The 144179-nt window shown below is 45.8% G+C and overlaps 1 protein-coding gene across 5 annotated transcripts; it reads right to left on the reverse strand.

Annotated features, from left to right (window-relative positions):
• Window positions 1-2401: 2401 nt before the first annotated feature.
• Window positions 2402-102288, reverse strand: MYOCD (myocardin). Of its 5 annotated transcripts, XM_059149043.1 has the most exons (15): window positions 101893-101965; window positions 61689-61754; window positions 57400-57426; window positions 52857-52912; window positions 51488-51563; window positions 48604-48765; window positions 35321-35496; window positions 32886-33011; window positions 27839-28089; window positions 25818-25971; window positions 14887-15819; window positions 12427-12570; window positions 11397-11528; window positions 10145-10202; window positions 2402-7694 (listed from the first exon to the last, which is right to left on the reverse strand). In XM_059149043.1, exons 5-15 carry the CDS (start codon window positions 51501-51503, stop codon window positions 7141-7143), a joined length of 2706 nt encoding a protein of 901 aa, XP_059005026.1. In that variant the 5' UTR covers window positions 51504-51563; window positions 52857-52912; window positions 57400-57426; window positions 61689-61754; window positions 101893-101965; the 3' UTR covers window positions 2402-7140. The 5 variants fall into 5 exon arrangements, with proteins under 5 accessions (XP_059005026.1, XP_059005024.1, XP_059005027.1 ...); XM_059149041.1 differs by lacking the exon at window positions 57400-57426 and having other exon boundaries at window positions 101893-102288; XM_059149044.1 differs by lacking the exon at window positions 51488-51563.
• Between the last annotated feature and the right edge of the window lie 41891 nt (window positions 102289-144179).

The raw sequence follows: 144179 nt of genomic DNA on the forward strand, positions 1-144179 counted from the left end.
CCTGGGACAGTCTTTGATATGCCCGTTTTCTGGCCTTCTGTTGGATAGAGCATTTGTCCCAACAAAAGCCTTCTGATCTGGACGATAAGTTTTAGGGTCATCCCTGCTGGACCCTGTCTCCACCCGACCCGTTCCCCTTGGGAAGTGTCCGTGTGAACCCTTATCTATGTGGCGTGCAACAGAAGCACAGAGAGCTTGAATCCTGTCCTGGGTTTGGAACAACAGGAAGGACAGAGGATTCAGCACGCCAATCTGAACGGGGCCACGTTACTCAAAGAACCCCAGTGTCCCCCTGGAGACGCCCAAGCTGACTTTTTTAGCCCGGAGGTCCCTTGGCTGAGCATAACACCAAGGAAGCAAGACCACACTTTCTGAGGAGCCCTTAAGGGTGACACCAATAAGAAGTGGAAAGTCCCTAGACTTCCCTCTCGGTAGCCGTGGCTCTAATTCTCTGACCCAGGTGCTAGGAAGCACATTGGTCCATCTCAAACAACCCACGTTGGTTGAAACAAGATCCTCTTGTCTCGAAGGATATACACTGGTATTCCATTTTTAGAACAAAATCCAGGAACGGTGGGTCCTTCTTTCCGTTACTAGATAGAGGGCATTTCTTGACATTTGGAGCTGACGTGAGCTTTAGAATGTTAAAGGGGACTTGCTATAATCTAGGCATGTGGGGAGTCAAGATTTCCACGTTGAGCCAGAACTGGAGGACGGTGGCTCACTGCCACGTAATGATAACCACGGATATTCACTTATAAGGCTGCTGGTGATGAGGACAAGGTGATTCTATTACTAGTAGTACTAGTGATGGTTAATTTTCTGTGTCAGTCGGACTGGAGGAAGGGATGCCTGCATCGTGGGTGAAACATCGTTTCGGGGTGTCTGTGAGGTTATTTCTGGAAGAGATGGCCTCTGAATCAGTAGACTGTGCAAACAAGGACCATACACACCAATGTGGTTGGATGCCATCCCGTTGGTGGCGGACCCAAACAGAACAAAAAGCGGAGGAAGGAAGGGGGGATTCTCTCTCTCTTCTTGGGCTGGGCCGTCCGATTTCAGCAATCCTACATCAGAGCTCCTGGCTCTCGGGGCAACCTCAATCTCTTATATCCTCCGAATATGGTAAATTCTCATTCATGTTCAAACCTTTGTCTAGGCTGTTCCCTCTGCCCGGAATGCATGCAATCCTTTTGCTGGGCCGACGGCTGTATCCAAGTGGTCTCCTTTGGAGAGTCCTTGACCGTTCTCCCTACCTAAGATTTTATGAAACGCCCTTCGTCTGACCCCTACCACACGGGCATGGTATGCCCTTACTCCCACATAAGCACTTACCAGACGATGTTGTCCTTCCTTACCTGTCTCCATCTCCAGCTGACAACATTCTTGAAAGTGGGGTTTGCATGTTGGAAATCTACGGTTCGTGCCTCTTCAACACCTGTTCTCTCTTTTGCTAATAGCAGCTCAATGTTCCCATAGAAAGATCTCACTTTCTCTACTGTCAGTCCATGAGCTTCAAATGATCCCACTCCACCGCTCAGGGGTGGATGGGGGGATCCAGACCCTGTGAGAGGATGTGTACCTCATTCTCATGGCCGCAGAGATGGGGTCCAGGATGGGCCCACTGACAGACAGAGGGAGCGGTGAGATTTCTGCTGTGACTTAGGAATGCGAAACTCTCTTTTGCTGGAATTGGTTGCCTGAAGGATGGACACCTGGGGCTTCTCACCAGCGTGCCCTTCTTCCTTCTACATGGGGAGAGCCCACCAGAACGTTGAGTGGAGGAGGAAAGGCAGAGCCATAGCATTAAGCAAGATTGAATCTAAACGAGGGTGTGGGATCCCCCTCCCAGGGCTCCTTTCACGACAGCTCAGTTCCTGCACGTGGTTTACACACTCACTGGTGGGGCACTGGCAGGAATGAATTGAGAGAAAATCAAACAAAGACTGAGTCTTGCTTGGGGAAGTCTACGCATATCTTTGATGCCCAATGGCTTCTGCGTTACTATTTACCTTGCTCAGTTGCTAAACTGATGAAAATGAGGGGTTGGCTGAGAGGCGTGTGTATATACCTTTATAACACATTTGGGACAGGAGGGTCTGTGCCTTTTCACAAAAGTCTCCGTCATTTTGATGTTGTCAGTACAAGTGAGATGCATACTGTTTGAGATCAGGGGCTTCGGAGATAAAGCATCTGGCAGCTGGCTCTGTATGTTTCAGATGCAGAATCTTAGGCAATGGACTGAACCTCTCTGAGCCTCAGTTTCTTCATACGTAAAATGGGAATAACAGTAGTCTCATGGTGCCGTTGCGAGAACGCACGAGACAGCACCGGTGAAAGGCGTGGCACGGGGCCTGGCGTACCATACAGTCGGGGCGGGGGGTGAAAGAAAGCTCACGTCTTTTTCAAAATAAACATTTTATTTAAAAATATATTTATATATTTTTTTAAAAGAACACATGCCAACTTTGGTACTTTAGCCATTGCTTCTTTTCCTGGTAATCCACCTTTCTTTCTGGTAATGGATAGTTGAGCAAGGGAGACAGACGTGAACACAACACACAGCTCCCCCCAGAAAACATATGCCGGCTTTTCTGATTTCTTTGCAAAGTATGTCTTTGGGTTTCTCCATCAAAGGGCTTCAAGCACCCTTTTTCCTCACTGTAGGCCCTCTGGAGGGGAACTCTAGGGAGCAGGGTGCTTTCTCTTCCTTTGGAAAACACTAGAATAGCATCCAAGTTCCCCATCATTATACTCCCTCTTTCCATAAACACTTTGGAGCTGTTAAACCATTCGTAGAGGAAACTCGGGTGACCAGTGTCCATGATGGGAGCTGGTGATTAAAGAAGCATGAGATGTTCAGGAGTTTGTTGGTCCTAATCCACTGGGGAAATCACCAGATCCTAGAAGCAGAATCATTACTTCTATGTTGTTGACCCTAGTGAGTCCTCTTACAATTTCCCTGGTAGAGGGTAGAGAAATTCTTCCCAGGTCTTTCCCTGTCTTGAAATCGTCTTCTTGTGCATCGTCTCAAGCTAGCCAGGAGTCCTCCGGAAATGTGGATTCTAGAATCAAAGTCAGCTTCCCTAACACAACCTGAACAGTTCCCAGAACTATAGGACCATCTGGATTTATAGGAGATTTGTAGGAGAACTACAAGAGAATGAAGACCCCCAGACTCTTTTTATTCTGAGTTGACTCATCTTTGACAGCAAACGGTGTGCCCGCCTTTGTGGGCTTCCCACTGGGAGGAATCAAGGGGGGGGGGGCTGATTGCTCTTCTCCTAAGGGGCCTGGCTTACAGTGGGCACCCCTACCCCACCCCAAGTGTCCCTTTTGCAGAGAGAGCTTGTAAAGTCAAAGACAGGGACCAGAAAAATGAAGACTACATCCTCCACACCTTTTTTTTTTTTTTTTTTTTTTTTTTAAATCATAGCAAAGGGTTTCTGATTTGAGGACTGGGAGATTCCAAGTGCTCTTGCTTGTAGGAACCACAGCTCAAGTCCCAGAACCTGAACCGTGGGTACACCTCGTCCGATTAGTGGTGGACATCTGGGAATCGGTGTGCTCGCCGCAGACCAGATGTCAAGGAATGGCCCACGGGGTGAGTTGACTTGATGTGGGAGTTTCAGCCAGGTCTGTGTGTGTTTCTGAAGAGTTGGTGGAGTTTAAACGGATCTTGAAAAGGACTGTCTTAAATCATTGGGAAAGGGTTTTGTTTGTTGGTTTGTTTTTCCAGATCAGAAAGAAATGTCTTTGAATGGCAAAGGCCACCAGTGCAGAGACCCGTGACTATTCAGACGGAGACTCTCTTGGCTTCCCTCTTTCTTTTCCTCCCTCTTTTGCTCCTTCTCTCTCTCCCTTCCTTCCTTCTTCCTTCCTTCCTTTCTTCCTCCCCTCCCTTCTGTCCTCTCCCCCTCCCTCTCCTCCTTAAAACAGAACGCGTGCCGTCTCAATGATATTGTTAGAAGCAGGGCTACTACGAATGACCGCTCGCTTAAGGAGAGCATGTGCACAGATGCATTTTCTGACTCTGCTGAGTAAGCGCGAACCCACGCGGCCGCAGCGACATTGGGGTTGGCTGCGAACTCTGTGGGGCCTGCGTCACCACGGGAGTCCCAGAAATCTGGAGAAAACCACATGCGGCTCCTTGCAGCTCTGAGAGTGTGAAGAAGCTGGAACGTGGCCACCTTCAGTCGTCTCCGCGCATCCCCCTAGTCACGCCCCACTGGTCTCCAGAAAAGAGGACGCACTCAACGGTTTAAAAAGTACTTAAAATAAAAACTCCCGCTAGCAGATAGATGACTTAGCGTGGTCTGATTCACTCGGTGCAGCCGACTTCTCCGAGTTTCTTCCAGGTATCCCTAGTTTTATACCGTTAAGTGCCGCATCTGACAGATGGGGAGAGAGAGAGGGAATCGGTGTGCGGGGCCTGTGGGAGGGGGCTGAGACCAGGAATCCAGGGGTCTGCTCTGTGATGAGTGTGCAGTGCTGGTAACATCCTACCGGCGTCTCCAGACAAGTGCACCATCTTAACAAAGCACAGCGGCCTCCCAACCAAGGCCAGTCCTTCTGCTGGAAATAGCCCGAGTAGGGGACCCTGTGAGTTTGTTTTCCAAAGGCGGCAAGGGCGCAAAAATAACATAAAGTCGTACAACATGGCACATGATAAAGGTACTGACTGGCAAGCTTCGTCCAGATCCTAATAAAATGTCAACATCTTCGGGACCAACAAAAGTGAGGAATGTGTTAGTAAGAGTTTTCTCCTTCCCAGGAAAGACGGGTAACGCTTCCCTCTCAGCTCCTGGTTCTGATGACTGACATAAGAGAAAATGGAAAGAAAAAAAAAGAAAAAGTACAGTGTGGATCTCTCAAAGCAGGGTGCTGATCAAGGAATGTCAGAACGGTCTTCGTGTCCCTCTGATGCTTTCCTACGAGAGACGGTGTTCACCGTTCCCGGCAGCTAAGGGTGAAGCTGTTGTGTCTCTTCACGTCCATAGTCCTTGTCAAGATGAGCATGGCCATGGTGAGCAAGTGGCCGTGAGTCACGGGGCTCGAGCTGTCAGTCATACACAGAGAGGCAATGTGGGGTCTGTTGATGAATCAGGAACTCATAGTAAGAAAGGCCAAGTATCATTTCACATCAAGCTGGGGCTTAAGGGCTTTGGGTAGAGAATGCTCTGTAACACTGTGTACATGTAACATCGTGTAGAGACACAGACACATGGCATGGATACAGACATGCATATGTCTACACACATATGCACCTCTACCCCCCACCTTAGATCTGCCAGCGTTTCAGAGTAGCGGTCCCCCAAAACACTCTGTGTTCACACATGTTTACAAGCTAACAATGGAATGACTTCTAAAATCTTTGGTTTATCAAAAAGAGAACTTCTAGAATCACAATGTTTTTGGTTATCTTCTCCGTAAGTGCACAGTGAATATTTCTTTTTTTTTTCTTTTCTTTTTCTTTTTTTCTTTCTTTTTTTTTTTTTTACAAAAGAAGAAAACAGTGCCTTAAGTGATTTAAATTAAACAACACAACAACAAACCAACCAACCAACCAGCAATAGCTACTCTCTACGGCATGCACTAACGAAACGGTGGAGCCACAGTGAACGTGAGAGAGACCGTCCTGCCCTTCGAGTGTTTCGACTTCCCGCAAAAGCACGAGGTAACGAGGGAGGCGCGGGAGACCATTATTTTTCTTCTTTCCCTCCTTTTTCCATGTGCAACTGTGTTTCTTTTCACCGGCCCAGACCTGCCATCCTCTCTCCTCGCAAATATCATTCAGATCTATCTTTACAACGTAGTGATTTCCAATTTCCCCCAAACCACCCAAATCACTGATTGCTATATAAAATGAGAGCGGAACAAGGTTTGGGGGTGATGGGCCATGTCGCCAGTTTGTTTGTATTTTTCCCCCTCCAAGGACATTCTTTTGCCCCCCCCCCCCAGCAAATGATGCTATATGGAAAATGTGTTCTCTGGGAGAACCTGGAGTTTGGTCTTTTCAAAATATGGCTTTATTAGGAATGTGGCAGCTTTTGAGAGCTAAGGAGTCCTCTTGATGTTGGGGCAGAAAAAAACGTTTCAAAAGAGGAGCAAGAAAAGATTGGTATTTTGAAAGAAAAGTGGGAGAAAGAAAAATGGAGGTGGACCCCCAAGTCCCTTCCCCCCAAAATAGCTGGACCCCCATAAATCATCAACCTGTTGTAGGAACCCCTGGTATTTATTCTCATGACATATGAAACAAGGGTTTCTAGCACTGTCTGAATGATCCCTGGTACGGCTTCCTGAAGCTAGAGATAGCCTTCCCAACTGCTCACGGGGTCACCTCCAGTCCTTGAAACTAAAGGGGGTTGTGTTGGGGAACCTTCCATGGCAAGAAGTTTGGGGTTTTGTTTGCTTTAAGGTTCTCAGCTGTTTCATGGTGTTTATGACCATGGAGACAGCAGGAGTGACCTGGTGACTGGTTGACCAAGAGGGAAATTCTCAGTGGGGTTCTGTGGACCAAATGTGGGTTCGTTAGCTGTGACCAAATAGTCCCGGGTTCCTGGACTGGAACCACCTCAAGAGGGTAGCTTTGAGGCCGAGTTGATTCTATTTCCCTGGGAATGGATGGGTTCTGTTCCTCTCTCCTACCTCGAGAACCTAAGAGGGGCCTGATTTCTGTTTAAAGACAGGGAGGGAGGCTGGGAAGCAGCCTCCACCATGGGTCTACTCTCCAGAAACGCTGATGGTTATGCTAGAGTCCCTGTACCCCAGAAGAGCCCCACTTCCATTCCGCACTGTGTCTAATAAACCCATGAGAGAGGCTTCCATGATGTGAGACTATGCCCGGACAATGCCCGAGAAAAATCATGGGCTACAAAAATATTGGTATTCGAAAAGGCAGTGAATTTTTTTTTTTCTTTTTGGCATTTCTGATCTGAGAAAGCACATCTCTGAATGCATTGCTGAAATCATTGAGAGTAACTGACTGCGATTTGCTCTCGTTGCTGGTCACAGACATCTCCACTGTTTCTTTGCAATTCCCTCCTCCTCTTTTTGGACGATAGGAGTACATTGGGGATTGTGTGTTTTTCCCCCCGTGAAATCCCCACTGGCCTCCCTTAGCGCCTCTGCCCAGGCAGTCTACCACTGCTGTAAGTGGAGGTCCATGGGGGAATTCAGATTGAGATCCGTGACATCCAGGAAATCAATGTTGAAGATGCTGGGGCCGCCCGTGCCGAGGGAGCTAAAGCTTGGCGTGGAGCTTGGTGGCGTGAGGTCCAGCCACTCCATGGTCTCCCAAGGAGACTCAGTGAAGCTTAGCTGTAGCCCACTGCTGTCCACGGAGGAGGGGGAGAACTGAGTCTGCATTGGGGACAGGGGGCCTGGCAAGATCTCATGGGTGCTGAACAGGTCTTCCGCAGCCTTCCCAGAGAATCCATCCATTATCCCATCGAAAGGAGGCTCTTCACTCCCGATTTTCAGCAGGGCAACATCGCCCACCTTCCCTAAGGGGCTCTGGGAGTTTAGTAAGACTTCAAGGTGCTCATCACTGTCGGCGCCGTAGTGATCGAAGGAGAGGTGGCCCCCCGAAGAGGAGGGTTTGGGCAGGGCAGCTGGGGAGCTTCGGGAAGACCCAGGTATCTTGGGGACTTTTTGAAGACACGAATGATCATCTCTAGCATCAGCTGGCATTTCTGTTGGCAAAACACGATGGGAACTGTTAAACCATTTCAGGTTCCGCCATAGGGATCTTCGGGAGGAAGGAGTCACGCTTAGACACGAGATGGACATGTGTCTCCGGCTGTCATCCAGTCTCATCCCTAAAGAGCCCTATCTGTGTCCAGTTCTCCTGGTCTCTCCCCAAGCCCTTTTTTCTGGAACTTCCACTCTGATCCAGCAACCTCGCAAAGCAGGTGCCTTCACCCGCTCCTTCACTGACACCTGGCTGTCCCCCGAGGACACTGCATCCTCCTCACACCCACAGGCGGGGCTCATTGACTTCAGAGCCAGAAGAGGAGTCAGTCACTGGGTGCCATGCCATGTCACTTTCCGATTGTCGGCCTGCCTCCTCCTCATGGCTCCTCAGTGGTTCTGAGGGTCACTCGGCTCTCCCTGCTCAACCCGCGTCTCCCGGTCTCTCTCCTGCATCCAATGAAAACAACTCCCCAGTTCCCTGCCTTTCCTGCTTCAGCTCTTGTCCTTCCTATGACTTCAGCATCCTGGGAAGTGATTTGACTGTCCACTGGCCTCTAGTGCTTTGACACCCTACCCCTCCCCCCCCCAACTCAATGGGTTCCTCCATTCCCACTCTGTTGTACACCCTGGACTCTGTCATCCCCAAATACTACATCCCCCTGAAAGCTTAATCTCAGGCACGATCTCTCGCTTTCTGTCCTTCTCTCCCATCCCTCTAGTTCATATATGAAGCACCCCACGACAGCAGTTTCTTATCCACCTGGGGCCACTCCAACCTACTGACTCTACTTCGTTCTCCAGCCATCAGTCCCCCTGGTTCTGCTCCATCATTATAGCTGCTGTCTTATAAATATTCTCTATCCCCTGGCTCTTTTCTCCTTGTACCATACTCCCTTGGCAAAACCCCACACCTAGGGACACCTGGGTGGCTCATATGGTTAAGCTTCTGCCTTCAGCTCAGGTCATGTTCTCAGGGTCCTAGAACTGAGTCCCGCATTGGGCTCCCTGCTCAGCAAGGAGCCTACTTCTCCCTCTCCATCTGCCTCTCTCCCTGCTCACATTCCTTCCCCCTCCTCCAAATAAGTAAAATCTTAAAAAGAAAAAAGCCCACACCTGGATAAATCTTAGTTCCAAAAGAAACATGACACAATGGAGCTGACTGGTCTCACTTTAGATGTATGACAACAGACCTACCAATTGCACTTAATATAACCTAGCGTCCTGTGTTTCTCCAGAAAATTCATCTGTGATTGATTTATAACTGTCCTCAAATGATGTTTCTGTCCTCAAATCTCCTATGCTCCCCTCCAGCGCCCTTACCTTTACTGACCTGACCATATAATTAATTAAAAATAGAAAGGTGTCTTGGGGCATCTGGGTGGCTCAGTCAATTGGGAGTCCCACTCTTGGTTTCAGCTCAGGTCCTGATCTCAGGGTTGTGAGATGGGGCCCGTGTCGGGCTCTGCCTTCCGCAAGGAGTCTGCTTATCCCTCTCCCTACCCCTCTGTTCCTCTTCCTGCTCACTCTCTTATTTAAAAAAAAAAAAAAATACATATAAGGATGTCTGATATCACCCTCTCCTCTTATCCATATAAAAATACATCAGCCCATCTTTTCCTTCTTCCTCTTGCTATGAGGGAGGAACTGCCAGTTTACTTGCCTGCTGTGCGTTCTGCCTTCCCTGACTCACAGGCTCCACAAAGGTTGGACTTGGTCGGAGCAGTACTGAGCCCCGGACAATGCCAGGCCCTGCCTTCTCCAAATTTTCAAGGTTGTTATTGAGAGGCTCAGACCTGAGGTTTTTGTTTGTTTGTTTGTTTTGTTTTGTTTTCCCCCATCTACATGTTCTCCTTACACGACCTTATTCATCTATGTGGTTTCAGATTCTGGGCACATACCATGTAATTTTGAAAAAATAAATGAATGACTAAAAAGGAGGCAAAAGCAACATGTCGATCTTTATCTTTTCTTTTCTTTTTTTTTCTTTTATGGTCACAAGCTGGAAGGATATCTAAGCATGAACGGACCATCCAGCGGGAGGTCAGGAATTGAATTTCATTTTGAGTAGGTAGCACAAAACTTGCTTTGTCTGTTCTCTTATTATTATTATTATTAAGAGGATAGGGAGATTGGGATTAGAAAGGCAAAGAGAAATGGAACAGCAAGGGAAAAAAACTTGGGCAAATAGACCACAATGAGGATGCAAACTGGTAAAATGATTGGTGGTCCAGCTCGGAGGACAGAGGGACAAGGTCAGGGAAGAATCCCCCACTGGGCCTTCTTTCATCTGCTCCAATGTGGACGGCGAGCTCACATGAAGTGACACTTGACCCCCTCTTGGTTTTGGGGTCTGACTTCCAGCAAGCACCTGACGTTGGTCCTAAGGTTCACTCCCCAGAGCACGAGCAGGTGCCGACCCTCCCCAAGGGCAAGACACAGGCGGTCTTACCTCCACTTTCAATGAGGACGTCCAGGAGCTCATCCATCTGCTGGCTCCGAGTCATTTGCTGTTGCCAATTAAGCAGAGGGGAACAGAGAAGTGAGAAGGTTGGCCCCCTCTTCCGCGGGAGTGCGTCAGAAGCAGCACGACGGACTTTGTGAGCTAGGTTTGGTTAAGGCGGGTTTTTCCCCTTAATTCTGATAAAACACAACATAGAATCTACCATCTTCATCATCTTTAAGCACACAGTGTGGTGACATGAAGTACGCTACGTTCACATCCTGTGACCGTTCCTACCATCTGTCTCCAGGACTTTCTCATCTTCCCCAATGGCAATGCTGTCCCCACGAAACGTGAGCTCCCAGCCCCTGGCGATTACCATTCTGCTTTCTGTTCCCATGAATCGGGCGACTCTAGAGACCTTGGAGAAGTGGGGTCACTCAGTGTATTTCCTCTTATTACTGGTTTACTTCACTCTGTAATATCCCCCTGTGCCCCCATGTGTCAGAATCGCTTTCCTTGTTAAGACTGACTCGTATTGGGGGTGCCTGGGTGGCCCAGTGGGTTAAGCGTCTGCCTTCAGTTCAGGTCCTGATCCTGGGGTCCCAGGATCAAGCCCCTAGTTGGGGCTCCCCTCTTAGCAGAGAGTCTGCTTCTCCCTCTGCCCCTCTTCCCACTTGTGCCCTCTCTCTCTCTCTCGCATAATAAAATCTTTTTAAAAAGACTGAGTAGGATTAATTGGATGTATTCACCACATTTGGGCTAACCATTCATCTACGGAGGCCCCCCAGGTTGCTCCCGCAGTTTGGGAATAATGCCGCCGTGAACAGGACTTGAACTTGCTGACCGCGCGATTAAAGCCCAGTGTTCATCTCAGATGGGGAAACTCCGGGAGGAAACAATCCAGCACAGGAGAAGGGGAGAAGGCAGAGTGCGCCCCAGGAGAGCCCTTCAGAGTGAGCTTGGCGGGGAGGCTTCTACCCCAAGAACAAGGTTGCTTCTGCTGCTTCTTTTTTTTTTTTTTTTTTTTAAAGATTTTGTTTATTTATTTGACTGAGAGCGAGAGAACCCACAGTCTTCTCTGCCTGCCTCACACACCTGCTATGCACACCCGGCACCTTTCTGCAGTGGCCCATTCTCACCGAGGGGCCCCCAACACACACAGTGTCGCCATCTACGAACTACATGGAGGTGAATAATGAAAAACAAGATCCGTTTAGGCAACCTGTTTCCCTCCAGAAAACAAATCTTCCTAAGTTACCTGCTTGACGGCATCTTCATAGGACGGAGGCTGGGTTATCTCTGGAACGGTTGAAGTGGACTTGGAAAATGTTGGAGATGGAATGGAGAACTTTGGCCCCGTCTTCTCAGAAGAAGAGTGTAAACCAGCCATCTGTGGAGGTACAGTGCAGAGAAAGAGAGTCAATTTGTGGGGTCACAGACGGTACGGCTTCTGTTTTATAAACTCCAGGCTCGAACCTGGAACAACTGATTGGAGGGGGAACAAAAGAGAGCTAGGGTTTAGAAAACACATCATGGGTCTTCTACGGACAAAGGCACATAGCATGGGCGCGTTGTGGGCGTACCCAGAGGCATGTTAGGATGGGAAACTTACAGACTCCTTTCCCCCTCCAGGATGAACCCTCTTCGGTTAGGAGAAAAGCAAATAAAGTAAGACTCCAGTCCGATAGGAAGAAGTCCATCACCCCGGGAATTCCCAGAGTACTTACCCCACCCCAGAGCATTTCACTCCTAACCAAGTGCATTTGCAGAGAGGGGGAGCCGTTGCCGGGCTATGTCTTCAGGAACCAGCCTCGTGTATGGTGAGTGCTTTATGAAGTGCCCGGGCCCTTTTAGGGCACCCACCCGTGATTTCCACCTGCTGCGATGTACAACCTCCTCCTTTTTCCACCGAGAGTCTGCACTGTGACTCGAACTCCCTGCACCTTTCTCTACCTTTCCACATCTCCGCATACCTTCCTCTTTCCCGCGCATTATTTTCCCACATGCCTCTATTCCGATCTTCGACTCCACGGATACTGGTGCGTTTGCCGTGTCATTTTCACCAACAGATCACATTCATGTTCATCCTTGAGATTCCCAGGATGACCCCCAGCAACGGCTCCTCGGAACACCCTAACTTCCATTGGTACATCCATGTCAATCTGTTTCCAGTGAATTTGTTTTTACCTAAGATGTCATTTATTTCCGCCTTTGGACCCCCTCATTTGGAGGACAAGACCACAGAAGAGGGAAAGAGGCAGAGTTTAAACCCTTCTCCAGGTGCCTACCTTTTGCTGGACCCCTGGGCTTTTGGGACGAGGGGTGCCCCCAGCACCATGACTGCTGTCTGCCTGGGCTCCAGAGAAAGGGGGGTGGAGGCTGGAGGGCTGGGGACTGAAGCTCGCAGGCTGGCTCTCGTGCGCCCCTGAGTTCTGGAAGGAAGAAACAGCCAATGAGGCGGCCTCTGCTAACACACTTGAGAGCTTTTGCTGAGACTCCTGGCCCCTTCCCTGGTATCTTATGTTTTCAACTCTCCCTAGATACCATGACCAGTCTCCAATCTGGATTCATATGCATCACCCATTGCTTAAAAGCCTTCCATGGCTCCCATGCAACCACAGCAGAGGGTCTGCACCTGTAACCAGTGTTCTAGACGCTCCAGGCTGGGTACCATTTCCTTTAAGAGCGTGAATTCTATTCATCCCTCCCCAAACCTCCCTCTGCATGCCTTGCACATTGGACCTCCCTATCTTTCCCCACATAGAATGCTCCTTTCCCGACTCTCGTTTGTTAACACTGCCCTTCTCACTGAGTCCCACCCCTCTGCAAAACCTTCCTGCCCTCCCCCCCTCCAAAAGACCTTCCTGGACCTTCCTAGCCCTTCATGACCCATGTGCTTCCCCCACCTTCCCCAACTCTTCGTGCCGCATATGACGCCAGAAGCATCCATCAGGCATGTTACTCTATATCGCTCTTTATCCTTTTAACTTGGAATTGTCCGTGTCCCCAAGGAGTGCTCTGTAAGCTGTGAACCACTGCACAAATGCTAGTTCTTCATGTTTCTACCCACATCGTTGGGATGGTCTTAGGGTCCCGAGCTGTGTTTCCAGAACTGTTTTTACCTTTGTTGCCTAGGACACCGGAATGATGATGAAGTAAACTTCATCAACAGGGATGATAACCCTTGGGATGTCCCAGTCCCCCCCCAGGGTGCCCACTCAGAAGCGGGCATCATTCACTTGAATGTGCTGTCCGAGGCTGTAGAAAACAGATTCCCCTTGTCCAAGGCCGCAGGCCAGAGAACATTCAGTGGGAAAAGGGCACGCCCTTTAGCATCAGAAAACCCTGGGTTCCTGTGACCCTGGGCTCCTGGGTTAACCTCCTCGAGCTTCTCTTTCTTCCGTGGTTAAGTCAAGAATAGAGAACTGGAGCTCATAGCGTTGTGACAATTAAGGAGAGTACTCAGAGGCAGGCCTCTCCATACTGGTCACCTGGCAGGATCCAATCCTGTGGATTTTCTTCCCATTTCCTTCCTCATGAGGTAGACTTGAGAACTTGTGATGACGAAATTTTCTTTCTCAGAGAGCCTTAGGTAGACTTTCCTAATGATTTTTTAGCTTCGAGGACAAGGGAAGTCTCTGATGCTCCCCTGGGTCGAGTCTTTGTACTAGTTGCTCCTGTAAGCCGTCCCTACAAAGCCTCTCATTCAGCTCCAGCCACAGTGGCCTCCTTTCTGGTCCCTGAACACCCACCCACGACTCCCACCACAGGGCCTTTGCCCTTGTTGTCTTTCCGTTGCCTGCAATGCCTTCCCCCCAAATATTCACCAGGCGCTCTCCCTCACTGCCTCCAAAGATTGGCTCAAATGGCCCCAGACCTTTGACTTAAAGTCGCAAATCTGAAATGCTCCATCACCACCCCTCCCTGCCTTTTCTCCATAACATCTATCATCCTCTAGAGGCGCCTGGGTGGCTCAGTGGGTTAAGCATCTGCCTTTGGCTCAGGTCATGATCCTGGGGCCCTGAGGTCCTGGGATCAAGCCCCACATGGGGCTCTCTGCTCTGTGGGGATCCTGCTTCTTCCTCTCCCCCCTGCTCATGCTTTCTCTCTCTCTAAAAAATAAAATCTTAAAAAAAAAAGATCTACCATCTTCTAATACATTATACATTTTACATGTTTATTTTATTTACTGTCTATCTTCCCATGAGAAGAGGGACTTTTGTTTGGTTAGTGCCTGGCACATTGTAGGTGCTTGGTAAATATTTGCACTCAGCACACCACTAATGGAGATAATAGTAACTTTCCGTTGGCGCTCTTGATAGACTGGTTTGGCCTATGGTAAGGCTTTACCCCGAGGAGTCTCAACAACAGGGGATGGCAATCTGGCCCACTGCCTGTTTTTATAAATAAAGTTTTATTGGAGCCCAGCCACGTGCATTCCTTTACAAGTTACAGTTGTCTATTCATGATACAAGGGTCCTACTGAGTTTCCAGACTCAGGCACCCAGGGCCCACAAAGGCAACACGTTCATTTTCTAGCCCTTTACAAGACAATTTTGCCAACCTCCACGTGGGAGAAGAGAGTCCCGTCTACTGCCAAGACCAGAGGCTGCTTTGGGCTTCTGGTAAACCCTGCCCATTAAAACTCCCAATGTCAGCTCTTCATCCTTTGCCAGGCCACCCCCCCCCCCCTTGCAGGAAGCTGGGTGCTGGCTGGGGAGGGGGGGCCTGGGGGCGGGAGCTCTTACCTGTGCAGCGCACACCTGGCTGACAGGTGAGGAGATCCTGTGCCCTTCCCCCGGGGCGCCCGAGGAGGAGGGCAGGAAGTAATGGTTGTTGGGTGACGGGGGCAAACTGATGTGCTGCGGGCTTTTGACAGCGCCCAGCGGCGAGTGCTGCGGGGAGCACTGGGGGCTCAGGAAGGTGGAAGGCAGCGCGTCGCTGTGGCCCGAGGCCTCGGCGCAGGGAGCAGGCCCCAGGGGCCGGCGCCCGGCCGCTTCGCCCGCCTGCACTTGGCCCTCGGCCCCCTGGCCTTGCCTCTTCCCGGGTCTCTGCTGCGGCGCGAAGGGGCAGCTGGGCACGGCGTCCTCCTGCTTGATGGGGACGGCCAGGAAGGGCGGCGGCTTCTCGGGGCCGCCGGCCCTCTTGTGCTTCTGCAGCTGCATCCGGAGCTCCTCCACGTGGCGCTGCTCCTGCTGCAGCTTCCAGGTGAGCTCGTTGATGACCTTCTGCTTCTCCACCAGCATCTTGTCCTTCTCCGAGTCCCGCCCGTCCGGCTCGGGCGCCAGCGAGCCCCCGCCCAGGCCGCCCAGCAGGCTCTCCTCGGCGCACGCGTGCACCGGCGACGGGTGCAGGCAGAGGGACGGGGACGCGTCGTTGAAGGTGTCGGGCAGGGACCCCGCTCCCGACAGGTCGGACGAGGCGGGCGAGATCGGTGGGCTGGAGCTGGTGCTGCCGAAGTGATAAAAGCCGTTGGACAGGGCGCCGGCGGACGGGGACGACTGGTAGCCGGGCAGCGCGCCGCTGGGCGTCACGGGAAAGGTGACGGTCGTGATGTCCCCGAAGTTGGCCACGGGGTTTCCCGCACAGTCCTGGAAGGGCCTCAGCCGGTCCATGAGGGCCGTCTTGGTGCCTGACACGGGCAGACCCCGGATTCGGAGCTGCTGTCTCAATTCCGAGACCTACAGAAACCAGGGCGCGGTTAGTGGCTGTTCAAGGACAATCTTAAAAAATATTGTTACATTTGCTCTAAAACATCACCGGTGGAACTGCACAACGTCCGCTTTTCTATCACTCGCTTACAATTCCCTCCCCTCCCCTGGGGCTCGACAGGGTTTTGCACCATGCTTTTCTGTGCGGTGCTTCCCCTTCACCTTCCGGGTGCTTCCCGGAATCCTACAAAGGGACAGCCCACTTGAAACCACATGAACATAGAGGTCGCCTACCCTACCGGCTTCCAACCCCCACTCTGGTCCTCGCCCCATTCTGTAGATGAGAAGACTGATGTCTGCCGGGGTTTAGCCATCAGCTGGCAACCAATCATCCCAAAGCACACTGGGTCTTCTGCTCTGAGGCCACTGCTCACCCTCCCAGGCTCTCTCTGTCCTCTGTTCTCCAACTTGAGCAGGTGCAGGAAACGGGCCATGTGCATTTTTAACAGGTTCCCAGGGAATGTTGGTGCCACTGGTCCCGGGACCCAGTTTTGAGAACCATGGTTCTACATTAACACTTAGGTCCTGTTTTTTGTTTGTTTGAAGATTTATTTGAGAGAGCGAGCGAGCTAGGCTGAACCGGGGGAGGTGCAGAGAGAGGAAGAGAGAGAGAATTTTAGGCAGATTCTCCCAATGAGCATGGAGTGGGACACAGAGCTTGATCCTAGATCATGACCTGAGCTAAAACCAAGAGTCAGAGGCTCAACCGACTGAGCCACCCAGGCACCCTACTTTACGTCCTAGTTTTAATAACGGGCTAGATGATAGTCATAGATTGAGAAAGAATGTAATGCAGGGAGTCCCTCAGTTCAAATCCTGACCTTGCCTCTTTCGAGTGCAGAGACCGCTCTGTGCCTCGGTTCCCCTTCTGTAAAATGGAGACGGTATACCGACCTGATATGTTTTTGTGAGGCCTGAAACGGCTTAACAGTTGTAAAGTGCTTGGAATAGTGTCTCGCAAATGGTTAGTGGGGTGTAAGCGTTTGCCATTATGATGTTGATTCACGTGTGATAATTTCATCCCTGCATTTTTTATAATATTCATAAATGATGAGCTATAGCTATCTAAAAATAGCTGTACTATATTAAAACTAAATTAATGGTAGTGCCTATGAATGATGGAATACCAGAATCCATGTACTCTGATGTTACATACGAGAATGAATAATTGCTGATGGTATATTACTTTTTCTTGATTTTTAAAATTTATTTGGGAGAGAGAGAGAGGGAGCATGAGCAGGGGGAGGGACAAAGGGGGAAGGAGAAGCAGATTGCCCGCTGAGCAGGGAGCTGGATGCGGGACTTGATCCCAGGACCTTGAGATCATGACCTGAGTGGAAGTCAAACATTAACTGAGCCACCCAGGCGGCCCTGTTTATGGTATATTTTTAGGTGAAAAATAGCTTAAATTGCTTGATTCTATTTTCCTAAGAATTATATAAGTTTATATGTGTGTATATATTTAAATGTATGCTTGCAGATGAAAATATGTGGATAAAGATAGACTAAAATGTTAACAATGGTTCTCCTTATCTCTAACACCCTAAATAGGTCACAGAAGATATTACTTTTATAACTGAAACAGGAAACATTAAATATCCAAGTGTCAATAATTCCATAAAACAGCTAGAAGAATGTATAGGGAGACAGCCTTCTGATATTCTGTACGGAAGGCTCTTTTGAGCCCAAAAGCAAAGAAAGCTATCCTAAAAATAAGACAAAAATAAAAAATCCCTCTAAGTCAAAAACACCAAAAAGAAAATGCAAATGCAGATAGCAGTGTCAGACAGAAATAATCACAGGACAAGTAATAAAGTGTTAGTAAGCTCGATGTACCAAGGTTGCTTTAACAAACCCCCAGTATAAACCAACACTTCAAAAGGGATAATGGGTGTGGTCAACTTGCCACAAACAAAAGATGTATTTTTAAAAATTTATTTATTTGGGAGAGAGCAAGAGCAAGAGGGAGAGAGAGAGAGCCCAAGCAGGGGAGAGGAGCAGGGGGAGACAGAGAAGCAGGCTTCCCGCTGAGCAGGGATCCCTATATGGGACTCGATCCTAGGACCCCTGGGTCATGACCTGAGCCAAAGGCAGACACTTCACCAACTAAGACACCAGGAGCCCCTTTTATTGGCCATTAAAAAAAAAATGTATCTTTTGTGGGCACCTGGGTAACTCAGTCAGTAAAGCATCTGCCTTTGGCTCAGGTCATGATCCCAAGGTCCTGGGATCCAGTGCCGCACTGAGCTCCTTGCTCGGCAGGGGGGCCCGCTTCTTCCTCTCCCTCTGTTGCTCCCTCTGCTTGTACGCGCTCTCTCTGTCAAATAAATAAAATTTTTTAAAAAAGATTAAAAAAATAAAAAATGGCCAATAATGGACATGTACCAGCATTAGTAACCCAAATAAAACAATCATGGACATATTTTTGCACTAATGAAATTGACAAAGGAATTAAGAATACTTTGTGTTAGGGAAGTAGCAGCAAAAATAAGCCAATAAAAATGTTTTTTAAGAAAGTTCCTTAAGGGATGCCTGGGTGGCTCAGTGGGTTAAACCTCTGCTTTCGGCTCAGGTCATGATCTCAGGGTCCTGGGATCGAGCCCCGCATCGGGCTCTTTGCTCAGCAGGGAGCCTGGGTACCACACCCCCTGGCCCCCGCCGCCTGCCTCTCTACCTACTTGTGGTCTCTCTGTCAAATAAATAAATAAGATCTTTAAAAAAAAAAAAAAAGTTCCTTAATACCTTGCTATTTCAAGTGTGGTCCTTAGACCACCAGCTCCAAGGACATCTGGGAGCATGTTAGGAATGTGGACACTCGGGCCCCCTCCCCACAGCTACTGTATCAGAACCTGTATTTTACCCAGAGCCCCGGGTGATCCAGTGTGTATAGTCATGACAGATAAATGCCTCAGCCCACTGCTTCTGGCAAGTAGACCGGCATAGACGTTCAGGACAGAAATTTTTACAATATGTATTCTTTGGCAAGAACTTTAGTTTTTTTTTTTTTTTCTTCTTCTTCCTTTTTTAAAAGTAGGCTCTGTGTTCAATACAGGGGTCGAACTCATGATCCTGAGATCAATATCTGAGGTCAAGAGTCAGACGCTCTACTGACTGAGCCATCCAGGTGCCCCTGGCAAGAACTTTAAAAAAGTTAATATGTTTTGGTTCAGGAATTCTACTCCCAGGAATTTAGCCTGGAGCAGTAATCGGATACATTAAAACAAATTTATGTACAAATTATATATATATATATATATATATATATATATATATATATATTTTAAGATTTTATTTATTTATTTGACAGAGAGAGATCACAAGTAGGCAAAGAGGCAGAGAGAGTGGAGGAAGCAGGCTCCCTACCGAGCAGAGAGCCTGATGTGGGGCTCGATCCCAGGACCCTGAGATCATGACCTGAGCCGAAAGCAGAGGTTTAACCCACTAAGCCACCCAGGCGCCCCACAAATTATATTTTTAATAGCAAAATTGGAAACCAAGTTAAGTGTCTGACAGAGGACTGTTAACTAGGTGGTAGAATGATATGCTATGAAAAATAAAAATTCCAGGATGCCTGTGTGGTTCAGTTGTTTTAAGTGTCTGCCTTCAGCTCAGGTCATGATACTGGGGTCCTGGGATGGAGTCCCCCATCGGGCTCCCTGCTCAGCGGGGAGCCTGCTTCTCCCTCTGCCTGCCGCTCCCCCTGCTTGTGCTCAGTCTCTCTCTGACAAATAAGTAAATAAATGAATAAAGAAAAGCTTAAAAAAATAAAAATTTCATTGAATATTGCAAATTATGAAAAATGCTTATGATATATTAAACAAAAAAGCATGCCAGAAATTCATGTTCACAGGATTATCCTAGAGCAATAATTTTTAAATTTTTTTCAACAATAATTGTCCACCTGTATTTTAAATTTATAGGGAAATATAATCTGCAATGCTATCTGTGGGTCAATTATCTTTTAAAATACTCTTTACTTCTCCCTACACTGTTCTCTTTCGACAGTAAATAATCACTTTATAATCATTTAAAAGGTATTTGAGGATTACAATGTATTACAATATAAAAGGGTTACAAGTCACACCACTGCAACTGGTAAATATATCAGCCCCCTCTTCATTTTTCTGGCACCGTCTTATCTTTTTTATTCCCCCCTCCAAGATTTGCTGGTTTGAAAAAGTACAGAACGGCAACTCATTATTGTTTTAAATTTGAATTACTTAAAATTAATGAGTTCTACATTTATTTTTAGAATCTGCTCTGGCACTGAATATTTTAAGCTACCTCATTAAATAATGCAATTCATATTTGCACTAGGTTTACCTTACATTTCAGAGTATGATGCTGTGTGGGCTTGCTGGGGACAAAGGTTTGTATACATCTCTTTCCTACACTCCCTGGTGCTTTCACCGCCAATCACTCTTTCAACTGTTTATTATGGAAAATGTCTATCATACACAAAAGTTGATGAAAAAAGTAGAATGAACCCCTTGGAGCCATTCACCAGCTTCAACAATGATCCATCTGTCCAATCTTGAGTCATTTATGCCCCAAATCACTTCCACTATATTTCTTAAATTATTTTGAAGCAAATCATATAATGTGATCTGTAAATATTCCAATTTTCTTTCTCTAAAAGATAAGTGCCTTTTATTAAAAAAAAAAAAAAGATAAAAGACCATTATCACACCTGAAACACACGAACAACTATTTCTTAATATCCATCATATTTTTCCAGTTTTAAAATTTCCCTTTATTTTCTGTTTCTCTCTCCCATGCTCTCTGGCTCTCCGGTTTCTTAGAAACAAGAGAAAAAAAATCCATATACTGGATTAGCAAAGAGAAAAAACCATATACTGTGATGTTACCATCTATAACTTAAAGGAAAAAAAGGTTTATTCATTTGGGGGAGAGACAGAGAGAGAGAGAGAATGAGCTGGAGTGAGGGACTAGGGCAGAGGGAGAGAGAGAATCTTCCAGGTGAGTGCGTGGCCAGACACAGGCCTCCATCTCACCACCCGGAGATCGCGACCTAAGCTGAAACTAACAGATGCTTAACAAACTGCGCCCCATAAGTGCCCCCCCTCCCCTACGTATAACTTTTTAATGAAAAACCAAACTCTTCTCAGTGCTTTTCTCCTTTTACTCCTAGTCAGCAAAACATGAGCCTTTTGGGAGAATATCTACTTTTGATACCTTGTCTTTCTGATGACCTGTTTTAAGGGTCACCTTCATGAGTTCCTCCTGTGTCTTCCTTTTCTATAAAGTATGGTTAACCACCCACTTCCTTTATTTCTCTCCTTCTTCCCTTCCCACTCTTTCCAACTGCTCTCCTTCTGTCTCGTTCTGCCTTGTGGCTTCAACCTGCCCCACTAGGCAAACAATTCCAAAATTTCTGTGCCTAGGCTGACAACACAGTTGAGCTGAACTAGATTGGAAACTGCACGGACACTAGCTAGACGTTCCCCCTTGGTCGTCCTGGTGGTACCTGTGACTCGGTTTCCCCAAACGGAATGCATCTGCCACCATCCCTTCAGATCAGCTCCCCATTCTACCCTCCCAATGTCTGCCCCTGGTGTCACAATCCCTGGTGACACCTCTCCCCGTACACCTGGAGGTCAAGTCCAATGAAGGTTTCTCTGTCCCTCCCCTTTTCCATCCTCATTTCAAGTGACAGTAGCGAAACCTTTGCGATCACTCAGTTGAAAATAGAACTTCTCTCCAATCCAGTAATCACAACACTGGATAGTTACTTAAAAAAATTATAAAAACAGGACTTCAAAGGCATAGAGGCACCCCTGTGTTTACTGCAGCATTATTTACAATGGCCGAATTACAATGGAATATTACTCAGCCGTAAAAAAAGAATGAAATCTTCCCATTTTTGCAACAACATGGATGGAGCTAGAGAGAATTATGCTAAGTGAAGTCAGTCGGAGAAAGACAAAGACCATGTGATTTCACTCCTCTGGGGAATTAAGAAACAAACAAAATGAGCAAAGGAAAAAGAGAAAGAGAGAGAAACCAAGAACAGACTCTTAATTATAGAGAACAAACTAATGGTCGCCAGAGGGGAGGGGGGACGGGGGACATAAGTGATAGGGATCAAGGAGGGCACTTGTGATGAGCTCTGGGTGTTGTACCGAACTGTTCAAATCACCATACTGTAAACCCGAACCTAATATAACACGGCATGTTCACTAGACTGCAATTTAAAATAAAATAAAACAAAATAAGAAAAAACAAACAAAAAGCACTCCCTTAAGGCCAACCCCCAGTTTTCTCATCTATAGGCTGGTTCACTTGCACAGCATTTAGTCTCTTTTTTGCGGGGGAGGGTAAGCACGACATTTATTCACTTAGCGCATGATCTCAGTGCGCCGTGTGCCTGTGGCATGAACCGTGAACTCGTGACTGACCACCATCCACACTGGACAGTGTGCAGCCCACGCAGGGAAGTGAGGCTGTCAGGATAAACGTCGTCTGTCTCCTGAATTTAACTGCAGACTTCCCACTTTAACTTAAAATACACAAATCAGTGTTACCCGAGAAACTGAAACTAAATCCTATGAGTTTACCAAACTTATTTATGCTGTAAAGGTTCTTTGGCTTCTACACAAGGAGATGTAAGTCTGTTTTTAGTGGTCAGCATTCTGGATTGACTTGTGGGCTCTGGACACACCAGGCAAGGTTGTCAAATGACCAGACGAAACCGGCACGGCGTCTCCAGGTGGGGGAGAAAATGCAAAGAATCTTTTTTGCGTGTTAGCCTGAGTCCTGATAGAACTAACCTATTTCTCCCACTTTTCTCCCCTGTGCTATTGGGGCCAGCTTTAGGTTTATCAACAGTATCTTTCTTCTAGGGGCACCTGGGTGGCTCAGTCGGTTAGGTGTGTGACCTCGGCTCAGGTCGTGATCTCAGGGTCCTGGGATCGAGTCCCGCCTCGGGCTCCCTGCTCCTCGGGGAGTCTGCTTCCCCCTCTGCTCCTCCTCCCAACTCATGCTCTCTCTCTCAAATAAATAAAATCTTAAACAAACAAACCCATCAACCCAGTGTCTTTGTTCTATACAGCATACCATTTTTGAGCTCAAAAATTATCTAGGATGATCATGAGTTATGCCTTATTTATTTAGCCTCTTGGAGGTCCTGATTTTTAGGTTCACATATGAAACCTGTCTTGCAGCGTGAAAAATGGAAGCAAATCTACACAGCATGGTCGACTGATGGTTCACAACTCAAAAACTGGCAGCTGCTAACCCCATCGTTTCCTAGTACCGACGCTGATCTATTTTGACTCCAACCAGCCCATCATTCTGACCATGTGCCCATCAAGGAAACCACCTTCGGCCACTCTGCTAGATGGCACATCACCTCTGGACGATGTTGTCTGAGATCAAGGCAACTTCCGATCTACCTGACCCCGAGCTCCCATCGTAAGGTAGACAACTTTTTAAAAACAAAAACAAAACAAAAAAATTTTTTTTCCAATGTGGGGCTTGAACTCACAACCCCGAGATTAAGACCTGAGCTGAAATGATGAATCAGATGCTTCACCAACTGAACCACCCAGAAGCATCCAAAAAATCTTTTTGCAGGGAGCCTGGGTGGCTCAGTTGTTAAGCGTCTGCCTTCAGCTCAGGTCATGATCCCAGGGTTCTGGGATCGAGCCCCGCATTGGGCTTCCTGCTTGGCGGGAAGCCTGCTTCTCTCTCTCCCCCTCCCCTTGCTTGTGTTCCCTCTCTCTCTGTGTTTCTCTCCGTCAAATAAATAAATAAAATCTTAAAAAAAATGTTTTTATTAACTGTGGTTAAAGACGTACAGCATGAAACATCCTTTAATCACTTTTAAGGATACAGTTCAGTGGAATTAGTAAATTCACACTGTTGTGCAAATATCATGGCTGTCTGTCTCCGAAGCATTTTCCTCATTGCATGCAGAACCCAGGTACCCGTGACACACTAACTCTCCGTTCCTCCTCCCCTCAGTCCCTGGCAGCCACCCTTCGACTTTCTGTCTCTTTGAACGTCTCTAGGTCCCTTGTGTAATTAGATTCATACAATAGTTGTCCCTTTGTGTCTGGCTTACTTCGTTTAGCATATTGTTGTCTGGGTGAGAGCAGCTGATTTTATACCGTCATGGATTTAGGACCTGCGGAGTGGAGGGTGGGTGGCCCGCTGTTCTGGAGGGCATTCCCAGAAGCTTGGCCGCCTTATCCAGCCTTCCGGAGGCTACGTTGGGACAAGCTCAATGAAACCCAAGCATTGTGATTCCAAGCGGAAGGGACAGAGGAACGCGATATCACAACCCAAGATCCATTTCATGGGTGGGTGTCAGCCACTGGTAGCCATAGAATTAATTTTCTTTTCTTTTTTTTTTTTTTTTTTTAGATTTTTATTTATTTATTTGTAAGAGAGAGAGAGAGTGAGAGCGAGCACAGGCAGACAGAGTGGAAGGCAGAGTCAGAGGGAGAAGCAGGCTCCCTGCGGAGCAAGTAGCCCGATGTGGGACTCGATCCCAGGACGCTGGGATCATGACCTGAGCCGAAGGCAGCTGCTTAACCAACTGAGCCACCCAGGCGTCCCTAATTTTCTTTCATATGAAATAATCCCCACCGCCACCTTTCCCCCAAGGCAGATAATGGCTAAAGGCTGAGAATGGGAACGGAAGGTGACAAATAAGGACTGAGAAAGCCTGGCCCCGTGAAGACCCTGGGGAACTATAGGAAATTGGCTTTTGGGGGACAAGCGATAAGGTCCTTCGGGGGAGGAGAGAGTAACAGGTGGGTGGAAAGCAGGTGTACAGGTGGGATCACAGACAACGGAATGAAGCATCGAGCGGAGCAGGCGTGCTCACACGTTAGAGGAGACGAAGGCACCGCAATTGCCTTCAGTTCTTTTGTAAGTACTGGAAGGATAAACACGTGGGTTGTGAGCGCTGTTCTGGAAGGCGTTAGGTTCAGCTCAGAGCCCAGGGTCCATCCCAGTGAAGGGACATGCCTGAGGTCTGTGATCCAGAGGAAACTGCTCCCCCACACCCAGCACTGAACGCGTCTCTGTCACATTTCAGGGCCGACGTTCTCAGACTCGGGGATTTCACAGAACCGCACGTTATTTCAAATTATGCAGCCGACACTGGGTTACCAACATGTCATCTTGTTCCCCAAGACTCACATCCTTCTTTAACAATACCCCTACTTAACACAAAGAAACAAAAGTCTACCAGCCACATTCAACTTCCGCCCACTGCTGTCATCATTACCAAACAGGATCTTTCTTTAGTTGCGGAACATCGGGAGGAAATAAATACTTTGAATAAAGATCTGCCGCGGTATGCTGAACACACTCAGGTTTATGAAAAGCCTTTTACATGGTTCTTGCTTTTCCCATTTCACCAGAGACTGGCTGACGTTCATCATGGAGCTGACTGCTGGCTTAGAACATTCTGGAAGCCCACATCAATCTTACCGCTGCTGTGTGCGCTAAGTTCTGCCATGTATATACGATTCCATCGGGTTCTCACAAGAACCCCTGTATGCAAATGAGCGATCCAGGAGGCAGAGAAATTAAGAAACTAACCCGAGGCTGCATAGCCAGGGAAAGAGCTGAGTTTTCGGAAGCCCGGGGTCTTCTGCTTTGTGAGTCGGGGCAGGGGTTCTCAACCACAGCAGTTAAAATTTTGTCATCTACTTGAGTCTCCCCCATAGCTTCTCCCTCCCAATGTCTGATTCAAGAAATCAGTTGGGGGAAATGTTAAAAAGCTACTGATGCATTTGTTGGGGCGCCTGGCTGGGTCCGTTAGTAGAACAGGTGACTCTTAATCTTGGGGTTGTGAGTTCGAGTCCCACGTTGGGTGTAGAGATGACTTACAAATAAAATCTTGAAAAAAATCTACCGATATATTTGTTGAAAGATAGGAAAGAAGGGGTGGAGGGAGACGGGGAGGGAGGAAACCACACCATATCCTATACCTTCAGATCATCTAGGTTTGATGGCAGCGGGCCAGGTTTGAGAGAAGAGACGCCAGTTTGTCCAGAAAAGCTGTTTTTGACAGGAGACAAAGGGGTATTGCTCAGTGGTGTTGAAGTAGAGTTTGGATTTCTGACCATCTGTTCATTTGGCTCCCTGAAAAACAAACAGAAAAGAGGCACTTAAAATACAGCCAAATAGATATATGGGGGTGTAACGCCATGATTTACAATAAGAAATGACACATTTGGTCATTGTCCTTCCTTCTGGCACAGAGTTCCTAAAGTCCTCGGAGTCTCCTAAGTGACGGGAGCCACGGGGGTGTCGTCTGTCATGCAGGCGAGGTGACTTCGTGAAAGCCCCAAGGTCACCTAAGGATGGGGGCCGGATGCCTGAGGACCAGCCCTGTGATTTGAGCTGGAAACTTCCAGTCCTACCCCCTGACCCCTCGGGAGAGGAGCCGGGCTGGAAGTTGGGTTGTTCACCAATGACCAATGGTTTAATCAATCAGGCAGCCCTGCTAACACCTCAAAGAACGGAGTTCGGGGTTTCCAGTTGGTGAACCCAGGGAGCACGACGAGAGTGTCACACTTGGGGTGGCGGGAGCAGGGAAGCGTCTCGTCCTTTCCCTGTCCCTTGCCCTGCGCGTCTCTTAAATCTGGATGTTCCCGGGTAACATTCTTTTATAATAAACCGGTGGTCTAGTAAGTCAAGTGTTTCTCTGAGTTCTGGGAGCTGCTCTAGCGAATTCACGGAACCCGGGGAGGAAATCGTGGAAACCTCTGACCTATATAGCCCAGGCCACCAGAAGCCCAGGTCACAACGTCTAGGCTTGCGATGGGGATCTGAAGTGGGGGAAGGTGGGGGTAGTTTTGTGGGACTGAGCCCCTCACCTGTGGGATCTGATGCTCTCTGTCCAGGCAGATGGTACCAGAATTGAGTGGAATTGCAGGGCGCCTGGCTGGTGATGTGGGGAAAGCTGCCTCCCCCCGACCAACACTGGAATTGGGTGGCCAGAACTTTTAGTGGGTAACTTGCATTTATTTTTTACTTTATTTTATTTTATTTTATTTTATTTTATTTTAAAGAGCTTATTTATTTATTTGACAGACAGAGATCACAAGTAGGCAGAGAGGAAGGCAGAGAGAGAGAGGGGGAAGCAGGCTCCCTGCTGAGCAGAGAGCCCGATGCAGGGCTCCATCCCAGGACCCTGGGATCATGACCTGAGCTGAAGGCAGAGGTTTTAACCCACTGAGCCACCCAGGCATCCCGGGTAACTTGCATTTAGATCAGGTCACGTGCTAATGGCCTGCAAGGATCAGGCAAGAAATCAATCAGCAGGAGAGGCAGGTTGAAGACACAAACTGGGCAGGCTCAGTGCCAAGGGGCAAGTGACACTCCAGATGAGTCCCAGGGAGACAGGAGGGAGCGGTAGAGACTCTGGCATAGGGGAGAGTGTCCTGCAGGGCAGGAGTACCCCATAAAGCATGGTTGTATTCAGCTCTCAGCATCAGTGCCCACACAACCTGAGGCTGAGCAGACACAGGTGCAGGAACCCCCGCCCCAAATTTAGAGTTGAAGGGAATGGCCATTTGAAAGGTGACTGCCATGGGAGTGCCGTCTTGGGACCCCCAGACTCAATCTTTGGGGCTGGCTGTCACTCAGTCACTCAGGTCTGTTGCTTTCTAAAGCATATGGGCCAGGCAAATCCAAGAAACAGAACCACCCTGACACGGTTTCTCCTCTCGTCCATGATTCAGTCTGACAGCGCTAATCCTTTCTCTTTTCCCAGTGATACCTCCTCACAGGGCTTTGATTTCCTTGCTTCCCCCCGGCCTTCTGCTCCTGAAAAGGTGGGCATGGTTCCTACATAGAGCCCTATTCCAAACCTACCAGATGAGGACGGGGCACCATCGGGGACTTGCTGGGGTCCCAGGTGCCGGCCCCGCGTGCCTGGGACACGGAGCAGCCCTCCCCAGCCGGCCTCTGCTCGCCCCCGCTGCCCTGGGCCCTCCCGACTCACTTGAGCTGAGCTTGGTGAATCCCCGGGTAGCCGAGCCGGTGCTGCTGCTGCTGCTGCTGGCTCAGGATCTGGAGCTGCAGGAAGAGCTGCTGTTGCTGGAGCAGCCGGGCGTAGGCCGAGTCCATGGGCGGCGGGGACTTCTCTGCCTTCTGGTCCGGCGGGATGTACTGGTGGTATTTGAGCTTCTTCACCTTGGGCTTGGGGTCCTTGGGCTTTTTGTGGCGGTTCTTACTGTCGCTCAAGGACTTGGACTGCAATAGGGGGGAAGAGATGGCAGGTGCTTTAGGTGGGGGTGGGGGTGGGGGCGGCTGGGTGTCATGGCTAGATCGCGAGGAGGTTCTGCTGTAACGGGCTTCGTCGAGTCCCGGAGATACAACAGAGCAAAGGCACAAAGCGCAGTGAGATCTTGGGGACTGAGGCTCACCTACTGCAGGTGCCTCACTCTAGAGTGGGGAGGGGGGAATATGACTCTCAGAAGGGGCTCCAGGAGCATCTTCCTCCCAGGGCAGAGTAAGACGGAAGCCTGGGTCTCGGCTAGGAGACGTTCCTCGGCTAAAACCGACAGACGGACACGATCTGATCCTGAGATGGAGTTGTGAGGGAGTTCCTCCCTCCGTATACACGAAATCACCTTTAGTGAGACACTCAGTAAATTGGCTTTATGAAGGACATCTCCTTGGATGAAATTAAGCTTGTCTTTGATGCGGATTTTTGCAGATCTGGGCGGAAAAGTAAGATAGCCTCCCCCTTCCACCACCACGTCACATATGGATGTAACCCCAGGAACTGACAGCCTCTGAGATCATGATACTTGACTTACCCTGAGAAAGGTGAGTGTCCCCCCAACCCCCCGCCCTGCTGCCCCCGGGGATCCTTCTAGAAAGATACTAGAGACATAAGGACAGGTCTCAAAGGATTACACCTATACCTGTAACCTAAAAAGGCCTCCCTATTTTAGGAGACAGTAGACCATGACTGTCATCAGCTGAAAAAAAATCTTAGTTTTCCAGCCCTGACTTTAGGGAAGCCTGATGGATGTCTGACAAGCAGCTTGAGAATTTGGGGCAAGGCGCAGCGGGAGCCGTGATACCAGCGTCGTCCACGAGAGGGAGCTCCAGAACACCTGGCAGACAGGTTCCCACGGGGCAGCTTCCCCTTTTTAACCACAAAACACACTTCTGAAAAGTGACCTGTCCAAATCGGTCTACAACTTCCATTTCTCTGACTCAGCGTGTCCTACCCCCGAAGCCTGTTCTGTGTTTTCTCAAGGAGGCTTCTTCGCGGTAAGTATTAAATACAGAGCACAAGAATCTCCACATGCTTGGTGGTTCAATTTCTCCCCCTCCTCCATCGATTAGCATTCTGGCTAATTAATCAGTCTTCTGGGCTCCCGGGGAATCTCCACGGGGCTCCTGCCATCAGCCCCGCCCTGCTTTGTTCGAGCTCAGCGTCTTTTCCCATCTCACCCTAGGACTTGCCTCCTTGTCTGGGGAGCTGCAGGCCAGTTAGGGATAGGAGCTCTCTCTCCATGTTGCCTTCCTACAGGGACGCTGAGCATTCCAGAAGTTACTCCAGCTGGACCGCTTTCTTTGGAGAGCAGAAGGCAAAGCCTACAGAACCCATGGGAATCCTGATTCCATGGACCTGTATCAGTCTATACTCTTTTTGAAACCAGAATCTACAAGGTGGTAAGTTAGTCTGATGTTTCTCTCTCTCTCTCTCTCTTTTTTCTATTTTCTGCCTAGAACTGCATGGCCAAAGGGAGGGGAGCACATTCATTTCTCTAAAGCAGAGATGAATACAAGATGCAGTGGTTTCAAATCCAGGCACAGATGCGTAAAGTAGGTTAGTGTAGTGCAAGAGGGCATGGTGTGGTCTGTGGCTAAAGGTCTGTGACTTTTTTTTTGCAAGAAGGCATTCTGACTCAAAGCTGCTCGTGCCCTGGGCCTGCCCCACAGGGCAGAAGCCTACAATCTGTTTGCCTGCCCCGCAAAGACAAAGTCCCAAACCCCCTCTGTCATAGAAGACCGTTCGCCCAACCGCCTGACCCCTCCCACCCAAGAGCTTACCCCTCCCACCTCTTTTCCTTGTGATTTCCTGCTGCCTGCAGTTCCCTCCTGCACCTGCTACCTGACTCGGGATTCTCCTCTGAGTCCGGCTCACACCCCAGCTTCCCCAAGAAGCCCTTCCCAATTCACAGTAAGGTCTCTCACGGGCAGTCTCATACAGCGTTTTGGGGATGTCTGATAATGGTCGCACCGCAGCAAGCCTTGCTCAGGGGCTGGGGGAGACTGAAGTCCAGCCCCTCTTCTGCTTCCTGCGCTACTGGCCCTGATGGAGGCGGTGCTCCGTCCCTCCCCCCAGAAAGGGGACTCTCATTCTCTATTGTGGTAAAACACAAGTAACAGGAAAAAAAAAACAACAAAAAAACCCAGTAACTATTTTAAAGTATAAATGCACGACATTGGGCAAGCTTCATCACTATGTAGTTCCAGAACCTCTTCACACCCCAAAAGGATACCCCATCCCCCAGGAAGCAGCCTGTCCTCATTCTCCTTCTTGGGGTCCCCAGACACTGCTCCTCTGTTCTCCATGTCTGTGGACTTGCTGGTTCAAAGTGGTTGATAGAAATGGAATCCTACATGATGAGGCCCTTCATGTCTGGCTTCTTTCTTTCAGCATCATGTTTTCAGGCTCATTTCTGCAGCAGGACTTCATTCCTCTTTATGAGTGAGGGACACCCCATTGTGCAGGCAGGCCACACACGGACCCATCCTTCCGCTGATGGACACCTGGGTTTGTCCCAACTTCTAACTACTGTGGCTAGTGCTGCCGTGAATATTCACTTCCAAGATCTCGTTAGAACACCTGTTTTTCAGTTCTGTGGAGCATATACCTAAGCAGAGGAAATTCCGGGTCCTATGGTAATTCTGGGTTTAAGTTTTTTGAAAACACCATGCTGTTTTCTGTAGTGGGCGCTCCATGTGTGACAGCTCCAATCTCTCCACATTCTCACCGATACTTGGAATTTTCCAGGATAGCCATCCCAGCGGGTGTGAAGTGGTATTTTGTTGTGAGTTTGAATTTTGTTTCTCTGGTGACTAATGACACAGAGCACCTTTTCGTGTACTTATTGGCAATTTATTTATCTTTAGTGAAATGTCTATTCAGTTCCTTTGTGGCCCATTTTTTCTTAGTTTCTACAGCACTGTATGGGTTAGTGGTGGCTGTGACACTCAGACTCTAGGCTTCTTGAGTGCAAGAATCATGGTGTGTGTGTGTGTGTGTGTGTGTTAAGATTTTATTTATTTTGAGAGAGAGCACAAGTGAGGGGGGAAGGGCAGAAGGAAAAGGAGAAGCAGGCTCTCCTTTGAGAAGGGAGCTCGATGGATGTGGGGCTTGATCCCAGGACCCCACAATCACGACCTGAGCCAACGGCAGACACTCAACCTACTGAGCCACCCAGGTGCCCCAGGAATCATGTTTTACTCAGCTTCGATATATACCTTCTAGGAGCCTAAAACTGTGAACCTGTGAACACCTTTCCCTTACGTAGGATTTTACAGTTTTGGGATATTCTTGTGCATTCTCTCAGTAGTCAATAGGGAAGGGATGTTTCCCCCGAGCTGGGCTGCTTCCTTCTTTGAGAAGCCCTCGCTTACTTTAGAGATGATGAATAGCAAACAACCGTGGATTCATAGACAACGACACGTCAGCAGGGAGACTGGCTCTCATGGAAATGACCATTCCCGTGAGATCAGTTAAACGTGTCAATCCTGCTCTTTGTTGAAACTGACCTGTCCTTCCTCTGGGTGATTATCATGCAGTGAGGTTGCAGGAGGTACTCACTTGACTTAGACAAAATTTAAACACATTGGAAACAGTAACAAAATGTCTCCTTGGACCCCACAGTAGAAATTACGTGAGCCATCTCCTTCCTCCACCGGCGGTGAGCAAAGTTCACCGACAGGTAATGTCAAAGCTGCCAGCCTGAGTGAATTGCAAATGAGGTTTAAACCACTTAGGGAGTGAGTTTGAGGCAAGATTCAGGGACGTTTACAGGAAACTGAAAGTCCTGCCATCCACTTCTGTGTATATGAGTGTAGTGGAAGGGATTCTGAGACTCTTACTTTAACACTGAATCTTACGATCTTTTGGAAAAGTTTTCATGAGAGACTTCTCAGCTGGCATTAAGGGGTGACCCTGGAGCTGAGATAATTTGCCCCAGACTGATGAGAAATCATTTGGGAGAGGGGCACCTGGGTGGCTCTGTCATTAAGCACCTGACTCTTGATTTTGGCTCAGGTCATCATCTCATGGGGGCTCTGTGCTCAGTGGGGTATCTGTTTGAGATTCTCTCTCCCCCTCCCCCACTGCTCCTCCCCTCAACTCTGAACAAAACAAAACAAAACTAGTAAGTTGTTTGGGATAGAATATTATGAAGAAAACCAAACGATTATGAGCAGGTAGTTAATTATTAGGAGGAGAGAGTTCTTTGTGAACTAATAAGTATAATGCAGAGGAAAGTTAACCAAGAATCAGCTATGATGCTTATGGTCTACTGTGCAGACAACCCCTCCCTTTATCTTCAAAGGGAGCCGGGCTTAAATGATTGAGGTATTACATGATCCAAAGCCTTCAGATCTGCTTCTCCTGCATAAAACTCAACTCCACCTCCCACCTAATTGATGACATTTACAAATCCTATGTGTGTTCCCATCAGCTGCGTCTTCCTCTAGGCTGACCTTATGAAGTCTTTTATGTCAGGCACACATGGGCTGAGCTGTAATTCCAAAGAAATGCAAGCACATGGGTTTCTCTTCTGCAGGAAAGACCCATGGCCGTGTCTGCACAGATTAACAGACTCTTGGTCCGCATACATGCATGGCGCCTTTCTCCTCTCCTGACTTGCGATGCTCCCAGTAGGCTGAGTGACTCTCCCCCCTGACTCCCACTGAACCACCACACCTAGGCTGGAAAGCTCTGCTCCCAGCTGGCTCATGGAGTGAGCAGTCAGGCAGGTGCTGGGGGGATGGTCTGTCCCTACCTTTACGGCAGCGTGCACAGTGATCGGGTTGCCAAGAGGGCCGAGCCCCTGCTTCCCTGTGTCTGACTGGCTGCTGGGCTGGGAGGCTGAGTCTTTCCTGTCATTTTCGGAGCCAGAAGAATGATCCTGAAATCCAAATTTCAGCATGAGTCGGATGCAGGAGGAAAACTGTAAGACGCAGAAATAGAGTCAAGTTCCTTCCTCCCTCCACTGCCACATCCATAGCTCTGCTGTTCCCGTCTGCACTTCATGTCCAAGTCCATATTCAAGTCCACATGACCTCCCCGGGAAAAGGAATCATTCATATATATATGATATAGTATGATAGAATATGTCAACCAACTCAGGTCACTTCTGAGAGCTAAAGGGGTTGTCATTCATCATCATTCCAGAAGACAAGAATAGAAATGGCCTGTTCGACACCATCCCAGACAGCTGGTCCCCCTGTGAAGGGTTCCACCTGTGACAAGGTCCACCTGTTGGACTTGCTAAGGAGACCGATAAGAAACAGAAGAGGGAGGGAGGAGTCGGTGTAGGAATCTGGGGAGGAAAGTAGGACCAAAAAAAACAAACAAAAAAAACCCTCGATAAAAATGGTGTTAGCACATGGACGGAAAATGCACGCGTATGTGTATATGTGTGTTTCTGGGTATATATGTTTGTAAACGTGCATATGTACATATGTATGTGTCTATATGTTTCTATGTGTGTGCATGTGTATATGCATGGTTCTGCATATACGTGAATGTGTGTATATGTGTGAGTTTGTACATGCATGTTACAGGTATGCGCATGTGTACAGATATGTGTGTTTGTGTATATTTACACACACATATGTAGTTGTACATGTGTACGTGTATACGGGGGGTGTGCAGGTAGTGTCCTGAACAGCCTTTAGGAGAGACAGGTTTCTGTATGTGGAGGACTGGGGAAAAGGAGTAACTGTCTTCTCCGTCCCTCTGTCCCTCTTAACCATACCTCTTAACCGTCCCTCTCCAGCAATCCGATCCTGTGACCAAGAGGGACAGGGGATGCACGTGCTCTCCCTCCTGGAGATTCTCTGCCCTTTCCTGAGCCCTGGCACCTGCAAAGTCCTGGAGAACCCTTTCCCCTCGAGCCTCAGTGTCCTGATCCGCTCACTGGGGCTTCTGGGTGTAATGACACACAAAATGGTTTTTGCCCTGAGCCTAGCATTGCCCCAGGCTCATTCCCTCTGACCCCTTCTCCTGGCTGGGTGAAGCAGAAAAGAACTTGTCTTCTCCTGAACCCATTCTTCAATCAGAAGCTGAGGAATTTACCCTCAGAATAATAGATACGAGAGATCCGAAATACTGTTTGCTGTTATCAGAGAAGCGGGGCTGCGAAGGCCGGCTGTGGCAGGCAGAGGGAACACGCTTCCGTATAACCCAGGCACAATGAATGTGCGGCTATTGCCGCTCTGTTCGCTCGCGGCTTCTCCCAGTCCACACCGTCTCCTCAGCGTGCCAGCTTCGCTCGCTTCAAGGTGTGCAGAAGGGCAAGACGACGGCACGGTTTCCAGAACCGGTCTCTGCCGTGAGCACTACCCAAGCTGTGCCTGATACCCCTCTGGCAATGTGCAGCGTAAGCCACGTTTCAAACACAACATCGAATTTCAGGGCACCCCGAAATTCCCGTGAAGCTGGCAGGACCCGACTCTCCCTAAAAGGGAGGCTCTCTGCAGCGTCCGTGGGTAGGAGGAGGACACATCTTGCTGCTACACTTGTGCAACTCCTTCCCCCTTGTGTATGTGTGTGCGTGTCTGTGTGTCTGTGTGTGCATGTGTGTGTGTGTGCACGTGCGTGTGCGTGTGTGTGTGCACATGCCCACACAGATCTCCTCCTAGGGGCTGCAGGAATACTATCACACAAGGCTGCTAGGCTGAGGAAAGCCCCACCAAGCTATGCTCAGACTGGGCTGGAGGTGGACCTGGCAGTGGTTCGGCAGGTAGAAGTCTGTAAGGGAAGAACCATCTCGGGGCTCCCTGCCATGCAGCCAATCAGCCCTTCCTGCTCTGCCCTCCCCGGGACCCTTAGAGATCCCTCCGTGCGTGGAAAGCCTGTGGGCTTTGAAATCGGTCCTGCTCTGGCACATTCTATCCGGGAGATCATCATGACTCATCTGATCTCACGGAGTCTCTTTGTATTTGTCCATAAATTTGGCAGATAAAAGGCATGCACTTGGCAGAGCGGACACTTCAAGAGTAAGTCAAAGGGTTATAGTCCCGAGGGTTCTCTTTTGGGGTCTTCTAGAGGTTTTGGCCACCGCACACAGATCGCTGGACTGGATGGGGACAAAAGAGGCATGAGGTTCGAGTGCCATCAAGAGACATCGTAGGGGTCTCTATGCAAAACCAAGGGTGGCAGTGTGCTTTTAAGCCTGTGAAGACAACACAGGCTGAGGTGGGGTTTGTTTACCTGGACGGGCCCCAGAGGACCTGCCAAAGGGGTCTCTGAGGCTTTCGTGTCTGCAGGGGATCCCGCTGATCCCTGGGGGTCTTCGCTCCGAGCCTGGTCTGGAGAAAGCCCGTCACTGCTGCTATCCTCTTCGAAGGCAAATGCATCTGCCGATTTGGAGAAACTCACCTGGTTACCTGATGGGGTAAAACCCAAGAATGGGGTCAGTGGCTAAGGCACATTGAAGGGCTTTCTGGAAATGCTTCGCTGTGTCCTCCCTGCCAGGAGCGCACACATCTGTCTCCTTCGATCTGTTTCTAGCGCAAGGTAAGAGCGAAGACAGGTTTTAACTTTATGTGGCGTCTCCTCGATTTACTCCAAATGGGAACTCGTGTTTATAAAAGGGACATGTCCGGCAGGGAAGAATGCAGGGTGTATTAAAGGTCTCCCATCGCTTGTTCAAGTTTATCTTCAGGTTTATCTGTTCCTGCCCATTTTTGGTGCGAGCCCGGTTCTCTTTCTGAAACACAGTCAGGGAAGATGAAGGAAAGAAAGGGGCTACTGGATACAGGACGAGGCCAAAGGAGATCGCAGTGGGAGGAAGCCCGTCTCCCTCAGGTTCTATGAGACATAGAGCAGAGATGACAAGGGGCCCCCAGCATCATGTTCAAATACAAAGCAGGGCACACAGCGCACACTGTGTCGCAAACTTCATTCTTTGGGATAAGCCAGAGCTGCTACTGAGTCTCAATTCCTAAATGTCAGAATTAGCTCTTGTCGCCACGGTCACAAACCCCCTATCAACAAACGCGTGGCTGTTTATAAAAGCCATAAATATGTCCCCGAATCTGCAGCGTGATCATATTGTTATTATTATTTGGGTTTTCTTTGTATACCTCCTATCTCTGTGTCTATTTTGGAAACCCTCAACAGCTGGAAAGGCAGAAATTTTTCCTGAGCAGCCTGCGTGGCCTTTGGAGGGGACCAGGTTCATCGGCTTGGGGGAAGGGGCTATCCAATCAGGTGGGACTACAATGCCATCTTTATACGTCCCTTATGGTTTGTGTGTGTTTTTTGTTTTCTTTTCTGTTTTGTTTTTGAACATTGCCGAACTGTATCTGGCTTATTATCTAGCTACTCAGTACACGATGTGCTCAGGCCCCAGAAACGCTTCTGACCCGATCCCAGGCTCGGCTCTTCTAAAGGAATTTAGGTATTATCAGGAAGTTTCCCAGCCCGGCAATCTGCAATCACATGGACAAGAACTTTTGACTCCTGCTTTGGGCAGATAAGAGAGGGGGGCTTCCGCGGTGGAGATTGGAAAAGTAGCAAGGAGCGGCAAGAAATGGAACAAATGTGGGTTGGGGCTTGTCATCACTACCACTCCTGGTCTCTGTCACGGACCCTCCAGACATCCAAGTGTCAAAGCAGGAAAGAGCCAGAAGGGACACAGCAGGTGGAAATTCCAATAGCTGCTCCCTCCGCCCCCAGCCCTGGGCATCCCACTAACCTGGAAGGACTTGGGGACCAGCCTGGCTGGTCCACCCCTTCGAGGACTGTTTTTAAACTCGTGATTGCTTTTCTGTGATGGCAGACGTAATAGTTACTTACCAGAACCTCTCATACCGTAGGAAGATGCTTAACATATAAATCCATCCCACTTCCTGCTAATGATTTGGTGACTCTTCTAGATCTAGTTCTATCCATGTAACAAAATATACACACAGGTGCAGAATATTTCACTTACACGGGACTTGTGAAATAGACCTTCTGAAACTTGCTTTATTCTTGTTACAATGTTACTTAGAGTTCTTTCCTTGGGAGCATGCAGAGATAGTCCTCTCTCTCTCTCTCTCTCTCTCTCTATATATATATATATATATATATATATATATTTATGTATATATATTTTGGTAATAGCTACATAGGACTCCATTGTATTGTTGGAAACTTTATTTTTCTCCTGTTTTCAGAGGTGTCCTTTTCTAAAGCATAATAAAAAATTTGAAATAAGAAAAAAGTACAGAGAATAATGTAAAAGATTTGTTTACTGATTACCTGAAATAAATAAATTTTAGCCTTTTTGGATATTTACATCAGCAACCCATTCGTTTCCTGAGAGAGGGGTTTCCTTCGGTATTTGATAAATGCCAACTTTTTAATTGGAGATCGGGGGTCACTCTTCCCCACCTCCAGTACTCTCAAACACTCCCCTTTCTATTTTAAGAATCCAGCCTTACACCCTTCTCTTCTCTTACAGGGGACCCTGGGCTCTACACATACACCTTTATTTGTCACTGAAATTTCAAGTCCTACCTCTGCTGGTGGAAGTAAAGGCTTGGTCCCTGTTCAAAGGCTTACAGATGTTATTAAGGGCCAGGGAGGTTGGTGGGGGACCTTAAGCCTTCCCCCCCCAGAAATCACAGCATCGTGCTGGGTGTGTCTGGCACATGCCCTGGGACAACATCACTTCCATCCTCAGAGAACCCTTCATGTGAGTGTGTTGGTCCCTTGGGGCCAACAGGGTCAGGGTCCTGCAGGACAGGACCCTCTATCCGAAAGCTCTATCGTATTCCCTCCTGACATCCCCCAGTCTAACTGGATAGAGAGCTTCTCCATGAGAGCTGATACTCCAGGGGACCGCGACTCCCCCAGCCCACGGACCCCCACCATCTCACCCACACCCACGCCGAGCATCCCATCGCAAATATGCCACACATCAGAGGAGGTTCCTTGAATGGCAAAGGCGTCCGAACATTCTAGCACGTGAGTAGGACACTTAAAAGAGGCAGGCAGGGAGAGAGAGGGGGAGGATGGTTTCTTATCGGCAACATCCCACTTTGTGTCAAACGGAGAGATGACAAACGATAAGAATAGTTTTCTTTTTTGTTTGTTTGTTTGTTTAACCAGGAATTTACTTAATGGTGGTGATAGTAACAAAAAGCATCAACTTTGTTGGGTCTCATCGTGGTCTCGTGAGTCAGAGGAGGGCTCATTTTCTCATCACTGTTTTGGGGACAAGGACATAGAAGGTCTAACGCCCCATCGTATAGGGACTGCGCCGAGACGGCAGTGTGAATGCTCAGAGCCACCAGCAGAGGGAAGGCAAAATCCACTACCCTCCCTGGAAAGCATCACGTGGCAGCCTGCGCTTCAGGGAACACCCGCTGGGTAAGGGAATGGGGGAGGTAGCTGAGAAAATGCCTCTCCTTTTCCTGCACACAATGCACTAAGGATAGCTCCAAACTCCACAGCCTTTAGTACTTGAGGTTTTGTAAGGGACTGATGGTGACACCAGGGTCGAGGACGCAGAAGCCGGGACATTCAGGGGAGGGCTTTCCCTGGCTATTTTGTTCCCATCCAGCTTTCCCACTGTGGGAGAAGGAGAGAAGCGGAAGTAAAATCAGATGTGATGCCGAGAAGAGCTGATCTCCATGGGTCACCACTGGGGACATTTGTCAAGGACTAGAACCACCTGGCCAGGGCCGTCCAGAACAGACGGAGGAGATCTCAATGTGGAGAAGGTCCAGGAGACTCTCGGAGGCGGCGGGATTGGGTTGAGTGTGAAATGACCACCAGCCATGGACAGGACGACACAGAGGGGGGGGACATACTTGACCTTCATGGCAGGGGAGGGGGTTGGCGAAAGAAAAGTTAATGGAGTGTGAACAGCAGAGTGGCAAGGGGCGGGGAGGAGGAGATCCCCCCGTCAGGGGACAGAATTATTTTGGGAGCCAATCCCAGGAGAGACACACAGCTTCCAGGAGTCTACTTTAATCAAGTGACAAGCAATCATTTAAAGAGGTTTTTCTGCCCAAGTCAATGGAGAAGCCGTGCGTTCATGGAACCTCATATAGGGAGTTGTTTACACCTGGGTGAGCCAACAGAGTGAGGGTTAAGGCCCCACACAGAACTCCTACTTGTCTCATCTCTAAAAGGCCCATGTGCCAGGTCAGAATACACCATTGAGAACCATGTTGTTATTGTGTCGACACAAAGACCCTGCCTTGGGGGCCCCTGCCAATCGCCACCATCTCGGGCTACAAGTGGCTTGGATTTGTGACCAAGTAGCTTAGAGTAAGCCCCCACACGGCTGCACTCCCACAGCTCAGTCCCTTTTGGCAGGAGAAACAGAACAGCAGAGAGGCGCGGGTAGCCAAAGGCAGTGGCTTCCTTTAGAGATGATGAATATGGTATCTGTTAAGCGTGGTCAGTAAGAACTTCAGTTCTGGACTCCAGATGGCTTGGTTTGTTTCTTGGTCCTGCCCCTTCAGTTCTAGTGTCTGCTGGCAAATTACTGAACCCCCGAGAGCCTCAGTGTCCCCACCTCTAAGATGAAAACAGCAGCCACAGTTACCTCTCCAGGTTTTAAGGATTCGAACAACGGAATGTGCAAAGCACCTCGCCTAGCCCCTGGGTGGGCAAGCGTTCCGTCATCCCTAGCCAGGGTGATGACGGCTACAGCCTTTGTCAGGAGTAGCTGCTTGTCTCAAGTTTGCCATTATCGAAAATAAATAAGACCACCCAGGAGGCAGCTAGTCCTGAGATCAGCTTTGCAAAGATCAGTGCAACTCCGGAGCTGGAAAAACTGATTTGTCCTCCCTGGGACCAGACAGTCCCCGGAAAGGCTGCTTGTCACGCCCTCACCCTCCTGGTTCAAGCCAGGCTCACGTGGAGAGGCACAAAGGTCGCCTTATCGCACTGCTTTGGGAACAGCCGAGTCTGCTGACTTTGCGCTGTGACCCTGAGCCTCCGTTCCAATCTTCCCCAGCACAAGGCTCCCTGGGAGCCGCTGGAGTGCCGTGTGCTGGCTATTGTCCCCACAGACATGTCAGGCCCTGCGGTGACAAGGACCTGCTTTGGGAAGCCCTGACATCATCCTCTGGCTATGACCACGGGGCCGGCTCTGGGCACTGGCCCCTGGGGGATGTGGACCTGGCGACACTGAGCTTTCCCTGTCCCTCTTGGAAGCAATTAGATGAATGAGTCAGTTGTACTTTCTTTGCATAAACATTTAAGATTCCGAGATTAAGTGAGAGAGCTGGAGTCCTGGGTACCTTGCTGCGGGAGACCACGAAGCGGGCTGCGGAAAGGGACCTGGCTTGCTTATCTCCGTACAGGATTGCTCCGTGCCCCGCAGGAGAGCTATTTCCATTCCGGCAGGCCACCTCTTAATGCCCTCTTGGAAGAGACTGAAGGAAAATCCCTTTCCAAAGGGACAAGGAAATAGCTATGGTTTAAATGTGGCTCTTGTGGAAAGGTATTTTAATACAGGGAAGACATCCCCATCTCTCAAGGATAGATTTTACCTTCCAACAAAGACAGAACCTGCGGCCCTTGAAGGGGATCGGAGGCCTTTGCTACGGAAATGGGGTGAATGGATGTTCCCAGGAAGGAGGATTCCTTGTCCTTCAGATTCCTGGCTGTTCAGCAATGTGCCTTCAGCTCCGATTGTAACCTTGCTGCTAGGACCACATGCGTGGAGACAACGCCTTAACCCTGAGAGGACAAAACCTGTGTTAGAGCTCGAGGTTAATTCTCGAGGGAGGAAAGATGGTCAGATGTGTGAAGATACTTGCACGGTGTTTTGCTTCCTCTTTGCAGGACCCCGACCTGTCTGAGCTCCCTCTCAGGGATGTAGCACCTGTCCTCAGCCACAGGTTCCTCCGTGAGGCGGCCAGTGACCACTTCAATGGGCAGCAGATGCCCCCAGCACAGAAACCTGTTCTTTACAGGTGCCTCATTGGGCCTCTTTCCCCTAGGATCACGTGCACTTTTGAACCAATTTCTCCTTCTGGAATGATAAATTCTGTCCACAAGAAAGTTATGCCAAAGCAAACTTTTTTTTTTTTTTTTTAATGACAAAGCAAATGACTCTACCATCTGGCTTAGGGCTGTGATTATTGTCTATTTGCCTTCAAATAAATGATCAGAGCCTAAGGACTATCAGCATCTCTGAAGGACAGGGATTCTTAGTAAATAGGGATTGTTTTGTTTTGCTATGAAGTCTGCACCTGGAGGGCAGGGAGTGTGAGTGAGCAGAGGTGAGTGTAGGATCTTTTGGAAAGTGTTGAGTGACAGCTGTAAAAGGATGTCTTCCAGACGAGTTCTTTTGGACTAGAAATACTGCTCCTTGTGTTAAAGGGTTATAGTGACACAAAGAACTAATTTATCTTTGATGGCTAGATTGTATATTCTGAGTCACACGTTCAATTTTTTTTTTTTTTTTTTTAAAGGAGCTGAGTAGCTGACTTGGGCATTCCGCTGGCTGCCTGGGTCAGACCAAGGGAAAGGTGAGGACACTTTCGCAAGGAGGGGTTTGTCTATTAGAGCTGAGAACCAGCATCCTCCCACTGTTTGGAAAAAACCAGGAAAGCCCACAGGGCTTGTGTTTCACTCAAGCAGAAGCCAGACCTCTGGACAATAAATAGCTTCTGTGGACGCTTCCAGGGATGCTCCTGGCAAGTGAAGAAAAGACTCCAATGGCCAGTGAGAGAATTAAGCTACGAGTCAGCTCCTGGGGTCTCCCACTGAGGGATCTTTAAGTAATAACGACCCTACAGCAGCTCAAGGGGGCCCACACCAAAGTCCACTATGTAATTTCTGCTCTCCTAAATCCTCAGGCCCCTGTAACATCAGATTTGGTGTTTTGTTTCAGCATTCTGTCTTGAGAGTCTGGGGCGGTTAGGGGTTGCAATATGGCGATTTATAATAAAAAATATACATTTGGAGTTTGTCTCGTTTCTGGCACAGAGCTCTGGAATTTTCTAGGCGATGAGAGCCACAAAAGTGTTGTTTGTTATGTTAACGAGGTGGCTTTTGGACCTCACCTGAGGATGGGGCTGGGGCTGGGAAAATTTTCAGTCCCACCCTCTAACCCCCAGGGAGAGGAGAGGTGGGCTGGAGCCCGAGTTCATTCACCCTTGGCCATCTTTCTAATCAGTCATGACTCTGGAATGAAGCCTCCATTAAAAACCCAAAGGGATGGGGTTTGGAGAGGTTCTGGATTGATGACCGTGCCGAGATTTGCGAAGAGTGGTGTTCCTGGAACGCAAGGAAGCTCCTCACCCTTTCCCCATACATGGCTGGTCCCCTGTATCTATTCCATCTGACTGTTACTGAGCTATCCCCTTTTATAATAAACGGGTGATCCAGTATGTAAATGGGTGTCCTGAATTCTGTGAGCTACTCTGGCAAACCAGTTGAGTTTGTGCTTGTGACTGGTGCTTGTGACTGGTGTCTGGAGAGGAAGGTGATCTGGCAGGACTGAGCCCTTTACCCCTGAGATCTGATGCTGTTTCAGGTAGCTCAATTGAGTTGAACTGTAGGATGCCCAGCTGGTGTCCTGTGCACTGCTTGTTGGAATGGGCGACACCCCCCCCAACCCCATGTTGGAAGGGGTCGCTCAGACCCCTTTAATGGCTTTCCGAGAAGGGGAAAAAAGGAATCAGGGACATACTCCTCTGAGACGTGCCACGAGGAGGCCCAAGCCTTCTATGGAAGTCAAATCAGGAAGCCAAAGCAATCCTGAAAAGGAACAAAACTGGAGTGACCACAATCCCAGATTTCAAGATATACTACAAAAAAGCTGTAGTAATCAAAACAGTATGGTACTGGTATAAAAACAGACACATAGCTCAATGGAACCGAATGGAAAGCCCAGAAAAAAACCCACACTTACATGGTTAATTAATCTTCTTCAATAAAAGAGGTAAGAATATGTAATGGGAAAAAGACAAAGACTGTCTCTTCAACAAATGGGGCTGGGAGAACTGGACAGCTATGTGCAAAAGAATGAAACTGGACCTTCTTACACCACACACAGAAATTTAAACTCAAAATAAATTAAGGACCTAAAGGTGAGACCTGAAACCAGAAAAATCCCAAAAGAGAGCTCAAGCAGTCATTTCTCTGACATTGGCCATAATAACATTTTTCTAGATCTGTCTCTCCTGAGGCAAGGGAAACAAAAGCAAAAATAAACTATTGGGACTTTATCAAAATAAAAAGCTTCTTCACAACAAAGGAAACAATCAACAACCTACTGAATGGGAGAAGATATTTGCAAATGACATATCTGATAAAGGGTTAGTACCCAAATATATAAAGAACTTATACAACTCAGAACCAAACAACCAAATTATCCAACTAAAAATGGAGATTTTTCCAAATAAGACATCCAAATGGCCAACAGACACATGAAAAGATGCTCAACTTCACTCATCATTAGGGAAATGCAAATCAAAACTACAATGAGGTACCACCTCACGCCTGTCAGAATGTCTCAAATCAACAACACAAGAAAAAACAGGTGTTAGTGAGAATGCAGAGAAAGGGGAAACCTTCAGGCACTGCCGGTAGGAAAGCAAACTGGTACAGCCATTGTGGAAAACAGTATGGAGGTTCTTCAAAAACTTAAAAATAGAATTACCACATGATCCAGTAATTCCACGACTGGATATTTACTCCAAGAATATGAAAACATGAATTCACAAAGACATATGCACCCTGATGTTCATAGCAGTAGTATTTACAATAGGCAAATTATGGAAGCAATCCAAGTGTCCATCAATAGATGAAGGCATCAAGAAGATGTAGTGTATATATACAACGGAAGATTACTCAGCCATAAAAAGAATGGAATCTTACATTTGCAAAAACATGGATGGAGCTAGAGGGCATAATACTAAGGGAAATAAGTCAGAGAAAGATAAATACCATATGATTTCACTCATATGTAGAATTTAAGAAATAAAACAAATGAACAAAGGTGGGTGGTGGGAGACAAACCAAGAAACAGACTCTTAACTATAGAGAATGCACTGATGGTCACCAGAGAGGAGGTGGGTTGGGGATGGATGAAAGAGATGAAGGGGATTAAGGGGACATTAATCATGATGACCACTGAGTCATCATGTTGAATTGCTGTATTGTATACTTGAAACTAACATAACACTGCATGTTAACTCTATGAGAATTAAAATTAAAAAATAAAAAATTGGCGAGGCACCTGCGTGCCTCAGTCATTAAGCATCTGCCTTCGGCTCAGGTCATGATCCCAGGGTCCTGGGATGGAGTCCCTCACTGGGCTCCCAGCTCAGCTGGGAGCCTGCTTCTCCCTCTCCAGCTCCCTCATGCTTGTGTTCCCTCTCTCACTCTCTCTCTGTCATAAATAAATAAAATCTTTTAAAAAATAAATAAATAAAATTTTTAAATTTAAAAATTAAAAAAAAAAATCCCTTTGTGTATTGGGAGAAGTTCTAGATCGGTCTTGGGTTGGGCAACACTTGGTCTTTCCTAAAACCAAGAGGAAGACCATGACCAAGCGTTTGGCTCAGAGTCGGGCAGAAACATAGAAACCAAGCTACAGACACAGCTGGAAAACCTAAGCACATCTGGAAAAGCACATGGAGAGAGGATGAAATACACAGAAGAACAAGCCAGAGGGAAACACTGCCCTGACTCACCGCTTCACCACGGGGAGGGCATTTGATCACAAGAAGCGACAGATTGTAGAGTGGGCTCCATAGCTAGTCTGTGAGCTACTCTCTCTGTCTTTCTGACACTTCATATGAGGCCATCACGTTGCCCATAAAAACCATTATGCACATGGAAAGATTATTGCTATATCCTCCACCTCTTTCCATGGCCATTTGCTCCCTTCATCTTCATGGTCTCCCTACTCGGTCTTAAAGATCACTGCCTGGGAGCCTCCTAGCTCTCCTTGCTTTTATGCAGCCTCCATTCCTCCCAACAACCCTCTAGCAGGCACTCTTGATTCCTTGAACATTGCACTACTTTTATTTTTACATTACCCTTTAATTAGGATATGTAATTTCTCATTATGGGTCTGTTGACTGCCAGTGTCTCCCAACTAGAACATAAGCTCTGCTGAAGCAGAAATGTTCTAGTCACTGCCATATCCCAAGCACTCAGAATAGTGTCTGACACAGAGCATACTCCATAAATAGTAAGTGAAGAAATATATGAATGGAAAGACAATCTTATCTAGTCCATTGGTTTAAATGTTCGTACACACAGAAGTCTCCTAGATCTGTAGTTCTAGATCAACATTCTCCTGCATTCTAGTTTGATAGAACCCCATGTTTACTTAGTCCCTTGCCTTTGGATTTTCTATGGGCCCCTCTAAACCCATAGTTGAAACAGGAATCTATCATCTCTCCCCATATCTGCTATTCTACTCATGGCCCCCATATTGATAAATGGCCACCATTGACCCAGTTGCTCAACCTAGGTGTTATCTTTTGCCTTCCCTTTGTCTCGGCTGGTGTATCCCACTGATCATGCAGAATCAATTTCCTCTCTGAGTCCTTCTTTTCCATACCCCCTGTCATGACTCTCATTCATGCTTCCATCAACTTTCCTCAAACAACTCCAGCCATCCCCAACAGAAGACAGTACTCTGGCACTATTTCCCATCTCCTGAGTCCACTTTACATTGAAGCCAGAATGATCTTTGTGACTCTTGTCCATTCCCTTCAGAGGAATTGGAATGTAGAATGATGGCTTTCCTGCTCTTTTCTTGCTCAAGTGCGAAGTCGGGAGATCAGAAACCGGACTCATTCCCTAATGTATTGTCAGTGCCCGGCTATTTCTTTACATAAGTAAAAAACCAAATCCACCATGAAAAAAGGCCCCAGAAGGTAGGTATTAGTGTTGCTGGGGTTTCAGAGAGGAGCAACTGAGGCATTTGGGATTAAATCGCTGCATGGCTGTGTGGTCAAAGTCGCAAAGTCCTGCTCTGAACATGAGAGCAGTGGGTCCCACAGCAACTGTACCTTCAGGGAGCTTCTTGCTCTGCCTGTTGTTGTTGTTGTTGTTGTTATTATTATTATTATTATTTTGCTAGCCCTCATGTTTATTGCTTTCTACCCATTTCCGCTGACCACACTCCTGCTCACACATGGAGATTCTCCTGCTCAATGACCGTGACGAGAAGCAAAATTGAATGAATCCAAGTAGAGACCAGAAACCAACGACCACCAAAACAAATTCATGAACTGCTTCTTTGTAATAATAACCAATTAAAAAGAAAGACTTTTAGCAAGTGTGATGAAAAAGGGAGGGAGGAAGGGAGAAAAACGCACAAATCAGCAAGGCATGGAAAACCAGAGCAGAACCCCCGATTGAGGGCAGCTTAAAACAACTGTAAGCCAAGACTTCATACAACTTTAGGCTAACAATAATTACTCAGTGGAGTAATGAGAATTTTTTTTTTTAAATACAAATTTTAAAAGCACCTGGATGGCTTGGTGGGTTGAGCGTCCAACTTTTGACTTTGGCTCAGGTCATGGTCTTGGGGTTGTGAGACTGAGCTGCACATTGTACTGGAAAATCACCATTCAGCCAGAAAAAATCCTTCCCCGGCCATACATGCTGTTTTCACGATGGAATATGAGCAGAAGTGTTGTGTTTCTTTCTAGGTGGAGGCTTTTACAATAGGTCCATGGGCCTTTCCATTCTTTCCTCCCCCTCACTGGCTAGATGCAGAGGATGAGGGAGCTCTAGGGCATAGGCTGACGAATTACCGCCTGTGAGCCTGCCTTTGTAAGTTAAGTTTTATTGGAACGTGGCCATGTCCACTTGTTGACTTATTGCTTATGGACCTTTTCACACCACAGCAGCAGAGCTGAGTAGTTGTGATGGACAGTTTAAATCACTCAGCCTATCTACTGTGTGGCCCTTTCTTTTTCTTTTTTTTTTTAAGATTTTATTTATTTATTTGACAGAGAGAGATCACAAGTAGACAGAGAGGCAGGCAGAGAGAGAGAGAGAGAGCTCTCTGCTGAGCAGAGAGCCCGATGCGGGACTCGATCCCAGGACCCTGGGATCATGACCTGAGCCGAAGGCAGCAGCTTAACCCACTGAGCCACCCAGGTGCCCTCTGTGTGGCCCTTTCTTAAAGAAAGTCTGCTGTCCTGCTCTAGGAGACAGGGGAGCAGGCAGACCGAAGGGGTCTGTGTGCCGGTAAAATCTGCCATTAAGGAAAATCTCTTCTGGATCATTTACGAACAAAATGTAAACTTGTGTTGTTAAGCTGCTGAAATTTTGTGGTTGGTTTAGCTGCTACTATTATCCTAACTAATAATAAAACAGATGCAAATCTCAAATAAAATATCAGATATTTCCAGAAAAGAATTCTATGTAGGATTTTTTCCAGAAGTGCAAGGTGATTAGAAAAGAGAGCAATGCTGTATTCCTAGGTCAAAGAAGAAAACTCATGCGATCATCTTTCTGTGCATGTTGAAAGCATTTAAAAATTAAGCACCCATCTTATACACTACTCTTTCATAGGATGGGATAGAGAAATACTTCCTTAGAATACCTATCTACATACCAAAAGCTAGTATCATATATAGAGATGCATGAGAGAAGAAATCCCCATTTGTGACAGAAACAAACAGAAAAATAAATGTTATCAACCTACCCAAATCATAACATATATATAATAATAAAATACTGATTAAATCCCTGGCAATGTGCAAATAGAGATAATTTTCTACTATGTAATATGTTAATAATTGCTAAAATGCATTGTTCATTATACAGTATGAAATGATATAAACTATGTGCTTTATATAATTCATATATATAATTTTATATAGGACATACATCTACGTATAATATAGATTTTTATATATAATAAAGTATATGTTAAGTTTGTATAATATATTGTACACTTTGTAATTCATATATAAAATTCATATAATTCACAAATATGTAATTTGTAAATAAAACATGAAAATTATATATAATTTGTATGTTATAAATATACTGTATATGGTTTTTTAGGCAATGCTAAGTATATAATACATTAACAAAAACTTGGTGTTATTTTCAAGTATCAGGCATGCACTAAGGCAGAATAAACAAAGCGAGAGAGAAATTTTCATTTTGTAGGAGACATGATGGTGTACCTAGTCAGTTGAAGATAAACTGAGAAATTATCGGGATGACTGAGAAACTCTTCAAAGTTAAAAAATTAATGAGCAAACTCAATACATTTCCTACGTGTCAGCAATAATTAACATGACTTTACTAAAAAACAACAACAACAACAACAACAACAACAAAACAAAAAAAAACCCCAAAACCTTACTAAGGGAAATAAAAGAGCTCTTGAATCCGTAACCTCTGGTTATGGAGAGGACTCTGGGACAGTGACCCAGGGCAGGACTCCTGTCCCGTGAGAGGCCCCGCCCCCAGGACCCGTGGTGCCCCAGAGCCTTGGCTGCCCTCAGATCTCAGAGCACAGAGGGACGTACGCTGTGGGTTCTAACTACCTTTTATGGCCTCCTTCACAGCAGAATCCACGGGGAGTATGTTCTTCTCCACCAGCTCCAGTGGCCCCGGCCGGAGGGCGATCTTTTCATTGAGATCATCCGCGAGACGGGCTCTTTTTAGCTTCATCTGAGCGGTTGGGATGGATCTCTCAGCAGTGGAGCCTGCGGGGTTGAAACCGGAAGAATCAGTGCTACCGATCGATGGCAGCTTTGGGTTTACTTTTTGCTTTTAGGCTTTTGTATGCGCACCCTTATGAATGTTTCCATGCAATCATGGTCATCTCACATGGATTAGCAGCAAAGACCAGAACTTCCAAATAAAGGCAAATCGAGGGGCCCGGAAGAGTTAGAGAAACATGCTTTGCACCGATTCTTGAAAAAAAAAAAATGCAATTTGGCAATTCTGTGGATAGGCAGTCCCTTTGACCCTAAGCTGCAGCACAGGGATGCCCGTCCTGTCTCTCCATTGCCTGGCATGGACGGAGTCTGCCAGATAATTACCTATTATTATAATTATTTGCAGTAGTATTACTCCTTAAGGTTTGGTGATGTTGTGATACTAACGGACGCCAATGTCAAGGTCAATTGTAAAATTAAAAAAAAAAATCCCTTTGAAACAGTTACTTAATAAAACGGGGGCATTTTTAAAAATGGAGTCCATCCGGGGGGTGGTTTCTCATTATTTGGACGGCGCTAAAGGTCTCTATCAAGTCCTGAACTGCCCATATATTCCTCTCCTGATTACTCCCTGACTTATTTCTGTGTAAGAACATGGAGGAGAGCCTAGTTGACCAGCTGTTGCTGTTCAGACAGACCTGTCAGGATTCTAGCTTTACGCTAGAAGAGGAGATATTTACACATTTTAGGTATTTACGCTAGAAGAGGAGATACTTACACATTTTAGGTATTTACTCTAGAAGAGGAGATACTTACACATCAGCCTCCCAGCCCTCTCGTTCTATTCTCATCAACCCACTCACCCAGACCGCGTGTCTGGCGGCTGATCTAGAAATCTCCACACGGGAGCGGTCTCGGGATGTGGTATGGTTGCAACAGCTCAGGTCTGATCTAAAAGCTGTCTCTGTAATGCACCTGACACGGGGTGGGCAAAACATCAGTACTGCGGACCAAACATAGGTGTGCTGAGACTAGGTCCTCCCCGGACCTCCTCTAACGTCCCCTCAGGTCATGGTCAGGGCTTCTCACTGGGTCTCCAGGCTCAGGGGTCTTGCTGATTCATCCTGTGCATCATTTAACCTTGAGAAAACACTCCTCCCTTGAAACCCCTGCACAGCGCTCCTCTGTCTCACTCTGGCTGTGCCATGAATGGAGATTCCCCATCCCCAAAGGACTACTCCAGCGACCCTGGTCCTTCTCTTCTGTCCATCACGTCTCACCGAGTTCACCTTTGTACCTTTGCTTAGTTTCCTCAGCCTGGAGAGCTTCCTACCTGCTCCCCACCACAAGCCCGGCAGCCTACTCTTTGAGTCTCAGCACAAAGCTTGCTCTTACTTGCCCCTTTCGCTGCGACTGCCTCTAGCACGTAACAGCCAAGGCTTATGCCGCTGCTTCCAAAACGGGACCACGAACCTTTGCAAAGAGGGGTCATTTTGCATCCAGCAGATCCTTGGTGCCCGAGGGCACTAATTCCTAATTTCTCTCTAAAAGACAGAGGATCCCATGGGAACCAGTAGAGTCATGCAATTGAACAGGGGGCCATGGGAGTTCACAGCCTATTTTAATTCCAGATGGTGATGATGTAACATTTCTCATGCCTTTTTTTTTTTTTTTTTTTTTTTTTTTTTAAATTAAGTAGGCGCCATGCACAGTGTGGAACCCACACGGGGCTTGAACTCATGACCCGAGATCGAGATCAGAACTGAGATCCAGAGTCCAAGGCTTGACTGACTGAGCCACCCAGGCGCCCCTCTCATGCTGTTTTGATTGTAGTATTATTACATACTCATCCCTCTTAAGTGTGGGAAATACTCAAAGAGTATATGAAAGACAATGAAAGCATCGAGAAGCTTCCCTACTTTGAGTCAACGGTTTTTAACTATTTGTATTTATTGTTAGGGCTATGGATTCCTTCCTTCCTTCCTTCCATCCACCGTCTCTCCCTCCGTTTCTTCTTTCCTTCCTTTTTCTTTCTTTCAAGATTTTCTTTTAGGTCATCTACACCCGACGTGGGGCTCCAACCCACAACCCTGAGATCAAGAGTCCCGCGTTCCACCAACTGAGCCGGCCAGGTGGGTGCCCCTGGGCTATGTTGTGGGTTTTTTTGTTTTGTTTTTTTCTTTTTTAAATCACAGAATCGGACTACAAATATTGTTTATGTATATGTTTGTTCATCCCTGAATCTGACCATAAGTATGGCTTTGTTTTCTAGTCTTCTTCCCTGAACATCCTTTTCTTATTAGATCCTCTTCTTTTTAAAGCCTCATTTATAGTGTGGCTGCGAGGCATTCTGTGGTACGGACCCTGCGTCCTGAATCCAGCCTGTCCCCCAGTGTGGGGACGTTTCACTGCTTTCCATGCTTCAACATCAGAAAGAACCCCTCCGTAAACATCACTGTATATGCATTTTTGTACGCCTGGTTATTTTCTTTAGTTAACGTACCAGAGGTTCATTACCGGCTAAAGGACGGACACACGGGGGAATCTGGTACACGGCCGGGAGAGACATGCACTCAGGGAGCATCAGGAGGAAGCAGAGCTGAGATCAGCCTCTACCTTCCTGATTTGATTGCCTCCATGGCCCTCAGGTGACTCAAACGAGTGCTCCGGAATAGGAGGGGACCTTTATCAAGAGGACAAAGAAAATAAGAACCTCTGGCACATGAACAGCGGTGGGCATTCTGGGTCAGCTTGGGTGTGGGCTCACCTTGGAGTATGTGCATATTAACCACGTCCGCGCGGTGGGGCCTGTTTCTGACCTTGTGCTTGAGGGAGTCTTCAGTCTGTAGGTATAAACACAGAGCACGTTCCACTAGCGACCTCACACGCTTGAACTGCCCCGTTTTGACTTTCAAAGGGCCTCGATTTCTCTCAAAGGGGAGAACAGTCCTTGTTTTGACAAACAGGACTTGCCAGTCTCTCTGGTTTCCTACGTTTTGATGCAGGAAGGTTTGCAAGAGCCTCGCCAGTAATTTTAAGATGGAAAAATCCAGTAAAGAGAGAAGAAGTCCGGATCCCCACCAGGGCTGCGCACTGAAAGGCCCGGCAGGCATGTGCTAACAAAACATTAATAAAGTTTCGATGATACAAAGTTGGTTGTGCTCTAGTCAATTCTATTCCTCCGACTCTTAAAACAGCCGTGAAACTGACTAAGGTTAGAGATGAAACGTAGCCCGAGTCAATCTAGGAGAACATGACTGCCTACTCCCGCTTCCAAGGACGCACCTGCCTTCTCTCTTAGCACCTGAGAAAATGTAATCTAGTTCTGGGTTTTGATCCCACTCTACTGGATCTCCTACTGGACTCCTGAAAGGGGTCTGGAGGCCACTCCCGTTCTGATAGAAGACAATTGTTATCCAGGTAGCAGGGAACACAGCCTCTCAGGAGTGACTATGAGGATGTACAGAGCTCAGCTCCTTTCTCCTCCCACGATGTAGCTGCAAAATTAGAACTCATAGACAAAGAAATCCCAGGAAAAAGGCACCCCCTCTGCATCTCCTTCTCATACAGGGCTGATGCCGGTTAAATAGTGTTTATTCTATTATTGATAAGTTCAGTTTGCAGAGATCTACTATGAAGGTATAGAGTATATGCCAATACCTCCTTCCCCAGCCCCGATTATGTTAAACAAAAACAGAAAGAGACATAAACCCAAAGCCTTTTGCCTTTAGGTACCTGCCAATCAGCCTTGTATTCACAGACCCTACCTTAGTAGTACATAGGATTTAAAAAAAATCTGATTGTAAGAAAGGGCTAGAAGGCTTTCCGAAGTCTGTTTGCCTTCTTCAGTGTCCTTGCCACGATCTTCCCAACATCCGAAAGACTGGGGACACTTTCTTAAGCTAAAAAATAGTTTCAAAGCGAAAGGTGGTCAATCACCTTTCTCCAGTTTTCTGTTTGTAGGAGTAGGATCCCCTGTGGTGTGGTGGGGGTCTGGGGAAGAGGGCCCATGTATCAAGTTTGTGGTACAAATTCTGCCTGCTTTAGCCAAAGCTGAACACTCAGAGATCCATACCCTGGAGTCCCAAGTTCAGAAAGAGGGCAGTTTGTAAAAAAAAAAAAAAAAAGAATTTTACCTTGTCACTATCCAAATGTTTTCTTTGCTCATGGAACTCAGTTGGATTTTTCAGTGCTGCAACGGAAAGACAGGGATGTGAGCAGAGGCGGGCTAGGGCACTGAGCAGCGAAGACAGGATATGCTGGCGTGCTTGCTGAGCTGTGCAGAGGATGGATGTGAGCGCCTTTACTAGGCCACAAGCAATCGAAGAGGAGAGGCCCCGGAGGACACCAGCTTCCCTGAAGCCAGAGAATACAGAGGGGGGTGGAATTGAGGCCGAAAACAGGAGCGGCAGCAGAGGCAGACGTGCGACAGGAGACAGGTGGTGGAGACAGGGCATTCCGAGATCCTGGGGAGGCGCGGGGACTTTTGGGAGGCTGGACACAGATCCGGAGTGAGGGACAGGGGCAGAAGGGGTGCTTAACACCCTCTCCCACTTGGCCCTGCCCCTGAGTGCAGAAGTCTGGGTGGAGGCTGCGGGCCATGGGAGGGGCGTCCCAGCCTGCAGGGAGGGACTCGAACTGGGGATAAGGTCCGTGACGGGTCGGACGGGAACATGCAGCTAAGGGTGCTGGGTGAGAAGCACAGAATCAGACTTGGAGGGCAGGAAGGGGCCCTGGAGATGGTGAAATGAGCTCCTGCCCTGAACAGGATGTGGAAACGGAGTCCACAGAAATCTGCTGACTTGCTCAGGGTCACACAGTTAGGGCTAAGAGCCTAGGTCCTCTGACAACTTCACTTCTTCCAAGGTGTGCTGTTGAAAACATTAGCACCCAAGAGACCACACCCGGGTCAGCCAGAGTGCACAGCAGCCTGGAGAGCCTGGACCCAATGCTGCCTCAGACCTCCCCTCTTCTTCCTGCTCTCCACCATGGTGGGGAACCTCTTCTGACTTAGCAGAGAAGCAGAACATCGTTGGGCAAATTCCGCATCTCTTATGAGTTTTCCTGAGCCCCTGAAACAATCATTCCAGAGCCAAAGACAATCAAATCTGCATTCTAAGTGATAAGGTTGGTGAGAACTCAGAAAGCCGCATGGGATACTTTTCTGAGTTGCACGTCTGGACAAGCTGATGAACCACAGGATGCAGCAGATGTCTACCTGTAAGTGGTGGGCAATGAACTATTCCTCCAAGGTTTGGCCAGCTTAAAAAATTGGGTTTCTGAACAGATCAGCCACTTGGAGGTGGACCTGTGTGAGTGTCTTGTTCAGTCTTTAAGGTAAATTCTAAATCTGAGCACAGATTTCAGGAGCGCTTGCTGCACATCAAGCAAACGTCACGGCAGTCCTGGCAGCTGGTTGACCACCTTATCCTCTACGGAGGGTACAGCTTGGGAAGCCACTAAGGCGTGCTCTCTCTCAGTGTTCCTGCCTCAGGGGACCAAAGGAGTGTCGGGCCGAAGGAACGTGCTCAGTAGTCCCAGCTGGCTGCCTACGCCCTTCCTCACTTTAAGCAGAGATTAAGGGGCTTCCCTTCTTATAGGAAAAATAATGGAACGTGCTGCTTGAATATCACAGTTCCCATTGATCAAACATGTTTCTCTTTGCTGCAAAATCTGCCATTTCCAGTGCTCCCTTGCCCACACCCTCCGTTCGTCCCTGCTCAGTAGGGAAATCATCTGGAGAAACGGGCTGTCCTAACTCACTGCTTAGGCATTTTCTCTGATTCAGGTCGGGTCGCCACTCCTTGTAAGGAGGCTGCATTTGATCACGGTTGCAATTTATATTGGTGGTGTTCTGAGAGCAACTCCCGTATCCCCAGGCAACCAGAGCCTCCAAATCCGCTTCAGGTCCCGGGGCCCTGGTAAATCTGTACAGTCAGCATGGAGAGGTCTTCACCTCTGTCCGAAGACCACAATCTGGTGGTCATCTAATTTGGGATTTCGTATTGGTGTTGCTCTCATCACTTACATTCTCCAGAAGGAAATGATCTTTGTGTGACTATATTAAGTGGTTAGAAAGCATTCACACATCCTTTTCCTTAAGCAGCAGCCTTAGGGGAGCAGTACGAATCCATCCCGCAGTATCACTTACATTCCAAACTCAATGGTTTTAATGGGGCTTAGGAATTAGGAGGAATTTCTCTTGCCCCCTGGGGCTCTTTGGTTCCTATTAGCAGAACTTATTAATTGTTCAAAGAAGCAGTGCATTTCCTGTATTTTACCCTTGGAGGGCTGTAATTCATCGCTTCTTGGTGTTAATAACTTGTGAACTGATTTGCACGGTCCAGGTCTCTGATGCCAGGAGCACAAAGGTCTTCTGGAAACTTCTATCTCAGAGACACAGTGGGAGACGCTATGTCCATTTGGCAAGGACTTGGGAAGAAAGCCAAAGAGGTCCACACACTGCATTTTACCACACGCTCATCTCCCCGGGGCTTAAGGGATGTCATATGGGGTGCTGGCTTGGGGTCACCCCACGGAGAACCATCCTGCCACGGCTCTGTGACTGACATTTGCTTTTTCCATGGCTCTAGAGAATGTGGGTTTTAGCCAGCTCCCCTGAGGGCCAGCAAAAGCCATAATGCACCCCCCCTCAAGTCGGCTTTTTGGAAAATACACAAAAGACCTCTTGCCGCCAGCCTTGGGAGTATCAAATGGCAAAATTTTGTTTTGGGAGATGTTGACATTTAAGATGGAAAAGGAATTTGGATTTCTAAATTGAAAAAAAAAAATAAGTCAATGTGATTTCCAATTAAAATATGGTTGTAAATTCAGTCAGCCACACATCTAACTTGCTCCCCCCCGGAGGAAGATTAATCACTTCTCACAAGGGAATTCGTGTTCTCGCCTCAGCGTTTAGTTACGGCCTCGTCCTATTTCAGTTCTGCAGTTCCAGCTAATTTGGGGCAGCTGTATGTATAAACATTTGCTTACGAGAGCTCAGAAAAAGATCCCAAGGATAGAACAGGCCTCCAGCTATCCTCCGCTCTGGACCCTAACCTCATGCCTCCAACAGGAGTCCGGGAAAAGGAGAACACGGGCCCTGGGGCCACTGAGGCATCAGTGAAGGGGACGGGCCAACCCTCCAGCACAAAGCAGGGGATTGAGACGGGGAGCCCGCTGTTGGTCAGCTCGGGGCCACAAAGGCAGGGCCATGCCTGCCTACTCTCACGGGCTTGCTTCCTCCAGGCTTGCAAGACAGAACCCAGCAACTTCAGGATTCCAGATAAGGACAGACATGCAGAATCATAGGGCTGGTGTCCTAGGGCAGCACCTCTAACAGTGGTTCTCAACACATGGCCCCCAGACCGGTATCTTTAGTCTCACCTGGAAGCTTGTTAGAAATGCCGAGGCTTGAACCCTACCTAGACCTCCACAACCTGACCCTTGGGGGTGGGTCCCTGGGATTTATGTTGGAACATGCCCTCCTTGCTGATCCTGATGCCTGAGTTTGAGAACCACTGGTCTGGAACCCGCCAGGGTGGTGCGTCCTGATCTAGGGTCCTCTGGAACCTGGGAGTTCCAAAGGAGAGAAATGAATTTCTAAGACTAAGTTTCAGCATTTCAAAGAGCCGAAGGAAAAAGGTCTGTGTGCCTGGAGAAAGGCTGATAAGGCTAATGTAACAGTCCCTTTTCCTTGTGGCTGCCTAGGAACGTAACAGCGTGCCTTCGTGATGGTTCTCTCACCAAAAAGCATGGACTGTTCAGTTTAAATGCCATTAATGAATCAAAAACGGATATATGGGTTCCTCATTCATGAATGTGGGGTTCTCTGGGGCGGAGGGTAGAACGCAAAACAGTTTCCAACACAAAGGACCCGTGGCAGCGTGGAGTATAATGAAAGTCGTCTTGGGTGACTAAACATTTGGGAACTACCCATCTTGGCTCTGTCCCTGCTTTGTCTCCTCAGACACGTGCGAGAGTCTCCCACCTGTACAGCAGGCTTAGTAATGTTGGTCTTCTGTCTGTCTCACTTAGAAAGACAAACTAGATGGTGAACGGTTTTCTTCCGAGCAGATGAGATGTGCTCTGCTTTGGGAAATGATGCTCTCTCTTAGGCTGTCGACTAACTGCTTACTAAAGTACCCAGAGGACAGTCCCAGGAGTCTGAAGAACTTAGCCTTGTCGGCTCTCAGACCTGGCTGCACACTTGGGAGAGGTTCATATGTGAATGCTCCAGGATTTCTACGGAGACTCTGAAAGTATGCATGTTGTGGCTGTCTTCCTAGTTTCTAGGGCACGAGGAACCCAAAGACAGAAGAAGGAGAAAGATAACATTTAGGATTTTGGACAACTTCCCCCCGCCACTACCCAGTATGGGCTCGCCATGGAAATCCAGAGTGCCTTGGCCTGTCTCTGAACTTGAGAGGTTAGACAGGGAGGGAGGAGGCAGACAGATCAAAACCCTCGTGCCATGTGCTGCTCAAACAGCCAAGAGTTGTGCGCCGGGTGCTGGAGGAAGCAGCCAAGTCAGATGGATGCACAGAGAAGAAGAGGGAAGACTTTGCATAGTCGACTTCTCAAAACTATCATGAAGCTGCATGTGGTGTGGTGGAGGAGTGTGCCCAGTCATTCTTGCTGCTACCCAGGAGAGATACCACAGAGAACTCGGGGATTTACCAAGGCTTTGCTGTGGCTGGGATTAGTCTGCAAAACAAATAAGGTGGCACCGTTCATAGACAGCTCGTCATAGCTTTCCATTCATTTACACTGATCAGATCATGGACGCAAGCTGCCCGGATGGTTCATTCTGGCCAGTGGCGGCTTTCTGGAAGTTTCCGTGGAGACGCCACAGCTTCTCTGGGCCCCCGGTCTACTGCACTTCCCTTGTTCTCATGTTCCAGGACCACAAGCTACCTGTTTCCTCCTCTATCTCTCCCCTGGGTTTTTACAGATGAGCCCCACTTTACTAGCAGAGGGAGAGGGAAAGAGGAAGTAGTTCCTTCCTTTGGTCCCCTCGGAGACTCAGTCCCATGCATTGGTGTGATGTTTTCCAAAATCGCTGCTCAGAACAATCAAGCAGGGGTGATCTGGGGCCCCTTCCAGACGGTAAGCATCTGAAACGGAACTCACGTCTGACTCCTGTGCTTCCCCCAGGGCCTTCCTCACAGCACAGGTCAGAACACCACTGAATTGCTACTCCACAGAGCTCATTATCCATCAGCACTGAGGCCTCCCAAGGGGTTGGAATAAAGTGGTGTTGTTTTGGATTCCACCAGGAGAGGGATGCCCAAGGAAAAGAACTGTGGTGGAGAAAATCTGCACGAGAAATGGCGAACAGATCCAAGCCCCACAAGTCAACAGGGAAGGAGGCTGGTTCTGTCCTAAAGCCAGGAGAAAAACAGAGAACACAGATGTCTTTTGAAGCCTTGACCCCACAAGGGAGGGGCAGGGAAGTGCTCCCTTTGAATCCTGGCTGGCGGTGGCAGAGAAGGAAACTTGAACTCTCCATTTCGAGATTTGCAGGTGGGATTCTGGAGACAAGTCCAAGCAATAGTTTCTTAAAGTAATATTTCTGAGCTAATTATGAGAGGGTATTTCACTGATATTTCATGACTATTCTGACAACGTGAATTCTATAGTGGTATTATAAATGTGAAAACAATCTTAGAATCTGGCCAGGGCCCACGTTCCTGGTCCGAAAAACCTCTTTCCACTATTGAGTTGCTCTGGGGCCACTGTGTTGGCCTCAGAACTCTGCCGTTCTTGACTAAATTCAAGGAACAGTGAGTTTATATTCATTCAAAGCATCTGAAAGGGGAGATCCCAGACCCATAAAGGACATAAGTGAGAAATAAGTAAATGCCAAAGGGAAATATAATTAAGGGGGGTTAATTTTGGTTGTGGTGGACTGTTTGTTACTTGTCAGTAACTTTAAAACCTGCAGGATACATGCCCAAGTAGAAGGAAGGAGTTAAATTGAATCCGCTGAGACCAGTCCCACTAGTCAACAGAAATTTACACATGGTTCATTTCATCAGAGTCAGGAGGGAGAGAAACCTTATTCTTTCATCATCAATTTGATGTGCAAGTGACATAAGATCTACCACAAGGCTAAAGCAGCAGAACTTTTCCTTCACTCTTGGTCATGGTGAGGCATACATGAGGACAGAAAATCGGACGCCATTTTGTTAAAACCATTGGGTTTTTCTTGGCATTTCCACCTACGTATATTTTTAATTTCCCCAGATTCCAACTGAATTTTGGGGCCACAAAACGCTTGAGGGAAACCTAAGGAATTGCTTTTAAAGTCAAGCAATTCCTTTGGCATCTCTGAAAAAAGAGCTCTACACGGGGCCTGATGCCTCTGCAGGTTCTCATCCCAGCTCTGCCACAAATAGGAGTAGCAATGCCTTTGAGATTTAAACTAATGGAAAACTCAAGATGAATTCTGCCAAAGGATAGCAGGTGTTTCTGTGGACTGGTTAAAAAACAGTGATCCTATGCAATAATAGCATAGAGACCAGGAACACTTTGCTTGGCCATCAACCTTCCATTAAGGTGGTTTATGACAAGCTTTCAAATCTGGGGGGCAGAGGATTGCAGTTATTTCAAATTTAACTATATTAAAAATTCCACCTTGAATTACACTTCTGTGTGTTTCCTATCACCTCTTCCCCTAAAATTTTGAGTCCATCCAAGGGACTGTCTTGCTCACTGTTGCCTCTATGGGGCCCGGCACACTACTCTCTGTCTAGTCTGGTTTGTAACAAAATTTGTTGCATTTGATTGGCTTGATAGAACCCCAAGTCCGCTGGCTCTCCTTTCCTTCCCGATTGCTTGTCTTGACACATGCTCTGCTCTGCTCTGCATTTAGAGGGCACATTTAATCTCTGGTTGGATTGACAAAGTGAACCAACTCCGCCCCCAATCTCTCAGCAGGGGGAAGATGCGTCTTGCGTCTAACTTCCTGAGAAGAGCTAAATTGCCAAGGTCTGTCTGGGCTGGGCATGACTTGTGTTCCTACAGCAGCTTCAGTATTTTTCCACAGCAGAATCTACACCTTCAGAAAGGCTAGTTGAGAGGAACTAGCTGAAGACTTGGGAAAACGGATGACACTTAATTAACCTTTATCATTTTGCCGCATTAAAAAAGAAAAAAAATCATTTCGTTCTCATAGGACTTTTTTCTCCAGTAATTATCTTAATGGTTCAATGGACTAAGGAAGCAAAATTTCTGTCGAGCAGGGTTTTGTTAATAGGTACACTATTTGATTCTGGAAATCCCGGAGGACAAAATACCATATTCCCCCAACCCCCACTGGACCCTCCTCCACAAACAGACATTGAATTTACAAAATGCACATAGAGGTGTTATTTTAAAATATACCCTAGGGCTCGTTCCTAATTTTCTTAGGTGTTTTTACGGATTCTCAGAGATTTAACCCCATAAACCTTAAAAAATAAAAGGGGAATAAAGGGGTTTAATCTCATCCAAATGCTAGCTACAAGACGCAGGTTCAGAGTACTTCTGTGACAAGTCAAGCTATGTCACTTGTGAGCAGCCTGGGCTGACTGAGAGGGACTGGTTCTCTCTACCTCACGTGCCTTTCCAGAATCAAAGGAAAGAAACCCCAGTGGGGGAACAGATGATTCTAATAGTGCCCAATTACAGGTGCTCCTCACAGACTTGAGGATGTGGGCACAGACTATGGCCCTCTGAGAGGATCTTGCTGGAGCTACAGTCTTCTACTTAATGAACAATTCTTCTCGGTGATGCTTAATCAGGTCAGATTTTAGATGCATGTAGGGATTCCGAAAAAGACCGGCCTGCTCAGCTTTGAGTGACAATGTACTTATGTGACCGGAAGTCAGCAGACCTTTGTTCTCTCCTGTTTTTAGCACCTCCGCTAGTGGGCTGAGATGAAACAGACCACCCAGGCAGGACTGTATGGGTTCTCACCACCATTGTACACACTGCGCATGCAGCCTTTAAAGCGCAGGCTGAGTGGTTCTACTATTAAAGTCACCTGCTGTTTACTGTTTGGAGGGCTTAGCCATGAACAAAGAGCTATTTTTGAATTATAAAGGAAAAGGCTTGAAACATTCTCAGTTCTGTTCTGGCTCTGGGGCACGGACTACGCCTAAAATTGTAGACCTTGGGTCATGGGGCTCCAATATTTATTACTAACCGCAGGACATTTGACTGGGCCAAACTTTCTGCCTGTTGCCTGCCGGACTCTGCAGTAATAGTCATGATGCATCTAGATTACTGCAAGTGTCACTATGGGTTTTGATTTCTAAATTTTGTTGGGGAAGGAAGTTAAAAGGTATGACCTACAGGAGCTTGAACTGTGACTTCATTCATTTGGGGCCCCCTTCCTTCTGGCCCTATGGATAATCAAGAGTTAGATTTAATCACTAATTTGGTAGGAAATTTTAAATTTATCTACTAAAAGATATGATAATTCTTCTTCTTTGACCCCAGTTATGGCCAGTGCTTCACTATTATACCATTAATGCTAGAAAGCCATTGGTTCTCAGTGTCCCAGAAAGGAAGCACTCGATAACATTCAATTAATTGTGGACTCAAGTGCCCCAAACGGAATGAGAACCAAGGAGGTAAGAGGGTGGACGTGTGACTGATGCTTCTGGAAGAACAGGGATGACATTCTAAAAGGAAGAGAGGGGTGAAGGGTGCCCACAGTGGACTATGTTTACCCCAAAAACAAACCCACCAGTGGGCATTTCAGCTACAACCTATGTCATGAAAGAGAAGCCCCTGCAAGTGAATAGAGTCCGGGGCAAAGCATCCAAGGTTTGGGGTTTCTGCTGACACTGAGTCTATGAGGATCTTGGGAGAGACCCATCTATACACTTAGGCTCAGTGACTCCACAGAGGTGTTTTCCAGCTCCCAAATTGCATGGTCCCCTGTAACAGATCGGTGAACGAGAGACACAGCTACTCACGTGGTGTTATGCCTTGTCCGGCCAGCTGTTCCTGGGTCCTCCTCTGCTGAAGTCGTAACTGCAAAACTTAGAAAAGAAAATGTTAGTTTGTAAGTTGGGCTATGTATGACTGTAGTTGTTTATATTTACATCAGAATTTTTGCCAGCTCTTCTCATTTGTTCTTATCTTTTTAAAGATTATTTATTTGTTCATTTAGAGAGCGAGAGTGCTCGTGCAAGGGGGGGAGGGGCAGGGGAGGAGGAAAAAGAATCTCAAGCAGGCCTCACACTCAATGAGGACCCTGACTTGGGGATCGTTCTCAAGACCCATGAGATCATGATCAGAGCCAAAATCAAGAGCTGGATGCTTCAATGAGCTGGTCCAGGCGCCCCTTGTTTTATTTTTAGAACAGTCCTGAACTTCTGCAGGAGCTACGTTTGTATTTCTGTTACGGACATGGAGAAAGGAAAGAGGAGAGACCCCGAGGGTGTTGCAGGGATTTGCAGGAAGACTGTAACAAACCGGAACTGGGAACACTCCTCTCCTCTTCTGAAGTGAATGTTGTTCCCAGGGGACTATGCTCCCTGCCTCCCTATTCACCACCTCGCAGATACACAGCAGCTGATTCTGCTGGGAATTCACCTGCACTTTCAAAAGGGAGAGAGAAGGAAGAAAGCAATAGGCTTTGGAGTCTCAATGCGGGTTCAAATCTCATTTCTAGCCCCTTCAAAAGGTGGACAAACCTGAGCAAGCTGCTGAACCTCTCCGACCCCTGGTTCCCTCATCTGTAAATGGAAATGAGAACAATGCCTGCTTTGAGGTTTGATAAACAATGTGCGCGAGTCACTTAGCGCAGGGCCTGGCACAAAATAATGCATCGATAAGCAGGGGTATTATGAGCCTCCGGGACCCATTTGGAATTTCAAAGACATACTACTGGAATCAGGTTTGCTTAGAAAAGTTAAAATACTGTAAATTCTTTGAACTTTATATTTTAAAACTTTGTTGCTATCCATAGCACAAATAGATTATATATATCATATACATACAAATAGTTAAAAAAAAACTATACTTAAAATTAGGAGTGTAGCATTTGTGATTTTCTCCAATTCCCTCCCTATTTTCCCCCTAAAAATTCTATCTTTGGACACTTAGCCTCTCCCTCATGGGTGTTCCATTTCCTCGGGGAGATTCTTCTTCCTCTTCTTTTTTAATTAATTAATTTACTTGAGGGACAGAGTGAGAGAGAGAGCTCACATGTGAGCTGGGGGAGGGACAGAAGGAGAGGGAAAGAATCTCAAGCAGACTCCTTGCAGAATGCAGAGCCTGATGCGGGGCTCGATCTCACAACCCCGAGACCATAACCTAATCAAGGATTGGATGCTCAACTGACTGAGCCACCCAGGCACCCTTCTCAGGGAGATTCTAAGTTTACCATCTTGGCCCCAGCATTTAAATTGCTCAGAATAAGGATAGAACGTTTACAAAAAGGGGCATTGGTCTAATCAATTTGTAATGAAAAGAGAAAACAAGGAACTGCCTTTAAAAAGAGAAAATTAAGGCAGCTGGGTGGCTCAGTGGGTTAAGCCACTGCCTTCAGCTCAGGTCATGATCCCAGGGTCCTGGAATCAAGCCCCGCATTGGGCTCTCTGCTCAGTGGGGAGCCTGATTCCTCCTCTCTCTGCCTGCCTCTCTGCCTACTTGTGATCTCTGTCAAATAAATAAATAAAATCTTAAAAAAAATAGAGAGAGAAAATTAGAATGGAGAGAATTAGAGAAAAATAGGAAGGCTATGTGGGCTGACTTTCAAGTTGATTTAGTATCTCAGAGCAAGGCCTCAGAGCAAATACAGTCACAATACTGAAAGAGCAATGGGGAAAGATAATCTTTTAAAGTGGTGCCATGGTTTTGAATTGGACGCTCATCAATCTTCTTCGAGAGACATCAGTGTTGTTGAATTGTTTTTAACTATGTTTGGTTGCTAGACTGTGCTTCACCATACCCTCGTTTTACTCCAAGTTAGGACTGGACAATAAAGAAGACAAAATAAATGAAAATGGTATGAGAGTTTGTTATGTAAGCCCTCCTTCAGAAGAGCCCTCCCACTAATAAAACCTGTAACCTCTGAACAAAATATGAGATATAACTACCTGAGGATTCTGAACTGGAAACAGAATCAGGCACCTTGTTGAAACTTGGAGTTGAAACTTGGAGAAGTGATTTGCATGGGGTGAGTTTCCTGTTTGGGGGAAAACTGAGGGTGACCTGGAGTCATAAAGTGGCAGGTCCCCAGCAAATAAAACTCTAATAGAAAACATGCTCATCTTTCTGGCCAGAGAAAGCAGAGAAAGGTACCTGGACAACCACGGCTGACCATCATGGATTGAAAGGGATGTCATGTAGGGGAAAGAGCTGGAGAAGGAAGGGATCCCCTAGCTATGGGTATGAACTCACCCAAGTTTCAGGTTGATCCCTTCATGATGTTTCCATGGGGCAGACTCAAAGCAGCACAGCAAAGGTTTAAAATTAAACTGAAATTTGAACCTCTGCACACATAGACAAAAAAGGACTTAATGTTTGGATCTACCTGGACTGTATACTAAAACAAAACAAAACAAAACAAAACCAGCATTCTCCAGAGGATTGTAAAAGAACTCAGAGTTTATGTAACACAAGACAGAATGTCTAGGATACAATCCAAAATTACTTTACACACAAAGAACAAGGAAGAATCAGGAAAATGTGACCCATTTGAAACAGAAAAGACAATTAACTAATGCTAGCCTTGAGATGACCCAGATGTTGGAATTATCATACTAGTACTTTAAAGTAGTTATTTTATTTCTTCTTTCCTTCTCCTCTCCCAACCCTTCTCCTTATTTTTACTTTTTTTGGGGGGGTGGTGCATGGAGGGGCAAGGGAGAGGGAAAGAGAATCTTATGCAGGCTCCACATCCAGCATGGAGCCCAGCTCAGGGCCTCATTTCACAGCCCTGAGATCATGACTTGACCTGAAATCAAGAGTTAGATGCTTAACTGACTGAGCTACCCAATCACCCCTAAAGTGGTTATTTTCAACTATGTTCGATGAAGTAAAAGAAAACATGCTTGAAATAAATGGAATGATACAAAATCTCAGCAGCAAAACAGACACATAAAAAGAAGACAAAATGGTAGAGTATCTGAAATAAAAAAAAATCCATGAATGAACTTAATAAAAGAAAAAAAATTAATAAAAAAGAAAAGGATAGTAAATAAATAAATAAATAAAAGAAAAAATATTAATAAAAGAAAAAATATCATGGGCACCTTGGTGCCTCAGTTAGTTGAGGGTCTGACTCTTGATCTTGGGTCCGGCCACACCGTTGTGAGTTTAAGCCTCCAAAAGAATAAATATTAGAGGGAATGAATCAATAAACTTGAAGATAGATCAAAATTAAGAAGATAGAGGAAAATGATGGAAAAAATGGACACAGAGAGCCTCACGGACCTGTGCCACAATATCACAAAGTCTAACATTGGCTAATTATAGTCCCAGAAAGAGAGCAGAGAAATAAATAATGGCCCCAAACTTTCCAAATTTTGTGAAAGACATAAATTTACAGATTCCAAAATGTCAACAAACCCAACAGACATATTCACAGAAAGCCACACTTAGATACACTGTAAACTAATGACTAACCCAAAGATAAAGAGTAAATTCTGAAAGTAAAACAACACATTATATAAAGGGAAATACTGATTCTCAATCAGAAAGCATGGAAGCCAGAAGATAAAACAAAAACAAAATGCAAGACAGAAAATAAAAGTCAACACTTCATAGGAAATGTCCTTTAAAAACAAAGATAAAGTTAAGATGCGTTCGGGGAAAGAGAAAGTGAGATCATTTGTTGCTAGCAGATTTTACTGTAAGAAATGCTTCAGGAGGGGCACCTGGGTGGCTCAGTGGGTTAAAGCCTCTGCCTTTGGCTCAGGTCATGATCTCAGGGTCCTGGGATCGAGCCCTGCATCGGGCTCCATGCTCAGTGGGGATCCTGCTTCCTCCTCTCGCTGCCTGCCTCTCTGCCTATTTGTGATCTCTGTCTGTCAAATAAATAATAAAATCTTAAAAAAAAAAAAAAGAAATGCTTCAGGAAATCTTCAGGTTGAATGGAAATGAGAGCAGAAAGAATCCTGGATATTCAGGAATGAATAAAGAGTATCAGAAATCATAATTATTTAAAAAAAATATTTTATTTATTTATTTATCAGAGAAAGAGAGCACACAAATTGGGGGGGGGCAGCAGGCAGAGAGAGAGGGAGAAACAGGCTCCCCACTGAGCAAGGAGCCTGATGTGGGACTCGATCCCAGGACCCTGGGATCATGACTTGAGCCAAAGGCAGACACTTAATGAACTGAGCCACCCAGGTGCTCAGGAATCATAACTATGATAAATATTAAACTTACTTATAACTAAAGTCGGTAATAAATACTACACTTACAACTAAATATGTAACTTCGATAAATACTAAAGATACTCCTTTTTCTTAAGTTTTAAAAGAATGTATGTAACTGTTTAGAGAAAAATTATAATATTGTCTTGTGATGTTCCTAACAGATGTAGATATAATACAGGTTAAAACCATAACAAAAAGATATCTACACTTTACATATAATGGTATAATACTCGCTATAGGTAGACTGCCAAAGATTAATGAAGAACAACTAATATAAAGACAGAGAGAAGGAATGCCTCAATGGCTCAGTCAGTTAAGCATCTGATTCTTGATCTCAGGGTCATGAGTTCAAGCCCTGTATTGGGTGTGGAGCATACTTAAAAAAAAAACCCAGTAAATTAAAATGGAATACTAAAAAATATTCAAACAATATGAAAGAATGTAAAAAGTAGGGACTATAGAAGCAAAAAGTAGAGGGAAAAACAGAAAACAAACGTTAAAATGGCAGAAGTATAAAAACATTAATAAACCTTCAAACTAAAAGGCAAAGATTATCAATGGCAATAGAAATTATAGTCATACAGTGTCTCCTAGAGACACACTTTATATACAAAGACTCAGATTGGTTGGAAGTAAATAGATGGGGGAAAAATAGAGCATACAAACAATAAGCATGAGAAAGCTAGATTGACTATACAGTACCAGATAGAAGAAACTTCAAATCAAAGAGTATTATTCAAGATAAAGAAGGGATATTTCATAATCATACAAGGGACAAATCATTAGAGGACCTGGCAATCATAAATGGACAGCCATCTTATAAAATCCTTAAACAAATGAAGCAAAACCAGGCAGAATGAAACAGATAAATAGACAATTTCAAAATCATAGTAGCAGATTTTATGATTCCTCTCTCAACATTTGGTAGAACTAGATTTAAGAAAAATTACTGATGACATTGGGATTGGAACAATTACCAGTCATCTTGAGTTAACTGATATTTATAGAGCACTGTGTTCAATAATTTTAAATTTGCCATTCTTTTAAGGTTCACTTAGTATTCACCAAGATGTACTAGGCCATAAAACAAGTTTCAATACATTTTTTTGAAAAGATTATACTCAAAAATAGTATGTTCTCTGATCACACTAGAATTAGAAATCAAAAGCAACATGATATTTAAGGAAAATATGTGGCAATATACTTCTTTTTTTTTTTTAAGATTTTATTTATTTGACAGAGAGAAAGAGATGGTGAGAGAGGGAATAAAAGCAGGGTGAGTGGGGGAGGGAGATGCAAGGAGCCCGATGTAGGGCTCCACCCCAGGACCCTGGGCTCGTGACCTGAGTCAAAGGAAGATGTTTAACTGATTGAGCCACCCAGGTGTCCCAAGACGGGAAGAAAAATTTAAAATCAGTGACCTAAGATTCTACCTAAAAAGCTAAAAAAGATGTATGCCCACAGCAAGGAGAAGGAAGAGATAGTAAGTATTAGAGCAGAAGTCTTCAAAATAGAAAGTAGACAAGTAGCAGAAAATTCAGAGCCAAAATGTAGTTCGTTGCAAAGACCAACACAATTGACAACCCCCTACCTAGACTTACCAAAAATAAGAAAGAATAAATTTTACCAATGTCAAGAACAAAAAGATGGATTATAACTACAGACCTAACAGGATATTAAAGGATTAAGAAGGACTTTAGGAGACTATCATTAACAATTTTGTGCCAATATTTTGGACAACTTCTGGATAAAATAGAAAACTTCTTAAAAGCTACAACTTCTTAAAATTAATACAAGAACTATAAACCTGAATAGCATTATATGACTGAGTAAGTTGCATTACGAACTTGCCCCCTTAAGAAAAACCCTCCAGACCCAGATGGCTTTACTGGTAAATTCAGTCAAAATGTTGTGATTACACTTAGTTGTTTTCCAAGTTGTCCATCAAATAACTTCCATCTTCTACATGTCACATCAATAGTAAATAAGAATCCTCACGGATTTTGTATTTCAATACTGTAGATCTTAGTGCAACAGATGGAAAGAGTTTATAGAGATATCCTGTCATTAAAATCAGCCATTCTGAAGCATGTCTCAAGTGCTCTAAACCTTAAGTTATTCTGACTTCGATTGAGTTAGATAAAGGCAGTAGAAATGGAAATGAGAAAAAATAAAAAACATTTTGAACAAAAAGAACTGAAAGAATCTAGTGATAAAAGGGAGGAGAGAAATATGGACAGCTATCAAAGGGTCTTGATGGGATCTTCAGTTATGCTGTAGGAAATTTAAGAACTCCCTGATGTTATCTGTAACTATGCACTTGGACTATGTACTTACGTAATTTTTCTTGGGAGTGGGTCCATAGCCCGTGCTAGATTCCCAAAGGGGGCCAAGGCCTCCAAAATTTAAGTCCTACTAATCCAGAAACATGAAGATCCAGGGTTTTGAGAGCATGCATTAGAGTTAAGTTATAACGATGTTGACAAAGAAGTCTGGGGAAAAATGATTAGTTTAATTTTAAAGTCTGAATCTTAAAAGTCCCAGTATATTATCAACAATGTTTCTGATATGTAACTTGAAAACTGGGCTGAAGAAAAGCTCAGGGGTCAGGCATGATGTGGGATACTGTCTCCAAAGAAGGGGCCGTGAAAACTTGTATCAGAATTCCTAAAAAAAGAGGGGCAAGTTATCCGAGGAAAGGAAAGATAAAATGAAGATAGGAATAAAATTGACATTACCAGTCAAGAAAGAATAACATTCAAAGGAGCTGGTAAAGGGCATGATTAATTTGGGGTATGATTAGTTTTGAGTATGGAATGTGGAGAAATCATTGTGCTACCTGACATCGATCATTTCCCTACTCATCCCTGGCAGATCTTCCTGTTAAAAAGATCCTTCATCATTGGCAGATCTTCCTGTTGAAAAGATCAAAGGCATTATTCATCACATCCCGTCAACCTTTCAATAAGTATCTGATGGCCCGCTGTGCGAGAGACTGGCTCATTATCAGCATAACTGCTGAATAGGACAGGTGTTTACCACTCTCCAAGCCATAACTTCCTAGTTGGTGAGATAAATACTTTTCCTGGGTACATAATCTTTTTACTCCTTTTTGGTTTTTCCCTACTTTATTTTCCCTTCTCTAGGTACCATCCTTCTTTTGGAACAAATTTGTCTCCCCAGAGAAGAAGCTGGTTCTTCGGAGCTTTGTTAATTTGTTAATTTGTTAATTCCCTGAAATTGCACTCAATGTGCGTGTGTGGATTGGGTTGTGCCTTCTTTCCGATTTTAGGAAGTCTCTGGGCCATCCAGAAGTTGAGCACCATCGATTTGCGATCTAGACTAGATCATCTCACATCTTTTCTAGCAGACTCTCTCCTTACAGTGCACTTTACACATAGTATCAGATTAATTTCCCTGAAACACTATTTCTGTATAGAAATTATTTCTGTTGCTTTGTGTAGTATCCTTCAGTGGCTCCTGATTCTAGCATCCGAGATCTTCTCCATAAGCACTACTCCCACACAAACTCTCTCCTCCTGTTTGGTCTGTTTCTACCGGAGCCCAACACCTACCAACTGTATTTACACACCTTGCCTCGCAGGGTGGGATCTTGTCTATGGTTTGAGGCTAGGCTATAATTTTAATTTATTCCAAAGAGTTGACAAGCTATATATCTGAAATTTATTACAGAATTTCCCTTTGTCCACTGCTTTGGAATGTCACTTTGTCATTTACTAAAATGCTGATATTAGCTATGATCTGTTTCTAGGTGCTAAGTTCTAAGGTATACTAACTTATGCTTTCTATCCTCTTCTTTTTTAAAAAAAGCAAAAGTAGTACATGGTTCCTGATTCCTAGAAACAACAGATATAATAGCTTTAAAAATTTATACCTGCCCTGGAAAAGACGAAGGGCATTCCTCAGTGGATTGAAACTGTTAAGTGAACCTTGGGAGGTAAACAGAATATGGGATTGGATTTGAAAAGTACATCATAAGACACCTGCAAGTGAGTGGTAGAAGACCTTGCCCAGCCATCCTCCTTGCCCAGGAGCAGAAGGGGGTATTAAGCTCCCTCTCACAGGGTTGTTAGATCGGGTACCCAAAGGTCAGTCTCTACCATGTCCTGCACCCTTCCCCACACTGGTCAGTCTCCAGGCAGGAACGGCCAATATGGCATCTGGGGAGACACAGGAGTGGACTCCGGATTGTTGGCAATACCCAAGAGGGTCAATAACCCTTTGTTGCCTGAAACCAGCTACTAGTCATCCTGTGCCTCTCCCCTAGTCCCTCGAATCAGATCAATGCACACACATCAGCAACGTATCTTTCCCCGCGAGGCTGTGCTCACCTGTGCATCAGACAGTCTGACAACTTTCCAAATAAGGGTACAAGGTGAGGGTTTGACTGAGAATCACCTAACCTGGGAAGAATGTCAGCACCACAAATGTAGGGTTCTAAATGTACAACAGAAGATCATACTTAAGGTGACAGTGTGAGCAAATGAAAAGGGACTTTTCTCAGAGATAGACAAGAGATTTTCATTAATTAAACATAAAAGGGGTGCCTGGGTGGCTAAGCATCTGCCTTTGGCTCAGGTCATGATCTCCAGATCCTGGGGTCGAGCCCCATGTTGGACTTCCAGCTCAGTGGGGAGCCTGCTTCTCTGTCTCCCTCTGCCTCTACCCCTGCTTGTGCTTTCTCTGTCTCCTTCTCTCTCAAATAAACAAATAAAATCTTTAAAATAAAATAAAACAAACTGGGGGGAGGGTGGAAAAAAATAATTATCACCTCACACCCATTAAAATGGCTATAATTAATAAAAAAAAAAAAGAAAGTTACAAGAATTGGCAAGGCTGTGGAGAAACTGGAACCCTTGGGCACTGCTGGTGGGAATACAAAATGGTGCAACCCCTATAGAAAACAATATGATGGCTCCTCAAAAAATTCAAATAGAATTACCCTAAGATCCAGCCATCCTGCTTCTGAGTACCTAGCCCAAAGGAGTAAAAGCAGAAACCTGGAGAGATGCTTGTACTCTCATGTTCACGGCAGAATTATTCACAATAACCAAGGGATGGAAGTGACCCAAGCATCCATCAACAGATCAATGGACAGACGACATGCTGTATACACATACGCTAGAGCATTGGTCCACCTTCAAAAGGGAAACGTTGTGATACCTGCTAGAGCATGCATGAGACTTGACGACATTACACTGAGTGAAACGAGCCGGCCACCCCAGGACAAATGCTGTGTGAAGTACTTCAAGTTGTCAAACCCACAAAGGCAGAAAATAGAACGGTGATTTCCAGGGGATGGGGCCAGGGTGGGGGAAGCCTTCAGAAGTTACTGTGTAACAAGGATGGAGTTTCAGTTTTGCAAGACAGAGAGAGCTCTGGAGACAGATGGTGGTGTGGTTGCATGACAATGTGAATGTACCTAATCTCACTGGACTACACACTTAAAAAACGCTCAAGATGGTACATTTTATATTAGGGGTGTTTTATAAGCACAAAATTAAATTACAAAAATAAAGCAAATGTTGAATAAGGTTATAGTCCATTAAGATAAACGCCAGTGGGTTGCTGAATATTAGAAAAATACAGTTAAACATTAATTACTAAGCAAGGAGATGAGCTGAACGGTTCTCTTAGAACGTAATACAAAGGGATAAAAGACTGGAAAGCTGGAACGCCCGGGTGGCTGTCAGTTAACCGGCTGCCTTTAGCTCAGGTCATGTTCCCAGGGTCCTGGGATCGAATTCTGCATCAGGCTCCCTGCTCAGTGGGGAGCCTGCTTCTCCCCCTCTCTCTCTGTCTGCCACTTTGCCCACTTGAGCTCTCTCTGATATACATAATTGAAGAAAATAAAGACTGGAAAGCAAAATCAGTATGTACTTAATTTACACACATTGCAAACTAGAGAAAAGCTTCCAGGAAAACAAAAAACAACAAACTTATTCCTACACTAGAGCTAACTATTATTCATGTTTGATTCATGTACTTGAGGTCCTTTTCCCTAGATGTTTTTGTGGGATCCCATTATAAATCCTTCTTTTCCTAACTGAAAGGACTTTTTATTTTATTTTATTTATTTATTTACTTAGTAACACATCACAGATATGTTTCCGTATCACTTAATACCCTTCAAAAGACACTATTTTGGTATCAGCATCTTCCATTTTTTTGGTTATTCTGTATGTTGTTGAACTAAATGTCTACTATTAAATATTTAATTCCTTTTCCAGTTTTCTGTAACAGTGGACACTCTGTAGTCAATTTAGGGTAACATCGTCAATATGACTTTAGGATACACTCTTAGAAGCGGAACTGTTTGGGCTCTGGACATGTCAAATTTGAAAGCCTGTGGTCCGTGAGATAAACAGCTCCCCTGCAAGGTGGTTCTGATTTTCTTCTCACGAGTGACGGGTGGCAGATTGCCCACCGCCCACTGCCTGGCCAGTCTTACCATGCTGTATTCCTGCTCTCCACCGAAGCTGGAGGCCTGGCTGCCAGTGAGTGCTCCAAGCCTACAGGGAATGGCCAGACGGCCAAGGCCAGGAGGATCCTGGCAGCAGACCTAACTCGCCCCTGGCTGGCTTCTTCTCCAGGGCTGGCTGAGCTCTGATGCTGGAGGTGGGAGCTGAAGGACCACCTCCATTTTGGTGGCTGCTCCCTGCTGCATGTCAGGGAGTCCTGACCCTTTGGGCAGAAACCTTGCACTTGGTGAAGCAGGCTTTCCCTGTGGGCACTGCTGCCCCCGGCCAGCACTGGCCCTCCTTCCTGAACTGCCTCTGTGTGCTTCCCTGGGCAGTCCCTCCCTTCCGGCTTTCAAGCTGGCTGGAGCCTTTCATGTCCCCAAAACTCTTGGCAAATGTCCACTGATCCACTGTAACTAAAAATACTCTTAGCAGAGGGTTGCTTTTTGGCCCAAGCCTCCCCCACCCCCACTCCCACTTCTAACCACCTACAAGTGACAGGCATTCATCAAGTCCTCTCTTCACTTCCTTGGAGGCCATACGATTATCTTTGATGGGTGAAGGGAAGGACGTTCTTGGAGTCTTTGTCACCACAGTATGTTCTCTAATGGTTCTGGCTTTGGGGCGTCAGTCTTTCATAGCTTTCACAACTAAAGCATTTTTTTTTTTTTTTTTTTTTGGCCTTCTTTTGGCCTTTGTCAGAGTTGGGAGTCACGTTTGCACTCTAGTTGCTCCTTTCCTGAGAAACCCTGGACTCTCGAGTCTCATTTCCTCATCTGTCTGGCTATTCTTATCTCCAGGACTATGCTATTTAAGTTACTGTAGACTTACGATAGGCTTTCAGGTCTGATACAAAGAATCTCCCATTATCCTTTTAAAATAAATATTTGGGGACTACCCTAACCAGTCTCCCTCCATGCTCCTCCCAAATAAACTTTAGGACCAGAGTAGCAAGCTCCATCACCACCCCAAACACCCACCTCCTGCAAATAGGTTCCTTTACTATTTTGTAAAGTGTGAACACCATCCAGTTAGAGCAACAGCCCCCTGGTCTGATGATGATTAAAGAATACACAGAAACTTCTGGATCAAGTATAGGACAAGATGGGGAATAGGTGCCTATATGCAGCTGGGACCAAGCACCCGATTCCAGAATGGGAGCTGGAATATCTTTACACACCATTGGGTTGCAACCAGAGCGTATCACTCCCCTGTGCCCAGGAGAGGAAGCATGACAGAGCAAGGGAGTTGGGAACGGAAAACAGAGACCCATCTTTTTTTTTTTTTTTTTAAAGATTTTATTTATTTATTTGATAGACAGAGATCACGAGTAGGCAGAGAGGCAGGCAGAGAGAGGGAAAAGAGGGGAAGCAGGCTCCCTGCTGAACAGAGAGCCCGATGCGGGGCTTGATCTCAGGACCCTGGGATCATGACCTGAGCTGAAGGCAGAGGCTTTAACCCACTGAGCCACCCAGGGGCCCCCAGAGACCTAACTTTGACTCCACCATGCCCTGTGACCTTAGACAAGCCACTGGGACTAAGAGCCCTAGCCCTCTCATCTGTATACAGCAATCCTGTCAATAATAAATCCTAAGAACCTATCTCACGGTTGTTGGGATGGAGGTAAGGAGTTAGCCACTTCCTAAAATATACAAGGCTGTCAAGTGCCTTTCTGTGTTAAACTGATGATGATAACTTCAGGAGAAAGTCCACCTGTTTGGTGCTGGTTACAGAAGCTGGAGGAGAAAGGGGAACCATTGTCAGTAGGAACAATAACGTGTAACCTTTAACAGTCCTGTTTAAAGGTAGTGAGTTAGCTACTTTCTAAACTACACAAGGTTGTCAAATGCCTTTGTCATGCTGCCTAAATGCTGGCCAGGCCAGGGCTCCAGGTGGTGGAAATTGGGGAAGAGGAATCTGGAGGAATCTTACACAGAATGCCTTAAAGATACAGGGTTGGTGCCATTCATTGAGGGAGGTGGGAATGGCGGGAGTGAAGAGAAGAAACGGAGTTATGAACTCCTCACAGAGCAGTTCTGGCCTTGAGGGAACTGAAAAGGGCCAGGGTCTGGAACAGAAGCTTTTATAGAAATCACCTCACTGAAACCTCCTGCTAATCCTATAGGACTATAAACTATTATCTTGTGTTGCAGCTCGTAGGCCCAGAGGGCACCGATAACTCCTACAAAGCCATAAAGTTATGGCAGGAGGGAAGCACATTTCACACACGTGACTTTGGACTCACAGGTACAATTTCTAAATGCACCCATGTTCTACGTTACGTTTTAATGTATTTCCCGATTTTGGGGGGTTTCTTTCAGATGAAGAAGAGGAGCCACTATAATGTGAGGCATACACCTTACGCTACCTGCCACCTAAGTACCCATAACATAAGGGACCCTTGGCTCAACAGCATTGCCTGAAATGTCTCCATAGCAACAGCCACACAGGGCACCATTGCCTCTCTGGAGCCAACAGGCAGCTGCGTGACTATCCTACCTGACCCAGGTGCTGAGTCCCTCATTAGCATGAGGCTCCTGAATGATCCCATGCTCTGACGGCATCACACAGAGTTGTTGCCATGGTTTTGGTGAGAAGTATTGCTTTTCTGAGGGTTGCAAAACACTTCATGTTCCAACCCCATGCTCGTTCATTCCTGACAGAGTGGAAAAAGTGTCTCCTTGGCTGAAATGTTCCTCTTGAGTCCAGCCCAAAGATGACATTTTTAGGAAAGTTTGAGAAGAATCCTGTGGCTGTTACTGAGTCACGATAGAGTGGAAATGGATCTTTTCTATTTAAAGAGTTTTGTGCTACTGTTTGAAAATGTCATATTGCTAGGGAACGGTGGAAATAGAAAACTTTCCATTTGCCATCAACAAAGAAAGATCGTTACTGAATGAAAAACAATGGAGTGGAGGAAAAGTTTTTTTTACCTGCCTGACTGAAGTGATAGGTTGCTGGGAGTTGAATTTAAGAACGTGAGTCTAAATTAGCTATGGTGTTCTAGAAAGGGATCATTCATCTGAAATCCAGCACATACAATTCTAGACCCCATTCTGCTACATCACAGTAACTACTTCAGACAGGTCCCAGAATCTCTCCGGATCTCAGTGTCAATTTAAATAAAAGAAGAAATTAAATTGATCACAATGTCGCCCATTTCCTTGATATTAAGAGTCACCTGGAGACTAAAAGAAACCCCTCCATCCACTTCTTTGGTCCCTTTCCTGAAGATTATAGTGCAGCAGATCTGGGATATAGTGGAAATATATTTTAACAAACCTTCCAGGTAGTTCTGAGGAAAAAGTAGGTTTCAGAAATAGAAACAAGCAAATACAATCTGCGAAAACACGAGACCACGTTTTTATACCACTTTGTACCTTGCTTTTTCACGGGAAATATATGGTTACTTTTTGTGTGGGTGTATATATATTTATCATTTATGCATGTATCATTTTAATGGCTACGTAGTATTTCATCATGTTTCAATATCTAATTAATCCCATTTTATTGTGCATTTCATGTTCATTTTCTCCAGAAATGATAGATTATTTTGGATTCCTATGAGGACTATTGGAGGGCCCCCATTTCACTACGCCCATGTGAAAGAAAACTCCAGAGTGTAGTAAGCTTTGCTAAGAACAGGGCAGGGAGGACACTCAGGAAGGAGACCCGTACACATCTCCTCTCTCAATTTTTGGAACACAGGGGACTTTTGACTTTTGTCAGTTGCAACTTGTCAGTTGCACCTCTGCCACCTCCCAGAACACATCCTTCTACTTTGGACTGGAACAGAGATAATGTAGCATCTGGTCGCTGGACAGCCAGTCATGTAGTAGACAGTTTAACTCTGTCAGCACCAATCATAATTTCTTCAAAACAAGTTATGTAACCTTAGGGTTTTTGCCTTTATAAGCCTACTCCCTGCTCATGATTTGGAGCACTTTTGAGTTTGGTTCCTTGCAATTCCTAAGACCCCCAAATAAGCACGTTTGGTCATTTTTATAGACTCTTCTTGATCAACACCCTTATTAACAATGGATGACATTATTGAAGAAGAAAAAAAGCTTTGCTAATGTGATAAGTAATAATGGTATCCCATTGCATTTCTTAGTCAAATGTGTTTTCATAGGTTTGTTCACTATTCCTATCTTTTCCTATGTGAATTGCCTGGTAACATTCTTTGCAAATGTTTCCATTTTTCTTCCTTATAGATTTGTGAGAGCACATTAAATTTAGTCCTCTATGTGGTAAATTTCCCCTGGTTTTAGTTTGCCATTCAATCTTGTTTGTGATGATTTTGGCATTTAACATTTCTATAGCAATCCTTTTTAAAAACTTATGAATTCTATCTTTGGTATATACTTAGATCTCCAATCCAGATTATATATTCACTTATATGTTTTTAAATTTTTCTGGTTTCGGTTTTGAATCTAACTTCACATCTAACTTTGCAATGCATCACATTTTAGTATATAGGATTAGAAAAGGCTCTAATTACTTTTTCAAATTGTTAACTATATAATAAGTATATAATTCTATATATAATTGATATATAAATGATTGATCTAATTCTATATCAAATGGATTTTCAATATCACGCTTGTCATATAATACAGACTTGCATAACCTTGAATCTACTCATTTTTACGCATTCTTTGCATTCTGACCTCAATATTTTTGTTTTGTTTGGTGGCAGATGGGGTTTATGTGACGTATTAAATATCCACTTTATAGGGTGTAGGAGTCTAATTTGGGATACTTTGAATCCCCCAGTTACACAAGCCTAGTTCAGATCCTTGAAACCAAGCCTTCAGAATACAAGGTTTTAAGGGACCAAAAAGTGGAAGTCACGTTAATGTTTAACATGCAACAGGTAAGGGAAGTTTAATCCCATGCACTGAGGGTTTTCTGGACAAAGAGAAACAGGCAAAAGAAGAGGAAATACGGATGGAAGAACGGTTGAAAGAGGAAGTAAAAAATAAATGATAGTAGGAAAACAGGTTCTTTTTTTTTTTTTTTTGACTGTGAGAGTATTTTTGTGTATAAATATCAGTTCCAATGAAGACTACTAATTCATGTGTTTTTGATAGAAAATGAGAGTGCTGTTAAATCATGCCACTCCAGCTTCTACCCTACAAGGGACATAAGAGGCCAAGTGTCTTGGCAGAAGCACTGGTTTTATAAAGCTATGCCTTTGGCCATTTCACGGGTTATGCGTCTCCCTAGGCTCAATATTGAGGTAATTCTAAGGAAGGTGAGGAGAGGAGGACAGGAGAAAGAGGAAAGCAAAAACAAAAAAACAAAAAACAAAGAAATGAAACCAATTTTCATATGAAAGATTTGCTGTAAGGATTTCAGAATGAATCTGTGCTCAACTGTTTAATTTAGAAGCAGGAAACTAGGGACCAGAATGATGAAGCTCTATTTCCTCCTCTAATAAACAGGGTTACTACCCACCCAGGCTTCAGTCTGGGCTGTGTTGGTAAACCTGGGGAGTCCCACTGAAACCCGGAAATCTCTCCTACTTTCGCTCAAGGTGGAAAACAGCTGCTTTCTCCTCCATTGGGTCGAGGACACTTTTCAGGGCTTCCAGCAACGTTACGGTCCCCAAATAACACTAGGTATCTTAGTGTTTCTTAACTGTTACTTCTTATTTGAATTATCTTCCATCGAGAACACTTCCTGGGTCCAAGAAATTATTATCACCCAAAGCTGGGACCTCTGTGTTAACCTTGGATTTGGTCCATCTCAAGAAATCATCATGGCTAAGAACATCACCCTAACTTCTTACTTCTCCCATCCTGCCACGGATATGCTGCCTTCTTAAGACTGTCAAATTATTCATACTTGACGGAGTTTCTGTCCTACACGCCTTCCCCTCAACTGTTTGTTCCTACTGAATCCTCCATTTTTTTCTTATGCTGTTTCTGCTTGGCCTCGCTTGGCCTTGGGTCAGCAGCCCACCTACTACCCTCTCTGTGAGTCTCTAAGCACGGTTGTATTTTGTAAAGCTACCACAGGAGGCATGGTCTAACAAGGTTCTTTTTTTGAAGCCTAAACTAATTTATACTCAAACTTTATTAAAGTCATAAAATAACTTCCTTATTCTAGAGTTAGTAAGTCAACTGTCTTTAAGGAGGGGCAAAATAATTCTAAAATTACCCCCCAAATAGTGCATGATAAATAAAACATGTGTACTCACTATACCAACCCTAGATTCCTCACCCACAGAATCACTGTCCTCTCTTTCAGTGGGCCACGATTTCTAGTCCCTCTAGAAATGGCTCTGTCTTGACTATGCAGGAAGGTGAAAAGAAGCCTCCCGATTTTGCTGAGTGAACTTAAAGACTCCTTCCAACACCACTTCAAAGTAATAACACAAAGGAATCCACCTCTTTGGGTCTGAGTCTCCTAAGCCAGGAAGGGAAGAGAATTAGGTGCTCTAAAACTTAAAAACAAAACAAAACAAAACAAAAAACAACAACAACAACAAAACACCAGAAACCATTTTTAAGCTGAAATCTTACATGGAGGGAAAAAGAATATAGCACAGGGGCAAACGATAAAAGCAGAACCTCTCATGAAATGTCAGAGCTCCGTGAAGCAGAGTTTGAAAAATCATTGGATTGGATCATCCTAAAATCCTTTCCAAATTAAATGTTATTTTTATGATTTCCATCTAAAAAAGTCTCCAACCTCCTAAGACATATTGCTTAGGAATAGATGGGAGTGATTCTATTCAGGAGGAAAGGAGTGAGGGGTGGATTACGGTGCCTCATTGAACTGAGAGGACCCCATGCCCCAAACCACCTTGGTCCTTGGAACCTTCCCTGCAGGACGGTGAAGGCTTGAGAGCACAGGAAAGTTCCCGATTCCAGCCGAGGACCAAGCCCAGATCCCTTAGCAACAGCTGCAGAGGGAAGCCTCCTTTTACATCAGCAGATGGTGGTGGGCCTTCTCAGCTCTACGGCACCTTCTTATAATGGATTCCTGGCTACTATTAGAATCTTCTGGACACTGTCTAGCAACCAGCACCCCTTGGTAACTAAGGAGCAATCATTCTGTCAGACCCCATGATTGCTGCTTGTCTTATCACTGCATACTTTTTCCATTTTCTGCATAGAGGGTACTCCCTGTGTCTAAATGTAAATCCTTTAAATAATTTGTATATCATAGGACAGATGCCAAAATCCAGAAATTCACAGAAAATCAAAGTGAGTTAGTTGTATTTTAAAAATAACCTGAATCTGTAACCAACTTTTGTATGCTTTGCATACAAAATACCTAGGGATAGTGATTAGAAGGTCACCCAACGTTGTGTCTGCTGCAATAAATCAGTGTGACATTCTGAGTCTCACAAGAGTTCAGGGGACAAGGCCTTATTCCTCCAACTATGTAACTATGTGACCTCGGTCAAGACACTTCACCTCCAAGTAGTTTCTTCCTTCATAAAGCAAGAAAGATGAGCTGATGATCACAGAGGCTCCTTGGGGTGCTCACATCTCATGATCCTTGGCTTCATTTTTGACCAGGGTCTTTGTATGTCTCCAAGCCCAGACCTCTGAGTCTTTTCCTAATCCCTAGAGCTCACAATATATTCCCCCCATGAGCTCACAATATATTTCTTGTAATAGTTCTTAGCGTTATGTTCAAAGTACAGGGCAGGGCTTGCAAGACCCCAAGGCAGGACACAGGTTCTAAAAAGTCAAAAATACAGGGTCCCCAAGTGAGCCTGTGGTTGGAAATGACAAATTTCATTCATGCGTCTATCGGCCAATTCCATCTCTCTGAAAGTATTTGACAGTTCCTTGCTATTTGCTGGAGCATCTGTAGACCCGCAAGATGAGACATGGTAACTCAAAGCATGAATCATCTAGTGGGGAAAGAGACGACACACACACTTGAATTAGATAAATAAAGTCTTAGGCCACAGGTGATTCAAGAATAAATATTCACAGAAGGCTACCAAGGGTAGAACTGGACCTTTCCATTTGCAAGGGAGAATCATGGGGGGACGATGGTTGATACAGAGCATTCTTGGCCAAGGGAGTTCCCAACACGCTTACGAACTTGAATGTGGGATAAACGGAGCATCCCCACGCTCAGCGGGGCTCTGTGCTTGGCCTAACACAGCGCTCAACACAACCTGATATTGCCTTCATTTTTGAGCAAAGGATGCCATGCTGCCATTTTGGATGGAGCCCCACAATTTATGTCGTGTCTCCCAGAATACCAACTAGCTCAAGGAAAAAGATCCTATCATGGACTGGTAAGAGATGAAACTGAAGAGGGGGGTGGGGATTCAAGGACAGATGTCCTTAAGTGCTGCGACGAAGTGTTTGGACGTTATCCTGTAGAAGGAGGCAGTATGGGCTGCTTTGGGCAGCAGAGCAATATGGTAACATTGAGATTCCAGGATGACTAATTTTGTGCTAACACAGATCGGGGAGACAGGACTGGTTTGAAGACTCTTCATGACCAATGGGTAAGAAAAGGAAGTCCAGTGATGTGTAGTGGGAATGGAGAAGAGAGGGAAGATTTGAGAAGCAAGTGGATTACAATTATTATTCTGTCTTGATAATAAATTAAGGAAAGATGGAGAGACAGAGAGAGAGAGAGAGAGAGAGAGAGAGAGAGAGAGAGAAAGGAAGGAATTAGAGTATTGGTGTTACTATGGCTATTGGTAGCCAAATTATAGGGCTACCAGGAGACTTGGGGTAACACTTCCAGTCAGGTGGATGGACACCCTAACACAATTCATTCATGCACTTCATTCCTTTCATATTTATTGGTCACCTAACACGATGTCCAGGCACTGTTTTAGACACTAAAGATCCGGCCACAAATAAAGCTATAATGAACTCTGTTTATATGAATTTTTCGGTCTAGGGAAAAACAACGAGGTAAAGGTTAAGCAAATAGTTAAAACTGTGGGCATGCTCTACATCGTTTGGGAAACAGAGGAGGCTTTTTTGCCTCTTTCTCCTAAGAAATTTAAACAAATCAATAAATGAAATTGTTAAGCCTACAACCCTGAATTTATTTCGGGTTCATTTCCTGAAGACTAGGCATGTCTCATGTCTCATGTGAGAAGGAAAGATGCACAGTAAAGTTACTGCAGGAGGGAGAAATAAAAGAACAATCCAGAAGCCAATGATACCTCTCCTTTTATTCATTTTCTTCCAAATGGTTTTCCACTGGGTTCTTACAAAGAAATGCTTTTTTAAAAGCTGCTAGAGAAGTGGTTTTTCTGCAGCTAAGATGTTCCCAATGGGCCGTCTCTCTCCCTGATCACAGCTGTTGTTCCCAGGATGGGCATTGACCCAGTCACACTGTGCTTGTCCTGGGAACTTTGGAAATCGGATGGAGAGACAACAAACTCGGGAGCTTTTTTTAGGGGGATGTGTGGCCATTGTCAACTGTGTGAACTGGGAAAATGGTGCAGCTGGCTGATGGAGAGAGAAGAATGCTGTGTGGACAGGAGCCACAGACCATGGCCTGCAAGTGTTCCCGTCCCCAATTCCAGCTGATTTTCCCCCAAGTCTCAACCGCTGAGTTCTGTGGCTGAGTTCTGGGAGACACCCAGGTATCTTTCTAGTAAGCACTTCTTTTTGCTAGAGCTTGTTCAAGATTTCTGTGATCCGATTCTATTTTTTTTTTTTTTCCAACAAAGAGGTTTCCTACTGATGAATGTTGAGGGAAAGCATCCGAGGTGGCAGATGTTATTGGTACAACAAAGGACAATTTTGAGATCTGTTTTTGAATCGTGTTTTATCAGCCTGAACTCCTCAGAGGGTGGACTGAGAGCTCATCAGGGGGCCTAGAGATGCACACCCCAGAGCATGACCTTGGTGGGCCCAGAACCTGACTGACACATGTCACTTCAAGCATCCTGGGTGGCTGTTTACATTGTGTCCCCTCTGTACAGCGTCAGCCAAAGACCACAAGCTCTGGACACAGCAGAGCAGCCCGCTGAAGACTCTTCCCTCAGGAAGAGCAGCAGCACACACCAAGAACCTCACCCTTGACTTTAGCCAGCTGGACCTTTATGCACAACCCATGACTCTGGCACTTCTATCTTTACAGACACTGGGCATCCTTTATCCTGTCAACAAAGGACACTGGGAAGCTGTTGGCCATGGTTGGTCAAGCAAGAAGACTCCTGGAGGGTCTGGGTCCTAACTACAGCAGGAAATCAATACTGTGGCTGCATTAGAGATACAACTCTCTTTTTCTTGCCCAATGGGTGCCTTCCCACACACACACAAAAATCCTTTCTTCCACCTGGCAGTATCCCACTCTGGGCCAGATCTACCCTTTACATGAGCAGTCCGAGTCACTCACAGAGCTGGCATGTCCTTCCGTGGGGGCACGCAGCTATCAGACTGCCTGGGGGAGAGGACACAGGGCTGCCCCTGATGTGTCTGGCCAGGAGAACGTGGCCGGACCTGCCAGGTGGCCTATGCTATTCCTGCTCCGATCCTGGCCATGTTTCCCAAATAAGGCAGAGAGCCAGGACATATTTTTGTGTGTCCTGATGCCTGAGCACACTCTGCTCCCTGCCTTCTGACTCCAGGTACCAATAATAACTACTCCCTGGCCAAGCCCGGCCCTGTGTGCTGATGCACAGCCAAGTGGCTGCAGTGACCAAGAAGGTCAGAGGTCCAATGGGTCTGCCCGTTAATTGATGGAAGCACCCAGAGAAGAGGGGGTCAGAAGGATGACTGGGTTACCAATGCAGCCTTTGTGGTCTGGGGGTGGGGAGAGGTGAGCCTGGGGTGGGCTGGGCTACCAGACAGGCCTCAGTAGCCCTCATAATGAGCAGGCATGTAGGCAAGAGCCTGCGACCAGGCACACACTATTCCTTCTTAATCCTAAAACAGCTTCTAACTCTGGTTCCTTTTAGAAGCCTGGGAGACAGGCATTCAGAACAGCTTCGAGCCCTGGGCATTCAGAGGGTAAAAATCAGGAGAACAGTCAAACCACAAAAGACCAAACTCAGCATTGCCTCACGGTTATTTCAATGATCAAGCCTCGTGGCTTGGTCCAAAGGAGTTTTAGAAAAATGTCTGTTCACACAAACACCGCGAAGCTATTCTATTCCTAAGCACCACACTCAGTTTGTCCAAACATTTGAAGAAGACTAATTCATGCCTCAAAAGGAATTCTCTCTCACTCACAAAGCTGCCAGGTTTGGGAACTGAAGGCTTTGCATGTTACAATAGCTCAAGACACCCCAGGGACGAGGAAGCTGGACCTCCAGTGGGGCTCACCATGTCACGAAGAGGGCAGAATCACAGTTTCTGGGCTCTCCTGGAGGATGTTTGAGAGAGTCGGGTGGTGCAAGCCAGCTCTGGCCAGTTGGTGCCAGCAAGAAGCAGAGCAAGGAACAGCGGAGCCCATATGGGCTCCGAAGCCAGGGGTACAAGCGTCCAAGTCCCACCTGTTCCATTTACAGGTCGTGAAATCTTGAGAAATTTCCTGAAGGGGCTTGCATTTCTTCCTCTGTGAGTCTGGGGGTAAGCAGGGGGCGACTACCTCCCGAGGGGATTGCTGTTGTTGTTAAATTAGCACCTGCTACACGCTCAGAGTGGCGCCCAGCCAACAGTGGGCACCGGATACTTCTGGGGTGCCCTATCAGGGCTGCAGCCAATCTCCTCAAACCCTGTCCCCCGCCGTGTCAGGAGGACAGGGGGGCTGCAGGGTCACGCTGTCCCCAGAGCCACCCCACAAAGGTCCCTGCTCAGCAGCAGGAATTTTTCCCTCCATCACAAACAGGTCCCTGAGGCACAGAACAGAAACTCGGCAACTGACATAAACAATTTCAAACAATAATTTTAGAAGACAGATCGTTCCATTTGGGCATCCAGATCCCTCTCGGAGGCTTCCCCCACTTGTTTATGTATTCCATGGCATGAAGCCACGAGTGAATTAAGCAGACAGCCTGCACACTCCTGGGACGGCGGGAGCAGCATGCGGGAGAAACATCTTGCCATTTGACCTGCTTTCCTTGAAAGCTATTGCCGAGGGAGGTCCTTGAGAAAAGGGCCTCTGGTTTACACCTCCTGATGTCCACCCACTCACAGGGAGAGGTCACCAGATCCGAGGCCTGGGGATCCAGGTTCGAGTCCTGCTCTGCCATTTCTCTAAGCATGTGAATTGGAGGAGCTAATCAACCCTTCCCGGACCTTGGCTTCCCATCTCTGCAAGGAAGGTATTATTCCTCCCGCTTTCTGTTACCCATAAGGAAGGTACCCTGACACCCGATATATAGCAAATTGCAACAATCCGACTGAAACTCCTTCAGGAGAGATAAATTACTACGGGGTATTAACAAGGTCCACAGAGCTGTCCAGGGACCCCCTGGAGAACTGGTCACAAAGGTGAAAGTAGGGCCTGGAGCAAAGGGCGTGTTTTAGGAGGGCAAAGAAAAGGATTTCTCCCCCAGATGAAGAGGAAAATTTTCATTCCACATCGCTAGAGTCTCTGAATGTCTATTTCAGTTCTTTTGAGATCGCGAGTGATGCCGGTGACACACTAGTCTAGCACTTAGAGCACGCACGAGTCTTCTGATTACAAAAGAAACGTGTGTGCGTTAGAGATAAACGGGAAATGTGCAAAAGTCCCAGGATGGAAGCAAAATCACTGGTAGTTCACATGTTTAATGCCTTCCCTGATAACCTGCCAATATTTGCCTTTCCTTCTTCCAATTCACATATGTGCACATATATGCAGGAAACATCTATTCTACAATTTCTCAAGAATAGAGACTTGACAGTCGAATAGTAGGATATAGTAGGATAGTAGGATTGTCGAATACTGAAGCCTCTTTCTTGCCCTCTCGACAGCTTCCCACCTCATTTGGGATCCTTCAAAAGGACCATCTTTAATGTGCACTCTGTCCCATGGTGAGTGGATTTAAATGTTCTCCTTTGGTGGAACATTCCAGGTTTCTCTTTCAATCTTTCTGCAGCAGACAGAACACCCCAAAGACAGAATCTTTGACCTTTCATATGATATATGGAGTCTATAAATACTTATACAATAGACAGTACAAGACTATACCTTAAAATATCATACTATTATATATATACATATATACATATATAATATATATACATATATATAAAGTGCTACATATTAAGGGTGATATAGATAAGTATATATACAAAGACACGTGAGTATATACATATTATATATGTGTGTGTATATATATATACACATATATACTTTACATCTCTCATTAATATACCAGTATCTTTCAAGTTTGGAAAAATAATAAATGTGGATACAGTACATTTTTTTTTAATGTTCCAAAGTAATCTTAGCCCTGCTCTTAGACACAAGATTTTGACGCAACCAGACATAACATTTAGAACATTTTCTGTGTCTGGGACATTCCATGGTGTCAGGCTCTAATCTATGTGTTAAGACCAGAACCTTCTGCAGAGGCTGGCATTCCACTGAGTCAGAGGTTCCTCCGCAAACCCGAGGCCCCATCCTGTTCTCGACTTCCAGCCAATAGTGTGCTCCGCTTGCTGAATTGTCCCCTCTCCTGATCCAAAGCCCTTCCAATCCGAAGGCAGCGCAGGTGGCTGCTCTGCACAAGAAAGCTTCAGGCCGGGGGAACACTGGGTTGAGAGAGCCACTGCCTTCAACACCAGGCACTTGCCTCTCTTAACACTGCCCTGCCCCTGCCAGCACATTCCTCAGGGTGATCGTATGGCAAACTTGATTCTGGGGGCCCAGATGTGAAAATCTAATGGTTCTAAATCTACTGGGAGACCTTGAGCAAATTTCTTAAGGTCTTCACATCTCCTCATCTGTACAAGCAGCTTTGCGACCTCCCAGAGTTGGTATGAAAATAAAAGCATATGGACTGATGTGATTTTTTTGAGGGGGGGAGTTAATGCACCATAAAATATATGTGTATATATATTATATGTATATGTAATGTGCTCTGGATAATATAGTATATGGTATGTAAAGCAGACTGTTTTATATGGTCCACGAGCTCTGTGAGCCTCAAATTTTGTTCCCTCTGGAGCGAGCTCTTCGTCTAGGTTTTATTTTTAGACAGAACAGTATTTTTTATTATAAGAGCATAGTATCTGGGTTCTCAGTAGCCTGAAAAACAGCCATGAGCCTTTGCTAATCCTTTCAGCCAGTGGTAACCTTGCAGGGTCCCAGACAAAGCCTGGGGCTCTCTTCAAAAAAGCCTAAAGACCTAATCTGGACAATAACCACCCCTGTCCGGAGATGAAAATGACAAGAAAGCTTTCCATAGACAGTCTCTTGAAAGGGAGAAAATAAATGATAACAGTATCCAGAGCACTTTATAGACTACAGTGAAAATGTTACAATGATAATAACTCTTCATTTCTCTGAAACACAACCCAAGGTAACAAAGAAATGAGAATAGTAGCACATCTTAAGATAGAGCCATGATCATGATCCCAGGGTCTTCGGATCAAGCCCCATGTCGGGCTCCCTGCTTGGCAGTTTCCCTCTGCCCCTTCCCCTGCTTATGTCCCCTCTCTATCTGTCTCTGTCAAATAAATTTAAAAAGAGAGAGAGAGAGAGAGAGAGAGAGAGAGCGCCACAGGAAGCTCCCAGTTGTTGATTTAGAAACAATGATTTAAAGGTATTGTACAGGGTGCCTGGGTGGCTCAGTGGGTTGGGCCACTGCCTTCGGCTCGGGTCGTGATCTCAGGGTCCTGGGATCGAGTCCCGCATTGGGCTCTCTGCTCAGCGGGGAGCCTGCTTCCCCTCCCCACCCCCACGCCTGCCTCTCTGCCTATTTGTGATCTCTCTCTGTCAAATAAATAAATAAAATCTTAAAAAAAAAAGGTATTGTACATTAACACACCATATCATAGTTACACTAACAGCCAATAGTGTGCTGTTAGTGTAACAATTGATATTAGCCAATTGATATTCATCTGTGAATAAAACTGCTACAAATTATTACACACATGGGCACACCCCTGCACTATGTCAAACACTTTTTTTTAAAGACTTTATTTAATTATTTGACAGACAGAGATCACAAGTGCCCTTGTGTCAAACACTTCTATGCTTTCTCACTAAAGCCTCACAGAATCTCCACGGGGAAGCTTCTTTGTTGCCACTTCTACCAAGAGAGAGGTGGAGGTTCGCCTATAACCAGGAAGGGCGGAGCTAGGATTTGAACCCACAGCAGCCAGACTGCGGAGCCCACCCCAACAAAACATACATTTACAGTTTCCAATGCTGATTAACATGAGGGGCCATGGGTTTTCTGCCTTCACAGAGGAGTGAGGTTTTTAGGTTAAGTTTTTTGGGGGTGTTTTGTTTTGTTTTAGATTTTATTTATTTGAGAGAGAGAGAGAGAGAGCATGAGCAGGGAGTGAGGCAGGGGAGTGGGGGAAGGAGAGAAGTAGATTTCCCACTGATCAGGGAGAGCCCAATGTGGGGCTCGATCCCAGAACCCTGAGATCATGACCAGAGCTGGAGGCAGACATTTAACCAACTAAGCCACCCAGATACCCCTGGGTTATAGTCTGAATGTGAGCATGCTTTAGGATTGGAGGGAATTTATCCAGAACTTAAACTGACCAGGTGCTCAGCCACCTCCTGGTCTCATTCCTCAGATATATTCTCTCTAATTGCCACTCCTCCTGTAAGGACCTATTTAACCAGAGGCTTCCATTAAGGTAACACAACAGCCTTGTTTGACCCTTAAAATGTCCCTGCTCCCCTTCCCCCAAGGGGACTGACTTAAAAACAAGTCCCAGAAACCAGCACCAGCTGCAGGTAAGAAGGCCCAGACACAAGGGTGGGTCAGGCCAGGTGGAGACATCGATCAGTCAGTCGGGAGTTGCATACTATCTCCCTAGCTACCAAGGAGTATGGGCCGCGCCCTCTGGGAGCCTTTTGAGCGCCAATTCTAACCAAGGTGTGACAGGCTAGGTCAAATGTCTACTGTAGGGTAAATTGTAACTCAGTTGGTCACCTAGCATCACTGTGGAGTTTCCTGTATGTGTTACAATCTCATTGGCCACCTGTGCGCGGCCAGGCCCGACCGCATGGCCTTTGCCCTTAAAAGCTAGCCTGTGAAACCGAGAAGGGTCGCCCTCTCTGTAAGAGGCATGGTCCTGGCCGGTCAGTTTGATTCTTTTTGATGCTTGGCGTGAAATAAATCTTTGCTTGACCTTTGCTCCTTTAATCATGGCCCCTTTTATTGGGGAGGTGGGGCATAACACTCCAGGACTTAAATAAACAAACAGTGGTCACTGCTAGTTGATTTATTACTGAAGTCATTCCTGGTTATTATAGCAGACACTGAATAATCAAACTAAAGAACATGGGAATATAGAAAGAATATAAGAAAAATTCAACATTACTCCCAATCTTACCACTTGGAGATAATCATCTGGGGGATGGGTCTTTCTCAGCTGTTTCCTATGCATATAGTTCAACACTTTGGGTATGTTTGTGATGTGTTTTGATTCCTAACTTGTGGAGCTTAAGATACTTCAACTTTCCAAAGTATTTTCTTTCAAAACTGCCTGTGATCAAGAAATGAGTTTGAGATTTGAAATTTATTGATATTTCAGTGAGTGTTGTGTTGGGGGTGGGCACAGTTAAAATCAAAACTGTCTTCTGATATTCTAGGTCATGTCAGAGGCTTAAAATACATAGTCAGTTTACTGGTAAGTGTTCACATCCTACAAATCCCAAGGTGAATGTTTGTCTATTTGATTAGGTCTACAGAAATGTGTTTTCTTCTACCACTATGATGATGTTGTCAATTTCCCTTTGGATGCTGGCATATTTAAAAATTTCTCAGGGGCACCTGGATGGCTCAGTTGGTTAAGCATCTGCCTTAGGCTCAGGTCATGATCTCAGGGTCCTGGGTTCAAGCCCTGAGCCTGGGGCTCCCTGCTTAGTGGGGGGTGTGCTTCTCCCTAACCCTCTGCTCCTCCCCCCGCCCCACCTGCTCACTCTCTTTCCTGTTCTTTCAAATAAATAAAATATTTTAAAAACATAAAAAACTTAATTTCATAGATACCAATACATTCTTGTTTTAAAAGATTCCAATGATATATATATATATATATATAGAGAGAGAGAGAGAGAGAGATCTTCCCTCCTCCTAGCCCTGGGTATCACTGTGAACAGCGTGACTTATAGTCTTACAGATTTTTGTGTACTTATACCTATTTTTAAAAATAAAAATGCAAATATGCTGCCTGATTGTTTCAGTGTGTGTGTGTGTGTGTTTTAAACTAAGTGTATGTCTTGGAGATCTTTCCATGTCAGTTCATATAGAATTTTATCATCTCATTTTTGCTTTGCACTGCATTTCACCATATTTCGTGAGTGTAGCATAATTACCCACATCCTCCACTGACAGAGGTTTATGCTATTTCCATCCTCTTTGACATTATAAACTGTGATGTCCTGAAAATCCCAGTACATACAAGCATTTCTTTCAATTAGATGCCTTAATGTATCTTGGTGGACAGTGAGCTCATTTAAAATTCAATAGAAACTGGCAACCTCTATCCCTCGAGGCTTTCAGATGTGCTAACTAAGGGGATTAGGTGTCTGTTTTCTCCATGCTTGGAAAATACTTGATGTTATCGATATTTGGCATTTTTGCAGATCTGATGTTTGAAAAAAAATGTTTTCAATCTGCAAGTTCTTGAGTGTTAGTGAGTTGAATATATTTTATGTGCTTAGTGATGATTTTTCTCCTTTGAATTCTTCTGCTCTTTAGGTTGTGGACTTTTAATCTTATTGTTTATACAAGTCCTTTTAATAACTTTGAAAGTGTTTTCTTTCAATCTACTGTTTGATTTTTAAATTTCTTTTGCTGATTTTTTTCCCATGTAGCACTTTAAACTTTTTAAGTGGCCAAAAACATCAATTTGTATTTTTCTTCTGGCTTCAGTAATATGCTTCAGAAGGTGTGTCTTACTCCAAGATTATAAAACGATTTTGTTTTCTACTAATATTTTACAGATTTCCGTAGCTCTTTAATCCACATGGATTTTTTTAAAGACTCATAAAATAGCTGAATTCATTTACTTTCAAAAGGACATCAATTTTCCCAACTCTTTCATCACATACGTTATTGCTAATTTGAACAGCCACCATTATTTGTTTAATAAATTGGAGATTAGGGGTGCCTGGGTGCCTCAATGGATTAAGCCTCTGCCTTCGGCTCAGGTCATGATCTCAGGGTCCTGGGATCGAGCCCCATATCGGGCTCTCTGCTTGGCAGCGAGCCTGCTTTCTCCTCTCTCTCTCTGCCTGCTTCTCTGCCTACTTGTGATCTCTGTCAAATAAATAAATAAATAAATCTTAAAAAAAAATTGGAGATTAAATTCTAAATTAAATTAGTTTAGTTAATTTAGTTTAATAGAGATTAAATTCATACATATATACATAAAGGTGTATATGTATGTGTACACACCGCAATTCTGATCCACTGATAATGTGTTTTACTCCTAAATGAATTACTGTATCTATATATGTGTATATCTTTATGTGTATATATCTTCCCCCCCCCCCCCAGCTTTATTGTGGTGCAATGGACAAAACTGTAAGGTAAGAGTGCATGCATGAGATGATGGTTTGCTGTGCATACTCATTGTGGAAGGACACCCACCTCTGAGCTATTAAGAGGGCTCTCCTTTTAGATACTTACTTTCATTTCTTTGGTGAGAACCCTTATGTTCAGGGCTTTTAGCAAATTTCAATCATACACACAGTGTTATGAACAACAGTCACCATGTTATACATTAAATCCATAGACCTGATTCATCTTATTACTGAAGGTTACTAGCCTCCCAATTCCTCCCACCCTCCAGCCCCTGGCAACCACCATTCTACTCCCTGGTACTAGATATTTCTTTTATAGCTATGTTTAGGGTCTTGGGGCAAGCCTATTATTGTTGGTGTTCTTTTTTTTTTTTTTTCTAGATTTATTTATTTGACAGAGATCACAAGTGGAGGGGGGGAAGCAGGCTCCCCACTGAGCAGAGAACCCAATGCGGGGCTCAATTCCAGGAACCTGAGACCATGATCTAAGCTGAAAGCAGAGGCTTAACCCACTGAGTCACCCAGGTGCCCCTTTTGGTGTTGGTTTTTAACAATTTTTTTGAATTTTTGTTCTCAAATTGAGATTTAAGTAGTCAGCTTTCATTTCAAGTCCTAACATTCTGGGAGGAGGGCATGCATAATTTATCCATTAACTTGTACTAGAAGCAAGTCTCTTGATAAATCACTATTTAGGAAATCAAGGACAGGAATGGTAATTGGGAGTATGTCTGAGCTGTCATCCAGAATGAAACATGTTAAATTCACTTGGCCGAGTGGGCATATATGTTGGAGGGAGGGAAGGGTCTCTAGAGGGTAGGGTTGGGGAGTAGGAGAGAGACAGCTTTTAGGCTACAACATCAACGGTCATCCTGACACAGTGGAACCGATGGCATCAGATGTGGTCTACATCAGGTATTGGGTTATGTTATGCTGACCAAGGTACTTTGAGCCTTAACTTCTTCATCTATAAAATGGGATAATCACAGATGTCCCATAGCATTCTGTAAGGATTAAATGAGATCATAACAGTGCTACAGATAATAGGTTCTCATTAACTCTTCCACCTCTTTGCTTCTCCTTTGATGAGGCATCAGTCCTATGTGGTAACACGTGGTCCCCAAAGACCAGATTACACAGAAGTTCCCAAAGGTATCCTTTGACTGTGACTCCTTTTCCTTCCTATTTTAGACTGAAAAGGTGTGAAAAGCTTACTGAACACCAGTCACTGCTGAATAAGTACCCAAGATGACTCTGAGCTAGTTCAATTACAGGGGCAAGTATTCACTGCCATATGGAAATTGGACTTGGGTTAAGCTTGGTACATGGCTGGTGCTCTAGAAATATTAGCTACCAAAGTGAATCATAAAGATTCCCACACTTGGATACTTAAATGATGAGTATCCTATAAAACAATTAAAAAGGCTATGTGCATTAAGATTTTCACAGTAATGTTACTTAAAATATAAAAACTATAACTGTCTTCATTTTCCAACCCAAGTGGGGAAGGTTTAACAAATTCCAATATACTCACTTGATGGACTTTGAAAAAATCTTCAAAACAAGAATGTGTTACTACATAGCAGCTCAGAAAACAACTTATGATATCATGCTCCCTGATTAAAAACACTGAGCATAAACTTATGTATATTCTCACTGTAACTTTATAAAAATCTTTATGCATCTGGACAAGGACAGGAAGGAAACACAAAATAGTAAAAACTTTTAAAGTATCGAGGAGATTACTTTTCAATTAATGTTGAATAGCATTTTCTCTTTCTGGCCTGTTTTGGAGCCTTTTCACCCCGTCTGGAGCTTGAGTACCAAAAATGTTCCACATGGAAACTGACCTCAGGCAGAGAGAAACCAGCCCCACCAGTCCTGAGGAGAACAAAGTCAAATGACTTCCGGAAGGAAGAGTGTTTCGGGAAATAGGAAAGTCAGAAAGCTGTGGGCGACATTCCAGTCACTTCTCCTTATCTGTGAAAGGAGAATATTCCCTGGGGCCACCTGACTTTGTTTCCTAAGAAATGGATGACTTTTCACTCAAGGGGCTGAGAAGGGGCTCAGGGGGCAGAGAAGAACGAGATGCAGATTGAGGGTAGAAGACTTACTTAGGGGATGGACCAAACCGGGGTGCCAGCAAGGGGTGCTGGGCAAGACATCTAAGTATCTGAGAGGTTGTGGGTCCGCTCTTCATTGCTACACCTACCGAGGGATGGCTAAGTCTCCACACATGAGCAAAGCAGTTATATACACTTTACAATGTCACAGTAGCATAAGTCAGTATTTCTGCTGCTAGCCTGCTACTGCTTCTTTAATCTAAGGTGGCTGGATACAACAAACCTCCACTAGAGTGATCAAAATGATAAGAGAACTACGTACTCCAATAGCATCTATGGGGAGATGGAAAAATGTATCTTCCATCAACCAATAGGAGAAAAGGAAGAAATTAGTCTTCCTTCAGTGGCTCCTGAGGGCACTCTGCTGTGCCCAGATAGATAGATAGAAAGATACATACATACATACATGTGTAAAGTCAGGAACAACCTTATTTGTTCTAAATTTCTGGGAATAAATAACATTTGCACAGCATTTGGAGATGCTCATATTTTACCTGGGAATAAGATCTGAAACTGGTTAAGTGAAGTTTGACTTACTAGTTCTCCTGGAGGACATCAGCATAGAAGTTAGAGCAGATTATTCATTAAAAACCACCAAACACTACCTGTTTAGAAAGTTGAACTTCTAAGCACAGAAAGAGGAAGGCTGCAATACAATTACTTGGCTATGAGTTTTGTGGGGGTTTTTTATAATCCTATTTATGTCCATCGAAAGATTTTAACTCTTCCATATTTGTCTCTGATGCAATTCATGTCACCAGGTCACATTATCCCTTCCTGTATGGGGACAGGGACTTATTTCTGTACAAGAAACTATTAATAATTTTGCAAAGGTCTTTCCCTCACAGATGGCATGAATCATTTTATCAGTATGGAAACAAAGGCCGAGGGAGCAGGGTTGATTCCCAGCCAAGGTCATGGAATGAGAGGGAATGTGATGGGCACCCCCACCCTCCCACCCCCTGCCATGGCCTTGCTCATGGGAGAGCATGAGTGGGCCAGGGAAGGCAGACACCTGTGAAATGCACCTGCTGGTTCCTCCTTCCAGATCTGGACAGAGACGCAAGCTGGCTGGTCACCATCTGCTAGATGGCCAGTGAGTTCTTGCTAGTAACAGGGAAATAGAGGTGACGAAAGATCACCTTATGCTCTAGCATCTTCTAACTCATGTTTGGATTCCCTGAAGTATACAAAAGTTGGACCCTGGGGCTGAACACTACTAGGTTAGCCATGTGCTGGTTTCTCGCCAATGTAATTTAACAAGATATGAATCCATCCAATCTGGTTCAATCCAACTTGACTAAGTCTTCCTGACATGCCTGGAAAAGATGAATGCTACTCTTTCTGGTCTTGAAAACTTATTTTTTTTTTTTAAAGGACCCTGGGCACACTAAATTGGACTAATTACAATGATTGATTCATATTATATTGCTACATAGGATCACTAAGCCCTGAATGAACACTGCTTAATTAACTTGCTTAATAATAAATATACAGGCACCCACTGCCTAACCTAAGAACTCCACCAGCAACTGGCTCTTTACTTAAGGCTATACCCTACCTTCTCACCCAGCTTCCCTTGTTAATTAATAATTCCCCACAGGAACTACTTTTCTGAATTTTGTATTTATCTCTCTCCTTCCCTTGCTGTTCTAGTTTTAATACACAACACCTATGCCTAAAAATATATAAAAACATGGATTTCTGGGGTGCCTGGATGGCTAAGTTGGTTAGGCATCTGCCTTCAGCTCAGGTTATGATCCTGGGTCCTGGGATCAAACCCAATCTCGGGCTCCTTGCTCAGCAGGGAGTCTGCTTCTCTCCCTCCCTCTGCCCGTCACCCCTCACTCATGCTCTCTCTTGTTCTCAAATAAAATTGTTTACTTTTATTGCTTTTGAACAGTCTTCAGGGGAAGAATAAAATGTATCTGTAACACACACTGAATGGTGCCCTCCTTATGCTGATCATGGTTCTACATGCTGGGGATGTAGAACAAAAATTCTGGCCTCTATGGTGGGCAAATAACAAACAAATAACCAAGTCAAAAGTTTAATACACCCAATTAATGATAAGAGCTATGGATAAAAAGAAGACGGGTGGGTGGTCGGGGCTCTTGCCCCAGTAATGAAGATGGTGAAGGATGGCCGTCCAGTACGAGAGTACAGCTCACACAGCTGGGACAGGCGGGAACAGCAATGGTCTCAAGCAGGTGGCCTGAGCCAGACCCCGAGTGTTTCTTGGCTTTTAAAAAAGACTTTAAATTCCCATTTAGGAATGAAAATGCACTCATCTTTTAAGGTCCTGCCAGTTGTGTTCTCATGCGGATTTCTGCACAGGCACATGCACAGGGAAAGGGAAGGTCGGCTCTAAGATTCCATGTTAGGATGGGGAAGGTTTCTGTCCTGCTCCCCAACTGTATACCCAGCCCCCAGCTTCTCGTAACATCCACTGCAAGGGAAACGTGGAAGACATAGCTGTCGAATGAATGAATGAATGAATGAATGAATGATATATAACTCACACAGAGCATTTTCCAGGTCACCTGTGAGCTTCTTAAGGACGGGGTTATAATCCTACAAAGATTTTCCCTGGGGTAGGGAGCAGTGAAGCCTAATACCAATTAATAACAAAGATCCAAGGAGAGAAAGGATGAGTGGGCATCTAAGCAAGCAGCTAGGAAGGAAAACCATCAGAATGCTAACCTCGGGGGGGCGGGGCAGGGGTGCAGGATGGACGAGGGAGAGACTTGCCAGGAACCTACCTATGGAAATTCACCCTATTAAAGAATTCACTGTTGCCAACTGTGAGCTTCTCTGTTCAGGGAAGAACAATGTGTTTATCCAGCTAAACCTGCCCCATGGGATGCTGTGTAAATAAATAAATAAATAAATGTGTGAAACATGTTTGGGAATCACTACTTTTTGAAAGTTCACAGTATAGGGCACCTGGGTGGCTCAGTGGGTTAAGCGTCTGCCTTTGCTTCAGGTCATGATCCCACTGTCCTGGCATTGAGTCCCTCGTTGGGCTCTCTGGTTGGCAGGTAGTCTGCTTCTCCCTCTGCCCCTCCCTCTGCTCATGCTCTCTCTCTTTCTCTCTCAAAAATGAATAAATAGAAAAATCTTTTTTTAAAAAAGGTCATACTATACATCAGAACCAGTAAGGTCTTCCAGAAATCCTGCAGTTAAAGATACATCATACTCTGTCTCCCTCTTGTTACAAATGTCATATCCCACAAATGTTAAGGCCCCAGGGAATCCGTCTTCTGTGGACCATGGTGGGGAAAACAGTGGGACTGTGGCCATGTAATCCATATTAAGGGAAAACTTCTGCAGAACAAAGTCTGCAGAACGAAGTCTGCAGGACAGAGGGATGGTGGAGGTAAGGAAGGTGGGAATGCTATATTAGAAGGTGGGATCATATGCGGAATAAAGTGCCCCTCCCCCAAGATGTCCGCGTCCAAATCCCTGGGACCTATGAATATGTCACTTCACATGGTCTTAGGGATTGCGTCTTGCCCCTCCCTATCCAAATTCATATGCGGAAGCCCTAAACCCCAGTGGCATGTATTTCCTTTGGGAAATATTAGGTGTAGATGAGATCAGGGGAGTGAGCCCTGCCAATGGGACTCTCTTGGCAACAAGAGAACTAGAGAGCTCACCCTTCTGCACCCCTAACTCTCTTCTTTCTTTCTCTTTCCATCTACAGCCATGATATTCCCCGTGTCGTGTGTCTAATTATTCCACCCAAAGTTGTGGATGAAATTCAGCTGACCTTAAAGGAGGGAGATTATCCTGAATAAGCCCAGTGGAATCATGAAATTCTTATATGTGCAAATGAGAGAGAGACTTGAAATTGTTACACTGTTGCTTTGGCAGAAGGCAGAAGCGACCATGAAGCAAGGGACCCAGGCTCCTCTAGGACCTAAAAGTCAAGAAAACAGATTCTTTGGAGTCTTCAAAAGGAGCACAGCTGTGCTAACACCTCGATTTTAGCTCAGTGAGACTCTTCTCAGACTTCTGACCTCCGTAACTAGAAGATAATACATATGCGCTGTTTCAAGCCACTAATCTTGTGGTAATTTGCTACAGGAGGCGGATACCACTGTTGCTGAGAAAGTAATTAGTGGCAAAGAAAGAATTAGTTCAGCTAGGAGCGGTTTGTAACGGACGCCCAGAGTGAAAAATCAGCCCTACGCTTCCTTCTATTCTGCTTGCATCCAGGAGAAATTCCTGAAAGATCTTGATATAACAAGTTTCCCCAAATTTTAAAAATAACCTCCTGGTCTTTTTCGATAGCAAGATGGAATTGAGTAGTTAAGATATTTGCACTCAAGAAGACTTCACAGGAAAAAGTAGTCTTCCTTGAAATAGTGAAGCAACGCATGCGCACATGAACAATTACCTTAGATTATTGTGTTAATTACGAAGATGACAGGTGTGATTCATTGATTCCTTCAAGAAATATGTATTGAACACCTACTGTATGTCCAGATCCCTGAGAACACAGCAGTCGCAAAACGTCACGATAATGGTTTTATGAAGTTTGTCGTTTTCAAATATTACAAAAATACTCAAGGCCATTCCCTTGGGGGGAAAAAAACAAATCTTAGGGCTGGAAGCAATTGCAGATTAAACTAGTACAACAGAGTCAGCCACTGCCTCTCCAGTTCCTGCTTTGCATGTGCTTTGGGTTCTTTTGGCCGCGATCCCAAGTCTGGGAGTCCTTGCACTTGAGCACCAATCAGCCTGTCTGCTGAGCCCCCTCACCGCCCCTGCCCCCCACCCCCACCCCCAGAGCAGAAAGCCCAGAGAGAAGCTCCCATGTTCTTTCTCTGGCTTCCACCCCAGGTGACCCAGCACTCATGTTCCTGGCACCCCCTCCTCATTCCAAGTCTCCTCTTTCGTGCCTAACATGTGAGTTTTGCATTTTGAGGCATCGTTGGGCATCCAAAACCTCGAGAGCTTGATGGCGTAGTGGGGGGCCGGCACAGAGAGTTGGTCAAAGGTTGCTCAGTTTGAAGGTAGGGTTGCCAGAGAAAATACAGAATGGCTAGTTCGTTTTGGATTTTCAGATAACAGTATGTCCCTAATTTGGCAATATGCTAAAAAATCATTCATTGTTTATCTAAAATTCAAATCCAACGGGGCATCTTGTGTTATACTTATTAAATCTGACAGCCCTAAATTTGTGGAGAAAGGAGGCAAGATCATGGGTTTGCCTTTGCGTGGACTGTTTGAGTCCGAAGAGGGGACGAAAAAGCCAAAGAAATATAGCCGTTCTCTTGAAGGGAGTCCAGGAACGGATCTCTCTCTCCTCTTTTGATTCTTTGTGCATTGTGTGTGTTTGTATGTGTGTGTGTGTACCCACAGGTCGGAGTCTGAGGTGTGTTGACACAAGGATTATGATATTGATGGTCACGGGTGACAGAGATACTGGTCACAGATATTGACAAAACAAGTGAGAATTTTTAGAAGGTAAAAAAGTGATCAGTCTAAAAGTAATACTACTTACTGCATTTATAGAAACTACCATTTATGTCCAACAGCTACACAGCCCCATCACAATTTTGTTTGCTTCCAGTTTTTGTGCGTCTTCATAAAACCATAAAATGTTATGAAAGGGTCTGCAGGATCACCTAATCCAAATCTGACATTTAAAGGTTAAGTAACCGAGACTCGGAGAGAGGAAGTGACCAACCAGGGATCGTGCCCTGTCATAACAATATTTTTCGAGGGCTTACCACGTACCAGGCATTTTTAAAATGCTCTGCTTTTATCATCACATTTAATCCTTGCAACCGCCATATAAACAACCGTTATTCGGATAAAGCAAATTGCGGCAGAGAGAATTATGACATTTATCTAAGGTCAAGGTTATACAGTTGGAAAATAGAGATGCCTGCAAAACACCCAGCTAGTTTGGCTCCAGATTCGCACACTCAACCATGAAACCCCACAGCCTCTCAAGTAAGAGAAGTTTATATCATTAAATATGTTAAAACATGCAAAATATCCCAGTTTACTGCTCCAGATTCGCACACTCAACCATGAAACCCCACAGCCTCTCAAGTAAGAGGAGTTTATATCATTAAATATGTTAAAACATGCAAAATATCCCAGTTTACTGCTCCAGATTCGCACACTCAACCATGAAACCCCACAGCCTCTCAAGTAAGAGGAGTTTATATCATTAAATATGTTAAAACATGCAAAATATCCCAGTTTACTGCTCCAGTAGCAGGATTTTGTCCTTAATAACAAGGACACATGAGCATAGTTTACAGGAAGCTGGTTGGCATATGCTCACTTATAAACAAGCCCACAAACATGGGACGTTTTGCTGTGATCAGAGAACAATTTAGTTACGATTATTTTTTGAAATAATTTTAATTAGACACATCACGCCAAGGTATACCAGCAAACCCAACACCGTCAGTGGGACAGAGTTTTACGAATTTACATTAGGAGTAGCGCCTGAAAGCAAAGAAGAAAAAAGCAAATGGAGCAGAAATGAAAGCAGAGAAGAGGCTTTCCCAGTCATTGTTAAACACAGAAGAAAGGATGTTCTCTTAGGAAGAGGCAGGCCCTCTTTGCTATCAGGCTGCCTACCCAAGGTCTGAGCTGGTACAACCAGCCAGACTTGATGTCATTATATCCAGGAAGAATCATCGAGGTCTGCAACATGACATTTACTTGGTTTCACATGCTGCTTGTTTTTTTTGTGTGTGTGTGTGTCTTTCAGGAGATTATCAGCCCCTTGTATCTCCAGTCACCAAAGTGCTTTGTCCATTTCTAGCCCCCAGTTGGGCTGTTTCTCAAAGCTGGAGAATTAAGCATGCCTATATCTGTGTTGATATCATGTCTTCCCCAAGCTACCCTTTCCTGTGATGCAAAAGTCTGTCCAAGCTTAGCAGAAAAGAAAAGAAAAAAGGAAAAAAGAAAGAGAGAGAGACAAAAGAGAAAAAAAAGGAAGAAAAAGAAAAAGAAAGCGAGTAGGCAACTGGAATTCTCAGAAGCTCTAGGCTCTACCTGGGAGACTCCAGGACTCCACTAACCTGCTAAATCAGTAATTAGGAATTCCCTCTCCTCCGCTTTCCCCAAGGAAGGATTCCTTGATGAGTTCCCTAAGACTGTTGTGCAGTGCTCCTACCAAGTACTTCAACTCCTTTTAGAGACAAACCAGCCCCTCCCCTGCCCCTTCCATGGACAGAGCCAGGGTGCATCCCAAAATGAGCTTAGCTTCTTGCAAAAACCAATCTGCATCTTCTCTTCTTCAGAAAGGTGGCAGTGTTGCCCTGCCGTTTTGACCACATTACACAGCAGAGGCAAGGTCTCTAGCGGATTAACAGGCCAACCAGCGCACCTCGCCAGGGAAAGGAGAGGAAGGACATCATCCGCTGTGGAACCCAACGCCTGGCAGGTTCACCCGGGAGCCGCGGCGCACCGAGGCTAGCGGCCACGGAAACTCTTGAATGGTCATCTCCCTTCAGCAGTACAGAGCCTTAGAAAACCCCCAACAGACCCCACCGATTATCTAAGAGCCAGAAGCCTCTAAGGAACTCCCAGATGACCCTTAACTTTCCGACACCCATTTTTGAAACACGAATCCCAAGCGAAAACACTTGGTGGTCCCATTTAGCAGAGCTGCGGAGAATCATCGTAAACGAGGCCGGCATCCTACCATCGGCCACCTGTTACCGGGAACGTTCACATAGAAGTTCTCGAAGTAATCCACCTTCTAAGTAGGAATTCTGCCATTTATTGAGTGGTTTGTCGCCGCTTTATAAAACCAATATTACACATAGCGCTGTTGAGAAAGAACTTCAGGGGGCGAGCGTCTCCCTGTCTAAACGTGGGGACCCACATGTTGATACCTTCCTTGGGCGCCTAGACCAACACTTCATGGCGAGCGGCTGGACTTCCCCACTGTCCCTTCCACTCACCTTCACTCCGCGTCCTCTCTGAGAAGTTTCTGTATGCGCCACTAACACAGAAATTTTGGGGGGAAAATTCTCCATTTATAAATATCAGATGGTTTGGGAAAAAATATTTGTGGCACTGGACTTTTTTTTTTCCTACAGTGATGTCATCCTAAATACTTGGTGTGCTCCAAATTTGCTATTTTTACTTCCCCCAAGTGACTTTTTTGGGAAATACATTTGTTTGGATTAGCTACATTTTAAGTGACCCTGTATCTATTAATACACAGCGTCAGGTTCATCTTCTCAGCAGTTACAACTGATATTATGTAGCTCTCCAACTTGAAATCCCTTATTTGTTCATTTTCAAAGTCCTTCCTTTCTGATGGACCCCTCCAAAATTTCTATTCACAGATACAGAAAAAAAAAATGAAATAAAAACAAACAAAAATCACATCCAACATTTCAAAGCACTGAAAACGGAAGACATTTGAGTTTCCCGCCCCCCCTCCCCAAACCCCAAAGTCAAATAAAAGTCTTCACTTTCAAAAATGTGCTTTGGCGGGGGACAAAGTGGAAGGAGCCACGGCCGGCTTTGGAACACTGGTTGGGAAGCAGTTGTGAGCTGCAGAAGAGGAAAGTTAACAAGAAATGCTAAGCGACTTAGCCCTACCTGATCTGAATTTGCTCCTAATCAGCAAAGAATGCTCAGACCCCAGGAGTGTCATGTTGAGCCTCAACGAGCCGCTGGTCCCTTGGCCAGACGCCCCCTGTTTTCCACCAGGAACGGGCTCCCGGGAGCCCAGCGGAGCGCCGCTAACAACCCAGAACGCATCCAACTCTCCGGGAGCGCCCCTGGGTGGGAGGACCGCGGCGGCCGGCGGCCGAGACTGGTGTCCCCAGGCAGCCGGCGGCTCCCCCCTCGCTGCGCGGGGCTAACTGACTCCTAGCCGGCGGGACCCTCCTCCTGCGCCGAGTCCGGCCGGCCGCGGCGGCATCCCAGGCGTGCCCGGCTGATGTCATAGACTGCCAGCGACCGCGGAGTATCGCCACCACGCCTTTATGAAGGGCTCAAGTTTGCCACCCGATACTTTTTTACTCCTGACAGCAGCTCAGCCAATCAGGCGCGGCGAGCCCCAGCCGGCGGCCGCCCGGGGGGAGCGGCGGGAGCGGGGACCCGGCCGGCGGCGGGTGGGCGGTGCGCGGGGGCGCAGGGGCTGCGCGGGGGTGGGTGAGAGCCTCCCGCGGCGCAGGAAGCGCGCGCGCGCGCGCACGCGGGGAACCCAGCGGGGCTCCGGACCCAGCGCGCTCCCACCTTCTCTCCGCGTTCCCGGGCCTCGGGGGCGCGGGCAGAGCCGAGCGGCCGCGGGGAAAGGGAAAAGCTTTTCATTTTCCGGGGTGGATGCGCGGATCCGGCCCGGGGACGCAAGGCCCTCCGTCTCGGGGAAGACACAGCAGCGGAACGGACGTGGGGGCAGGAGTGTGGGACTCAAGGAGGGAGGGTCTCAGGAGCGGGGGAGGGGGTCAGAGCTGGGGTCGGGCTTAGCTTGCAAAGGCTCTAGGCTTTTCCTACGCGTGAGTCCCTCCTTCGGGGAAAAGTCTATTCTGAAGCCCCAACGGAGTTACTGGACGTCTAGAATGTGCCAGGGGTTATAAGCTCTACCTGATCTGAATTGGCTCCTCATCACCAAAGAAGGCTCATCGGGGAGTGCAACAGGCTCTGCTCTCAAGAAGCTCACTCAGTAGGTGATGGCACTGAAAATAAAACCGAAACTGTACCTACATGATGTTGGGTTAAGTTGATTTATAACCTTCTACACGCATGGGCCCCAGATCTCCTGGATCACATACGTAATTGCTTAGGACTCAGGAGAACGCAACCCTTAAAAGGTTAGGGGGTGACAGGTGAAGACCTGATAGGACAAGCTCCTGGGACAACTTCTGGTGTCCTGAGTTCAGACCTCTGCTGGAATGCTCTGATCCTTGACTCCATTCATTTGCATCAGACCAGTCCTTTGTGCACAAGTCTTCTGAGCAAGGAAGGCCCCTGCCTGGGTCAGAAGGGAGGCAAAGCTATCCCAGCCGTGTTCCCATTGGGAACCGCATCCTGGCCGCGAGAGGGTGTCCAGGCAGGTGGAAGGTACTGGAGCATCTCAGTGACCATGTTCCATTTCCACACAGTACACAGTGTGTTACTTTCCTAGTTCTGCAGTAACAAAATACTGCGAGTTCTGTGGATCAAAATGATACAAATTTATTACCTTGCAGTTCTGGAGGTCAGAAGTCTGAAATGGGTTCTCACAAGCTAAGATCGAGGTACGGTCAGACCTACGGTCCCTTCTGGAGGATCTGGGGGAGAACGGTTTCCTACCCCTGTTCCAGCTTCTCGAGACCAACCACGCTCTTTGGCTGGTGGTGCCTTTCTCCCATCTTCAGAGCCAGCAGCGGTGCACACTAGCCCTTACCCATCCGGTGACTCAGATCTCCCAACCCCCACTTCTGCCTCCCTCTTCCTTGCTTTTAGGATGCTTGTGATTACATTGGGCCCCCCTGGATAAATCTGATTGCAAGGTCAGCTGATTGCCAACCTTAATTCCTTAATTAATGGTACCTTCATTCCCCCTTTGCCGTGGAGTGTAACAAATCCCTAGGATTGAGACGTGAGCAGTGGGGAGGGGAGACATTATTCTTCCGACACAGAGTGACCCCCTTCCTCCTCCTAGCGTTCCTGTCCTCAGTCAAGCCCCAGGCTCCTGGTCTTCAATGGAAAGAGGTCAAGAGGCTGGGGTTTGGGAACCCAGGACCCGGGAGCCTGGAGGAATGCCAGTGACTTCGAGCTGCCTGTGGTCGGGGAAGAGATCAGTGACATAGGGAATGTTGCAAGGTGATCCGAGTAGAGAAAAAACACATTAAAACGAAAACAAAAACAAAAGCCCCAAACAGATTTTTCTCCTGAGGGCCGTAGGGCTGTGAAGAGGTCCACGCAACTTGGCAGAGAATTCTTTTTCAGCGAAAGTTGTTCATGAAAACAGCTGGAGCCAGCATTGAAAGTAAGGGTCTGCGTGACCTAGGGGAGTTGGACAGGAGCACATTGTTTTCCCTAAGCTGGTCTGACAGTGTGTGTGTGTGTGTGTGTGTGTGTGTGTGTGTGTGTAGGGGAGCTTGGTTTCTTTTTTGAGTGAGTTTGGGAAATGCTAGTCACCAAAATGTCAATTTTCCCATCGCAGCCCAGAGTTGCTGACGTCTGCCCGCTGAGATTTATGTCCCCTACGGTGTGGACTATCTCTGGATATAAATATGCTCTAATGCAAGCTCATCCTTCCTCCTCCTCCCTGGGCAAGCATTTTTTTTTCCTTTAAAGAAAGAAGTTTGGAGAGGCTGTTCCCGAGGGGAAAAGATCTCCAAGCAGCTATGAGAGCAGCAACGGGATGCCACCAAACTCTGTCCTACTATTTGACATCTTGATGGCCTTTGTCCCATATACCATGCGACCCTGGGACTTCTGTCCCAAGCCTGTGATGTAAGGTGGAGGAGGGAAATGAGCTGCCTGTGTCGGGTGGCTCTTCATCCGACTCTGAGCTCCCTCTGTGACCTGCAGTGAGTTATTGAAGTCTTCCAAGATGGCAACTTCCAGTAACATGACGTTGGAAATATTTACTTCTAGAAAGGCAGGCAAGTTTAAATGAGGTAGGACATTGTGAGTGACCTGAACAATCCTCCACGGCGTGTTTTGTGTTTTAGGTCCCTCTCTTTACCCTCCCCTGACCTCTGATCATTCTTGATGATTCCAAGCAATCCCGAATCCCTGTGCTACGGCTTTCCTTTAGTTCACCAAGGGTTATCTATGACTGGGTAACAAAGTACCACAAGTGTAGCAGCTTAACACAGCCCACATGCTTGCTATCTCACAGTTTCTGTGGATCAGGACTCTGGGCAAGTTTAGCTGGCCGGGCTTAGGAGTTCGTGGGGCTGCCGTCGAGGCAATGGCGGGGTTGTGGCCTCCTCAAAGGCCCAGCATCCTCTTTCAAGCTCACGGGCTGAGTAGAATCCAGCTCCTTGCAGCTCGAGAGCACAGCATAGCTTGCTCCATCCAAGCCAACAGGAGAATCTCTCTTTCACAAAAGACCCTTTTAAAGGACTCCTCTGATTAGGCCAGACCCACCCAAGATAATCTCCCTTTTAATGAACTCAAAGTCATATCATTAAGGAAACGTCATGGTATCTGCAAAACTCCTTGCCTTTGGCCAGATCACATAACCTAATTGTGGCCATGTCATCTGTCACATTCAAGGGCCCCTCCCGTGCTGAAGGAGAGACGGTTATTCAAGGGTGGGTGTAACTTGCTGAGACTCTGCCCTTCACAGCTGGGGTCCTGGGCCTGCAGCCAGCTGGGAGTGTTGAGTCTGGAAGCGTGAGTCCACCGCCCAGCTCAGGGTGGTCAACTTGAACCCCAACCCTGTGTGGACCTCCTTATGGGGCCACCTGGGGACAGGGGCTGGGTTGCAGGGCACAAGTGAGCAAAGGGACAGGTCACACATGTGGACCTCAGGACCTCCAGTTCTCTTAGCACAATCCCTCCACCACTCTAAGGTCATCCCTGTCCTCTTGGACCTCATCGTCTCCTTGTCCTCAATGCCTGTCCCTGGTATCATCTGCTCTCTGTTTCCTCTTCTATTCTTTCACATGTCTGATGAGCAACTTGAGGGGAACATTTCTGCCTCTTTCATCCATCCATTCAAAGTGTGTGTAGGGGTCCATGCAAGACACTTTGGCGATGGTGCTGGTTAGACATACACCTTACAGGCGGGTTTGCACATTCCCATGATTCGACCAGTGATCGAAGAGAATGTGTTGGGGAGACGGGTGTCTGCAGCAGACCCGACACACAGGACTGGTCCAAATGGGGCAGAGAGGACCTATAGCCTGGGCTGACCACAGCCGGACAGAAACTTATTGCCATTCCCTCCGGATATGCAAACAAACTGAAAACCCAGGGCAAGACGTTCCATGTATTGGTTTCTAAAGATGTGAGTGACTAGTAGTAATTTCAAAAAACAAAAAACAAACAAAAAATACCAACTCTTAAAACACAGTGCAAGCCAACCAGGGGCCGATTCAGGATGGGGGACCTGAGCCTTATATATCTGGGTCAGGGTGGGGCGCTTTAAAAAAATGAGTGCCAAATCAGAAAGGGGATGGTTCATAAAAGTGTGGCTTTTGACCAAAATTGAGAAATGGAATCACAACTATGACTGTAGCATGGAAGACTCATATCTTTCCGTCAACTGACCAGAAATGGAAATGCAGAAACGCTTCCTACTTGCATCCTGGCTTCCCTTCCGACCTGGAACTCTCTAGAATTCACAGCTATTCCCAGCACCCCCAGGGCCGGCGTCAGTGGGAGGAAGGACCCTGAAGCAGAAGCTTCATTAACCTCATGGTAAATCCATCTCTGGGGCCAATAAAACATGTCTCCAAGCCGAATGAGGCCCATATGCTTCTGCCAAGAAAATCTGGTCTCTAAGAGGCTCCGTGACCCCAGGAACAAGAGTGAAATTCATGCTACCAAGTTACCAATTTAAGAAATTACCTGCTTAAGGAATATAGCCTCAGCCTGTCAATTTTGTTTCAGTTTCAATTCCAGAAGTATTTATTAACTGCGAACTGTGTTCTAGCCCTGCGGGGGCTATAAAATAACACAGCCATGATCCTGGACCTTCAGGGGCTAAGGATACAGAGGCCAGGTATTCCCCAACCCCCAGCGCATCAGAAATCCAACATCATTATTATGCTATCATTGGAATGAAATCTCCGATGGAACTCATGAGGAGTGCCCTATGAATATAACCTGTTTTCTTTCATGAAAGTGAACGGAGAAGGACTTCTGCCTAAGTTAAACAAAGGCTTTAAGTTAAACAAAGGTAAAGAAAGTAGTTTCAGTTGGAAGTTATCCGTCACAGCTCCTCGCTCCCCTGCCTGCCAGCAGTGTTTCTCACCCTGTCCCCCTCTCTTAGCCTGTCTCCATCCTTGCTCATGCCTAAGGAAAGGGAATGCAATTCGATCATTCTGGTTTAAAGCCACTGAGCTGGGCCACGTTCACTAGAGGGCAGGGTCACTGCGTTAAGAAGACGTGCCTCCCTGTATTGCCTCTTCTTAGGCTGCTTCCTGGTTGCTGTTACTGTCGAGAGGGCGGGGAGAAGCGCAGATCAGAAGCAAAAAAATGTGCATTCTGACATGTGTTAGTATTTCTTCAGCTAGTTTGCACTGGATTTATGCAATGACTGTGTCCTTGGGGGCGCAGGGTATAGCCAAGAGGCTCGTTGCGTGGCTGTGACTTGCTTGCCCTAAAGAATATGGAAGTTTGGGACGCCTGGGTGGCTCAGTTGGTTAAGCAGCTGCCTTCGGCTCAGGTCATGATCCCAGCAGCCTGGGATCGAGTCCCACATCGGGCTCCTTGCTCCGCAGGGAGCCTGCTTCTCCCTCTGACTCTGCCTTCCACTCTGTCTGCCTGTGCTCGCTCTCACTCTCTCTCTCTTACAAATAAATAAATAAAATCTTAAAAAAAAGAATTTGGAAGTTTGAGGTGCGTGTTGCACAGAGCGGGGCTCATGGTTGTCCTTCACGAGTGGATAGATGGAATTTTTTTCATGCCAATTCTTCAGGCCCCCTCCATTTTTACCCTGTACTTGGAGGGCATATGATGATGAATAACCTTTGTCTAGGGGGTTAGGCATTGTTTCCTTTCTCTCAAAACTCTTGCCAAATCTGTATGTCAGCCTGAAATTGTTTCTTTACATCCTAGACCCATAGATGGGTCTACGTTCTAGACCAGATGCTTTCTACACTAGACTTTACAAAAAGAGCCCATATGTCCATCGACAGATGAATGGATAAAGAAGGTGTGTGGGGGGCACCTGGGTGGCTCAATGGGTTAAGCCGCTGCCTTCGGCTCAGGTCATGATCTCAGGGTCCCAAGATCGAGTCCCGCATTGGGCTCTCTACTCAGCGGGGAGCCTGCTTCCTCCTCTCTCTCTCTCTGCCTGCCTCTCTGCCTACTTGTGATCTCTCTTTGTCAAATAAATAAATAAAATCTTTAAAAAAAAAAAGAAGGTGTGTGGTGTGTGTATATATATATATATATATATATATATATATAAAATTATTACTCAGCCATCAAAAAATGAAATCTTACCACTTAGAACGACGTGGATGGAACTAGAGGGTCTTATGCTAAGCGAAATAAGTCAGTCGGAGAAAGACAATTTTCATATAATCTCACTCATATGTGGAATTCAGGAAATGAAACAGATGAACATGGGGAAGGGAGGGAAAAATAAAATAAGATGAAATCAGAGAAGAAGACAAACCGTAAAAGACTCTTAAGTCTAGGGATCAAACTGAGGGTTGCTGGAGGGTTGGTGGGTCGGGGGATGGGATAACCGGGTGATGGACCTTAAGCAGGACACGTGATGTAATGAGCACTGGGTGTTATGTAAGACTGAGGAATCACTGAATTCTATCTCTGAAACTAGTATTACACTATATGTTAATTAATGGATTACAAAAAAAAAAAAAAACAAAACACCAACAGGTACAAAACCTAAACTTACTGCTCCCTCTCGCCAAGTTTCCCTACAAAACCCATCTCTTCTCCTGCCCTTTCTATTGAATGAACGGGCAAAGTATTCACTTCATGTCTGGCTTGGGAGCTAGCCCGCCATCCACCCCTGCATTCTGTCCATCAACAACCTGCCGCCGTGCCGCATCCATTCTTCCGAATTCCTCTGGAATCTACCCCTTTAATTTGTTCCTGATGCCTCTTCCTTACTTCCAGGCCTCCTTGCTTTTCTCCCGGTTTGTTCCAAGTGTCTCTTGAGTGGTCTCCAGGCTACCAATCTTTCCCAGCTCCAGCCGGTTTTCTGTGATGTCATCAAAGTATGTACTAGCGATGACAAAGAGTTTTGCAAACCTGGAGGCCCTTCTCGGTTTTTCTTTTCCGAAGATGCTTCTTTTTACCAGAATGCCTTCTTTTTCTCGGTCTCCACACATCCTCCTTCCAACTTCACAACCCAAGTTGTGACCGTATTCAGACCCAAGTTGTGACCGTATTCAGACCCAAGTTGTGACCGTATTCAGAAAGCCCTCCTTGACAGCTCAGGCAGAGGATATTAAGGCCTCCTTGCTTTGCTACTCTGGTATCTTGCATGCAATTTTGTTATTGCATTTGTCAGGGAGGCTTATCCATTACTTTTTAACATAAAAATCCTTCTACGAGTTTACGGGCCCCTGGGGGACAGAAACATTGTTTTCATTCATACCCATAACGCACTATCTATTTTCCCTTTTAATTTTATGTTGCTAGTTCTCTGCATGACTCATCTTGTAATAAACTGCCCTTTGATATAACTTCTGATTGAATTATATATAGACTAGTTTTTCTGTTATTTTTTTTAACCTTCTCTTCTGCAAAGAGTTTATAAACTTCTCAAAGGCCGTGGCTACATCTTACTATTCTTTATATTTACCAAGATGTCTTATACGGTGGCTTTCAAAGAGCAGAGAGTAGATGGAGCAGGGGTGGGTGAGCTGATGCCTGGGAGGTAGGGACTGTTTTGCTCTGATTCACTCCATTCACGCTTTCCAGAGATGATGAAACCCCTTCTGGTTCATTTGGTCTGATCTGGGAGCTTTGCTTTTTCTTCAAAACTTTTTTTTTTCCCCCTTCCCTTGGCAACTGGTCACATTCTGTTTTCCTAACTCCCCACTTTGCTCCGCTTCCCTGCCATCTCCCCCGCTCCCCAGAAAACAGAATGGAAGCCCATAAATCCCCGACCTGCTTCGGATGACCTGACAAGTCCTGTGTGCCTCGCCTCCTTAACCTGGGCCGCCTATTATGGCTAAGGAATGGTGAAGCACTACCCAGTGTGGGCTGGGTATGGGAGGGGCACGCAGTACTATTCAGTGAGCCACAATCATTCCAGAGGTTTCCAAACCTCTTCTTTAACTCATCGCATGTCTCCAGGGCTGTGAATAAGGAAGGAGAGTTCTGGGGTCGGTGGGGGCACTGTGTGGAAAGGATATTTCCATCCATCTGAAAACACCATGGCCCACTCAGGGAGTTAGAACAGGTTAATTAAAACTGACATCTGACTATTAAAATTAGGACATTCCAAGTCAGAATGCCCAAAAAGGGAAAATTCCAAGTGCTATTAAAACCAGCTATGATAACAGTAAAGAACACTCAGGATGGAAGCCTTGTTAACCAACAATACCCTTGCTTGCTCATCTCAGGAACCCGGTGTCCAGTAAAAAGAAATTAAAAAACCATTCATGGGGTGCCTGGGTGGCTCAGTGGGTTAAGTACCTGCCTTCGGCTCAGGTCATAATCCTGGGGTTCTAGGATCGAGCCCCACACTGGGCTCCCTGCTAAATGGGGAGTCGTCTTCTTCTCTCTCTCTCTCCCCCTACTTGTTCTCTCTCTCAAATAAGTAAATAAAATATTTTTTAAAAATCATTCATTTTAGCCAAGGGCCAAGCACTGAATGCTTCTGCAGCAAAATTCCTTTTTGTGACTATTAAGTTGAATGGATATGTCAGTTTCATAGAAACTGACCCCGGCATCTCTCAGGAGATGTGTTAGGACAGGAGTTGCAACCCTAAACATGACTCTTCTTGCAAGCTTTCTTTCCTTTTCTTTCTTTCTTTCTTTCTTTCTTTCTTTCTTTTTCTTTCTTTCTTTTTTTTTTTTTTTTTCAAAGTAAATCAAGACAATCTTTTTTAAAATCGCAGCTCTGGATTTGCAGCAAAACTGAAAGGAAGGCCCAGAGATTGCCCATACACCGCCCCCGCCGACACACACCCCGCGGAGAGGTCCGTTTGTAGCAGCTGACAGACCAACGCTGACACATCGGAACATACACAGTCCAGAGTTTACATTAGAGCTTGCTTCTGGTGTTGTGCGCTCCACGGTTTTGGAGGAACGTGTGACGGCGCAGAGTACGCACCGTGACAGTATCCTAGAAGAAGCGTCGCTGCCCTAAAAAATTCTCTGTGCTGCCCTGGCTCGCCACCCTCCCCCTCCCGGAAGATCTTCCTGTTTCACAACTGCACTACTTTTCTGCTTCAATTCATAGGGACTGGTGCCTTCTTGAAGCCCTTTTGCGTGTATTTGTGATCCTCCTAGTCCCCCTGTAAGGTACTGAAGACGCTTTTTTTTTGCGGGGGGGGGGGGGACGGCTGGAGTAGTGGACTTCGAAGAGAGGAGCACTGAGTCACGGAGCTTGTTCCCCAGGTAGAAGATCAGGTCTTCTGGGCGGCTCCTCTTTTTAGAGCCTTTTTAAGCCTCTTTCTTTCCAGTTGATTCAGAAGCCTGCTCCCGTTTCCCTCTCTGGGTATATACGTGCCCTGCATTTGACAGGTGGGTTGTTGGGTTTTTTGGTTTGTTTTTGTTTTTGTTTTCGAATTCCTCTGGGTGGTCAGTTTTCACGTCAGGAGAGATTTAAACGTCTCTATGTTGCTTCCTGGTTCATGCAGTATCTTCTTATGGCATGCTGCCAATTCCGACTTTTCCTCTGCAAAATTCTTTATTAGGAACTGACCCTGGTGCTGACCCATCCCATTAAAACAACAAACAAACAAACAAAACAAAACAAAAAAAAACCCTCACACACACACACACACACACACACACACACACACACACAAACCAGGATTTTGTTACATTATCATGGAAAGCTAAAGAATGGTAACTGTGTGTTTAAGGCTTTCCAGTCTTGAGGCTGGAGTTATCTTCCAGCATGCCTGACAGAAAATTTGCAAGGAGGAGCCTAGAAGAGTCAGTAGAATTTATGGGTCTGCTGATGGGTTGGGTTCAGAAAGGAGTTTATTGGAACATGGGGCTGTCGGCAGTATAATTCTTCCTTTGCATATAGGGACAGTGGTATCATGGTGGCTAATTATGGTAAAGGATGTGGTTTCTGGAGTCAGATGCCTACGTGTAATTCTGGGGCTCTACTACTTATTAGCTGGGTGACCTCAGGCAAGTCATTCAACCTCTCCATTCTTTGTGTCTCAGTTTCCTTGTCTACAAGATGAGGATATCCAGATCATAAATTTATGGAGAGGATTCAACAGATAGATATGTATAAAGCTCTTAGGACAAAGCCTGGCATGTGGGAAGCTCCCCTCAAAAAGGAGAGCCATGATGATGGCCCTAATGATGGTGGTGGGACATGCCTCAAACAACCCACTTACAGGCAAAGGTAGGGTGCAGACAAGCTCATCATGTATTTTGAAGTGCTCTTCCAATGCTACATAGTAGCATCTGTGAATGGTGACCCTTTGGGAATTTTTTTTTTTTTTTTTTTTTTTTTTTTTTCCTGTGGTAGAAAGGTCCAGAGCAATTCCAAAGCAGTGGCAAGGTCAGCATTCTGGAAACAGCCGCCAGGGACCAGAAACCAGACTGCCCTTGCAAGAAATCAGTGCCTCCTTCTGGATGGGTGTGGTACTGCAGGTGGGGGAGGGACCCCCCCCCCCAACTTGCCGTTTTGCATTGGGGGACATCTGAGGTTTTTTTGTAGAGATTCCACTGGAAATATAAATGACAATGATCCTTCCTTAAGTTAATTGTAATAATGGAAACAATGATACTCAGTTTTAATATCTTTTTTTTAAGATTTTATTTATTTATTTGAGAGAGAATGACAGTGAGAGAGAGCATGAGCGAGGAGAAGGTGAGAGGGAGAAGCAGATTCCCCTGGAGCTGGGGACCCGATGCAGGACTTAATCCCAGGACTCAGGGACCATGACCTGAGCCGAAGGCAGTTGCTTAACCGACTGAGCCACCCAGGTGCCCAATGATACTTAGTTTTAAGTTTTGTTTTTGTCTTACTTTTTTTTTTTTTTTTTTTTAAGATTCATTCATTTATTAGAGGGGAGAGAGAGAATGCTCGAGCAAGGGTGGGGGGCAGAGGGAGAGATCCCAAGCAGACTCCCCACTGAGCGTGGAGCCCAGTGCAGGGTTCAATCTCAGGACTCTGGGATCATGACCTGAGCCAAACGAAGAGTCAGATATTTAGATGACTGAGCCACCAAGGTGCCCTTGAAAAAGGTGCCCTTTTTGGCCCTACTTAAAAAGGAAAACCAAAAGCTGGAGACTAATACCTACTTGGGTAGAACTTTCAGAACTTAGAACTAATGTTCCTAAAAAGTTCTGTGTCCTCTTCTTTTTTACTGTTTTCGCTGTATTTGGGTTTGCTGACGGGCAATTCTGAAGACAGACACACTATTGTGCCTGCCAGAAAATAGAGCCACATGTTCAATGTTGATAGACCTAACCTATCATCAGAAAGTTTGGTGAATCTGGGCTACGACATACTTACTCAAACGTATGTATTTATACGTAGGTACAAATACATAACAGCATTGGCTAACATCAAGTGAATTCCAGGGATGTGAATGGTTTTGTTATCACATTTAACCCACACACTAGCCTTGGGAAGTAGTACAAGTTTATTACCATTTTACAGATAGGGAAACGGAGATTCAGAAAGTGTCCCATCCTTCAATAAGGGGCTCTACCCCAGGTGCCATATCTCAGAGACACCCGTCCCCCCTGCTCCACCTTGCTTTGGAGTGCCTCCCTTGAAATTTTCTAAGTCTTGTGGTCAGCAGTGCTACCTCGTCTAAGACCTCTGAGCCCAAATTAGATGGTCTGGGACCCCTCCCTGGTCTCTCTATCCCCTTCGGGGAGCTCTCAAATGCTCTAGCCCATGGTGGGATTGACCAGGTGTCCATAGAAGCTCTAGCATCAGAGCTTCAGTGGTCCATGGCCCCATGATCAGCCCTGATCACATCCTTTGACTGTTGTGTTATTTGCCTGCCAGAATCATGATGACATGCTGATTTTGAGTGACTCAAATTATTTATATGAGGAGGAGCCCAGCAAAAAAAAAAAAAAAAAAAATTCCCCAGAGCCCCCATAACTCCTGTGGAGGGGGGAGGTGGGGAGGTAGCCTTGCTTAGAGAAGTTTGAATGAAATCATCCAGCTGGGTAAGGGGCGGGGCTGTTATTTGACTTTGGGCATGTCAGAGGCACTCACTTGTTAATTTTTTTATCTTTAAGATACCAGGAGTTGTGATTCATATATGTAAATTTTGCAAAAATGCAAAAAAAAAAAAAAAAAAAAAAGGAAAAAAAATTCCCTCAGCAGTACTAAAATGCTCAAAATGATCAAACAACCCTTCCATAGTTTTCTTTGGTTTCTGACCACCTTCCATGCTAGGCCTACCTTATATGAGAATATGAACTTAATAGTGTCCCCAGGTTTATTTATGGGACCCTGGAACTTCCCATTAATGGTTTGGAATGGTATTATGGCACCAGCCTTTAAGCCACTCACATCAATGGTGTGGCCTGGACCTTGAAAAGACATAAATGGATTTTCAGAAATGGCTTTCCAATCTTTAGTTGGAAATGATACCAACTCTGGGAACGTAGCAAAGGCATTTCTGATGTCCAACAAAAGTGTCACCAACGAGAGAGAGAGAGAGAAGAAAAAAATACAACACTTCTGTAAACATTCATGACAGTGGAATTTAAAAATTTCTGACATCTGTTTATTAAAGATTATAACTCACTTCAACATCACACGGAATGAAACCCCTTTAAGCAGATAATAAGCACAGCACGTTCTTTATGATCATCCCGACGATAAAACGAGAAGACTTTACTATTTGTTATTTATCGGGTTGACTGGACAAATCATTCTTCCACATGTCAGCCTCAGAAAACTCCTTATTTTTCTCTCTCCTTCTTATAAGTAAAAACAGCTTAAATTTATCTTAATGCGCTTTGCTCTTTAAAAGCAACATTAGTTGGCGTTGGTGCTGAGGTCTCAGAATTTACAGCAAAGACACAATGTATGTGTGTTTTTATTTCCCATTAGTTTTGTAGAAGGGACACCTTTAGCTCTTGCCAATGGTGGACACTACTGGTTTTCTTTCAAAAAAAATTTTCCAGTGTCTATCAGAAATCCATTTGTTTTTCTTTATCTTCAGCCACCATGCTGGACCATACCAACATGCATTTCTTAGATGGTGTTAATAACCCCCTAACGATTCTCCCCAACTCACATTCTTGCCCCACGGAAGTCCACTCTCTACAGAGAGGCAGAATGATCTTTTAAATAGAAATCCGTGTAAAGCACTCCCTTACTCAAAACTCTCCAGCAGCTTCCTAATGCTCTCAGATACAACCAACCACCTTCTTGTGGCTATTCTGGATGTCTCCTGATGGCTTCTCTTTCCTCCTCCAGATCTTACTTCTTCTTCCTCTATCTCACCCTTCAGTTGGAAGGGGTAGGGGGTTGCACCAATATGGCCGGCATTAATGGGATCCTTTGCTCTTGACTTGCTGGGGTATTCATGGGAGTATCAGCTTCACAGAAAGGTCTTCTCTGATCGTCTTGCCTTAAATAGCCCACTTCTCCCAAAAACGCTCTACCAATGTCTCTGTTCTGTTTTCTTTCTTTCTTATCGTTTACTGTAACAATCTTGTTGAGTTGTCTACTGTTTTTGGTCTCCACTATGGTAATGTGAATGGGAGGACTCTTGTCTCTTCTGTGCCCCAGGGGAACCACCTCAGTGCCTGGAACTGTGCCTTGTACATAGTAGATGCTCAGTAAATGGTTGCTGTTACTTGAATGAATTCTGTTGGACTGTCTCATTTTACAGCTGAGGAAGCTGTTATCCCTTGAAATGGCCCTTGTCTAGGTCTTCACATGGGGACTTGAACCAGGGTTCCTGTGATCTAGGGCTGCCCTTCTCAGGTTTTGAATTCCTGTCTTATTTGTATCCTGTCTTTTCTGTAGAAAGGGACCTCTTCTCTTTGCTATCTATTTAGCAGGTTTGTCTATTTTTAATACAATGAGTAATTTCTTCTAAAGCATGGATTTTCTACTGTGCATTTCCCCAATCTTTCTCTATTCTCTCTCTCTATTCTTTGATACGTCCTATCTCCATGCCTTCTTGTAGCCAGGAAGCACCGACTGAGAGCTGATGTTTATTTAGATAAATGGTGGGGGAAAACCATATTTACATGACAGAGCAACTGGGGAAATCAACACCTGGGAGATCTTTGAGGAAGTCGGGGCATCTGTGCACAAATGATCATAATCACAGTCACCGCTACTTAATCAGTGAGTACATGCTCTGGACCACAGGATGAGGTATTTTACACATAATTCATAAGTGTACACATAAATTCTTATCTATTCCTCAGAGTAATCCTAAGGCCTATATGCTTTCCTCTCTCTTTAGGGGAGGGAGGGAGCTGATATTCAAGGAGGTTTCTGGGAAAGTGGCAGAGATTCTGAAGTGAACCTCCTTCTTCCTACACCCTCTCAAGGCTAGTGAGGCTCCTGGTAAGTCAGGAGATGGAGCTGCAGGTTACCCAGCCTCCAAAGTGGGGAATGACACAAATACCACCCTAACTAGTTCAGCCCGAGCTTAAGAAATCAGAGATGGGTGAAGAAGTGAAGCTGAAGTGAATAGAGTTGGAAGGAGCCAATTTGGGGCTCCGGGGAAAAAATTAGATCTTGAGCACCAAAAGTCAGACATGGGGAGCCAAGGCACAACATAAAGATGGTGCATTCTGGCCTTATGATGTTCTGGCAGCTTTCCTGAAACCGTAAGAGTATTCTTTGGAAATGACATGGGGGAAAAATGGAAATGGTATGGGGGAAAAAAATGGAAATGACATTAAAAAAAAAATCACTTGATATTCAAGAAGGGTCTTGAGGAATTTACTGGCTGGACCCTCTCGAGGGCAGAGGTAAGTTGCCCCTAAAACATGGTGACTAGTTTTGGAAGCCTCATAAAGCAGCAATGCAGGACAGGGTTCGAGAGAAGCATTCAGAAAGTAGGAGCGTCTGGCAAAGAGGGACGCAGCCAAGCTGAGGGTGTGTGGCCTTTGACTTCCAAACAGGTGACTTCAGACTGCCACCCTGCGTCAACACTTACTTGCAGCCCAAGGTTAAGCATGAAATGTATTTTCTTGACTGGAGTCCCCTACCAGTGCCCACTCTGTGTCCCAGAAGGTTCTTCTCCAGTTCACAAAAGGGATGAATGGCCACAAAGAAGGGTCAGGATGTTCCATCGAAGGGGGACCAAAGCCAGGTAGAAGAAACATCTAGCCATGAAATACTAATCTCCATGCTTCAAGCATCCCAAGGAAATTTCTTAATGTATCACCATGCAAGGGATGTTGTGCAATTGACCCTAACAAAAAATACTTCTGTGCTTTACTAAAGTCTACTTTTGAGCCGCCCAATGTTTTCATCATAATATTTACTTCTGGGTAAATAGGCGAAATTCTCTCATTCTGATACAAAAACAGAAAGATCAGAGATTGAAAATAAATAGATGACATGGCTGTTTAAAGATAATGTAGAATGTTTTCTAGCAGCGTAAATATTTGATTGTAAAACTTTCAATATGTTGTGTCTATTAACTAGTAATGTACAATATTTAAATACTTCGGCCAGCCATTGTGGGCCGGGGTCACTGGGGAAGACGTGGTGAAGGCGAGACGCCAGTTGGCGAGACGCCAACTTGCAGTCATAACACAACCCCAAGCCGGGCCCCAGGCGCTATCTGTTCCATCTGGAGCTTTTTGCTCAGGACCAAGCCACAGCCAAGAGCAGAGGGTCAAATGGAACATGGGGCATTTGAAATTTCCCTGTCGCCTTCCGTTGCTAACGTCGTTTGCCTAGAGCTTCTACGCATCATTTATATTTGAACCTTCCGATGTTCAACTCAGTTGGTACTCTTTGGCATGATTCTTTGATTTTTGTGTTTGGTGGCAGGGGAGAGGGGTGGACGTTTCTGGAACACCCTCAGGACTCAAGTGGAGTTACCTGAAAATCCACCCGCCCCGCTGTTATCCCTGCCTCTCGACCTGTGTCCTCTGGCAAGGAACGTTCAATTTACAGTCGGGAGGCTGTAATTGGGAGCTGCAATTTGGGAAACCCTTTAAGCCCCCCGAATTTGGGCGTTTGTGCGAATCTCTCTGGGCCTCACTCTCATGAGTGTAAAATGGGACTCGTGAGATGGGTCCTGGCTCTTCCACTGGGCGGTGTGGTCCTCATCACACATCACAAAGGAAAAGGAGACAGAAGAGCTAAAGGTATCAAAATCCTCTAAGGGGCTGTCCTCGTTTGCGGGACCGCCAGATTCATTCCAGGGTGTACTCCTCTCTGTACACGCTCCACGGTCTAATACCGAGCCCAGCACATCGCGAATCTCTTTACATGTTTGCAGATGGACTGAATGAGCATTGCTGGCAGCCAGCTGGCCCTCTCCCCACTCTGTTCTCCGAGGAGCATGCTCAAAGAGTAGGAACTTCCCAGAGTGAGGGACCCCCAGCTGATCAAAGCCCGCAATGGGCATTTTCAAGGGAATGCATCCTGCAATCTCCAGAATCCTCAGCGCTCTGAATAACGCTGAAGAGGAGAGAGGCAAGGCTGCCCTGAGATTCTGGGATTCTGGGGGATGACCCGCCCTCGCTCCTGTCCTGGTGGCTTTCTGATGGTGATCAATCTCCTGGGTGAGGCAGTTCCCAAGGAAAAGGCAAACTGATAGACAGTAGGGATTCGAAGATGGTTCATAAAAGGTAAAACACAAATCTTCAGTCAACAAATGAAAAGCATCTGCTGCTTTATTATTCAGAATAATTGGGGGGAGGGGTGCCTGCGTGGCTCAGTCGGTTAAGCATCCAACTCCTGGTTTCGGCTCAGGTCCTGACCTCAGGGTCCTGAGATCAAACCCCGTATCCGGCTCCACGCTGGGTGTGGAGTCTGCTCAAGATTCTCTCTCTCCCTCACCCTCTCCCTCTGCTCCTTCCCCTCGACCCCGGTTGCACCCATAGGCACACACACACTCTCTCCTTCTCTAAAAGAAAAAAAAAAAAAGAGCTACATAGATAAAATAATTGGGAAGTTATTAATTTTATAAAGTGGTACAAATAATGCATAACAATCATCTTCTATGTTCATCTGGTTAGCCTGGAGAGTACTTGAGAGTGCCCAGTCCCATCTACATAACATGATTTCTCTCTCCCACGCATTTTAAACTGCATGCCCACCCTGCCTCCTTTATGAAGTCATGTAAAGGCATTCACACTGAGAGGTATTTAACCTTTTTTTTTTTTTTTAGATTTTAAATTTTTATATATTTTTATAGTGGAAGAGATAGCCAGAGAGAACAAGAGCAAGGAGGAGAGGGTGTTTGGGGAGCCGCTGACTGGGGATCCCTACGGGGGGCTCAAACCCAGGATCCTGAAATTGTGACCTTGACCAAAGCTGAGCGACCCAGGCATCCCAGTCTATAGTCTAACTAGTGTTCAACAGATCACATATTCTCTCGTGTCTGAATTTAGAACTGAGCTGATTGCACTGCGTACACCACTTTTTTTCTTTTATTACCTCACTCACTAAATACTGAGTGTCTACTCTGTGGCAAAATAGACATGCTACCTACTATGGAAGGCAAAGTACAAGACACCGATTTCCACCTTTAAAGACCTTACCCTCCTTTTGGGGGAGAAGGAGGGGTCAAAGTCACACGCAGCAGAGTATAAATTTGAATGTGGGCACCTTCCTGGTGTTTGTTGGTAAGATCTGCATAATGCTGAGCATATGGCAGGCAATAAGAAAATACTTATTGGGTGAAACAACTGTCATATTTTATTGGACCTCAGATGCACATTTTCCCATTCTTCACTATCACCAAAGAAGTCTCTTAAAAATCAGTGGAATGTCACACTGTAATTGACAGGGTTTTTTTTCTTTCTTGTACATACAATAATGATGTCTCTTACAATCAACAACCTTAAATTTGATGATATATGGCAAGGAATGATAGATGCAAGGACTTATTTAGGTGTTAGAATACTGGTCCTAATTCCTCGTTCATCGAATTTCTCTGTGGAGAAGCTAGACTCCCTGTATACTGAGACCGGGGCTGAGGCTGGCAGCAGAAAAGGCCCACGTGGAAGTGGGTGGAAGAAACTTTCCAAGTGTGAAGGAAGAAAGACACAGAGACAGAAAGAATTAAAATATGTTTCAGGGCTATTGGAAAGGTGGATGTTCCTGGGAAGTTCATACTGAAAATATACAATGTGAGCCTGTAAATAAAGGGTAGGATCATGGAAGACTGCAGAGAGCTTTGAATAACAGGCTGGAAAGTTGGGATTTCTTCTTGTTTATAACTTCTGAGCCAAGGAATGACATACTAAAAATAGCGTTCTAAGAGGATTAATCCATGCGGGGCAGATGGAAGTGTGCAGAACTGGAGGTAGGGAGAACAGTTAGGGGATTATTTTTGTAATCAAGCAGAAATATAATGAGAGACTATAATAGGGCTGTAGAGATGAGATTAGAGAACAAAGGTGAGGAAATCGGTGAACGATGTCTTTTGCATTCTATATCGTCATTTATTTAACTCTTTCTACATGCCTGGCAGCATTATGGTAAGGACTTTTAAGCAACATTTCACTTAGTATTCATATAGGACTCATATTATCTGTTACTTTCTTACTATCTCTTATTTTCTCCATTTTATGTCAAGGACACAGCAAAAGAAAGGTAGACAACCTTGTGTCATTGCAATGTCCCCTGCCTTGTGTTCTTCTTTAATGTCCATAGGACTATCTCTGTATCCTTTGTTTTCTTCTGCAAGTTACACCTTTGTACACATTTTTATTTTAACCTTTTCATGCCATGTTGTTTTAGGTACTTGTCTAATAAAAATACACAATCTGGATTCTCAATCTGATTCAACTTCAGAGTCTTTGTTAATGAGGGAGGTTTAACCTATTAATATTTATTGTGATACATTATTTGTGAACATGACTTCTGTCACCATGTTTTATGTATTCTGCTTTTCTATGATTCCATAATAGTTGCTAATTTTCTCTTTATATTGTCTTCCTATAGTGATTTTCAAATTCTCTTTTAAAAATTTCTTTTGAAGAGTATTTATTTGAGTGAGAGAGAGAGAGAATGATCAGTGGGAGGGGTAGGGAGAGGAACAAGCAAAATCCTCACTGAGCACAGAGCCCAACACAAGGCTTGATCCCAGGACCCCAAGATCATGAACTGAGCTGAAGTCAGATGCTTAATTGAGTCACTCAAGCACCCCTGATTCTCAAATTCTATATCTTATGCTTAGTCTTTTATTACTATCTTATCTATTTAAAAAATAGCCAAACATATATGTCTTTATTTACACCCTAGGCTTCCATTTACATGTTCCCTCTGTTAAGAATGATCTTCTCCTTTTTATCACCTAGACATTCTGCAGGAACTTAGTTAAATGGCACTCCGGGGAACGCCTCACTGACTCTTTCCAGTTAGAGTATAAGTTAACCTCTGCTACTCTCCCTCTTCTGATTTTTGCTAAAATAATCAAGAAAATTAAACCCAGAATAATCAGACTTAATTTACTTTTCCATGATACAATTCAGTTTCAAAATCATTCTAACAAAAACTATCAAACTGTTGTTTAAAAATTACTGTTAATACTTATCACAACTTACTTGTATATTGACTTCTTCAATCTTGCATTATCTCTTTCAATTTTATTACTTATTTGTTTTTGTGAAATTCTTTTCTCTGGTCTGTTTTACAAGGATGGGTGGGCTGGTGTGGTTTTAAAGTCTGAATGTTGAAAAAGTTTCTCTTGATCACAATATTTTCTCATCTAAAATCTGTAAACTTGACTTTAAGTTTTTAGTGCTGTAATGGAGACATTTGATGTAGAGTTGACTTTTTTCGTTTGTGGGTAGTTTTTAAAAAGTATCTAGATGGGATTTCCTGCCGCCACCCCCCCCCCACCCCAACCAGCCCATACTTGAATTTTTTAAAAATACAAAGAAAGTATGTCTTGATGTGTGTTTCAATTCATTCATTAGATATAAGACTTGGTGAAAAGACTCTTCTTTGTAGTTCAGGAATAATTTTCTCTGAATTCTTTTGGGTATTCATCTTTTGAACACTCTTCTCTCTCTTTCTGGAATTCTTATTCAATAGAAATACTAGAGGTTCTGGATCATTCTCCCTGTGTTCTTCATCTTCAGATCCTCAAAAATATCTTCATGTTTCTCTCTTATATTCCAAGTTATGGGAAAACTTTTTGAACTTGTACTGTAGTTACATGAATTAAATTTTTATACAGGACCCATTTACTATGTACAGCATTTACTGCATTTTAAAATGTATCTGCCCTTTTTAATTCACCAATAAGTATTTTCTAATGTCAGATTGCTTCCTTTTCAGGACCAGCTTCAGAAATGTAAAATCCTCCTGGAGAGTACTGAGACTACATCTGAAAGATTAGGTTGCCTAGGATTACTGTAGCAACTGTTACTGAAAAGGAGGGGCATTTCCCTTGATACATCAGATCAATTTCCTTTGTGGAGATTATAGAACATTTTCACACATTTACCATATTTCCCCCATGACCATTCTTAGAGATGATTTGTCCACTATTGAGAGCTGAGATGGCTTCTAGCAAGGATTTGGTGTATCAGTACTAAAATACTTCAGGTCCAGAGGAAGGGAACCAGGAAATGTTTTGATGTATATATCTTCAGTTTTCCAGATTAGAGAACCAGTAGCCTGTAGAGAGTAAGGAGGGCCTTCAAGCCAGAGACAACCATGGCAAGAAGGAATCTGGCCAGGACAACACAGCGTCACTTCACCTCCCCATTATTTATAGGCGTGTTGGAGCCTACTCACACTCTCCTGTGAGATTTGATTGTCTGAATCCCTTTTCAGCCCTGTGTTCAGTGACATCACCATGATAACTTGCATTATATGGCGGTGGGAATATTTACACCACGGAAACTGACCAACACTACAAACCATGGCTTCCTTTTTGACTGACCAACCCCGTAGAACATTTACCAGCAGACAATGCTCTTAGAAAACACACTCGTTTTTCATCTTCCTGGGTCTAATGTCTACACCTGCCTTGAAAAAACTGGGGATGAAGATGAAGCTTGATTTTGGTGCGTGCATGCATCACCCCATTATGGGCTGAACTGTATCCTCCCAAGACTCATATTTCAGAGCCCGAACTCTCAGCACTTCAGAATGTGATTGCCTTTGGAGAGAGGGCCTTGAAAGACGTGATTATGTTAATGAGGTTAGTGGGCCCTAATCCAACCACGTAATGTCCTTGTAGAAGAGACTAGGACATGCAGAGAGACACCAGGGGCATATATGCCTAAAGGGAAGACCGACTGAAGACAGGGAGCTGCTGGCCACCTACAAGCCAAGGAGAGAGGCCTCAGAAGAAACCAACCCTGTGGCCACCTATAGACTTTCAGTGTCCAAAAAATAAATGTCTGTTGCTTAAGTCCCCTAGTCTGCAGCATTTTGTTATGACAGCCCCAGCAAACTCAGACATTCCCTCCGGTAATTCTGCATCCTCTCGTATTCCACCTTGCCCCTTTCCTCACTAAAATACCAGTTCTAAGTCCTAACAGAATACCATAGAATCATGGAATGTGGCTGCTGCCTACTTATCAGCTTACATGCTGAATTGGTGGTGTTAGATTTCAGGCTCAGGGGTCAGGTCAGTGCTCCTTTATAGGACAAACCTACTGAAATCTCCCCTCTCCTTGTCTGGCTACCCTTGGCTTTAGAGTTCTCGTCTGCACAGACCGTTAGGCAAGGGAATGAATGGAGTGGGGGGAAGCATCCCGCGAAGGCAAGAATGCAAGTCAGAGACCAGGGGCGATGGGTTCAAAGATGATGAAAGAAGAAACAAATGTTGTTGTTGTTTGTTTGTTTGTTTTTTGGTTGAAAGGAACTTCCTTTTTCCAAACTACACTATCTTAGAGGACTATGAAAATGACGGGCTCCAGCCAAAATTGCAAAGTTGGCATTGTTAATTACAAAGACACCCAGCTGACTCGGCTTCCCATCTCTTTGCCACCTAAGCTCATCAGATTTATGTCCCTGGTGATGCTACTTCTAGTCCTCATTAGAAATTGTAATTCAGGCCACACTACTCAAACTGTCTCCCTATTGTCTCCAAGTTGCTCCTTATATTTCAGAAGCAAGATATTCAAGGAAGCCTGGTTTCTGGGCCTATCACAGAGAGTATTGCCAACCCGCCTTTTTTTTGCTCCCACTTCCCCTATTTTGAGCCACACGTTGAATCATATGCAGACGTGTCTTTATCTCAATTTCTGGCCATTCCTGACTCTGGGGCAGTCTGACACGGGGATCAGAGAGGCGGGTTAGGATTGAGAAGTCAAGGTTTCTGCATTCCAAGTTCCAGTTCTGTACAAACTTGCCTTGCAGCCTTGGCTAAGACATGTCACATGCAGGTCTTTGTTTCCTAAGCAACGTTGTCTGGGAAAGGAGAAAGGTTGAGTTGGGTTTCCTGCTCAAGAGTGGCGGAGAATCAGCCGGAGCGCAGATGTCCTCCTTCTACACAGCATCCTTTCTCGGACAACTGTGCCGACTGTCCGCAGTTCTGCTGGTGGGCAGGAGGGAGGGAGGGAGGTTGGCTGGCACACTTCTCGGTTCCCTTTCACCCATGAGTTGGCAAGTCCTCAGAGAATAAAAACGCCTTTTCGTGTAACTCTAATCAAAACACACTTTGAGAGGGGTGTCTGTTGCCAAAAAATTTATATTTATCCCGAGAAAAATTAGAAACTATTTTTGGATTATCTGCACATGACCGGCCTGCCTTACTGCAGATAAACAGGAATTGCTTACGTGAAAGCCCTCCGCGCTGCTCAGAACAGGAATTGCCCTTCTTCCAAATTCTGCCCTTGGAAATGGAGGCTCAGCATTGCTGCCCCTTCCTGACAGCTCCAAGTGGGGATAAGATTAGGGGTGGGGGCTCCTTGCAGATCTGAAACCTGGCTCTGCTACCTCCCAGCTTTGTAGCGTTGGACAAGTGATCGATCCTCTCTGAGCCTCAGCTTGCTCGTCTGTAAAATGGGGATAAAGTAACACCTCCTTTCTAGGTGGTTGTCAGGATTAATACAAAAAAAAAAAAAAAAAAAAAAAGCATTGCTTTATGGTCTGCACTCAAAATACAGCTATCTCCCTTGACTTCCCAGATCTGTTTTTGGCTTGGAAAGAGGAGTGCTTACCTTACGTTTAAGGACATGGCTGAGAAATTAAGGAAAAGTTACCTTAATCATCCGGGTGTTTTGGCCAAACAGATCTAACCCCAGAGAGGGAAGCAGCTAGGGATGGGCTGTGGCAGAGCGGGAGAAGACATCAGATGACCATGGGAGGCCAGCACCTCTCCCAGCCTCTGGGAACAGGAACCGAGGGCAAATATGGCTCCACTGGGGGATGCGTCTGCTAGTCAGAGGCCTTCCAAGTTCAGACCTCAGAGTGGCCCCATAAACATGCGGGGAGGCTGAATGTGGCCCTTGGGGCTCCAATTTGTAACCCTGACTTCAGATGAATATGTAGCTGCGTTTCTTCAAAAGCTATTCAGAGAGGTGCCTGGGTGGCTCAGTCAGTTGAATGTCGGACTCCTGATTTTAGTTCAAAGCATGAGTTAAGGGTCGTGAGATTGAGTCCTGCATCCAGCTCTGTGCTGGGCAAGGACCCTGCTTAGAAGCCTCCCTCTAGTTTTAGGGGGAAAGGGGTGGAGTATGGGGGAGCCCAGTGATGGGTATTAAGGAGGGCACGTATTGCCTGGTGCACTGGGCGTTATATGCCAACAATGAGTCATGGAACACTACATCAAAAACTAATGATGGACTGTATGGTGACTAACATAACATAATATAATAAAAAAGAGGATTCTCCCTCTACCCCCTTCCCTCTCTTAAAAAAATAAAAAATAAAAAAGGAAGCTGTGTCAGAAAAGAAATTACCACCCCTCCGCACCTCACCTACTGCCGAAACCTATTCACTGATTTTTCCTTTCTTCCCTTGGGACTTCTGGCGTTTTCCAGCTGTGCCATCCCTTTGCAAACATTTCCTGAGCACCCATTAAGCACAAACAATGTGGAAGGGACCAATGGAAAAAAAAAAATGCATGAGAGCAGACGCAGGCATGCAAATTTGAAGCAAAGCTTCTAGCAATGGGAACAGAAGGTCAGTGTGCTTTTCCACCTCCGCTGTTGTCTATGCTCAGACGCTACGGTAATAGCACTGTGACAGGCTGTGGGAACCGAGAGAGGTGGCTTCTGTCTGGGATGGGAAAAGGGGCTGGTGCAGGAGAGCGGGACGCTTAATGGTGGAGGTGTCCCAGGAGCCCTGAAGGGTTTTGACAGGCAGTGGGCAGGGAGATGGGGACCTCCCATCGTCGGTCTGTGGTCATGGGTTTTGCTTGTCTCACCTCTGTGTTTATTCTCTCTCCCCCGTTGGAATGTTGGAACCCCCTTGAGAGAGGGGACCGTATCCTCTGAGGGGTTTTCCTGATTTCCATGACATTCCGCAACACCTATCTCTGCTTCTTGCTACTTAGGAATCTTGCTCTGGTCATTGAGAAAAGCGAGACGCCAGATTCCCCTGTCAGTGGGAAGCAAACAGTCTGGGGCGTTCAGGGGACAGAGATAAAGTCAGCAAGGCGGGTGCTGGGTGTGAATGAGCCCGTGGATTCCTGAGACTGCGGCTGACAGATGCTGTCTTGCCCCTGATAGTGGCGCATCAGGACTTCCTCCTCAGCCGGAAAGGAGAGGCAGGCACAGCAGTCCCTAATTGTCCCTAATCACAGATATTTGGAAGCCACTAAGAAGCAAGACCCCACACATTAGACTCTCACCGGGAAGCACTGGGGCAGATTATCCGCGGCCAGAAGGATGAAGCATGTTCATTCAGCTGTAGGAAGATGCACCCAGGCAGATGTGGCAAAACCAGTGAAATGCTGTCCTGTCTGCTCAGAGTTTCCGGTCTTGTCCTGCCAGGTAATGGCACTTAATCGCTTCAGCCTATTCTGCAGTCCTATTCTGCCTCCCCCAACCCCCATCCAACACCTGTTACCTGCCAGGCACGAAATGGAACTCTTTACCTAGATTAGCTCATTTACTCCTCGCAGGGCGCCCCAGGATGAAATGAAGGAAAGGCACGATTGTTCTCCTTGTGCATTGGAGAAAAACGGTCGCCAAGACTCCATGCCATGCTGGGGATCACAGTTTCCATAAATCATGGGGCTGAGCCTCGAACTCAGGTTTGCCCACCATATTGCTTTTATCCTACCAAGGTGTCTCCCTGTCCTCTGTGAGGTTCCCCAGGAAACCGACGGGGGCGTCTTCAGGTGTGGGTGTTGGGGGCTTGCTGGGCATGATTTAGGAATAGATCTGACAGGAAAGCAGGCGGAATGGTGCAGAGGGGAGTTACTCTGACCTAGGATCACAGTGGAAGACGCTTCCAGCAAACCTCAGCTGGGACCAGGGTGACCAAGTCCTGCCTTGGGATAGTACATAAGGGGTGCCAGAAAACTCAGCCGCCAAGACACATCATATTTTAACCTAGCATTTGAATAATTTTAAGCTGATAGAAAAAAAAATCCACGATGGACACAATTTTAAACAAGGTCCAAATTCCACCCTGCACCTGCAATGACTTATTTCAATCTCCTTACCCTAATCCTGGCCCTGTGGAGGTCCGTCTGTATTTGAATCTGGCTATGTACTGTGGATTTGGGGGTATTATTTAAGAATAATGGGCATTTAAATTGTATCCACCTTGATTACTGAGATTCTGGGTGCCCTGGTAAATGTATGTGAGACGAGCCAGGGTCTCCTTCCCTCACCCCCGCCCTGGTCCTGAAACCCAGATAGCTCTGGAACTGGGCTGGTCCTTCAGAACTGTCCTGCCTCGAGGAGATGAGACTGGGCCTTTCCATCCCCCATCCTGGAGGAGCATCCAGTGCCCTGCAGAGAGGATGAAATCGTGCCTAATTCTATTCGACGGAGAGCAAATGCATTAGTGAGATCCCAGCTGGGTGTTCCGATGGTACAGGACTGTATTACTCACTACACTGCTCAACACAGCTTCACTCAGACCCAGGCCTTTCCCAACTGTGCCTTCTGAACTAGAGAGAAAGCCTGTGATTATAAGAAGAACTTTTAGGGAATAAAAGTTATTTAGACTGTACTGTTGCTTTCCGATATAGCATAGTCTGGTCAAGGCTGATGTTCAGGGGTGGAAACTTTCCTACATCTAGTCAAGAAGACATTTGTGTGCCGGGCACTGGGTGACTCAGTTGGTTAAGCATGTGCCTTTGGCTCAGGTCACGATCTTAGGGTCCGGGGATTGAGCCCCCGCTTCGAGCTCCCTGCTCAGTGGAGAGTTTGCTTCTTCCTCAACCCCTCCCCCCATTCGTGATCTCTCTCTCTCTCTCTTAAATAAATAAATAAAATCTAAAAAAAAAAAAAAAAAAGTCATTGTGTGCTGTTCCCATTTGCAGAGATCCTGCACCAGGGCTAGAATGTATGCCCCTCGGAGTTTACTGGCTTCAAGGAAACTTCTGTTGCTCAGCATCGATGAGATTGGAAGTGTCTGAATCTGTTCAGTATCAGCCTCCAACACCACCGGGCACATCTCCTCTGAGAACCAACTTCATTTCACTTGGTTCTCTCAGAGCTGGTTTCGTGCTAAGATGTGTTCTTCTCACTGCTCTGGCTTAGGAACGTGGACATGAACTGGCCAAGCAACAGGTCAGGTGTGCTGCCAGCAGAGGTGTGGGCAGGGGAATGGAGAGGCCCCCCCTAAGGTGCCCATAGAAGATGGGGTACGAGGTCCCCGTGAGGACGGGATATGAGGTCACAAAGGCCAGGAGATTTAGGCAGGGTCACCCCTGGATGAGAGGTGATGGACTGAGCTGGGCATCCAGAAATGCTTTATCAGGAGCCTGTGGTGTGTGCCTAGGGTGGGCAGCTGGACTCCGAGTGGGATTTGGAATGGTTACTCCATGGCTGTTGGGGTGCTAGGGGGTAGGGGGTGCTTAAACACAGCAGAGATTGATTTCTCACAGTCTGGAGGTTGGAAAGTCCAAGATCAGGGGCTGGAAGGTTCAGTGCCTGGTGATGGCCTGCTTTCTGGTTCACGGACAACCGTCTTCTCCCTGTGTCCTGACATGGTGTAAGGGGACACCTTTATAAGGGCACTGATCCCATTCAGAGAGAGCCCCACCCTCCTGACCCAATCACCCCCAAAGGCCCCGCCTCCTAATACTGTCACCTTAGGAGTCAGGTGTCAACACCTGAATTCTGAAGGTAACACAAATAGTCGAATAGTGGGTCTGCTCTTAGCCTGGCCAGGCCCTCTGTCACACCTGTCTGCACACCCACATCACCGCGGACCCTGGAGCCTGGCTGCTTGGGTTCAAATCCCACCTCCTCTCCCAGTGAGCTGGGCTGCCTTCGGCAAGTGACGTCACCTCTCTGTGCTTCACGTCTTCCCAGAGGATGACCACATGGGCCTTGTGGATTGCTACGAGGACCAAAACGATCACCAGGCAGGCAGCATTTTGAACAGTGCCTGACACCAAGTAACAGCTGCTCATTTCTCTGGACGTTTGTTCTCTCCTCGATTTGCCTCCTTCCCTTCCTTTTATTTTTGGCATCTTCTTTGTCTTTTCCTTATCTGATTCTCATATGAAGCTGGCCTCGGTGTTTTTATTCTTTACTTGCTAAAGATCTATTTACTTGAGAGAGAGAGAGAGAGAGCACAAGCAGGGAGGGGCCGAGGAAGAGGGAAAGGGAGAGGGGGAAGCGGACGCCCCGCTGAGCAGGGAGACCGATGGAGGACTCGATCCCAGGACCCCGAGGGCATGGCCTGAGCCGAAGGCAGATGCTTCACCCGCGGAGCCACTCAGGCACCCCTTGATTTATTATTTAAGACTCGGTGTCACTCATGCTTAATATAAGATCAGGTAAGGGAAAGTTCCCAGATTTCAGGGATTTTCTATTTCAATGGTTTATGGTCTTCAAACAAGATTTTCCCATGGCTATGTGGCTCCAAATAGAAAACCTGTTTCCCGCCCTTGACCTCTGTTCTCGCTACCTTGACATTAAGCCCCTATTAACTTTTTCTGGACCCTAAAGCCTCCTACGTTAGGCTGAATGCAGTGTGGCTAAGGACATGAGGACCCTTCGGGGCCATAATTAAAAGGGTTCTCCTTGTCATGAGAAATCTCGCATCCGTTTTGAGAGGACTTCAGGAGGGCAGAGATTGGTTCTTTTTTTAAGAAGTTATTTTTGCCCGTGGAACACACCGTTTCCACAAATAATGAGCTTCATCCAAAACACTGCTCCGGGTGGGCAGACTCAGGGCTTGCGAGACGGTAACTCTGGCCTCTCCCTGGGTCTCCAGTCCTTCACGGCCGCTCAGCACGGAAGAGAAAGTCCACCAGCTCCAGGGTGCCAGCCTGGAGCTATGCCCACCTAAAATGTGCCACTCGACACTGCAATGTTAAAACGCAGTAAAACCCCAGGAAGGAACCAAATGGACTGTTTTAAAAATCCAGCCACTGTCGAGGGTAGAGCTGGCGACTGATAGAGATTTACTTCATGGTGTAAAGTTGCTGAGGCAGGAACAACTTGTGGAAAATGGTGCTGGAGGCCCAGCAGACCGAACCCAGAAGTCCTTCTCTTTCTGCCAAAGAGGAGAGGCAGGAAGCAGCCCCCTCGGCAAGAAGACGCTGCTTGGGAGGAGCTGAACGAAGCCCGTTTCGGGAGCACAGCTGCCGCCCTAGCATCTGTGCGGGGAAAGCAGCGACATCTGGGTCAGAGTCCCATTCGGCAGGGACTGTTCATTTCAAAGCCGAGACACTCAGCAGGTTCAGGCCTTGCAATTAACACAAGCCCCGAGTTAGGGAAGCGATTAATCTGACAGGGAACAGGTGTGGATGTGTGGCTAACGCAAAATCGGCAACGAGGAGGGAGGATCCAACTGTCCTTCTGTCCCATCCATCCATCCATCCATCCGTTGTCCATCCATCCAACCCATGGGGAACCCACTGGAACATTCCAGTTGTGGTACCAGGCGATAAGGATATGAAATGACTATCACAAAACAGGCAAGCAGACAGCTACAACACAGTACAATGAACCGGGGTGCAGGGAGCATGACCTGGACGGAGAAGGCAAGCCTGCAGCTGCCCGGAGTCAGCTTTGCACACAAGACAGGTTTCGTGCTGGGATATCGAGGCAAAGCAGGTGTTGGCTAGATTCACAGGGCTTCTCTCTGCCCTGAGTGCCTTGCCCCCTCACCCCCAGGGCAGATGCGGAGGCACAAGTTAAAAGCGGTTTTAAGGACCACAGACCTTTTGGAGACTCCGATGAGCGCCCCGCTCCCACCTCGAATACATGCAACTTGACATGTGGTTTCCAGAGGCTCTGGAGCCTACTTATGTACAGAGGTGTGAGGGGGGCAAAGCGGAAAACCCCAAAACAGAGACACTCTCCTGTTCATTCCTTCCAGAATCTGCCTACTGGGGCGGGGGCTGAAGGACGCGGAATCTCTGGACAGACGGAACCCCAAAGCCTCAGAAATGGTGAAAGAGTGGTCAGGGCTGGGGACCAGACTGGTAACAGACAACAGACTTTTAGTTAGAAGGGGCATAAGAGATGAGAACTGAATGTATAACACAGCGACTATATTAATCACAGTTGTACTGCATCACTGAAGCAGGCTAAGAGAGAACTTATGTGTTCTCACCAAGAAATCATAAATAAAGGAGGGGATGTGTTCATTACTTAACTCCATGGGGGGCAGCATCCTGTATGCCTATATTGCATTATCTCATTGTCTATTTAAAATTTTTTACAATTTGTCAATTACACTTTGAGAAAAATGAAAAAAAAAAATGGGCGCCTGGGTGGCTCAGTGGGTTAAGCCTCTGCTTTCCACTCAGGTCATGATCCCAGAGTCCTGGGATCGAGCCCCACATCAGGCTCTCTGCTCAGCAGGGAGCCTGCTTCCTCCTCCTCTCTCTCTCTCTCTGTCTGCCTCTCCACCTCCACCTACTTGTGATCTCTTTCTCTCTCTCTCTCTCTCTCTATCAAATAAATAAATAAATAAATCTTAAAAAAACAAAAACAAAAAAAACCCCACAACCCACCAGAGCCATAAAGAAAACCTTAAGGCTGAAATGCCCACTTAGCATTTTCACCAGAGATCTCAGGTGTCCGGGGAAGCAGTCCCCATATGGAATGGCATCTGAAGTCAGTTCCATCCTGTCGCTGGCACCTGCTCTATAAACTGTGGTATAGAAACCTTGAACAAAGCTTCCAACCCAAGACTGCCTGGTGTGGCTACATGGCCTTATCCCAGGAACGGGGCTGATTAAACTTGAAATGGACAGACTTTTTAGCATATCCTGGGTATCATGCTTGCTACAGAAACGGACCTTCAAGATGAGTTCACCGCCTACGTTTCCCCCTTAACTTCTGCCCTTCTAACCACACGGCGCCCAGAAGCTGTTCTGAATAGAGGTAGATCGTGGGATCTCTGGGTCTGGATGCCTCAAGCACTGGAAAGAGGTTCTCTAGAAGCTCATAGTCTTCTCAGCTTCCTTGAAAAGTCAGTTTGTTGGCGGCGGCGAGGGGGGGAGGCGGGTAGGGTGTGCCTGGCTGGCTCAGTCCATGGACCATGTGACTCTTGATCTTGGAATGGTGGAGTTTGGATCCCTCCCCCACCCCCAAGTGGAGTATAGAGATTACTTAGGATAAAGTCTTTTTTAAAAAAGTCACTCTAAGACACCACCTCATTATGAGACTCTACTGTGGGCTTTCTTTGCTTTTTCATACTTGCATTTTTAAAGATGAAACAGTTGCCATTTGTGATAGGTCATGAATCAACTGTATTCTCTTCAAACATCCACATTATTTCCTATGCCCAACGGTGAGCAAACACTTATAAGGGCTTTTGTGGTTTAAAATGCTGAGTTCACGGGGCACATGGGTGGCTCAGTGGGTTAAGCCGCTGCCTTCGGCTTAGGTCATGGTCTCAGGGTCCTGGGATCGAGTCCCGCATTGGTCTCTCTGCTCAGCAGGGAGCCTGCCTCCCTTCCTCTCTCTCTCTGCCTGCCTCTCTGCCTACTTGTGATCTCTCTCTGTCAAATAAATAAATAAAATCTTTAAAATGCTGAGTTCAGGGGCACCTGGGTGGCTCAGGTGCCACCTGACCTCTGCCTTTGGCTCACGTCATGATCTCAGGGTCCTGGGATCGAGCCCTGCATCGGGATCTCTGCTCAGCAGGAAGCCTGCTTCCATCCCCTCTCTCTCTGTCTGCCTCTCTGCCTACTTGTGATCTCTCTCTGTGTGTCAAATAAATAAATAAAATCTTTAAAAAAAAAAAAAGAAAGCTGAGTTCAGGCCAGTCAGGGCCTCTGGAGGATAAGAGCAGGTTCGCTGCAGGCTCTGTATGTGAGAGAAACAGCTAGGAACAACTCCCAGCCTCCCCTGCGGCTAGCCACTGCCACATGACCACACTCTGGCCAACGAGCTGTAATGGAAGTGGTGTGTAGGATTCCTGGGACATCGCCTAAAAGAGAGGGACCGCACTCCCCCCGCTGCCTTCTTCTCTCCTCCTCCTTGGAATGCAGTTAGAATGGATGGTATCCTAGCAGCTCCCCAGGGCCATGAGGTGAATTTGGGAAATGGGAGCCACAGACTCGAGGTGGCAGAGGAAACAGTCAAAGTCTGGGTGCCTAATGACATTACGGTGTAGCCACACCAGCTGTAAGCCTCCCCTTGGATTCCAGTATGAGAGATTTATTTTATTTTTTTTTTTTTTTAAGTTTTAGCAGCACAACCGATTCGCACTGATCCACCATTCATCTGGCTCCACCAGCCAAGATCTGTCTCTGTGCCTAGGGAAACAATGAATTCGTCTCTACGTTTCTGTTGAAGTAGTCATCCATGGTTTGTCTTCCTGACTGGCAGCTGTCCAAGCGTTTCGGGCATTCCAGAAAGCTGGGCCATTGGGAGGTTGTGGGTCAGCAGCCTGATGGAAAGTTCCAGTTGGCACAGTTCAAGAATGGCTGTGACGCTGCCCCTCCACAATCTAAGAGAATCTCCAAAGCCCGGTCTTTGATCCACCATTTGTCAAAATCTCCTCTTTCTACCTGGCCTACTGGATAATGGACAAGCTCGACTCCTCTCCCTTTTGTAAAATATTCTGGGCTTGAGAAACACAACCCATTTTTCTTTCAATTATTATCTGACTCTTAGGGCTATTTGACTTTTCTGTGTCAAAAAACAAACACAGAACAAACATGAGGCTGAAGCCACGTCTGCAAAAAGTAAAAAATAAAAAAAATAAAAAATACGATCTTCTTTTTTTCCCCCTCTTACCCTGAATGTTTTTCTAGTGACTCCTTTTGGAATGTTATTTTGAACTTCCAAAGGTTCTTTGAAAAAAAAAAAAAAAACTAGTATATTTCTTTTAAGCATCCCTTGAGAAAGTCAGATTTAAACTTAGCCAACGCGTTGGCTTTTTAAAAGCACTTTCTTAAAATAGTCAATGTAAATCTTGGTGGGAAATCTTTAGGTGCCCCGAATGGACAGAAATAGAAATGTTAATGGAAATGCCATTTGAGAAGACACTGTGACGGCCCCATTCAGATGGGCCCAATCAGAAAGGACAGGAATTTTGCAAGCTCTTCCAGGGTGAGTCTGACTTTAGGAGCCTTAAAGAGGGAAAAAAAATAGGAAGCCAGGGGAAGAAAGCAAATTGTTTGGACAGGAAGGACTCCTAGGTGCACACGCTGACACACTGCTGAGCTGACACTTTTATGACGCAACCTCATCTTTTGGAGATTACAAATATTATTAAATGAATCACTCTGGTGGGTCTGCAGGGCTTGGCTTGATGTCTGCTGTTTTGCTGTAGGTCAACAGGCGAGTGAAGCCTCAGAGGGCTAAGCTGGACAGAATCCCAGGGGAAAGGGCCTCTGTGCTGGTTTTGCGGGTGAGGACCTCAAGTTCCGATGTGTGTTAAACCTGGCGGTACTAGCGAGGCATGACTTGGAAACGGTGCTGTGGGGGCCCAGTGAAGCAGGGAAATTCAGCTCCCCCGAATTCTATTCCAGACACCCCAAAGCCACTGCACACAAAAGAAAAAAAATCGTGTAATTTGATAGGAAGAGCTGAGACCTTTCATAGTCTTCAGGGGGGTTTAAAAGTCTCTAGGGATATGCAGTTTGAAACATGTCTCCTACTCCTCTCATCTCCTTAGGACTTCACCTGTGCTCTTCAAATCCGAGGGGTCCCCTTGAATGATACTCCCTCTCTGTAACACCACCAGAGTTCCTAGCCCATGGGTCTTTACAGGACAGTGCATTCCTATAGCATTGCTATATTTCTTGCTAGATCCTTTGAAGATTCTTAGTCTCTATGGGCACCAGGCAGAATTTTAGGCCATTAATAAACACTATGGTTGAGAATTATGGATCCCACCGTAAGTCTGGGAATTTTGTTCACTGCACACTCTAGTTTAAGTGCCATAGCTCCCTCTCTGCCTTATTGTCCCACATTATTACTTCTTCTTTCATTCGTAAGAGTGTCCTTGCTCGAGTGATAAATTTTATGAGCACCGTACTTCCCCAGGGGATAAAAGGGCCACCTGGCTTTGTGGTCCTGACTCAGCTCAGAAGCTGCAATGGGGCATGAGTGCATCTGCTCCAGGTCAGCCAACATCGGGTGTAGGTGCTGGCGAGGCTCAAAAGGTGAACTGTTATTGGTGTGGGGGAGTGGTCATCAAGTTCAAGCTCCATCCAGCAGAGATTGCCCTTGATGTTGACACTGATGGGGTCCTGTGGGCTCAGACAGGGACCTTGCCTGGGGAGACAGCCCATTCCATGCAGAGCTCTGACAGTTCAAACACTCTTCTTCAGACTCAGCTGCAATCATGTTCCTGAGGGGGCCCCGGAAGTCTGCTCTCACTCCTCCTGACAACACTGTGATGTAATTATGGGAGTTCGGAGGGTGGACTGGAGGGTCAAGAGGAATCATCTGCTTCCCACTTCTTTTGGATTCTCCTCTGAAGGCAGAAAGGAGACAAGGCTGCGAGTTTCCTCCAGCACCACAGTGACTTGTCTGGGTGATGACAGTCACGTGCTTACTTTATGTGCCAGATGCTTAATGAGGGCGCAGGCAGGTGGTATTACACCTCCAGTTCCTTGTGTTCCTGGACATAAAAATGTAGAACCATCCATGGACTTCAAAGCAACTTTCTGCACTGCCTGGAACCTCCTTGCTCAGCTGACTCCAGAAATGCATTTGGGGTCACACTTTCTAAAACTTCATGTTCCCCACTCTGAGGCACACAGTTTCTGTTCTCTGCATTTCTTCTGACCCAGAGTCTGGGCAGTGACTCTCTACATGGCATTGTCCCTTCAGTGTTCAACGAATATTCTCAGAGCATTCCTTCTGGGTGACATTTGGGGGTTATCCAGTGAACAAGATGGGTGCACTCATGCTCATGGGCCTTTATTTCAGGGGGAGGAGTTGGAGTCAAGCCTGAGCTTACAGTCTGTGGCCTGATCCTCATCAGAGCCAACAGAGCTGGAAAAACTGGACGGGACTCACCTTAAATGAAAAGCTGTAAACTTTCTTTTGTTTTGCAACTTTCCCCCCAAGCTTACTGAGATATAATTGACATATACAACAATGTGTATGTGTAAGAGGTACTCTGTATTGATTCCATACACTTACTAATTACAGAATGACTTCTGCCATTCTGTTCCGGGGCCCCCTCAGGAACATGATTGCAGCTGAGTCTGAAGCATGAGCTTCAGGTCATATAACTACCACTGCTTTTTGTGGTGAGAACATTTAAGATCTATTCCCTTGGGGCACCTGGGTGACTCAGTTAGGGGTCCGACTCTTGATACTGGTTCAGGTCGCATCTCAGGGTTATGAGATCGAGCCCTGCATAGGGCTCTGTGCTGAGTGTGGAGCCTGCTTGAGAGTCTCTCTCTCCTTCTCGCTCTGCCCATCCCCATCCACTAACGCTCTTTCTCTCTCTCTTAAAAAAAAGAAGAAGAAGAAGAAGAATCTCTTCTCTTAGCAATTGCTAAGTATATAATACAGAATTGTTAACTGGAATCCTCAGCCGTACCCGAGATCACCAGAGCTTATTCATCTTCTAATTGGAACTTGGTACCTTTTGTCCAATATCTCGTTTCTCCCACCCCTATCTCCTAGCAACCGTGACTTTACTCTCTGTTTCTGTGAGTTTGGCATTATTAGATTCCAAACATCAGGGAACGTGTCCAGCACTAGTCTGTCCCAGTCTGGCTTACTTCACTTAGCATGGTGCCCCCAAGTTCCATCCAGGTTGTTGCAAAGGGCAGGATTTCCTTCATTTTCATGGCCGAATAATATTCCATGCTAGATAATTACTTACTCCATTTAGAAAAATCCATTCGTCTATCAACGGACACGTGGGATGTTTCCATGGCTCGGCTACCGTGAGCGATGCAGCAGCAAACACAGGAGTGCAGATGTCTCTGAGACAGCAATTTTGTCCCCTTGGGATATATGCCCAGAAGCAGGGATTTATGGATCATGTGGTATTTATATTTTTAATTTTTTGAGGACCCTCCATGCTCCTTTCCACAGCGGCTGCACCAGTGGGCCTTCCCACCAACAGCTCATGAAGGTTCCCCTTCCTCCACATCCTCACCAACACGTGTTATTTCCTGTCTTTCTGCTGTTGGCCATTCTGACAAGTGTGAGGTGACATGTCATTGTGCTTCTGTTTTGCAATTTCCTGACGATGAGTGACATTGGGCATCTTTTCATTGTGTCACAAATTTTTAAAGATTTTATTTATTTATTTGACAGAGAGAGAGAGATCACAAGTAGGCAGAGAGGCAGGCAGAGAGAGAGGAGGAAGCAGGCTCCCTGCTGAGCAGAGAGCCCGCTGCGGGACTCGATCCCAGGACCCTGAGATCCTGACCTGGGCTGAAGGCAGAGGTTTTAACCCACTGAGCCACCCAGGTGCCCCATGTGTCACAACTTTTGATGAATACTAATTAATAAAGACAATTTTAATCAAAGAAAAGGCCTTTCAGCTAATCGCCCTAACAAAATCCATCTTTTGGTATCTTAAGCCTTTCAATCTTTCCAGCTCCCTTCAGTGATACCGCGCCCACATTTTGGGATACAGAAGTGTGAGTGTGGGCAGAATTTGTTCCCTGATTTCTCTTCCTAAGCTCCATGTGCTCCCGACTCAGGGAGCTTGGGGCCCACTTGAGAGGCCTCTCAGCTTTTTGGTTGTCTGGTTCCCCCCAGACTTTTCGTCCCCGGTTGAGATTATTCAGCTGTTTACACACCTCGGTCGAACTTGCCTAAGAAAAAGCAAAGATAAGGGAGGCTTTAACCCGTTTGCTCAGATTCTCTGAGTGGGCTCTGGATAGGGCTATTTGGAAGCCTACTTCTGCTATCATCGTGAAAGGTGTCAGCTGTCCAGAAAACTGCCAAGAGAAAGTAAGACAGAGATTAGCTGCGTACAGATGGCCACCATGAACCTTTCTCAAGGACAGAGGTGGGGTGAGGGCAAGCTGCGCCTTGCTGCCAGGTGCCACCCAGAGATTTCGCTCTTGTCATTTCTCTTTCGTGCTGCTCACCGCAGACAGCTGGCTCGGTACTGAGGCCAGACTCGGAGCTCTAAACACCTTTGATTTCTTTCTCATAATCGAGATAAATCTCATGTTTTGTTCTCATGAGCGGTGGAAACGGGAAGCAATGTGTATTTTAGGAACGCTGCTGCACCCTAAGCCCCGAAGAGATACTGCACCATGTGACATCCTTACAAGTAGAGAGACTCCCAAGGTCAAGAATTTGAAGGTGATACATGTATTTGGATATTTACGATCCCACTTCCAGGACTTTGTGGTTTGTGTCTCTGTTTTCCTGGAATGCTGCTCCCTAACATCTTGGCAGCCTCCCTCTCTCATTCCATTCATGTCTCTGCGGGACTGTCACTTCATACAAGATCTTCCTGATTTCTGTATCTAAAACAGCCTCCTCCCCCCCTGAAACTCCTTGTATTCTGCTGCCCAAGGTGGCAGTCACAGCCACAGGGGCTCGTGCCGCTGAATTTTTAATTGCCTATCACTTGAAGTTAAACTTCAAAATGGGAAGAGTATAAAAGACTTTCCTGTTAATTGTACTGTCCGATGGGACTATAAACTGGACGTGAGCCATTCAAAAGGTAGCATCCGACCTGTTGTGTAGTCCAAATATAATATCCATGTGAGTTTCAAACAATTTTTTAAAGGTTTTATTTATTTATTTGTCAGAGAGACAGAGAAGGCACATGCGGAGGGAGCACCAGGCCGAGAGAGAAGCTGAGCAAAGAGCTCAATGCAGGACTCGATCCCAGGACCCTGGGATCATGACCTGAGCCGAAGACCGATGCTTAATGGACTGAGCCACGCACATTTCCCAGTTTTAAACAATTATTAATTATGTTTGAAGGTTTAGTATGAGAAAAAGTCATGTAAATTAGATCTCAAATATTTGAGATAGATAATAAAGACAAAGGTCATATAATTTCACTTAATTTGTGGAATCTTAAAAAATAAAAAAAGAAAACCAAATGAACAAGCAAAACAAAACAGAAAGACTCATAAATACAGAGCAAACTGCTAGTGGCCAGAGGGGAGGCTGCGGCGGGGGGCATGGATGAGACAGGTGATGGGGAGGAAGAGGTACAAATTTTCAGTTAGAAAATCAGTTAAGTCACAGGGATGCACAGCATAGGGAATCGAGTCCATGATATTCTAAGTATCTTATTGATTTATTGATTTGACAGGGGGAGGGGGAGGAAGCGAGGGAGACGGAAAGAGAATCCCAAGCAGCCTCTCTCCTGAGCAGGGAGCCCGACGCGGGGCTCCATCTTACCATCCTGATATCATGACCTGAGCCAAAATCAAGAGTCAAGGCTTAACCGACTGAGCCATCCAGATGCCCCCTCACCAGTTATTTTAATAATTATGTACCCAGATATCTGGTAACTAGGCCTAACCTGATGATCATTTTGTAATGTATATAAATGTCCAATCACTATGTTCTACACCCGACACTAATATAATAATACTGTATAGCAACTATGTTTCAATTTTTTTAAAAAGCAGCTTACGTAAAACATGGGGCGGGGGTTACTTTAAGAAGTACTCTGAAGGCTCCAGCCAGCCTTTCCTGCACTTGCTTCTGTGAGGTTCTGAGGCTAAGAGCTGGGTGTTTGTCATTTGCCCATAAAAGAGTGTGACTAATCCTGGAGGAAGCTACCACCTGTTCTGCATGTTTATGGAGAGGGTTAAGTAAAATAATGAATGCAGAGAAACTGGCACACAACAGCATGTGACAGGTTCTCAAAAAAAAAAAAAAATGGTAGTGAGGATGAAGATGAGAACTCAAAAAAATCTTGGGGTTCTCCAAATCTTTCTCAAGCTGAAGACCCAAAGGACACACGACTCTGCGCAAACAAAAACAAAACAAAACAAAACAAAAAAAACACAAAACCTGGCCAGTGCTGAGCATCTCAGAGGAACCTGTGTTGATCTGGGCTGCAGGAGAACCTGGTTTCTCCAAGTAAGTGCAACTCGAAGTCAGTCTGGTTCATCCGGAACAGTTGCCACGTGCCTACATCAAGCCCTCCTGGGCCTTCCTTGCAAAACGAGGCTCAGAGTATGGCTTGTGTGCAATGTTTTCCCCTAAGAAGTGTACTCTTTTTTTCCCCCTTGTGAGATCTTTCGCAAAACCCAGATTATGAAGCAGATAAAAGGGGTGTTGGTGCAGCTGGGGCAGCCCCTTCCCTAGCTCACCCTGGCCTCCACTCTGCTCTCCCGGGAAATCTCCCTAGGGCATTAAGACCCCTCAGAAGATACTTGGAAAACCCTGTTGGTGGGGGTAAGGGAGAAAAGGAAGGATACAGAGGTGTCAGCTTGGCAAAGGTAACTGCTGAATTAATGTTGGAGGGGCTTCGAGCAAGGTGAGGCTTTGTGGAAACCTGCAGTGATGAAGTAGGGCATTCACCCTTGAACGTGACCTGTTATGGGCTGTCGGACACTGAGCTGGGGCAGAGGGGGCAGAGCCTCCTGGGGGGCCTGAAGCAGATTTATTCGTGGGATAAACAAGAGTGAAGATTAGAAACTGAGCTTTATTCCAGTGACATGGCAGAAGGTAGTCTGTTATTTACATGTTTCTTGCTTTTCTCTTTTTACTTCCAAAGACGATAGGTACGTTTCAGTATTGCCTTACAATTTATAAAGCCCACACTCATGCACTATCTTTTGCGTTTGCCGACTTGTATATACTAACTTTCCATGGCACTGGATAATTTATACTTCATGTGAAATTTAATTCATTCTACTTCTAAATAATTATATTCCCTTAAATAATACACGAAATGATTTTTAATGCCTGAAGAAAAGTCAAACTTGTATTTCTGCTATGTTATTCCCTCTCCCTCTCTCTTTATTTTAAGAAACAAAATCTTTTGGTTATGGGAAATTTCAAATATATACAAAAGTGGAGAGAATGGTATGATGAATGCTCGTATACCTGTCACACATCTCCAACTATTTCCTTGTGGCCAACCCATTTCATTTCTATTCCCACTTCCAGCCCTCCAGATGATCTTTGGAGCAAATTTCGGACACATATCCCTGTTTACAGCTGATTCTTACTGTTTGTGGTAGTTATGTTCTTTAGAGTCTCTTGAACACAGAAATAACAAACAAATCCTGAATCTTTCCTCTTGAGCAAATACAGGGTTACGTTCCTGCGAGCCTCCGATCACAAGATTTGTGTCAACTGATAAATACATACCCTTGTTTCAGGTGTGTTTCTGTTTAAAGACACCTTGCTTAAGACACATTGTTGACTCGTTAACACTGAACTCACGGACAACAGCACTCATGCCTGGATGAAGCTTCAATATAACGCCTGTTTTTTCTGGAAGGCACATCGCAGCTTAGAAACACCGGACCAGCCCTTCAACACTATGCTTGGGAGCCGCTTTAAACAGCAAAGTCACCAGCAAAAGGCGCAAAAATGCAAAAAACACGGCACGACACAGACCATGAAAAGGTTACTGGTTTATATTATAAGAGCTGAAACAAGACCAGAGAGCCTTGTTGACCTCTAGCGGACCGTGCATACCCGGTGATTCAAACTTCGCCACTCTCCTCCTGTCCTCAAATGTTTGCAAAAGTCCCTTGACTATGGATTTGGGGGATACCAATAACGTTTAGCTAGTAGGCAAATTCCCAAAGCCAGAATCCATGAATTATGAGGATCAAATGTACAGAAAAATACAAACTCTTGCTAAAAAAACATCACCAGAGTCCATGTCCCATTATTGTATCGTAAAAAACCACACAAACTAGAAGTCATTACTTGCCATCATTAAATATCCAATATGTATGTAAATTTCTCCATCTCATAATTTTTTTTTCATGTAAAATTTATCTGAATCTCCTTTTAGAGATTTTCTCAATGCTGGGGTGCCTGAGTGGCTCAGTCAGTTAAGCGTGTCTGATTTCGGCGCAGGTCGTGATCTCAGAGTCCTGGGATCGAGCCCTGAGTTGGGCTCCACGCTTAGCAGGGAGCCTGTTCTGCCCTCTCTCCCTACTCATGTACTCTCCCTCTCTCTCAAATAAAATCTTAACAACAACAAAAAAAGGTTTTGTCAAACTGTCAACTGGCCTCAATTTTCCCCTTTCTTCCAGCAGTGTTTGGACACAGAAGCCTTGAGCCTCGAGCCAGGGAAATTCAGAGAGGCTCATCTCAAGGGTGTTTTTCCATTTACCGCTCAGGTGGGGTCCACAACGCATCTGTCACACTGTGGGTGGGCTCCATCTAATGTCTCCTCGCTGCACTATATTTAACAGAAATTCCTCAGAATTGTCTTCATACGGATATCACCCTTCCCAATTTCTCAAAGCCAACACAGACTTTTTGCTAATTTTTCTTTATGGGAGAATGGTAATTCTATGGACGTTTGGAAAGAAAAGGGGATTGAAAACATATGCTTAACCAGTCATCCTAAACTGAAAAGATTTAGTTTTAAAAGATTTCTGGTACCCTTTGTTTTACAGCCAGTAAACTAGGCTTACGTATTTCAAACAGACAAAAGAAGCACCCTCTATTTGAAGGACTGCTCGGCCCCCTGATTTTGAGATGCAACTGAGAATTTATTCATTAAAATTTTTTTTTTTCTATGAAGATTTCTTGAGCATCTACCGGGTACTGGGCTCTATAGGAGATGCCGGAAGTAGGAAAAGGAATAGGTATAGTCCTGTCATCATGCTTCTCACTGTCCACGTAGCAGGAGAGTCACACACATGGCTTTTGAGGCACAAGTGGGATCCGGGTTGAGCCAACCACGGACACAGAGGATTCTGGGAGCAGAGGAAGGTGATTCCATGTGGGGCGCCACAGAGAAGCTACAAGATGTGCTTGGCAACTAACGGGCAATCTGGTGCTTCTGGATCATAAAGACATGAGCCCGAATTAAAGGCTGGCTTGCACTAATGAATATCTGTCCTATGAAGACTTTGGCCTTCATCCCTTATGCAGTTGAATGCCATGGATATTCTTTGTTTTTAAGATTTTATTTATTTATTTATTTAACAGAGAGAGAGATCACAAGTAGGCAGAGAGGCAGGCAGACAGAGAGGGGGAAGCAGGCTCCCTGCTGAGCAGAGAGCCCGATGCGGGGCTCGATCCCAGCACCCTGAGATCCTGACCTGGGCTGAAGGCAGAGGCTTAACTCACTGAGCCACCCAGCTGCCCCGAATTCCACAGATATTCTTAAATAGTATTGTGGCATGATTAGACGTTCCGTGAAATAAGGAGCAGTGATCGAGTGAGTCGTTCTGCAATGACAGAGTATAGAAAAGACTAGATTCAAATGAATTCCAAATCGAAACCAAAACTGAAAAGTGCTT

Source organism: Mustela lutreola, chromosome 15, assembly GCF_030435805.1.
Source record: "Mustela lutreola isolate mMusLut2 chromosome 15, mMusLut2.pri, whole genome shotgun sequence".
NCBI lineage: Eukaryota > Metazoa > Chordata > Mammalia > Carnivora > Mustelidae > Mustela > Mustela lutreola.

What these genes read in the sequence shown, in the direction of transcription:
- MYOCD (XM_059149041.1), bottom strand. Translation starts at nt 101,947, where the DNA reads ATGACACTCCTGGGGTCTGAGCATTCTTTGCTGATTAGGAGCAAATTC. An exon ending in GCCAGGTGTGCGCTGCACAG is followed by an intron (nt 12,571 to 14,886) that starts GTAAGAGCTCCC and finishes TCTTCCTTCCAG; the next exon opens with AACTCAGGGGCGCACGAGAG. An exon ending in GCCCAGGGGTCCAGCAAAAG is followed by an intron (nt 11,529 to 12,426) that starts GTAGGCACCTGG and finishes GTACCTCCACAG; the next exon opens with ATGGCTGGTTTACACTCTTC.